The following is a 118884-nucleotide window of genomic DNA, read 5'->3' as shown; positions in this document are numbered from 1 at the left end:
GTCTGAAAAATAAACTATACTTCCCTATTTTGCACGTAGCAGCCACAAGGTTCCCTCGTATTGCAGCCACACCAACCACTGTACCTTAGATATGGTGCCCTCAAATATTATACACACGGATGTGTTTTTAATAGGATTTTAATTAATTTTAATAATATCTTCATCTCTTCAAGCACGTGTTAGAAGACATGTGAATTTTGGTGACATTGATCTCAGTTTTTGTTTGAGTGTGTTAGAAAGACATTAATAATTTCAGTGAAGAATTTTGGTGACATTGATCTCAGTTTTTGTTTGAGTGTGTTAGAAAGACATTAATAATTTCAGTGAAATTGATCTTTTGTTTTGTTGGTTCTTTGAACTTGTGTTAGAAAGCATATATGTAGGATGTTGGTTTACGCATCTTCATGTAAACATGAAAAACAAAAGGAGGAAAATAAATTTTTTGGTTGATTATATGTCAACCGCACACCACTATATACACAACACTACAGAGCCAACAATGCTTTCTCTAACACATGCTCGAAGACATGAACTAGCAGCTTATTTTTCTTCTCACTAAATTCCTATTAAAAGCTCACTTGTATATATGTAATATTTATGAGTATCAAGATTGGAAACCTGACGCCTAAACTCCACCACCACAATATGGTGCTTCATAAGATAAACAATAATAAGCAATTTTATTTTGTTTCACTTATGTACGATGTAACGATGGTCTTGATTTCATGGGCATTATGATTTTTGTGTGTTATTGGTTCATTCTTGGATAACCAAACCTCTAATGCATTTACTAGATTATGAACTGTATCCAAATCTACATACATAATTTGTCATTCTACATACATAATTTGTCATTCTTGGATAACCAAACCTATAATGCATTTACTACAGATGGACTCGCAGCACCCTGGAACTGAAGAGGAATTTGGTTGCATTTCTTTTGTCTTCGACGCTTTATCCCACTAATCAATCTCATCCCTTTGTAAGTAAAATTGTTCTCGGTCCATCCAATAAACGTCCACATCATTTTGATCATACTTATGCTTATAAGCCAAAAATTAAATTTTTAATCTGAAAGACCAACGGGTGTTTTGATACTATTTGTGATGGAAAATTGGTGGACTTAGGGTGGATGTATACATGGGACTAACGTGGTTCAGGTTACGACATCTGTACATAGAACTGTTGTTTGGTCTATACATGTGCACGTGACAACAATCAACCTTGGTCAATGACGACTACGGGGACTACACTCGGGAGGAGCAATGATGGTCTGTAGCGGTCAGGATGCCATTTCAAAAGGTAAGGTGGGACAGACATCAAGATCTGAGAAGGTCAACATTGGTCAATGGCGAATTATGGAGTAAACTCAGGGAAGTGTCAAGTTCCGGAGAGATCTAGGATACCAAGTGACGAGATTGGATACGAGGTGGCGTACGATGGATGAACACTAGCATTCGGAAGGCAACGTGGCAGCTTCTCATTGGTCTATACATGTGCACGTGACAACAATCAACCTTGGTCAATGACGACTACGGGGACTACACTCGGGAGGAGCAATGATGGTCTGTAGCGGTCAGGATGCCATGTCAAAAGGTAAGGTGGGACAGACATCAAGATCTGAGAAGGTCAACATTGGTCAACGGCGAATTATGGAGTAAACTCAGGGAAGAGTCAAGTTCCGGAGAGATCTAGGATACCAAGTGACGAGATTGGATACGAGGTGGCGTACGATGGATGAACACTAGCATTCAGAAGGCAACGTGGCAGCTTCTCATTGGACCGCCTCATGAGTAGCGGTCAAGTAAGCTGATCCTCTATAGATGGGGATGGTCTGTGGGCACCCATGTGGCTTGATGATGTGTTTGTTTGGAGCCCATTAAGATGAGATCCAAGGGATTAAAGGTAGACTGAGTTGGAAGGCACCCTAGGGGCGTTATAGACTTTTTGCATGGGCTTTCCACCCTATAATTAGATGGTTGATTGCTAGCATTAGGCTTGCACCTGAGAGGGAGAGAAAATATTTTGTGAGAGTTGTTTTGCTTTTTATGTTTTAGAGTACTTAGTAGTTTAGGAGATAGATCTAGTATAGTTCTTTTTGGAGGGTTTCACCACGCCTCTATAGCCACAAGCGATCCAACATAACCTTAAATTTAATGTTAATTTATTTTTTTCACCGAAGTTTATTTTTCATCTTTGATTTTTAGATCACGGAATATACATACATAAAATATAGTAGAAAACTATATTAAATTACAGATTCAATGAATTTAATTTGGAAGTATATATGTTAGTGTATATATTTTTTTATAAATTTGGTCACAATTTTGAAAAAAATTGATTTACTTTAAACCCAAATTAACTCATAATATAAAATGGTTAGTACTATAAATACACTTCTTTTTGGGACAAATATAAATTCTAGAAATATAATTATTATGCACATAAATTTAAATTCTATAAAATTAAAAATTTAATTATTGTTGCCATACATTTAAATTCTAGAAATATAATTACTATTATTGGTCACACTTTAAACAAAGTTTGACATAAAATTTTAGTTATAATGTTAATTTTATTCGTTGTTTTGCATGTTAAATTAATTTTATCTATTTAAAAAGATTTTACAAAAAAGTATGATAGCATAACAAAAAAAAATATCCACGTGCATGTTAAATGATATTTACACAGTTAGACAAAAAATGGTATATGTTTTAAACAATATTTATCTATTCATATTTATTCTTTATAAGAATGCTTAAAATTTGTGCTGTTTAGTAAATTTCATGGTACGTGGTTTACATAATAATAATTCATTTTCATTTATAGTAAAACATGTTATCTGATAATAATATAATAAACATATACCGTAAATACGTATCTCACTATGCATGCTCTTTGCGTGTGGATTTTTGTTAATCTATTTCATTGATGTCAATTATCTCGAGAGCATTCACCCGCACTTTGGTTGGTTACATTGATGTTCTGGGTAACAATTTTAGTTTTTGTTTAAGTAAACTTCAGTTCTATCGAGGAAACGGCGAGTTTCCATTAATCAACAACACCACATTAATTACTTTGAGTTTCCAATTATTAGCATGGCCATTTCCATTATAGTAGCAATTGATTCATGATATTTTATCATCTACGCTATCGTCTTGAGTTGTATCGACTCATAACTTATGGTCAACTTTTATAAATGCTCCATATAATTAGGTGGAAGACTTATTGTTTTTGATTTTGTATTCGAGAAAAAACTAAATGATAAGTGACATATTGTTTATGCATAGTCTTTCTTGTTCTTTAAAATAATTATGTCTTTACTACCCTATAATGATAAACTGTTACGTCTTAATGTTAACAGAAATATAATAATTAAATGTTTTAGAATTTGACATACTAAAGTATTGTATTGTTCTACATATTGTGAGCATTGTCAATGTCATATATGCTATTATTTTATTGGTTATACTCATCACTACGAAGTACTTGAATGACAACAGAGAGCACGAGATCCACCAATTATACAGTTTACTACGCAGGATAAGTAAATTAATGAAATCTACCAGCTGGTAATGTAGAAGTGATGTGCTACTGGCGTTATATTTTGTTTCGTATTGAGAGATACATGCGATTAACAACTTAAATCAATACATTTATGTATTTCAGTATATATTGTTACATATATTTGTCATACCAGACAAATATTTTGATTTGTTTTTTTTATAATTTGATTGTCCTAAACGTCATTTCAATATATTCGGAGTGAGTATCAAGTTATCTACTCATGTACGTATTGGAATTTTGAGAATTATTGAACTGAGATGTAAGTACTGTTAAGTAATCTACTCCTATATATATGTATTGTGATTTTAAGAATTATTGAATTGAGTACCGTCCAAATGGCACCCGGTGAAAAAAATATGTGAATTCAATTTGGCACTGCAAGATGGAACACGTGTCGCGTGCTTCCTGAGAAGCGCGTATGGCATGCCTCTGCAAACCGTTTTTCTCAGCTCTTTTCTCGCTAAAAGACCAATAAACAAGTGACCTTTCAAAACATAAAACAAAAATATGTAGTATTAGTACCTAACAAAACTAACTCTTAATTTCTAATGAAAAATTCCTGGATTTCAAAACATAAAACAAAACAGGTACCATTAAAATATAAAGAATGTATTACAAACATAATTGTGACTGGGCCAGCCCAAAACTAAAAGTAGTGCCATGTTAACAAAACTAGTTAGCACTAATATTAGGCCATAGCTGAATGCTAGTTACTCTTATGATATACCCAATATACTCGTATAGTTAGGCCCCGTTCACTCAACTCTTAATACCACGTATTCTCTTGTTTTTCACGCACATGCTTCTTGAACTGTCAAACTCTTTTACCATATTATCTAGTGTTATTTAGAATGTGCCAAAACCCTTGTGGTTTTGTACAAATTATAGTATTAGACCATAATAGATATGGTCTTGTAAATTCATTCTTGAATTTTCGATAAAGCACTAAAAATCCTGTGATTTATTTTAGTGATCCTAATATTTTCCACATTTTTTTCCTACCTTTTGCAAACATTTAGGCACATTATTTTCAATAATCTATGTTACATATCTATTATTTTTATGTTTTATGTTGTTTCATTCTTGGGATACAAAGAATATAATCCTTAATGATTGCTCTAGCTAAACTTGTTCTACCATACCATCATTGACTCGTTCTACAATATATCTCAACTCTTTGTGTCTCTCCTCTCACTATACACATGTACCACAAGAGAATAAATCAAAAATGCAAAAAGAAACTCCCAACCCATTTTTGTGACATGGGGCCCTTGTACTATAATGTTACTAGTATAGAATATACGAGTGTTTCTATATTTTCATCCATCGTCGACTAAATAATAGGTTTTACATTTATAAGCAAGGGCCTAGTTGATACATATTGTGATCCTTAATTGTCTAGAGAATCGCAAAATTCCATACAAACACATAAAATTTGTTTAGGTTCTTCTATCGATTCTAATTTTTTACACAAGAGAAGAGAATCCCCAAAAAAGCACACCTCCTCCTTTCGATTTTGGTTATGCTCATAAGTTAAATTTGAATTTTCAATCTTAAATCTGAAGTTGATTTTAGAATATTTTATTATAATTTATATTTCAGTCTTGGTTTTAGATAGATGAAAACAAATATATAAAAAAATTCATTTACTGTAAATACGACGTTTGACTTTTACCTAAAAAACCAAAAGACCACCCCTCACCCGTATTTTTTCAGGTGAATCCAACCAAACAAATAAAAAAACTCTTTTCTTTTTCCCAAAAGTACCCACGCGTGCCACTGGGTATACCCCTTACTCCTCGACCTGTCCCTAATATGTCATTTAAAATATTTGGGGCAAATTGAGACATTTTCCTCATGCTAGTTAAATCATTTCTTTCTAAAAGAAACCAATGGAAAATTTAGGAAGGTGATTTGTATATAAGGATTTAATTAATTTATGGTAGTTTAACGTCATTAGTTGTGATATAGTTTCTTTATTATTTCTAGCCAAGGGTGATGTGATGTTGACGTGACATTTTCTTCTGTCGTGGTGTGAAGCGATTTCCAGGATACGAGTAATGCGAGCATGATCCAATAGCCAACCATATGACTACATGAGTCAGGAGTGTCATCTGTGCAAGGTGTCACAATCTAATTTCTTTTTCGTTACAACGTACCAGCATTTCCCAGTAATAAATAAATAAAAAGGAAGATATAAGTATATAAGGTACATGAAAACCCTCCTGTACGCAGTTAGATGAGCTAATTAAACATTAAAACCTACACACCAATTGTTAAACAAAAAGCCTCTAATTAAGCAGAGGGGCTTATTTATACAAGTGCTGATGCTCATACAGATGAGATAGCTTGAACGTCATGGTGTCAGCTGAGCTCACCATCCATGGATAATGGTGTTCGATCGATCGATCTCTCTTTATTTACGTCCACGCATTGACGCATATACCTCTCTCCGGCCGGCCGGCCACCTTGTGGTGGTCTAGCATTTCCAGCACGAGGCGGCGATGACCGGTTTCCCCTTCCAGCCGAGCACGAGGCAGCCCTTCTCCTCGGCGACCGTGTAGCCGCCGGCGGCGGCGTTGTCGTCGAGCCACTCGCGCGCCTTGGAGGCCATCTTGATCGGCACGGACTGGAAGCCCGCGCGGCTCATGCGGCGGCGCCACTGGTCCGCGCGCTCGTGCCGCTCCACGCGCGCCGCGCCCTCGCACCCGACCACGTTGCGGATCTCCGCACCGAAGTGGAACTGCTCGACGCGCGCGCGGCGGGCGTCGTAGCGCGGGAGCGCGGCGTCGAGCGCGTCGAACAGGGCGGCGTAGTAGTGGAGCGCCTCCATGAACCGGCCGAGGAAGAAGGGCCCGTTGTGACCGGCGTCCTGCTCGACGAGCACGAACGCCCTGGGAGACAGCTTGCGGATGGTCTGGAGCACCGAGTTGAGCGCCCCGCGGCTCTCCTTCACCACGCAGTGGAGCTCCAGGACGCTGTTGATGGCGACGGCCTCGTCGGCGTCGACGCCGAGGTCGTCGGTGTGGAGGCTCTCGAGGCTACGGTCGATGGCGGTGAACTCGAGGTACATCCCTAGCCCCTCCGCGTACGCCTCGAGCTCTCGTCCGATCGCCCTCATGGTGTCGATGCGCGCGCCGACGCCGGTGACCCGCACGCGCGCCGGCTTGCCGCTGGCACGCGCGGCGAGGCCGTCGAGGAGGCCGCGCCACTGGTGGCCGCGGTCGAGGCCGAGCGTCATGCCGAGGTCCACGACGTGGACGTTGTTCTCTCCCTCGAAGGCTTCCAGCATGGACGCGTTCGCCACGAAGTGCGCGAACCGCAGGTACGGGCAGAGCTCGTATGCCAGCGCGAGCGCCTCGCCGCGCGCGCCGTCGCGCCCGGCGCACGACGACGGCGGGATGCAGAACGCCATGCTCGCCGGGCCCAGCGCCGGCGGGTGCGCCAGCGCCAGCCGGTCGGCGAGCCCCTGCACGAAGCACGACGCGACTCGCTGGAACGCCGTGCCGTGCACCGGCGCGCCTGCCTGCAGCTCGCGCAGCAGCGCCGCCGCCTGCGCGCGGTCGCGGCACGCCACCGCCTCGGCGCAGGCGACCAGCAGCTGCACGAGCCGCATCCCGTCAGCCCCCCCTCCACCACCACCACCGCCGCCTCCGTCACCCCCATCACCGGCACCGACCCCGTCACCCTCACCATCCAGGAACGCCGCCGCCGGCGCCTCCATAGCCTCCTGGGCCTCGACCTTCTGCTTGCAGCTCTGAAGAACGTCCCAGAACCTCTTCTTCCTAACGCGCGACGTCTCCGACGAAGACCCGGCGGCGTGCGCTGCCGCCGTCGGCCACGACGGCTGGTACGGCGAGCTCAAGTAGTCCACCCTACCGAGCTTGGAGACCCTGGAGACGAGCTCCACCTCGTTGCCATCAAACGCCGCCTCGTCCACGTCGTAGAAGCGGTAGTAGTAATCCAGTTCTTGATTCGCACTGCAGATTACCGAAGCATCTTGCTGCGTCGGGTTCAGGTGATGGCTCTGCTGGGGGGAGCAGTAGGAGATGGAGTTGAGCGCGCTCCTGCATGGCTCGGTGGACATGCCCGTGTTTATGTCAAAGTTGCAGAGGCAAATGACCTAATCAACTTTGTTGCAGGATTGATACATACCCTGTATATATAGACTTGTGGAGTGCATTAGCATTGTGATTATGCTGTTTGACAGCTCAGGCTAGCCGTTTTCCTGTCTCCTTCTCTCTTTTTTTTTTTTGCCTTTTTTGTTAAGTACACCCTCTGCATGTAAATAACTTTATTTTTCTGTCATCATGTATATACCAGTACAAAAGTAGAATATTTGTACAACATCAAATCCTAATGCTATTGTTCCCCACTTTATCTATTTTTAATTCATTTATTTCCTATAATGATTGCACGAAATTGAACTTATTCTGGAACAAACAAGAGAAGAAACATAAAAAGTGAACACTTCCTCTTTCTAAGAACATAAAAAGTTTTAGAGCTGCACGTTGGTATCAAGAAGTTAGGGGAATTTATCGGTTAAGAGGTAGAAGTACGTGAGAAGTCGTGGAATTTTGTGATAGGTTGAAACATAAGTAATATTAATAGAAGTTTTTGTATTTTAAAATAAATTTGAATCCTAAAAATTATTATATTTCGGGATAGAAGTGAGCAATATATATAACTAAAGATTGTCTTTTGGTTAGCTACGATGCCGTGCAACTTAAGTACAATACAGAGTAAAATCAACGGTCCTCCGTCTGACAGTGAACATTTGGAGTTTGCGGTTGGGAGGGATAACACAAGATTAGAAACGTGAAGAGTTCAGAAATGTACTAGAATATATGTCATGTACATTATTCAATTACTAGAGGAGTACAGGACAGATGAGGGATCGCGTTTGTTGCACGGAGGTGTTCCGGGGAGAAAGAGTTTTTACCTGTTTTTGCTTTGTCTTGAGAGAAAGCTGCAAGCACATTGCGTTAAGCTGGTAAAGATGCAGCAGCAAACCAGATTAACCATCAGAGTTAATTAGAACAGTAGCTGGATTATAGAATCAGAATGACTTGGTGCATACGGCAGCGCTGAATTGGTCTCTTTCGTTATGAGCAAAGTAGCAATCTTTCATTAATTTAATTTCACCGGGCACGGCCATCATCGTGTGGCAGTCGACTGTATTTGCATATTTAAATGTCAATGTTCACAGCACCTATATGTACTCGTACAAAATTTACTAGTTCAAATCCGTAGTGCCAATTCGTATAATCGACAGTAACAATATAAATTTCAGATAAAACTAAAGCTAAAGATACTAAAGATTGACCAGTATGCAGTCATGCAAACCATCAAACTTAAGCACATGAATCAAAATTAGGAACAAGAAACACTGCAAGTATGCAAGTTTGCAACAGTGCAAAAGGCAAATGCTCGCCGGCAACAACCAGCAAATAAGAATAATGCAGCTGTAATCAACAGCTGCCTGCACAGTTTCTGAATTCTGAAGTATGAAAGGCATGCACCAAAGATTTATTCCACTAATCCAACAGCTAATCGATTCAATTAACTATGCCCTTTTCTCCATCTCTATGCTTGTCGATAAATAAAATAGCTAAACAAATTAGGGCCTTTCACCCAAAACGTCACTGTGGACGCCACCCTGGTCGTCTCTACCGGCGTATAGCACGATCGATCTCCTCTGTTCGAGGGCCAGGTAGACATTCTTCCTAGTTCCAGCGTTAAAATTTTAGCATCTGAACGATTAGTTTGTGCATTAATACTCCTTCATCGACAATGCGTTTGAGATCGAGATGGTTTATTCAAATTAATTTAACTTCCTGCAAAGTCGTTGGGCGTACGTAATGCGAAACATATATATCAGAAGGGCACACACATATCAGGAGATTCAGACATTCAGTGCTATTGTTAAGAAGGTAAACTAGTCCAAAATATATTGAGGTTGAAGTTGTTCTGAAACTGAAACAAGTGTACCTTACCTGGATTCTTCCGCTTATATAGTATTCTAAGATCCATGGTTTGATGATTGATCAAGGCAAGAGGACTGGTGTGCTCCAGCTCGCTTTCAATTGAATTTTGAAATTATATTGCACTTTTGCATGAGCAATCTACTGTAGTCTCGCAATTAGTCATGGCCATTTGGAACACCAGTGTGCTACTCATTGTTTAATTTGCAGCGGTTCAGTTTACTCATAGAGTGGTTTTGCGTGAGGTTTATCCCTGTCCCAGTCCATTCAGGAGAAGATAGGCTATATGATGACAATTTTGGAGGGACATGATCCAAAGCCAGGTAATTATCATGTCATGTTTGGTCCAAAACTAGCAGCAGCAGTAACTAATTATCAATGAACAGAGAACAAACGTGTACATTGTTCAAGGTGCAAATCTACAAGGTTAGAGCTGCAAATTATTTATTTAGAAAACAAATATTTATCTTTCTCCAACTTGTGTAGCTCTGACAGGAAGCAGGCGTGCGTACGCAATCGTTTTGCCGTCGCTTTCGTGATAAACACAAACAAAAAAATATAAAACTGGCCAATTCAAATAGGTTATGCGTGTTCGTGAGTACTGTCTCCTCCGTTCCTAAATATCTGACGCTGTTGACTTTTTTATAAATGTTTGGCTATTCGTCTTATTTAAATTTTTTTATCAAATATATAAAGCTACTATATGTATAAAAGTATATTTATCTATAAATGAAATAATATAAAAATAATTAATAATTATATATTTTTTTAAATAAGATAAATAATAAAACGCTTATAAAAAAATCAATATCGTTAAACATTTAAGAAAAGGATGGACTAGGACGAGGGTGAAATCGGCCTAGCGACATCGTCACTACTGACGCTCGCAAAGCAAGAACCATGCGGCGAAGTGGTCCATTTCTTGGTTAGTTAATTCGCAACTTGTAGTTACAACCAATGTTGCGTTGATGAATTGGAAGCGCCAATCCTTATCCCACTTTGAACTCATGAATTTGAGACCACTTTGAATCGATTCTCGCATGAATTTTCAGTTCACTTCTGCAGGATTTTGAAATTTTCAAAAGCAGAGGCTCCGCATGCAAAGCCAAAAAGCTCATGACTCGGTTTGGTAATATTTCCATTGGGTTTTACTACAGTTAAACAACTTTTACTGGGCCAAGCCCATTTAGCCCGGCCCATTACACTCTTGTCGTTTCAGCCCGGCCCATGGGACTCGTATGGGGGCGCTAGTGTACGGTCTTCTTGTAGGTGTACCAGCGTGCGATGAGGAGGTAGGCGGCGAAGTTGGCGACGCAGAGCGCGGCGAGCAGCCAGAAGAAGTCGTCGAGGTGGCCGCGGTTGATGTCGTCGGGGATCCAGCCGGGACGGCCGCCGCGCGCCGTGACGCGCGCCACCACGACGACGATCGCCGAGCTGGCGTAGTTGCCGAGGGCGAACGACGTGCTGGACAGGCCCGAGCAGAGGCTGCGCATGGCGTCGGGGGCCTGGTCGTAGAAGAACTCCATCTGCCCGATGAACGTGAACACCTCCGACGCGCCCACCACCACGTACTGCGGCACCTGCCAGAATATCGAGAGCGGCAGGTAACTCCCGTCGCCGACGTCGCCGTACAGGCCGTGCCGCGCGATGACGCGCCGGCGCGCCACCTCGAGCGCGCCGGCCGTGAGCATGGCGACGGTGAGGATGACGAGGCCGACGCCCATGCGGGCCAGCTGCGTGAACCCGCGGTCGTGGCCCGTCACGCGGCGCGCCGCGGGGACGATGACGCGGTCGTAGAGCGGCACCCAGAGCATGACGCTGAGGGTGTCGAAGACGGAGAGCACGGCGGCGGGGACCTTGAAGCGGCCCACGCGGGGGTCCAGCGTGTCGCCCTGGAGGATGAAGGTGGTGCTCATCTGCGTGTACGCCGCCGCGAAGATGATGCCGCTCGCCCACACCGGCAGCAGCCGGAGCACGCACTTGAGCTCCTCCACCTGCGTCACCGTGCACAGCCGCCACGGGCTCGGCCCCGCCTTGTCGCCGGCCGTCTCCACGGCCGCCTTGTCCAAGAACCTGAATCAACCACCGGCCGCCGCGTGTATGCACGAATGAAAGCGATTGATTTAGTGCAAGCAATATGGTTACTTCCTCTGTTTTTTAAAATATTTATTACATTTAACTTTTAAACCTACGTTCAATTATTCGTGTTATTTATTTTTTTATAATAAAGATAAATTATGTTTCAAGCTAATTTAATGATAATACAAATTGCAACTAGGTAGATGATATTTAATTATCTAATTTGATGAGAGTATTGATCCAACGTAAATGTAAAATTCAACGTACTTCGTATAAAAGACAGAGTATAAAAAAGTTTTCTAACTTTTTTACACCATTTGTTTATTGTCGACTCTAAGTCCAAACATAGTCGTGCGTACATGGAAGGTAAATTACTTGTGGCGTAAACGAACGTAGGGGATGTTGAAACGGTGCATGCGAAAATGATATGTAGTAGTATATGAAAAAGAGACCCCAGGTCAGAACCAAAAGGAAAATGATAAGAAATTGACTACCCATGCATGAGACAAACTTACATCTCATTCACCTCTAAAATAATTTTCAAGAAAATATCGATAAGGGGACCGTATATGCTCGAGTACTCGACGACTTGATGTCAACCAAAAGTATTCGCCGGATATAAATATTTTTTCGTGGATAAGATAACTAGCATTTTGAAAGATAACCCAAGCTCCGGTAGACCTGCTTCCAATTATTGTTCTCTCGCCTTATGGTTGAGAAAGTCTCTCTACAAATTAATCGCATGTAATTTATTCCATAGAAATAACTAGCGTTGATGTCACAGAACAGTGTGCAAATTAGGTGTTGCATATCACCAACTGTTTAAGTAGGGTACACCGGTTGACCAACCATGTCATTGGACAAGGAGACAAGTAGCCTACAAAACTTATTAGGAAGAGGAATTTTAAATTTAGAACTACTGAGACGTATTATATTTTATAAACAATTTTACATCCGTTGAGAAGATATCGAATGTACCAAAATTTTACTATAAGTACTAGAAGGTATCAAATTTTACGCTAAAATTTTGGTATCTCTCGATATTACTCAAGTACTAAGATTGCTCATATTTTATTATTTGCGAGATAAATTTAATGTCTCTTAGTACCTAATATATTGTAATTATCAAATTTTATACTTAAAGACTTAAAATTTAATAGCTCATAATATTTTTTTTGTTAATATTAAAATATATCAACTTAGTCTCCGAAGATATCGATATACGTAGTGCGTATGTGTATACGTTCATAGGTCAGGGTAAATATGCACCTGTGTATACGTTACGTGTGTATACTGTGTTTCAAAAGAAAAAGTTCACGAGCAACTAGCAGTGGATACAGAGCAAGGTAGTGGAGTGTTTGACATGTTCCAAAAATTAAGGCGATGCACGTTACGGCTACTCACCTAAACTGGGCGGTGTGCACGAGCCGGCGGCTCCCCTGTATCGCCGACATGCCATCGACGACGTCGCACTCGTGCAGCAACGACGCGTCGGAGGGGACCTCGACGTCGTACTTCCTGGCGGCGGCGACCACCACCTGCGCGACCCTCGTGAGCGGGCTGCCGCCCGGCGGCTGGCCCCGCCGGTACGCTGCGGTGCCGGCGAGGAACACCGCGACGGACAGCACGCTGAAGATCGCCGGGATGCCGTACCCGATCCCCCACCCGACGCTGGTCTGCACCCACACCAGCACGGTGCCGCCGACGAGCGAGCCGAAGTTGATGGAGAGGTAGAACCAGTTGAAGAAGGAGCTCTGCCGGCGGCGCTCCTCCTCGTCGGCCTCGTCGAACTGGCCCGCCCCGAACGGCGCCATCACCACCAGCACCCCGCTCCCCAGCGCCAGCAGGTACAGCCCCGCGTAGAACACCGCGCCCTGCAGCGCCGCCGCCGCGCTCGCCGTCAGCACCCCGTAGCCCTGCAGCACTAGCCGGCGCGCGTGAGCGAGCTTCCGGCACGTACGCCGATCGACATGGACGGCGATTCTTGTCGCAGGACGGACGCCGTAATCCATACCAGGATGGAGATGACCATGAAGAGCAGGATGGTCCAGTATCTGCCGAGGAAGGCATCGGCGAGGTAGGCGGCGACGAGCGGCGTGATGGAGCCGGTGCCCTGCCAGTTGGTGACGCTGTTCGCCGCCGACTTGCTGCCCTCGTGCAGCCTGTACTTGAGGTAGTTCACCAGGTTCGTCGACACCCCGAAGTAGGCCGTGTACTGTAGGAAGTTGTTCACTGCAAAATCGTCGCAATTGCCGGTGAAACAACCACTATTATTTCCGGTGCTTGGGAAAAAGCTTGGTGTTTACCGAGGATGAAACCGCTGGCCCACGCGTTCCGGCGATCCTTCCTGGACGCCCGGCGGCCGGCGGCGTCGTCGCCGTGCCGGCCATTGGATTCTTCCACAGCTTCCATGATAATCTCAGCAGTTTCAGAGAACCTGGAAACGAGCTGCAGCGACGATGACGGCGCTGACGCCGATAAAGATGTGGCGCACGAGAGATCTGACGACACAAGGCTGAGGTGAAAGGGCTCTGCCGCCTGCACCGTTTTGGAGTTTGGAGCGATCGATGGAGCTGTGCCCAGCTGCGCTATCGTTGCGGTCACTCCAGCTTCACGCTACGCTCTCGGTATATTCGTCGCCCTCTAATAGGCTCTTGCTGTGACCACGATTTTGCGTTTGTTTTTTTGCTCTGCTCACACATATAAATTGTGTATATGGCGCCACTTGACTTGAGCTAGCAGTTGCATGGGTGAGAGTAGTGAGAATGAGAGTAGCATGTGTGTACTGAAGCATAGCACTTTTGCCCACTGAAGTGTGCAATGGCGAGAACGCCGGACGAAATAACAACACAGCGTGTCAGACTAACAGAAGGTTAGCCTAATTAAAGAAAGGATAGGTCAATCAGTCTGCCTTTTTGTTTTCCCACTACACACAAAAGACGACGCACACATGCAGAGCTTTTTGGCTTTGCTGCCTCAGTGCCTCACCTCGTTAAGTCACACTTCAATCGTACCGCAGCCTGTTATACACGCGCTCACCCCATTTTTAGCTTATAAGATAAATTTTAAATTTTAATATTATATTTGAGGTTATTTTTTCATTAAAGTTTATTTTTTAGATAGCTAGGAATACGTATATAAGACTTTTGTTTATAAATTACTTTTCGTTTGTAAATACGTCACACCCCATTTACTTTTCTATCCCAACTCTTTGGTCCGAGTTCTACAATTATACCACATTTATGCTGCGAAAGTATTTTCATTGCTCGGTTCAATATTCACTCATTTTCTACATATCACCTAAATAGTTAAATTAATATAAGATATCATTCTACAAATATGCAAATTCAAATTTAAATTATATAAGTTCTAACAAAAATAACAAATTTAATTATGAATATGTACTCAGTACTTTTAGTTTATTTTTTCATTATAATTTATAAAAGTTAAATTTGAACTTTATGTTGTGAAGTGAAATATTTCATATTAATACATATTGTCATTTTGTAAAAAAATAATTACAATTTAAATGTCCAACTAAGAAATAAAAATACATCTTCCACTTGTGGTCAACAAATTCATTGCTACACTTTTATGCTAGTGTGTCCAAGGTTAGTTCTAGCAAACCTAGCTAACAACCAAACAACCTATATGGTGCGCCACCCATAAACTTCCATAAATAAACACCCTTTCACACAAGATTACCATCCGAGGCGAGGCGGGGTTGCAGAGAAGACGGACGACACCTTTCACACAGCGATCCACCAATTGTTTTCCATAACAAAGACGCTCGCAAAAATCACACCGAATGACCGAAACGTGCTTATACACGAGTATATAAAGCTACAATATTCTGCTATGTTAAATATAAAAGATAAAAGATTATTTGATTTTATAGTTATTTTACTGTATAAATTAACTAATACAAAATTAAAAATCTACTTTAAAAATATGAGACGATCAAATTCTATAAAAATATTTTATAAAAAATATACTGTTTAGCCATTCATGAAAATATACAGTTAACGCCGAGAAATAATCTTGCCAAAAAGAACGCAACCAAAGTGTTTTGATGAAAAAATCATACACGTTGTAAAGGGTCTTTTTGGCTTATAGGATCGGCAAAGCATTTTCATAGTATTTAAATTCCTGTTAAGTTGCATGCACCAGCCAGTTGCACCTAAAAGCCTAAGCTGATAGGAAAAGCGGGCAATTCACTTTATACACTCCAACACTCCCCCTCACGCGAGACCCCCTCAAGTCTCAAGCGTGGAATATTAGAGTGGGCGCTGCAATTATTTTATTTAATTGCGCGCCAGCCAGGACTCGAACTCGAGACCTCTGGCTCTGATACCATGTTAAGTTGCATGCACCAGCCAGTTGCACCTAAAAGCCTAAGCTGATAGGAAAAGCGGGCAATTCACTTTATACACTCCAACAATTCCTACTCTACCCATTAAAGGTCTAACCATATTTTTGTTTATACTTAAGCTTATAAACTAAAATTCAAACCTAATTGATTTAGGGTTTTTTCTATCACGGTTTATTTTAACATTTACTTTTAAATTGCTAAGAGTTTGTACATAAAAAAATTTCTGTAAATTATTCTTAAATTGTTAATAAATTATTTTTCTTATTTCAAAGCTGAATGAAACATTAACATCGAAAAAGCCCTCCTGATAAGGCAGGCTGCTAAAAGCAAAGTGGGCAGCAGATGTCAGTGCACAAAGATGTGCAATAAGCAACGTGACGTATACGTGGTTCTACCAGACAGCATGGGGCCGCACTGCACGAACAACAGGCCATCGGCGAATGTTTTTCCTTCAGTGCCCGTACCCACGAGAAAATGGACATTAAGTCATTATCAAAACGTAGGTTCGCTGGAATACCATTCCGAAACAGCGATTCGTTAAAATACTAATATAAGTCACGTGCACACCGCTACTTTGGCATTTTCTCTTTTTAGTCATTTTTCATTGCATTTTCGAAAATCCAGAGGAGGGACAGACGATTTTGCCCCCGCCCGACGGGTAAAGAGGATCGATGTACGCATGTGTCCGTAGCATATTGGTGAATTTTAACACCTACATAGTTCTCCTTCAGTGTGTTTTTTTCTCATGATTTCAACATTTTTTATTTTAGATAAACAGACACTCAAAAAATTATCTTCAGCCGCGGTAGGCACTCATGTCATGGCAGCATGATTTGATTGCGTTAGTGCTAACTGACGTGGCAAGTATTCTGTTACACTCACTGCTCGTAGCGTAGCAGTGTTGGTATTTCAGATGAGGTGTGCGTAACCAAAATATTTAAATATAAAAATAAATTTTAAGAGGGTTTATTTTTAAATTTTTAAAATAAATAATAAAATGCACTCTCCCTCTGTTACTTCTAGGAACAAATTTATCTCGAAATAGAGCTACTTCTGTACCTATTAGTCTTCTCATCTTAATTAATTAATTGTAGCCTTCTTTTATTATTTTTCATATTGTCTAATCTCATTGATCCCAACAGTGCATTACCTTATTCATTAATAACTTTATAAAAAATGAGAAGTCTCTATGCTTTAACATGGATGGAGCAGTATTTTAATTTCAAAAATATAAATATTTATATGATTTAAATTTTATACTATAATAAAAATAATTCTGCATTGATGCTTATAATTTAAATCGTTTCGATGATTTTAGAGCCAAACATTTGCTTAATCTCCTCGCAGTGGATAGCTATAGCTAGTGGCTAGCTTTGGCTCAGGCTGGGTCGATCCTACAGCTAGTGGCTGCTGGTGAGTGGTGACGATCGATAGATCATTCTCTCCTGCTCCTATCACAAATTAGGATAATGACAGAGATAACGCGTACCAATTGGTGTCAAGCTATGTATTAGTACTATATTTGTTTTATATAAGAAGATGTTCTAATTCTAAATATATGATTGCTAATAAACTTAAAATATTCATAAAACATATACACTTACTTGTGAATGAATCTGTATAATTAAAACATGTATTATAGAACAAAACGAGTGTTATTTTGTATTTTAAGACAGATGCATCCATCTCGCTCTTCAGCATTCAAGGATAGGGAGATGGATTTTATAATGTTTTCATTAGCTTCGCCGTGACCAGCACGCGCGTCACTTGACGCGCCGATGGTTGCCGTTGCCGTGCGTCCGTGGCGCAGACCGCGGCCGGCGCGGTCGGCGTGTTACGGGAAAACGGGCACGGTACGACGTGGTACGTGCGTTTGTGAATGATCAGCGTCCAGGGTTACTGTTTAGCTTATACGGTAAAAAAAATCAAACTATATATTTATAAAAAGAATAACTTATAAATAAACTTTTATCTACGTACTATTATCAATATAAAAGTAGCTAAAAAATAAACTATGCTAAAAAAAACTCTAAATCATCTTTTTAATATAAGGTTGCAAACGAAGTGAAACGACGAGGATGCGTCATGTGGCTTGCGCGCAAACGCACAAAATTGCGGTTCCGATTGCAAAGAGCGACGAGCCGCTGGATGCAATGAGGGCGTCACGCGAACGAACGGCCAAGCGCAACGGCCGGCCAGCTCTGGCTGGCGAGCAGGGTGTGGGTTACGGAGTTACGGGTGATAATGCGCGGGGCATGGTAGCATATCTATCACCCGTGCGATGCCACCTGTGCACACGGACGGAGTGTACATGTCTCGTTGTTTTGGCAACTTTGTACAAGTATATACCAAAATTTAAATTTTAAAGTTTAATTTCGGATTTCATTTTGAGTTTTTAATGGTAATTTAATTTATATCATTTGATTTAGAACAATAAGTAATTAAATATATATTTTAATTGTTAATGTATCGTTTTATTTTTTAAGCTTACTGTAAGCTAAACAGTAGGGTGATTGCCATACATATATTTGTAAATAAAAATAATCTATGAATAAAACTTTTATATACATATAAAAGCTAAGAATATAGAATAAGCTTTAGTAAAAAAACTCTAAAATTAACTTTATAGTTAAAAATTTAAATTTAAATTTATATATAAGAGAACGACTATAGCACGGTATCCCGTCGAACGGGATACCCCTCGTATGTGCAGCGCTATGTAAGTAGTCAAACGACTTAACCGATGCTCCAAACATAATTAAGCAAAAGAACTTCATCATCCCGTCGGACGAAATCCGTTAGCTTTTCCATATATATAAATATAAGCGAAAAAGTAGGGTGAATGAGGTTGGGAATTTCATGATTGGAACGAGGTCATGAGATGGGAAGGATGGTGTGGCGTGTTTCTTTTATTTATTTTAACAGCTAATAATGGATATCAATCAGCGTGGGTGTAAAAGAGCGTAGACGAGCAACAGTGGCGACAGATCATGTGTTTGAGTCTAGTCAAGCTCGCTGCGGCCTTTTTACCCTTTTTCTTCATGTGGTTTTGTCGTCATCGTGCGTACGTCCACCACTTTGGTCTGTGACACTGTTCTGATGTGCATGCATGCGTGCACATGTTGCAGCATATTGTTTCCAGTGCGAAATCATGTTATACCTGGGGTCCATGTCATATATATTCTCGTACAGCAGTAACAGACTATTCATCGTGATATGATCAATTAAAACAGAGAATGACTATGGTAAAGTAGTAGTATCCGATAGCGCAAATGAGAGCCCTTCATGGCCGGGAGACAGCGTCGCAGGAGCGGAGAAAGTGGAGCGATGGGAGCAGATCAGCCTAAGGTCCGTGGGTAATCTAAATGGACAGCTTTAGTTTAAGTAAATCAACTAATTTTATCTTAAATTTTATTTTTAAGAGCTAATCTTGAATTACTCGCAGTCGCAGATGGACGTATCCATCCCATCCTAAGAAAGTGAAGAGGACCCTAGGACGCATAATGCACCTGGTGAGCGGAAGAAGCAGTGGCATCACACGTCGTGTTTGGTTGGGCTCCAACTTCTACAAGATTCATTTTTTCTATATTACTTAACCTATTCCGCTTCTATATTATATTGAGCTGAAATCATTTCATTAGGCTCCACGGAAGAGATAAAGCCAAAGCTAGAGCCTTACTGAAGAGCCCACAATTGGACCTTTGCAGAGCTTTAGGTCCACTGATGGCCCAACATTTCATGTCGTCCCAGCGAAGAATGAGTTCACCTGACCTCCTTCAACTTTAGGTCAAATTTATTTGAGGTCCTCAATCCCCAATAAATCTCTACGTCTCAAATATTAGAAACCGTACAGAATAGGTCCCGGTACTTAGTTACCAGTTTTTCACTGTGAGGTCATCGTTGTACCGGAATTACCTGTCAAGGATTTTCCTGTGTCTACTGCATATACCATTTGTTACCATGCGAGTCCCCCTTGCTATTGTCCACTGCATTTCAAACGATCATTGATTTTTTTGCTTGCCTTGAGCACTTTGTTTTCATCATTATGTTTTTCATGTACAACTCTCAATTTGTCTTGTGACTAATGATTAAGCCTTGATGTTGCATGATTTGTCAAGTGGAACGCTACAAGGAAGGGTGTGGTTGGGTGACTCGAGTTGAGGTCAATTGGCAGGAGGTGCTACTACTCAACCATTGTTCTTTGACTGTGAACGATATCAAAACTGGGAATTCAGTTAGATTCTGACAGTAAACAGCAAACATATAGTTAAAACTTAGGAGGCTCTTCCTTTGCGTGAACTGGGAGCTGTAGACATACATAAGCTCTTATTCCTCTTTCGCATGAAAACTGTTCAATATTGAGGTATTTTGATGATGCCACAAAACTAAATTGGCACCAGACAAGATGGAAATTCCACGAATGGATTATTTAATATAGCCCTGTGAGGGTTAATCCACAGTGTTGAGCTTTGCTTAATTTGCTTTTCTCTAATTTGAGATGTTTACTAAAGCACCTCTCGGCTCACAATTCCAGCGATCACAAACCGCAGTTCAGATCCTAAAGCTTTGATGACTTATGGAGTGTCAGCCCTGCTTTTTAGTCCCATTCCCCTGTGATATAGGACCATGGGACCTATTCTGCATACTTTCTAATAGTTGAGGAGTAAAGATTTCTGGTATTGGGGATCAGGGAACTTAGGCAAACTTGACGTAAAGTTGAGGGATATCGGATGAACTTATTTCCTGTAGCGACAGAAGCGGCCCCGTAAATCTTGGGATCGCCATGCACGGTCCAGGTTGGACCTCATGGGCCTAGATGCTCAACAGGTGCGAGGCCCGTAATAGTATATCCGGACATCAATATGGCCCACATATGATCGCGGCCATTGTTAACGATCCGCACGGTGAAGAAGCGGCCCATGTAACCTTGGTGCCAAGTTTGTACTTTGTACTGCCCAGATTGGTGGATCAGCAAGCAAGCATGTACGACCCAGTTTCCGCGGCTTTTTTACATGGGTTTCTGGGTTCCCGCGCTTAATGAAATCGGGCCCATGTGCCCCAGCTGGCCAGTCCGGACTAACGCGGCATGACGCGGTTGCAGCCTCTGCGTTTCGTTTCAACCTGTGTGCTCTCTGTCTCCGTCGGCCGCCCCGGCTGACTGGTTATTTCTCGTGCATACTTTTTTTAATGAATTCCAAATAGAGTGTAATATATATATATATATATATATATATATATATATATATATATCAAGATGAGGGAAAAATATAGAGATAATCATCAGGAGAATTACATGAAAGGAGACACGAGACATCTGTAGAATTGTCTATCAAAATATACTGCTACGTTGTAAATTTCTGTGGGTGGCCGCCTTATTGAGTTGTTGCTAGCGTGACATGTTGTGCTGCATACTTATCAATTTATCATTTAGCTGTTTAGATTGATGATTGCCAACATGTTTATATCATACCAGTATACATAATTATATGCATCCGTACATATATGCAGAGATAGTAACCAGATACACATATTTTTTAAAAAAAAATTGCTCAGCTCTTGTATATCTCTTTAGCTTAGAAATTTACTGCTGCTACGCCGATACGAGCCGTTGAACCGTTCCGGTTAATCCGATGAAACCGTGCCAAAATTCTCCGTGGCATAAGTTGCCGGCTCATCACACGTAGCGTGCGTACTCCAAGTCTCCAAGCGCACACAGCGACACGGTCTTCGCGACGAGCGAATTGACCGCTGCAATGCATGCGAACGAGTGAGGATCTGTTGCTACTCTCTTTTGTTTCTTCCCGATATTTTTCCTTTTTTTTTTCTTGACCTGCTGCACCGACAGGAACAGCATGGAACGTGCGAGAACACGGTTTTAAACCCTCGAGAGATATCCTCGTTTATTACATGCTACCCAAATAGTCATTAAAAAATTTATAAAGATAGATTAATATAAGATATATCACTACACAAATATGCAAGTTCAAATATAACTTCTACTTTAGAATTTAATTTGTTATTTTTGCTATGAATTATAGAAGTCATATTTGAACTTGCATGTCTGTAGTGATCTATCTTATACTAACTATCTTTATTTTTTTAAAATTTTGATAATTATTTAGATAGCATGCAATACAATAGACGAGGAGACGTTCCTATGTGTATCAGAATATTTTCCCCGAGAACAGCAAGGTTGGGAGTGAGAAACGCCGGGTGTTCTGCAACGTGATCAACGGCACGAAGCAGATGCTTTCTGGTAGGACCTGGCCTTAATGCCCTAGTTCAATGTCAGCCCGGATACTTGCCTTGGAGGGGTAAGCAGAGCTGGTTATCCTGATGCCCATGTTATTATTTATCTGGTTAACACTAATGCTGCATTCTATTTCATCGATAGATTTCGGATTATCGGAAACACGCTTTTCAAGCTCATACACGGTGTATTTCCGTGTGAAACAAAAACTGCTCCTCCATCCCGAGGGACTCCATCTTTAGATTGGGTTCTTTTACCGCTAAAGATAAAAGATAAATATACTTTTTTTATTTTTATAACTATTTAATACTGTAAAACGGCGGAATTAGCTATTACAAAGTTAAAATATTATTTTAAAAAGATAAGATTATGGACTTTTTATATAAAGTTTTTTAAAAATACATCATTTAGTAGTTTAGAAAACGTGCACACGAAAACCGAGGAAAAATCTAACGCCCACATCTTTTAGCTTTTGCTTATAAGCCAAAATTTGACTTTCAACATTAAATTTGGAGTTGATTTCGAGTTTTTTTTCCATCGTGTTTTTCTTTTCTTATAGGCGCAAAGAAAACATAGGAAAAAGTGCTGTTCAAAAATTATTGAGTTTCTCTCTTTGTCAAACTCTAAGACAATAATAGTTCAAAATAAAGTCTTTTAGGGACGAATGAGTAAAACTAAAAAACAATTTATTTTGGACGAAGATAGTATGTTAAAGTCACCCGCCTGGGATTTTAAAACAAGACTTTGTCTTTATATTAGTTAGTTACTTCTATTCTCAAATAGTTATAAAAATAAGATAACTCTCTAAATCTAAAATCTAAGTTATCTTAAACATATGTCCTATTTAGGGGTTGGTTAGATGAGGCTAAAAGTCACATCAGATATTTGGACACTAATTTAAAGTATTAAACATAGACTAATAGAAAAACTAATTTTATAAATGAGAGCTAATCCACGAGACATTTTTTTGAGCCTAATTAATCCATAATTAGCAAATGTTTACCGTATCTCATATAGGCTAATCATGGATTAGTTAGGTTTATTAGATTCGTCTCACGAATTAGTCCAAGATTATGAATGAATTTTGTTAATAGACTACGTTTACTATTTACAATAAATATCCAAACATCCGATGTGACTAGGAGCTAAAGTTTAGTCCCTAGAAACAAACACCCCTTAGAGAGCTTAATATTCTGGTAAGAAGTCAATGAAAAGTTAACTTCATAGAATTAATAAGGTTTGGTTTTATGTTTTGGCTTATAGTTCATTTTTATTCTCAAGATTCTACGAATACATATTCTTATAATCTAAGTGATGACTTTTATCTTTTAAAAGTTTTGTGAGAAGAGGTAATTGCAGGCTCGAAAATAGAGCCATAGCCTAACTGAAATACCGCTACTTAGGCTTTTACGTGTGTGCCTTTTAAATTGTTAAATAGTATATTTTTGATAACAAATTATGTATAGTTTATCATCTTATATTTTTAAAACAGATCTTCAACTTTTCAGTAGCTAATTCTATCATTCATACTCTATTTGTTTTAAAATATATGGTGCAATTGCACTACATAGAGACCATAAAAGAGTTATAATCACTTCTTGTTTAAGTTACCTTGATTAGTCGTTTTGGTGATAAGAACTGAAAATAAATCAAATTTAGATAAGAGACACAATTTATGTATTGTATTTTGGACGAACATAGTGTCATAAAATATGTATAGAAAAACAAAAAAAAATTCATCCATCTCGCAAAAACACCACGTATATTAGCAGCAAATGGTGGACAAATAGAATTCTTCAGAAGCTTCGCATCCAGATTCAAAATCACCGAGGTGACAAGTCACAAGTGACGGAGCGGGGCCGCTTGAACCGAAAAGCACCGGTCGCATTTCGGGAGCGGCCGTCGCGTCGGTCGGCTGCATCCGAAATCACAATCAATCCAGCCAGCGAGCCTGCGAGCGAACGAACCCTTCCTTCCCCGTCTTTTCCTTCCGCCTCACCAACCTCTCCTCTCGCCTCGCCTCGCCTCGCTCCGGATTTCGCCTCTCGATTCTTCCGGATACCGCCACCCCGCGCCGCCGCGGCCGCTGCCGCTGCCGCTGCTGCCATCATCGTCCTCATCCGGATTGCCGCCCGACCAATCGCCATTCGCTTCGCCCAACCACTCCATCATCGGTCGCGCCGCACTGGCTAATCCAATCTAATCTGGTTTATCCCGGTGTTTGTTTGTTTGTTGGGGGGTCGCTGTGCAATTTTGACGCGGTCTGGGTCTGTTGTTTCTGGGCTGAATCCGAGCTAGTGATCTGCGGCGAGGGCGAGGGTTGCGGGGTGTGTTTGTGTGGGATTGATTAGTAGATCCGTGCGGCGGGCGGGCTCGCTCGTCGGATGTGTGGATCCAGGCGAGGGGAGGTGAGGTGAGGTGAGGCCCGGACGGCGAGCGATGCCGGGCGTCGGCGTGAAGATCTACAGCGTGTTCTTCAAGCTCCTCCTCCGCCACAAGCTCCAGTCGCTCGCGGCGGCGGGAGGAGGGGAGGCCGCCGCCGCGGACGCCGTGGCTTTCGGGGTCTCCTGCCGCTCGGACGAGGCCACGGCGCCGTCGAACCCGACGTTCTCCGCGGCCGACGGCGTCGCCTCCAAGGACCTCCACATCGACCCCAACTCCTCCCTCTCCGTCCGCATCTTCCTCCCCACCCCGCCGCCGCACCTGCACAGCCTCGGCCTCCGCCCACGGCGCGCCAGCGAGCCCCCGCCTGCCACCGGCGCGCCCTACAGGGGATACCTGCCGCACGCGGTCTCCTCCCCGCGCGCCGCGGCCTCCGCGCGACGGAGGCTGCCCATCGTCGTCCAGTTCCACGGCGGGGGGTTCGTGTCCGGGAGCAGCAGCTCCGCCGCCAACGACGCCTTCTGCAGGAGGGTTGCCAAGCTATGCGACGCCATCGTCGTCGCCGTGGGCTACAGGCTCGCGCCGGAGAGCCGCTATCCTGCGGCGTTTGATGATGGGGTAAGGGTGCTCAGGTGGATCGCCAAGCAAGCGAATCTCGCCATGATGAGCAAGGTTGGGGGCGGGGTGGACACATTCGGTGCCTCTACTGTCGAGCCGTGGATTGCCGCCCATGGTGATCCTGCAAGGTAAGATTAGTTTGATCCTCTCTTTAATACTTGAGTTACTCGATGCTATATTCCAGTACTTTTATACTTGAGTTACTCAATACTATATTCCAATAAAATGGATAGGAAATTTTAACACTGCATTACCAATTGAGTGGACAATCAAAAGAATTGAGTCAAGATTATAGGATTTTTCTTTTGAACCTTTCATCTATTGATCAAATAATTTCTCATGGTACTGTACATAGAAAATGTTATAGTACTCATATTGGAAGAGATGAAGAGATATTTTACTTGGTTTGCTATCGATTTTCAAATGGTAGTAATATGAAAATGTGGTAAATTCCACTTCTTTTGAGTGAATATATGTTCCACGCTAGTTGCTATTTCAGTGGTACCAGATTTCAAATGCGTGATAATGTTCATTGGGACAGGTTCAATGTTTAGTCCTGATAATTAGAATTGCCTGATATGCATATGCTATATCACACCATCTGCATGCACTTGAGCTTTTCATGTGGAGTGTGATGGTACAGGGGCTCACAACAGAATACAGTTACTCTATGAAAAAATAGATGATTAAAAAGAATTCCTATTATCAGTTCACCAGGACTGCAGTCCGAATGGTCAGTGACATTTATAACACTATTTCATTTTAAGATTCGTTTGATACGTGGCATGTGCTCTCACTTTTTCTTTGCTAAAATGTAGTCAGTATCTCTTAGGGAAAGTTCTATTCATCTGGAAGCTAAATGTTGAGTAGATAACCGTTAATGGTCTCAGCACAATCTAAATAACTTTAGATGCTAGTAAAGTTACCTATGATTGAATTTGGAGTCAGCTAAACTCCTGGAATGAATAATTCCAGGATTGCATAATAATTTGGTATGGAGAGTCTGTCACATAATATTTCAAGTTTCTAATAAAACTTTGTTAAAATTCTGTTTCAGTATTCACATTACCAGCTTATTGCTTGTGGTTTTATCATCTCTTGAATGACATGTACATGGTGATGTACCATCTGCATTTCAACCTCTGTTGCTTGATGTTACACCTTCCTGGGTGGAGACTTCTCAACGCTTAAAGTGTTTCCTTTTGTTCAACAACTGTTTCTTGTCTTGCTAGCTAATATATCTAATTATTTATGATTATTTCCTTTTGTGCTAATTGTTGTGCACTGGTATTACCATAGTTTGACCATATGTTGTCTTTTAATTGAAGCAGATGTGTACTACTTGGTGTAAGCTGTGGTGCCAATATTGCTAATTTTGTCACTCGGAAGGCAGTGGAAGATGGAAAGCTATTTGACCCTATCAAGGTTGTTGCACAGGTTCTGATGTACCCATTCTTCATAGGGAGTGTTCCAACACACTCGGAAATAAGGCTCGCAAACTCGTACTTCTATGACAAGTCAACATGTATACTTGCCTGGAGATTATTTTTATCAGAGAAGGAGTTCAGCCTGGATCATCCTGCTGCCAACCCTCTGGCTCCTGATAGAGGAGGGCCACCGCTGAAATGCATGCCCCCAACCTTGACAGTCATTGCGGAACATGACTGGATGAGGGATCGAGCGATTGCTTACTCGGAGGAGCTCCGCAAGGTGAATGTCGATGCACCTGTCCTCGACTACAAGGATACAGTTCATGAGTTTGCAACCCTCGATGTGTTCCTCAAGACACCGCAGGCCCAGGCCTGCGCCGAGGACATTGCCATATGGATGAAGAAATACATATCCCTCCGAGGACATGAGTTCTCGTACTAGTTGTAGAAAATATATCAGAAATGTGAAATAGACTTACGGGAAAGCATCAACATGTTCTTTTTCACCTGGTAATGGGAGGAACTGCAAAGCGGAGGCGAGGAACCTGTTAGCCTAATGTGAGTACTGGGTAATTTTTTTCCCAATTTATTGATGGTCTTTGTGACAGAAAATGTAGTGTGCAAATTGTAGACCGAACTCAAAGACGATGCTCTCCCACCTGTAGAGCTCAATTCTTTCATTTCTTTTGTACCCTTTGTGTAATATGAAATTGTTGGGGCTTGAATTTACCATTTTTGAGAAGGCAAAGGAGATACTCTTTTGGCCTTTTTATGAAAAAAAAAAGTGAAACCGTATATCTGTAAACGAAAAATAATTTATAAATAAACTTTTTATATATGTCTTAGCAATATAAAAATAAAGTCTAAAAAATAAACTAAAATAAAAAACACCAAAATCAACTCTAACTTTAAGATTGAAAATTTAAATTTTGGTTGTGGAAAAATAAGGGTAGAAGTACCATTGTCTCCAGTAAAAGAAAGCGTTGATATATTGTCGCGTGTGCTCAACGAACTTCACTGATTTAACCTGGTTTACCTTTACTTGTTTTGATTGTAGTTTTGGTACCACTCAATGGTTTTCTAACGCAAATTCCACGGCACTATTCGAATGGAAGTTATCTTGTCACTTTGTGTGCATTTTACCCATTTCCTTCAAATTTCGAAGTTTCTACCTTCGTTTTGCGAGGTTCAAGGCATGACAAGCTTCGTGCTTAAACCAACAAATTTCATGCCTAAGTTTCGTATGTCTCCATGCTTGTCCAATCCACATTCTGACATGCGTGTTCTTTTGACATGTATGCTTGTGTTATCTTTCAAGTTCCAGCACCGTCACCTTCACCCCATTTCCCTAGTCATTTTTCCTGCTAATTGTACACTAGACAAGCATTGCACTATATGGCTGAAACTTGACAGGTCTTGATGTTAGAAAAATGACAGCTCCAAGATATCTTGGCACTGCAAAAACATTCTCGTTGGACTAAACAGTTCAACAAACAAATGACAATAAGAACTCAACACTAGCCACCTCCTTAGGGGGAAAAAAAATCCTCGACACTAATTGAACCCCAAGGTTTACACTTTTTTCACAAAATGTTCCTTGTTTTGCTCTGAATAAAAGCCTGCAATGATGGTTCTCGTCCAAGGTAGTCAGTTATGATATCAACGGGATTTTTTGAGCCTCCTGGAGCCAATACCTGAATGATGCAAAGCATTTTAGAACAACTGCCATGAGCCTGTCATGAAGTATATAATGCCGCAGGGGCAAATTTCGCTACCTTATTTCTAAACCGCAACCCCACGTGCTGATTTAGCAAGTCGTCTTTAAATTTTGATGCAAATAGATCAGCAGCAAACACCTGCATTGTAAAAACATATATGCTTTACTAATGATTTAAAAATATATGATGGATGCAATATGCCTTAGGAGTTGTGTTCAAGATCAGACCTCACTCCATATGTAACTGTAGCACACAGCATCATAGCCAATAGCAATTCGTGGAAAGCATGAAGCTGGGCTGTTTCCTTCCAACAAAGGTATACCCAGCATTACCTGAAAGAAAGGATCATTTTGCCTTCAGTTGTCGTTGTAGTAATATACATATACTTACAAATAGTGAATCAATTGTTTAGAATGTACCTTTGGATGAAGATCCTTGATTAAGTCATCGATGTCAACATTCTCGCTTGTATGTATTATCTGATCAACAAGGCCTGGTAGCAAAAAGGACATGTATAAGCTAATGCTTTTCAACAAATAATGCAGCCACAAACATGTCCCAAGCAGATGAGTTACAACAGATATTTTGTTGGTTATTCAGACAATAGGTGGAAAACAAGGGTAGTAGACTCTGATTCCGTTGTCCAAGGTACAAGTCATCTTACCAGTATGTAACCTAAGAATGACAAATGAGTGTAAAATTACGGTGTACTGCAATTCAACGGTTACTGTGTTGTACAATTAGAAAAGATGAGATGCTGAGGACACAAAAAGGCAAACAAGAACCAGGTAGTATAGTATTGTTGAGAAACAATCTTCCCAGTAAGACGACTCACACAAAAGGATCTCTTGTTTCAATTTCAGGCCAGCAAACATATCACGCCTTCTTTTCAGTGACTGGCAAGCTTCACTAGTGATAGACTTCGTAATGTCCTACAATGATAAGAACAGAAATCATTTCAAGTGCAATTTGGAACAAGTTTCAGCAGGTTAACAAGATTTGATCTAAAATTTGATCAAAGTTTTAAAAGCATGTATCATTAACACATTTTTTTGTGTCATCAGATTCATTTCATGTCATAAACAAAAGAGGAAACTATTCCCAGTTCCTATACTGTTTTCTTAATCTAACCTTTCTTCAACTATGCCAAAAAAAAACATATACTTCTTATTCATCTGCCTGATTGTTCCATCGGCTAAAATGACTTTGTATTCTAAAACTCTAGATATCTCCTCTGGAGCATGCTATGGCTTTTTTTATTTAAACTCCTGGCATTGCACAATGTTTCAAACCAATTTCAGTACATAAACATCATGCTAACTTGCAGCACCTGGTGGAAGCCAGACATCATTTTTAAAGAAATGTTCTCATAGCACCTGAAATGACAAATTTCAACTTACATATCAGAAATGACAATGTCCAAAGTGTTGGTATGTTACTGAAGAAACACAACCACACCACACCTACCAATTCTCAAGTAATAGGCTTGGAATTTCAGCGAAATCCCCCTCCACTTGAAGAGCCGAAAATCTTGAAAAGGTGGCTCTGTTGGATATATGGTGGACCTACAAAATATTGGAGTTAATTAGCAAATTAACATTGATCAAAAATTGAATTTCACTTGTCAAGAAAGAAAATTAAGTAGGAAATGATCAGAAGAACATTTCTATTAAGAAGTCGACTAAACAGAGAGTATGAGAGAGTATTTAGCATACCACATGGCTGAATTCATGGAATATCCTTACAACTTCTGGGAACCTCAGCAGTGTTGAATTCCGATCACACTCTTTTGGACATTGAGATAACAGCACTGCAACTGGAACCTGTCAGCAATGACCACCAAATTAACAGCACGCAAATTCAGGACACGACTAGACTACACATGTACTTTTTCATTGATTATGGATATTGTGACCGTGAAAAACTGTTTTCTAATTTGTAAAATATTATGGTCTTAAATTTACAATTATCTTTGTTTTAGTAAGAAACCTTTTTTACAATCACTAGAGAAAACCATTCCTTTCAATTGAGCAAATTCTAACAAATGATCATGCTCTAATTGCACTAGAAAACACATGAATTATCTGCATTACCTTTCGTGTACCATTAGAACATAGGCATCCATTCTGAAGTGCCATGACGCAGGTATGCGAATATTTCCCTTCCCTAGGAACAAAGGCAAGTAGTTCATTGAAATTTTTTTATTTAGTGGCAAGTGCAAGCGGAAGTGTGTGCACTTTTTCCCTTCTGCTATGTGTTTTCATGTAATTTTGTTTTCCCATATTGTTTCTTTTATAGGTTATGTATCTGCACTTATCATGACAAGATTTTATCCTAAGACAATTGGTTTATTTATCTGCACTTTGACAATTAGAAAATATAATTAGAATAATGAAATCACATATAGTTACTAGTAATGAGAAGTAATTTTTCAATATGCATACTCAACTAAATATCTAAATGGTATCATGAGGCTATCAGAATTATTAAAACATCGCCACCATGCATTCAAAACAAACCTGGAAAAGGTATCCAGAAAAAAGTAACCCAGAAGATCGCTTGAACTTGCATCCCAAACAGAGAAGAGACGAACTGTATCGTGCCAAGTCTCAGCATCCTTAATTTCTTCAAACCGTAGTGCTGCCAAAACATGAGAGCAAATTATATCTAGTCAAAATTTTGAAAGGGGAATATCCAATCCTATTTTATGAAGAATGGAGGTTTGTGGTTTGTTCTTGAATGGGTACATCCTACCAAACAGATCTTGAAACGTCTTCAGCATTCCTGATATGACCAGGTCAACAGGGAAATATTGTTTAATTTCACCAATGTCAAGATCAACCTTGAGCTCCTCAGCTCTTTTCATATAGTATAACAGATCTTCCACGCCAAATTGAGCATCACCCTCCTCCTTCATCTAAAATTACAAGACTAACAGTGAGTTTAAATGATTCATAAAAAGAGCGCAATCAATATAAAAACATGAGAGAGATCTATAAGAGCTTTCTCCAAGACCTTGAGATCTTTCAGTATGCTGAGCTCCCTATTAGCTTGGTCATTTAACTGTTCTGACATCTCTTCCAAAAACTCTAAGACCTGTAAGTTTAAGCCTTTAGAGCATGAATGAGTTTTGGATTATATACAAATTTAAGTGAGCATGTGAGAAAGGATGAAAATGAAACATCTAAGAACCATCTTGTTGTTAGACTGACGATCTTGGAGTAATTACACCATGTAGATATTGCATTCGCAATGTAGATTTCACTAAAAGAAATATTCTCAAGAAGATATCAGTATATGAAAAATACAAACCTTCCTTGATGTCCTCGGCATTCTAGGTTCAATAGCATAATCAGAATAGTTAGGATACCCCAGCAATCTAGCAAGCCGGTGTCTTAGCTGGACCTGAATTTATGTTCAAAGGGAAAAGAAACCACAACTTATCAGTTAAGCAAATAGTTTCCGCAAATATTATAATGCTAAGTCAAATAATTTCATAAATCTAGATATCAGTTGTTCAGCACCCTAGTGCATTTCTCTAAATATGGATGGCCTAAGAAACTCACTACAGAGTATGTCTAACACATAAAAGCACAACATATGTTGGATGAAAAATAAAAGCACAACACATGTTGGATGAAAAATGAGAAAAGCTCCTAGTTCAATGATTTAGAATGTTGTGTATCATGCCTAGGCAATTAACCAACTGTAACATATAAACAAATAGTGCTATGGCCTGCGATAAGTCGAATAATGAAATGAACGGTATAAGTTCCTTATGAGTTATGAATTTACAGCTACGGATATTTGGAGTTACCAACTTTTCCAGGATGGCTATATTTTCTTTTCCACCTTTTTGCCCATAAGCAACAGCAATCATATTCCTAGTAGAACCAACCTTGAAAAAAAAGTAGAGGACCAGTTAACAGCTTAAAAAAGGATTGTAGTAGGACGATTCAGATCCTAAGTACACCACAACATATAATATTAAATGCCTTGTGTAATGTGAACTTTTTAGATCACCTCAATGATCATAAGCCACTGACAAATCATTCACGGTGACACTACAGATCAATATGGCATATGCAGGTGCATGAAAAGAAGAAAAAAAATGTGAACGTCACCTTGCAATGCTCAAGAATTGGAGTAACATGATAACTGGTGAGCAGAACCTTACGCTTTCCGTCTGTGTTTTCCAGTTCCTGAGTTGAACAGTCATCGTAACATAGGGATCAGAAAGAAATAATATCATCGTTTTCCTCTCATCACTTTAATTCATTCATAAAGTCAGAAATAGCTTTCAATTAAAGATGATGTTCTCATATTGTAGTTCCTAAACATAAATTCATTAAAGCATAACATTGGAATGTACCACGGGCGTTCGAATATTCAGAAATGTGTTTACTACATCCCCCAGCTTACCTTTAAGAACTCTAGTGGCATCCCAGCCAACTCTTCCTCACTTAATAGAAGAAATTTTGTGGAGTCATTCAAGCTTTGAATATACTTCAAGCTTAAGTCATCAATGTGAGATTTCAGTTTGTCCATCTCTGTTTTCTTGCTTTGAGTTAATTTAGCTCCATTGCGTTCAAACTCTCTTACCTGTCATGTGTCATTCACATAATGATTGAATCAGCAAACAAACACTCATTGGGTCAAGAAATATGCCAAGGCCATTTTTGAAGCAAGCAGCATATCCCTTATCCCCAACAGATTCATACTTAAACTAACTATATAGACAATCAGACAATGTCTACCTTTAACTTTAATCTTTTAAGCCAATAAATCATGGTGAAATTCAAAATGGAGAGAAAAGATGTAGGTGTAGCACACACAAAAGTGCATTGGATGAAGAAAAAATGCAATGACTATGCTTATATACAATTAATATATAATGGCTATTCTAGCAAGAATAGTTAATGTAAAAGGGGCTCTGTGTTTATCAATAACATTTACACAGTGGCATGATCATAGCATTGTTCAGAGGTGTCACACAGGAATAAACACACATTGCCACTAAAAACATGAGATTATGTATGAGGCCAGATTTACATAAGGTAGGAATCGTCTACCATGCACTGGACAAATCTTGTTGCTTCAAGACCTATTCTTTCGCCTTTCTGCATGAATGCCTTTATGACACAATACACATCTTCACGTTGCCTGGACACCTTGCACGAAAAAACAAGATTCTTATAATAGAGACTCAACAGGAATTTATTATATCAGAAAGGTCAATGACAGGGAATTCAGGTAGTTTTTTCATTTGAAACAAGGACAACCCCTTGTTTTATTAAGGAAAGATACATCAGATTCCATGAAGAATGTGCTTTCTTAATCATATCACTTCATTTAACTATATTCGACAGAAGAAAGGATTGAACAGAAATGATCTTATATGTTGCAAATGGTCACTGAATTGGTTGATACCAACCTATATGCATGGTTTCACATTAATTATCAACTTATCAACAGTGATTGCAACTATGTATGAGAAATGTAAACTACCAGCATTTAAACCATGGGCATTAATAGGTAACAAGTTGCACCTGCACTGCAGGAAGTGAAAATCCAATCGCTTCTCTGCTTCTGCACTGGACCTCCGTACATCATCAGATGGTGAGACCATTCTAGGAAGCACACAAGCTTGAACCAGTGGGAAAAGCTGAGCATCTAATTCCGCAAGAGGTGCAATGACATTAGAGAAGCTGACCTGCAACAAAACAAATCATGTTTGTACTATGATATGAAATCCGTGCCATTATTTGATGTCATGCAGGCAAATACACAATGTATCATGAATGCATCCTCCCAGCGTTGAGGAAGTTTAAAATAACCCACACAAAATTAATCATGGTGCATTATGAACTTAAAGAAATTAAGAAACAGCACACTTTAAAGCGTATGTGCTTCTACTGCTATGCCACAAAAGGCATTACAGCTTATAATAGAGGGGCAAATGAAGTAGCATGTGCACATTCCAAAACATTACATAAGATTTGATTGAAGAGGTCTATTCCATGAAAATGCAGAGGCCGCACCGGTGCTGTGTACATACCTTATCTAGAGGAACCGCACCCACAGCATCATATGTTTCCTTCGACTTAGCTATGACACGATCAGCTAATCTCTTGATGTCAGAAGCTGAGAGATTGACTTGTGAAGTAAACCCTGGGAGCTCTGCAAACATCCATCACATTTAAGTGTTCAACCACACGAAAACCAGTCACTAAATCTTCATCTCCATGCCCTAATAGCTAAATTTGGCATACATACTCCAATATTTCTATCAATCGAACCCGTGCATCCTAAGTCTCATGCGTAGATTTGTGGATAGAAGGGCTAACATTACTGTGCCAATTTTTTCCCCACTCGTCAGGCAAAAAATCAAACAGCGATGCTACATTGCTACACAATGGAACGAACACGGTGGAGGCCCCCGCAGCTCTCTAGCTGCAGCGGAGAACCATGCCTCCGTGCAACCAAAAATCCGAGGGTTTCGCGCGGCACCGCGTACCTCGCCGCTTCCTCCGGCGGTGGGCGGCGACGGCGGAGAAGGCGAGGTTGAGGCCGACGGCGACGAGCGCCGCCGCTCCGGCGGCGGCGATGACCCGGCGTTCCCTCCTCCGGGGAGACATCGCGGGGAAGCGGGCGGCCGGGGAGGCTTCTGGAAGGTTCTGGACGCCGGCCGCGCGCGCGCCGGCGGAGAGGAAAGGAAATTTTGAGAAGATGAGAAGAGGAGAGAGAGAGAGAGAGAGAGAGAGAGGCCGCAGCACTGCAGCAGGAGTAGCGGGCGGCTGAGCTAGCGAGCGGAGGCCACGAAGATATGCGAGATCTCGCCGTTGGCGTCCGCATGGACGGCTAGATTGAGGGGAGGGGTTTGTACAGTATATTCTACCAGTAGCATTGTGTTATCCCGGCCCAACATGGAAGGTCCAATGGGCCGGCAAGTTCAGGGACCTCAAATAAACTTATTTCCACCCAACAAATGGAGATACAATAAGGCCCATCCGGTCTTACAGTCGTACTAGCTGTGTGGATGCTCATCGTTCTCTCCTCTCAAATGTGTCATGAACATGACAAAAATTGCCAAATAAACCGAAAACAAATTCCTATGTATACAATCCATGTTCGTGTTGAAACTTGAAACTGAAGAGTCCATGTTACATGTACTATTACAACACACCATGAACGTCAAGCTTAACTTAATAGTATTAATACTTTCTATTGGGTGGGAGTAGAAACAATTATGAAAATGTTTTTTATCATGGACGTACAAGGAGTAGCTTTTCATATATATATATATATATAAACATTTATTAATTCACGAACGAATGAGTCTAATCATATTATAATACGAAACACAGTGATGTCTTAAGGCCTGTTTGGAAGCACTCTAATTACAGAAAATTAACTTGTGGATCAGCAAATCCAGGATTCGTAACTTCTGGATTAGCAAATCTAGGATCTCGAGTACATGTTTGGCAATTTCATGTATACAGCTCTAAGAAAATGAGAGCTTGGTGAGATATGACTTTTTTGCCCTTTTGATTATATTAGAGGGATAACGAAGATTGGGGAGATCCATTTTATCATCCATGGAGAGGTGTCGTCAACAGGAGAGACAGACGACGTCCTAGGGTTTGGCGGTTAGGGAGGGTGGGTGGCGTATTGTTCATGATGAACAGTACTCACGAACAGTAACGTCAGGGGAGGGATTTTGGATTTTTTTCAGCAAAAAGGTACGTGTGTAATGGGTGGCATTGATGGTTAATTATTCCTCAACTCCATGTTTAGGTTGATAAGATTGGTTTTTGAGCATCCCTTGAGGAGCTCTAAGAAAAACATGAAGTTGGCCTCTAACTCCAGGAATTTTTTAAATCCGAAGTTTTTGGAGTTGGACGTGTTTTGGCAAGAAAAAGTTAGAGCAGAGTTAGAAATGTTAGAGTGGAGCTATGCCAAACAGGCCCTTAGTCTTGTATATACATAAAAAACGTGTTATGTTTAGAATTAGCAAATGTTTACTGTAGGTTAATCGTGGATTAATTAGGCTCATTATATTCGTCTCGCGAATTAGTCCAAGATTATAGATGAGTTTTATTAATAGTCTACGTTTACTATTTATAATAATAAGTGTTGAAAAATCTGATGTGACTTGGAACTAAACTTTAGTCCCTATAAAGCAAACACCCCTTAGACCTCCATAGCTAGGGTAGTAGGGTAGGATTAGCAAACACCCCTTAGACCTACATAGGGGACCACCATAGCTAGGTTAGACCTCCATAGAGGCTAGTAGGGTAGGATTAGAGACGCTTAAGTCGTCATGGGCGTCTCGTTGTCGACGGGCACGTCGTCTCTCACTCAAAGCATAATGTCGTTAGAATCCTAAAAATTCGCTTTAACGAGAAGTCAAACCCAGAATCTCAGGTGCTACTAAAACCTTATGTAATCACTTGGCTATAGGCCCGTAGCCCGTTCACGGTGGTCCTATAGCTAGGCTGAACGTACGTCGGTACGTGTCCGTCCACCCATCCCCGTGCCGGATACCATCACCTTTTAATTTTCAATCTTCTCTATTATTGAATGTTTTTAATTAAGCTAACGTTGAATAAGCACTGGACACGCTGGTCCGTACGCGCGTGAAACTGACTGCTCAAGTACAGGCTAAAGTTAGCTGCACCAAGATGCATGCAGCTAGCGTCATGTGTACGTGGCAGATCGATCAGGACGCATGGACCGCGCCGCCACTCGCCGGTCGGAGACCCCACCACGGATGACGACATCTCTCTCGCCGCCGCGGGCTGTACTATGTCGACATGCTGTCGCACACACGTACAGTACGCCTGCATTACGCATGTGTTTTCTTAGTTAAGGATTAGTTAAGGATGTGATCGAAACTTTATTTGATTTTCTAATAGTTGTTATTGACGATAAAATTAACTATTATAAAGTTAAAAATATAGTCAAACGAAGAGCTTTTATATATAATTTTTTAAAGTTTATATTAAATATTAGTTTGAAAAACAGTCATGTAAAAGGTTAATAATAATTTGTAAAAGGAAAAACGCAATCTGGGTGGTGTTGGGCTTGGGTATGCATGTGTGTAGTATGTCCAAACATTCGCGTATGCGTGCGTTAATTTTGTGAGCGGGCGATCCCGGGAGAGAGACGTTTACGATGGCACATTATCTATTCTAGTCAGCTGATGGGGTAACTTTGGGCACGTATGTTCCGTGCGTGTTACCGTCTACGAATTACGTGATGATGCATCACTGCATCATATCTATCGCATGGGAGGGCATGTCCATGCGTTTATCGTTTTTTACACGTCAACGAAACAACTATGAAAATATTATTTTTTTACATGTCTAAATTCAATATTAATAAAAGAAACAAATTAAACTGTGATTATTATGCCATATTTTTAGTTATATTTTTATTATAACTTGTATAAGTCAAATATAATCTAACATGTTTATTTTTTTAAACACATTACAACGCACGCACACTCCGTAATTAAGAACTCATGCACGTAATCTCAAGTGCTACTAAGGCATTTGTAACCATAGCCTAAAGACCCTTTCGTAATCTTACATGTTTAGATAATTATATATCACATATTATCTATCTTATCCTTTGTAATTTTCTTAAAAATTATTTCACAACCATCATTACATGTAAGAAACGGACTATCCTTCTTGCAACCTTCTCGGCTTGGCCCTCCTTTGTATTTTTTTCAGCTCCGAGGGCTAGATCCACCGTCAATCCGTCACCTCCTACTGCCTTCTAACTACTCCAACCATCCATCTTCTCAGGCTTCAACAACCCAATGGCAAATCCAACATTTTTTTTTTGGTAGCATGGGATTTGTGAGAATATTTATGCCCCTAACTTTTTCCTTAAACACCCTTGCAATTCTAGAATCGCAAAGATAGGCTGAATAAGCTCAAAACTAAACAAATTATAAGTATTTTTCTTAGAGTTTTTTTTACTATCATTTAAAAAGTATCTTGAGGTATCATATTTTTAGTGTAAAAGTTTAGTACCCTGAGGTATCTTAAGGTACCAGAATTTTACACTAAATTTTTTAGTATCTCAGGATACTTTTTAAAGATGATAAAAAAACCATTTTTCTTATTATTCTCTAACCTTCTACGTACATAATTGAAGCTATTTTGCTTCGATAAAAAGCTTTAGCCTTTTTTTCATATATTGATGCTAGTCTTCATAATTCAGCGTTGGCCATTGTGGCAGACTCATTGTTGTCCTACTATTGAATCTACCATAATCTCCGACCCTGCATAATTAAGCATTCTAACCAGGGTTCACCTTACCAAAAATCCCTCCTGTGCCGCGGTATACCGTGGATATAGTAAAAACCACGATGAATTTGAAAATCAAAAATTTAAATTCAAACCTTGCCAGTAAATTCGGTAACCGCGTGGTTTCTCGCGGTAACCGCGGTTTTCGCAGCGAAAACCGCGCGGTTTCGCACGGTAACCATGGCTAATGCGTGCCTAAACAATTCATGAGAACGGCGAAAACCGTACAAAACCGCGCGGTTTCGGCTGCGAAAACCGCGGTTACCGCGAGAAACCACGGAGAGAAGAATATTTAAAAACAAGAAAATTTATGAGATGTCAAATGCAAAAAAACTTTAAAAAATCTGAAAAAATACAGAAAAATAAGAAAAATATTTTGTGACTATATTTGTTACATTTAGTATATGTTATAGGAAAACAAGAAAATTTTAACATGACATTTTCTAAATTTTTAACATTGCGTCACAAATTTATTTTAACGAGTAACAACAACTTCATTTTAATTTTAATTGTTATGCCTACTACTCATTATTACGAACAAAACTATTATTATGTATGTACTAACATGCACATATAATTTTCCTCCATACATATTTTCTCTATATCCATCATTACATTTGTATTTCAACATTACGTACACTAGTGTAAATTAATAATGACTCAATAACAAGATATTATTAACTATCTTCTTACGAAATATTATTTGCAATAGGCTATTTTTTATTTTTTTCCTCCGAAATTTTTGGTTATGATTTTTAATTGCGCCAAAAATACACCTTTTTCATGAATTTCTTTGACAAAACTATATTATATATCAACCTATACAACATATATTTTTTCCATTAAATTTCCTCAAAAATTTTAAATTCTCCTCAAATTCAAACTCAAAACCGCGGTACATACCGTACCGAGCCTCCGCGGGACGGCCGGTTACCACGGTAACGAGAACCTGATTCTAACGACTATCTTCTTCCACTCGGGAGCTGGTGGATAAAGTGGTCGCGAGGCATGAGTATTGAAGCAAATGTAAAGCGCTAGAAGTATTATGTACTCCCCGCACGCGTCTCAAAATGTATGCATCTTTCTATTTTAAAAATTGTCTTGGGACAGAGGTAATATAGCATTCCGTTCGTTAACATAGTACTCCTATACCAAAATATTCCACTGGCATCTTCCCGAAGTTTCATCACTAAGGTTTGTGGAACTCATTTGAAAATGCAGAAAAATTCACTGATTGTGTTGAAGCTCTCCCAACAGAGGCATGTGATTATTTCAATTTTCAAAGAAGAATGAGAGGCATGTAGTAGTCTTTAAAAAGGAGACACTACTCTGACAGAGTTGTATAGCCTGTAAAGGCTCTCAGCACGAGAAAGATTCACCGCAGTAGGAAGATGACAAGATTTGACGATCTGATCAAAACGGCGCCGGCATGTGCAGATAAAAAGCATAGGGATTCACGTGCATGCAAGTACCAAGCCTGGTCCTCTGCATGGAACAGGTGCAAGCAAGGGTCAGGTCGTGATTAAAAAGCCAACAGTCAATTCCCCAGATCATTAATCTAAACAAGAACTACTGCTTGATGGGAGGAAGTCAAGCATGGCTGCAATACCGAACAGATGAATGAAAGGAAAGAAATGCATGAAGGTCAGATTGAAAATTAGGGGGGGTTGATTGTTGGACTTATTCAGAAAAAACAAACAAACAACATACTTATAAATAAAAAATAATTTATAAATACAAATTTTATATATGTGTTTTTAACAATCTAAAATGTAATACTAGAAAATAAACTATAATAAAAAACAATAAAATCTACTATAAAATTATGGTTAAATATTTAAAATTTGATTTATAAGTATAATCAGGATTATAGATAGAACCATGTCCGAGTAAACAACCGAACAAGAGTCACGAAACCTCCCTTTTTAACTTACCATCAGCTACGTCTGAAAGTGATTTGTATACTCTATTGTGACCTGCAAAATCGAACAAATGAATGACCGAAGTGAAAGAAAAGATGATATGCATGTGTTCACCAATCACCAAGGTACGATCGAAAATTAAATAGAAGAAACCGTAGTCTTTTCTTGTTCAATGGCCATATTGATCGCCATGTTCTGTCTGAATCTTTGCCCTGACCGTTTTCAGGGCCATATGCACCTGAACAAAAGTTAGCAGAAAAGAGAATTCTCATCATCAACATTACAATACCGATCTGCTCACCAGAAAGAGACACTAGCATCTGCTAGTGTACTTTTAATGACCTGCTACTAAACATGTTCCTGCGCATCTGGCCATGGAGAATAACAGAAGATAAGATAAAACCACTGAATATAAAAGCTAGGCACCCCCCCCCCCCCACAGCACATCAATTAACTAGAGTAATCAATCCAGAATAATAATTACCAGGTATCACATAAATATTAATAGTCTACTTATTGAGTAATATTGCACTATTAGCATGTCTAAAACAGGTAGAAATGTACATCTTCCCGGTGTCCTGTGCAGGTGTGTAGGTACGACCCTACCTTCCTTTTCCACAAGGACAACGCCACGCCACGGTAGCTACCTGTACCTAGGTACGCCCCTTCTTCCCTTCTCTTTCGCAAGGCCCTAACCAACCAAATTGGACACAGGTGTCTGTCATCACCTCCTATTCACATGCCGTCCTCTTTGCATCGCCCACCTCAGTAGTTGAATGATCATGCAATCGATCGTACAGCCAAAGGACCCAATGCAAACGCACGCATGGTGGACACATGCATGCCTGCACACCACATTGTTGGCAGTTTCCACCGCCACCGAGATGCCGCTCCAAAGCTGCCGATCCGGCGTCCCGCGGTCCCGCCGCGATGCCGTAGCGAGATTTGATCTCTGTGGGCAAATTGGATTGGATTGGTATCCCGGTTTGCCATGCACACCTTTCTGTCTGCATCCCAGAACATTTTGCATATTCGTTGCATTTGGATAAACGCTCCAGCTCTAGTTACTACATTTTCTCTATGCTTCAGTTGAGGTACCTTGGTCCTTGGAGGTCCGGGCATGGAATCTTACAAGTGAGGGGCATGTATTTTTAAAGATCAGCGCACTTCTTGACGTGTACAGGTTGATTTCAGGCCCGATTAAAAGAGTAGACCCCAAGTCCAGAGCATATACGTCATCAGTCAGATACCCTTATTTGGTCTGCTCTTATCGGCCCTGTACTTCTTATTTTGTTTCCTGGCTCTCTTCAAGTTTGCCTTAGCCATATGACTCTTGTCTTTCTTCAATGTAACAGCGCTGTTCCTATCATCCTGGTGTTCTGTTGCTCTCTGCTATTAGGCCATCATCCATCTGGTGATTTGGCATTGGATGGAGCACTTAGCAGTGTTGGATTATGTGACTTATGTCCGGGTAGCATCGCTCGCTATCTTGCTGGTTTGGATCCTTGCAGAGTTTGTCAGATTGAACAAGAGGCATCGGGGAGGGCATGACGACATGGTTTCATCACAAAGAAAAGGGGCAGCCTTGCTATCAGCTCATATAATTGTACTTTGCAATGCTTCAATCTCGTTTATGCATATTTGTTTTTCTGTTCTTGTGTTCTGGAAGGGCCAAATCGTTTCCCTGGATTTGATCTTTGGATCAGTCTCATGGCTTCTAGTGACTCTCTTCTTGCTCTACTGTAAACATGAAGATGCAGGAGCTGTATACAACTGGCCTGCAGTTCTTCTTTCCTGGTGGTTCTTCAGCTTCTTATCAGAATCACTCCTCACCCTATTGCATTTGCTTCATCTCTTCAACTCTGCAACTATTGTCAATTTCACTTCTCTTCCCCTGTGCACATTCATCTGCTTCTTGGCAGTAATTATGAGACCTTCCAAAGCAAGCAAGCAAGAGGTCCAGAACCAACCGCTGCTTGTGAGAGAAGACAGTGATGAGAGTAGCACAGACAAGTTCTCCAACTCTGGGTGGTGGAGCTGCCTCACATTCCAGTGGTTAAACCCAGTCTTTGAGAAGGGACAAAAGGTGCGTCTCGAGCTCGATCATATCCCAACCGTTCCACAGTCTGATACGGCGGAACAATCCTATGCATTGCTTCAAGAAACACTTCACAAGCAGAAACCTGAGCCAATGCCACTGCGGAGAGCCATCGTTTGTTCTGTCTGGACACCTTTAGTCGCCAATGCAGTCTTTGCAGGTCAGTGAAACATTGGGAAAAAAGATGTACTTGGAGCAACCCTTTGATCTTAGATTATGCTAACACGATGCTTTGCATTTATTTCCAGGGCTTAACACTATTGCTTCATATATGGGGCCATTCTTGATCACCTACTTAGTGGAGCTACTCTCTGATAAGAACCCTGACAAGGGCCATGGCCATGGCTACATGCTTGCATGCCTTTTCTTTGCCTCAAAGACTGTGGAGTCACTTTCACAGAGGCAATGGTATTTTGGCGCCCGCAGGATTGGTTTCCGGGTGCGTGCAGCACTGATGGTATCCATCTATCGGAAATCCTTGCTGATGAAGAACTCAAGCATAGCCAGTGGAAAAATTGTGAACTTCCTCGATGTCGATGTTGAGAAGGTTGGTGAGTTCTTCTGGTATATACATGGAATTTGGCTGCTACCCTTGCAAATATCCTTGGCACTTGCCATTCTCTACCGTAGCCTTGGTGCAATGGCCTCGCTCTCTGCAGTCCTCGCAACAGTTTTGGTTATGGTCAGCAACACACCACTTGCAAAGTCACAGGAGAACCTCAACATGAAGATCATGGAGGCAAAGGACTCACGGATCAAGGCTATGGCTGAGGCAATGAAGAGCATGAGGATCTTGAAGCTGCATGCATGGGAGACAGCCTATTTCAACAATCTATTGAAGCTAAGGGATACGGAAAGGGGATGGCTCAGGAGGTATCTATACACATGTTCAGCAATCGCCTTCCTATTTTGGGCATCACCGACCTTGGTGTCTGTTGTCACCTTTGGTGTATGCATTCTTGTGGAGATGCCATTATCAGCTGGAACAGTCTTGTCTGCTGTTGCCACGTTCAGAATCCTCCAAGACCCAATCTACAACCTTCCAGAGCTTGTTTCAATGGTCACACAAACCAAGGTGTCCCTAGATAGAATTGAAGAGTTCATCAAAGACGACCACCAGGGGAAACCAAGTTGTTATGACAACAATACTGGGACTAAGGACCTGTCTATGGTTGGTGCAATGGAAATTGAGCCAGGAGTATATGGTTGGGAAAATGACAATAGCTTGAAGAGGACGAAATTCACACTCAAGATTGACAGAAAGGTGAACATCAGAAAGGGTCAAAAGGTTGCAGTGTGCGGCCCAGTTGGTTCTGGCAAGTCAAGCCTCCTTTACAGCATCATGGGGGAGATTCCAAGGATTAATGGTGCAGAAACAACAGTTTTCGGATCAAGGGCGTATGTCGCACAGAGTGCATGGATTCAGACTGGGACAATTCAAGACAATGTGCTCTTTGGGAAGGATATGGACAGGAGCTTCTATGAGGAGGTGCTGCATGGGTGCGCTTTGGATAGAGATTTGGAGTTATGGGCCAACGGTGATATGACTATGGTAGGGGAGAGGGGCATGAACCTTAGTGGAGGCCAGAAGCAGAGGATTCAGCTTGCCAGAGCATTGTATAGTGACTCTGATGTTTACCTATTAGATGATCCCTTCAGTGCTGTGGATGCACACACTGGAGCTCATCTCTTCAAGGTACAGTACACGAGAAATCTGCAACAGTTTAGTTGTCATGAGCTTCACATAAAATGTAAAACAGTGTTACAGCACAAAGCAAGAATCATAATCAAACAGGAAAACACAACTCTTAATATTCCATCTGTTAGGCAATCTGCAAGTTATCTATAAGAAATCAATTACCAAATCTCATTAGTAACTGCAAATGGATTACTCATATTCTTGAATCTTGAGATCAATTGGCATGAAATTAATTAAATTTGTAAAAAAACTAATTCATAATTTGCATCTGCAGGAATGCTTACTGAGACTAATGTCCTCTAAGACAGTCATATATGTTACTCATCAGCTAGAGTTCTTGAGAGATGCAGATCTTGTTCTGGTAAGGTCTCAACCCTCTTTCTACAAGTGACTAATTTTAAGTTCTGAAAAAAGGCTGTTAATTGTTAGCTTTATGTTCAAACATATAAATTATTGTAAATATCTTAATTTGAGCAGCTGCTAGGGATGCAAGTGGGTCCAGATGGACTTTGGTCAACCCATTGACGCATCCTAGTCCTTTTGCATGAACATTAGTGCAAGTGCCAAATGAGTGAAATGAAATCCGACTAAGTGGGTGGTTTTGCATCCTTCAAATCCATCACAAGCTGCAAAATTTCATATCTTCACTAATTACTAAGAAGATACAAGAACAGTTATACGTCCTAACAGATGGCCGTGGTTGTCCAACTATAGGTCATGAAGGATGGAACGATCGCTCAAGCCGGAAAATATGATGATTTGGTATCAGACAGAGACGGAGAACTCTCAAAGCAAATGTCTGCACACAACCAATCCCTTATTCAGGTCACACCTGCAAAAGCACATGGCATGACTAAAAACAAGCAATGCAAGAGAAGGCAGACTGAGCTCACAGAAATAGAATCAGATCACAATGTAATTGGTAGGGAATGCGAGGAAGAGCGTGAATCTGGAAGGGTCAAATGGGATATTTATCGCAAGTTTGTCAGCTCTGCACACAATGGAGCTCTGATTCCTGTGATTCTTGCGTGCCAAGTCCTTTTCCAGGGACTGCAGATATGTAGCAACTACTGGATTGCATGGGCAGCAGAGAAGCAGGAAGTAAGCAGAGAAAAGATGATAGGTATCTTTGTGATGTTATCTGCTGGAAGCTCTGTGTTTATATTGGGAAGAGCTGTTGTCCTTTCAACGATTGCCATTGAAACTGCTCATCAGCTCTTCTTAGGCATGACCAGGAGTATTTTCCGAGCACCAATCAACTTCTTTGACTCTACTCCATCAAGTCGAATTCTCAATAGGGTGAGCCAACAACCTCTTCATTTGAATATCATAATAATATGCCCCTTAATTCAGTTCTTACAGCCTATTTTGCTGCTTTGTAGGCTTCAACAGATCAAAGCACGGTTGACACAGACATTCCCTACAGATTGGCAGGGCTTATATTCGCATTAATTCAGCTTCTCAGTATTATTTTCATCATGTCTCAAATTGCCTGGCCTATATTCATTCTATTCCTAATTATTATCGCCATCTCTACTTGGTATCAGGTGCACCTTCACTCATTGCAATATGCTTTTCTAAAATTTGAAGATGCACATTAGTAATTTGTTAAATTTTATGTAGAGCTATTACATCAGTTCTGCTAGAGAACTAGCAAGGATGGTTGGCATCAGAAAAGCTCCAGTCCTCCACCATTTTTCAGAGACTGTGTCGGGAGCAGCAACTATTAGATGCTTTAATCAGGGACAAAAGTTCCTCAGAAAGAGTCTTGTGCTAATTGATGACTACTCCCGCATCACTTTCCACAATTCAGCAACAGTTGAATGGTTATGCATCCGCATCAACTTCCTCTTCAACCTTGTCTTCTTCGTGATGCTACTCATCCTTGTTTCCTTGCCTCGGAATACTATTGATCCAAGTAAGTGTTACCGTAAAAGAAATAGTAGTTATCTAGCAGCTCTAATTATATATGTAGTCTTGCATTCCTGTTTATTGTTTTTGGTAAAACAAAGTTTGCTGTTACATGGAAAAACAGGTTTGCAGACACAGAAACTACATGCTTTATATTTTAGGTTTTCATAAAACCTAGATGTGTAACTCTACAGTACTGTGATAAACTGATAATCACATGGGTCCGAATGATTACCCATTTTTGTTTTCTCCTTGTTTAGGCCTTGCAGGGCTTGCAGCTACCTATGGCCTTAACCTCAATGTGTTACAGGCATGGGTCATATGGAATCTGTGTAATGTTGAGAACAAAATGATTTCAGTAGAAAGAATTTTACAGTTCTCAAACATACCAAGTGAGGCTCCTTTAGTCATTGAGGACTGTAGACCAAGAGAAACATGGCCCTGGTGTGGAACCATTCAGATCGATGCTCTCCAAGTGAGGTACAAACCAGACATGCCAATGGTGCTCAAAGGCATCAGCTGCACATTTCCTGGAGAAAGGAAAATTGGGGTGGTAGGACGGACAGGGAGTGGGAAGTCTACTCTAATTCAGGCTTTGTTTCGGATTGTCGAACCATTTGAAGGACGGATATTCATAGATGGTGTAGATATATCGCTTTTGGGAGTACATGATCTGAGGTCAAGATTAAGTATTATACCACAAGAACCGACTCTCTTCCAAGGGACAGTCAGAACAAACCTCGATCCTCTACAACAGCATCTAGACACTGAAATATGGGAGGTAAACGAGCTATATTGCTATCAAGATGCTCTTCCAAGCAAAATGCCTTTAGCATCTGTATGATGTTATAGATTTTCAAGAAAGCAGCTAATGATTTAAAGATAGCTTCCCTTATCAAGTCTAGTGTTGATATTTTGATCTTTTAGGTTCTCCAGAAGTGCCGCCTTGAGGAGATTGTGAGAGAAGATAGCAGATTGTTGGATGCACCAGGTATGAAGAACTATCTTTCCTTGAAGCTGTTTTAGTTCTCACATTCCAAATTCACCGCTCAAGATGGCCAGGTTATATGACTGAAGTTTGATGTTGCAGTGGTTGAAGATGGAGGGAACTGGAGTGTAGGACAAAGGCAACTTGTATGCTTGGCCAGAGTGTTGCTTATGAAGAAGAAAATACTCGTCCTGGACGAAGCCACAGCATCGGTTGATACTGCAACAGATAATATCATCCAAAAGACTATAAGGCAAGAAACAAACAATTGCACGGTTATAACAATTGCGCATAGGATTCCTACGGTGATTGACAGCGACCTTGTTCTTGTACTCGGTGAAGGTAAAAGAAACCTGCAAATAACCCTTTTTTGTTTTGTTAAAAGAAAGCAACTCTAGTTTCTAACAAACGATGCTAACTAACAGATGTATCTTTCTTATTGTTCTCCACTGCAGGTAAGATCCTAGAATTTGATTCTCCAGAAAATCTCCTCGGAGATGAATCGTCAGCTTTCTCAAAGCTGGTGATGGAATTTGTGGGAAGATCATCGTAGGGTAGACATCAACCAGAGTTAACATAGAGACATCAAACAACCATCAACCTACTTGACCTCACTTAGTCTTGTATTTATCTTGACACTGACAGAGCAGAAAGAAAGACAGCGGAAGTAAACAAGGAAATTTTGGTTTGAGTGAAAACTGTACGGGTAGAAACTAATCTTTCCTGATCTAGCCCTTTTTCCAGTGGACAGTTGCTGATGGTGTTTGTTCATATTATACTGGCAATACAACTATGCAAGTGATCTTAGATAGATGCATATTCCTTTGTAGAAACTACTGGATAGAAATAAATTTCAGTCTTGTTTATGCACCACATCTTTCATTGTTTGGCTTTATTTCATATTTGTCGTCACTGTATAATGGCATCTAAAGTTTGATTTGTAAATAAATGGGGCATAGCCCCTTCCCCCCCTGCCCCTATTGGGCATGCTTGGAAGCGCTGAAGTAAGCCAAGTCAATTTTCTTCTCGTTGGCTGTGCAGTGCAGCGGTGCAGCCATAGGCACAGCCGCAGACAGTGCTACCAATCGAAGCCCATTTTGTTGAAATAACGCAGACATAAGTTTTAGCACCTCATAACTCTACATAACAGAAATATATCAAGAACAGCGCCTGCAGATCTCCCTCAGTTTAAGAACACCGGGTCTGTACTCCTCCATACACGCAACATAGTGAAAGCTAGCAGATTGGAAAGTAGTAATCGGGAATGCAAACAGGTCTCGTGCAACGATCACAACACAGCAGAGGAAGGAAGAGAGGCAGGGAGTCCATACCGCGCGTGCGCCCTGATAGGCAAAAGGTCGAACACTTGGCGAGCACAGCAAAAAAAACCGCAACACGGCTCCCGTGAGGCGGCGCCGCTGTGGACAGCCACCCCCCCCCCCCCCCCCCCCGCGGTCAACAGCTCCCGCGGCCCGTCCTCCGAAGCACCAAGGCCGAGCGAGAGCAAGGCTGCATTCCACCCAACGGCGGCTGCCTCGCGCCCGCCGCCTCCGCTGCTCGCGCGCGCGCCGTGGTGATGGCGCGGAGATCGCATGGAGAAGCAGACGAGACGGCCCACTCGGATGGCAATTTGGGCCCACACCAATATATCCTGCCTTCCGTTATAAATGGGCCGAATTGAAGTTTTCATGGGCCAACATGGGCCGAGACTTTTCTCCGGAAATTAGGTGGGCCGATGACGTTGTGGACTATGGTCTGAAACGCGTCCCTGAGTGACACTGTGGGCCACCGCCCGCCTTATCCTCACCGGCTGCAGCGACCGCCACCTTCGCTTAAACCCCTCGACGTCACGACCGCCGCGACGCCGTCCGCGTCCGAGGAAATGGCGGCCACTCCGGCCACCGCGACCTTCCTCCACCTCGGCCTCCGCCCCAAGCCGCTCCGGAGGCCCCGCGCGCGCCGCGTCGCCGTGTCCGTCTCCCCCTCCGGCCCGGACGAGACCCCCGCCGAGGACCCGCCGGTGATCCCCTCGATCCTCATCAAGAACAACGAGCCCGAGGACGTGGCGCGCCGCCGCAGCTGGGTGGAGCACGGGTGGGCGCCGTGGGAGGAGGTGATGACCCCCGAGGTCGCCTTCGCGCGGCACAGCCTCAACGAGGGCGAGGAGGTGCCGCTCCAGACGCCGGAGTCCGTCGAGGCTTTCCGCATGCTCACCCCGGCCTACCGCAAGCAGGTGGAGTCCGAGCCCGGGTACATGGAGCGGCTCTTCGCCACGCGCGACACGCCCGAGCCGCTAGAGACGACGTGGGCCGGCGAGCTCCCGCTCCGGCTCGTGCCGCCGCGGGACTGGCCGCCGCCCGGCTGGGAGGTGGACCCCTACGAGCTGGAGTTCATCAGGGGGGCGCACAGGGCGGCGTCGGAGAGGGTGGACATGGAGGCGGCGGCCGCCAAGGGGGTGAGGAACGTGGACAAGGTGGAGGACGCGCCGGATGATCTGGCGCTGGATAGGTACAAGATGTTCTTGAAGCAGTACAAGGAGTGGGTGGAAGCCAATCGGGACAGGTTGGAGGAGGAGTCATACAAGGTAAACCGGTTAATTTTGTTCGATCATCTGCGGAGCATAGGTGCTCATCTTTAATCAGGGACAAGATCTAATTTAGCTTGGAATTTGCCTACGACTGCGCATTGCATTAGTTTGATGCAAAAAAAAAAGTGTCCATTTGGTGGTGTGTGCGTGTAATTAGATGTTTTCATGCCAACTGTTTCAGTTGCACATTGGTTATGGAACGTCTTGGAGTGTTGTGCTAATCACTATGGTTTGTGAACTAATGTGTAGAAATGTTTTTTCTATTTTTTGAGAAAAGGCCTAACCCTGCTTTTAGGAATGTTCACAAAGGATGAAAGAAATATGGACTTCACCATTTTTGGTGATTAGATAGTTGAAATAAAGTTTTTATTTATTACTGCATTGCATGATATCAATAGAAGTATTCTACATTTATTTTTTACTGTAGATAAATTGCTGAGACTGCTAATGTGGCATCTTCTTGTCATTTTAAAAAAGGCCCTTTTTGGACAAAATTGTACTTCATGAACACCTGCATCCTAAACTTTTGTTATTCATTTTGAGCACAACTCGAAATTGTGTGTTTTATGCTCGCTTCAGAGAAAGGCACGCCAGGAACCGTGGCTTGATTTTATCACCTGTAACTAATCTTTATTTGTTATTTAGGCCTTTAGTTATGGGTGTTACAGTAACTGCAACTAATCTTTGTTTGTTTGTTTAGGCCTTAGTTTAGGGGTGTTACAGTGTTGCTCTTGTGGCTTAATTAAATTTTGATTTGCCATTAAGCTACGCAGCTAATGACATTTGTGTTTTACAAAGATTGTAACCTATGGAGTTACTCTGGTGGTGACATCTTAACACAACTAGATTACAACGATATTGAGCCTGATTTGTTATCTTTTAGAGTCTATGTTCTTATTTAGTCTAGGATTAGGCGGTAATGCTCCACTTTGGTTATTTCTGTTATGCAGTTTGATCAGGATTACTACCCTGGCAGGCGAAAAAGAGGCAAGGACTACAAAGAGGACATGGTATGTTCATTACCTCTTGAGTATTCACTGCATGATCAATTTTATTTTATTTTATTTTATCTTATTAGTTCCTGATGCCTTGATTGCTTTTGTGTAGCTTGAACTCCCATTCTTCTATCCTGGACAGGTTTGCTAGAACCTTTGATTGTACTTTCATTCTTCAGATTTTTTTGACTGTTCTCGCCTTTAGCTTTTGGTTGAATGGCTGGATGCATCTCATGCAGATCTGTTATGGTCAAGTGACCAGTGTTCACCTATACCAGGGAGCTTTTGTGGATATCGGTTGTGTTCATGATGGGTATGATTTCTTTTTATGATCTGCATTCGTGGACCTATTATACTTATGAGAGACCTCTGGGTGATCTGTGTCTCATTGTATGTTTAGGTGGGTACCCATAAAAGGAAATGATTGGTATTGGATCCGTCATCACATCAAACCTGGCATGAAAGTTTATCTGGAGCTTCTGGTTAGTGATATCTTTTTGCCAGGATTCTGGTTAGTGATATCAAAATCACTCTTCTAGTGAAGCCTTGATGATATGATATATGATGGCAGCAATACAAAATATTAAAGAAAATTTTAAGCCAATTGCATCACTAAATGGATGTCAATTTGTCTTTTCAGTTTGCTTATTTTTCATATAAATAATCATACTTCCTTTGCGGCCTGAGTCATGGAAATTTTTATAATTAAGTGATGGGGGTTATGTAACCATATGTTGCAGGCCAAACGAGATCCCTACCGCTTTCGCTTCCCACTTGAAATGCGCTTTGTGTACCCTAACATTGATCACCTAATGTGAGTATCATCACTGTTCTTTCTTCTGTCACTGCCAATGGTACCTAAAGACTGGGGGTTTCAATGTCCAATATCTTGTGCAATTCTTCAGTTTGTTTTTGGTTGACTTGACTAACTGTTTCTCATTTTTTTTTCCTAACCGCAGATTTAATAGGTTTGACTTTCCACCGATATTTCACCGCAAAGAGGATACTAACCCAGAGCAGTTGTGGGTGCGAATTCTATCCTCCTGATTCCATAATTGTTTAACTTAGTAATTATGACAATAATTTGTGCATTCTTGCATAGTATTTTTGTCTAATGAAAAGCATACTCTTCCATATTACCTATGCATCTGACCTGTATATGTGCTGGCAGCGTGAGGGTGGAAGGCCACCCATTCCTAGGAAAAAACCTTCGAAAGATATTGAGAGAGAACCTTTGGTATCAGACCACCCCTTTGTTGAAACGGTATTTCTTGACTACATCTCAAATGATAGCATGCTTATTATGCCTTGTTTCCTTTTGTTCCTCTATGGATTTAGCTTAATTTTTTTTTTCTTTGCAGCTTTGGCAGTGGCATAATGCAGAGCAGATGATTTTGGACCATGAGGAGGAAAATCCAGAGAAATTCAAGGATATTACATATGAGTCCACAGTAGGTACTTCTGTGGTAACTGAAGAAAATAGAATTGAACATACTGAAGGGCATTTCAAAGGAAATCCGCTGAAAAAGGAAGTTGTGGTACGTGATTAAATGTTTCTACTGATTACTAGCTTTGGATCATCGTAGGATAGCTGTTTTCTGTTCAATAATCCCCCCCCCCCCCCCCAAATGACATGGTGGTTGTGTTCTGAACTCTTCTATCAGAATATAGATATCAAGGAGCTTGATCTGGATGCTGCTCGTGCGGAGCGTCAGGTACCATTTTCCTTGTACTTAGAACAACTCTTTATTAATCACTCATCATTTCCTTTTGAAACGCTGAAGTTTGATTTCTGCAGATGATCAGAAAACTACAAAAGGAAGCAGAGGAAAGAGGAGAGGAATACAAAATTGGGAAGCTCCAACGAAACAAAGAAATGGATGAGTATGATCTGATGCAATGGCGCCGTTCTTTTGAAGAACGGGAAACTCTTATCAGAGACATATGCTGGTAATTGCAACTAATGCTACTATTGCTACAAACTTGACACCACCACATGCATTGGCACTGACTCATAAATTGGCAGCCGTAAAGCGTTTGGTCTTCCTGTCGACGAGCCTGGGCGATACGACGTGGATGAGACAGAAGTTTACGGAAAAGATTACTACGACCCAAGTAAGCCTATGTACCGCTATGACTACTGGGGAGAGCCCAAGAACACCGAGAAGACCAAGCTGGAGAGGGAGGTGGAGCTTCACAACCAGCAGATCATCGGAGACGCGAAGAAATGGTGTGAGATGTCATATGATGACTATGTTCAGCAGAAGGTGCGGATGGAAGCTGCTGAAGCCCGGGAAAGGCAGAGGAAGGCATTGGAGCCACAGGAGGAGGAAGAGGAGTATGATGATGGAATGGATCTTGACTTGAAGAAAATGATGGATCCTCAGGCACCACACAATCGTTATTACATCACAAAATGATTGGTTAGAGTGTTAGGCACACTATGGTTTAGGCATAGCTTCTTTTTTGGGGTGTTGTATGTGCAGGTTTTGTAGGAGCTTTGACAATGTCGATATCAGATAGCTTGGCATAGTTCTGTCTGAAGTGAACTGCTCAAGCCACAATAGAAACTAGAGGCTGTTGCTGTTCAAATCTGTAATTTTGGCAATTTTACCTATGGTGGTTCTCTGAGGAAATAAGAGGAATGGGAGGTGAAAACAATGGAATTTAGCCAACCATTCAAAGTCAGGTCAGAGCAATCCAAATTTAATTGACTGACTTTAAGAATGGAAATCCACTTTATGGCCGTAGAAAACTTTCATGGGTAATGATCTAGGCAGGCATGTACTGCAATTTACAAGATGTAGAAAACTTGCTTGGATTAATATCAGACTACAGGGATGGATACAGAAAATGAGAAGATATAAATGAACCCTCTCCAACTGAAAACCAAAAAAAAAAAAAAGATGAAGCAACATAAAACAAAAATCTGGCATTGTTTGGTGCTTTCTTTGGTTCGTCGACTTGATCAACTCCCAGACGGCTACGTTTACCAAATATTATGATTAATAGTACTTGTTTAGCATATTAATCTGTCGTTCCGTTTCATGCGTAAAAGCTTTGCGTTACGTAACTGCAATTTTTGCTCTATAAAATTGCCGCTGGTAACAATGTCCCTTTCCTTGCACGAATTACTCACATAGTTACAGAAAATTATTGTAATGAACTGTCCTGAGTAGAGTACCACTAACGGTGGATTCGACAGCGAGATTTTTTTTTCTTTTTAAGCCGTGCATGGTAGTGGATAGGCTATATAGACCTACTCTCTTTATCTAAAAACCTAAAAATAAATAAACCTAATATATGGGGATAATTTAACTGTTTTAGATAAACCTAATAAATAAACCTAGCTGCATGATTATAGGTTTATTTATTTTGGTATGGAGATAATTTAACTGTTTTTAGCAGAAAGAGAGTATAACTGAGAAGACAACTAAGTTTTCTAGAATGAATATGGAATTTAAACGGTTTTTACACCCACCGATTCACCATCTTGGTGCGGTAAATTCCACATTTTTTCGGGCACAAACAAAGTTGTCATTACATTAAAAATATTTTATAAATAAAACTTTATATATATGGCCTTATTTATCTAAAAATTTAAGGGTGGAAAATAAACGTCGGTAAAAAGAATTTATAATCAACTCTAAATTAAAATTAAAAATTTAAATTTTGACATATATAAGTAAAAACAGATGAAAAAAATAGGCCGTAAACTAAACCAAGACCGGATCTACCACGCCATCAGGAACAGAAAAATAAAAAAAAAAGCGCGCCAATAATTCATCCATGACACAATACAAGCAGCAAGCCAGCAACTTGCGTCTTCCTCCTCGGCATATTCTCCTCCCAGGTCTCCAATTCCGATTCCTCCATGCCCATGAGGTAGAGAGAGAGAAGAGAAAATTTCCCTTCTTTATTACGTAGTTCTTCTCCAAGCTAGCGAGAGAGAGGGAGGGAGAGGGAGTGAGGGTTCGAGAGGCGAAAGAAATCCGGCGATTGAGCAATCGCCATTGGCGCGGAGGAGAGAGAAGGGGAGGAAGCTTTTTAGGGGAGGAGGGGGATATATATATATATAGTGGGGGGTGGGGGGAGGCCGGGATTAGGGCGAGGAGAGCGCGGGCAGGAAGGGGAGGGGAACGCACCTGGGAGGGAGGGAGGGAAGCCATGGGCGACGACGGTGGTGGTGATGGCGCCGCCTCCGCCTCGCCGGACGCGGGGTTCTCCTACTTCGCCGTCTTCCACAACTACCCCCTCGTCGCCGCCTTGCTGGGCTTCGCCGTCGCGCAGTCCATCAAGTTCTTCGTCACCCGGTACGCCCTCTCTCTCTCTCTCTCTCTCTCTCTCTCTCTCTCTCTCTCTCTCTCTCCTTCGCGTGCGATTTCCGGGTGGGTCGGAATTTGCATCTCGCCGCTGCTCGGGGATTTGTTGGCTGTTCGGCGGAATTCGCGATTCCTTTTCTGGAGATCTGATCGGGCCGTCAGGAGCGGTTTCGTTTCAGAGGAATGGTGGAATTGGCAATGATAGGGGCCAATTGGACTATTGATTCCGTAGATTTCTTGAATGATTTCGGTGGATTGAATTGGGGATGGAGGAATTGGGTGCCATCTCTTCGGGGTTAATGGAGAATCGGTGCGCCTGAGGGTTGTTCTTGCCTGGCCAACATTTAGATTTGCTCAGCTGTAACACATTACTCATGGATAGGCCTAGACTGCAATTGGCATGTTATTTGGTGTGCATTTGAGAAATTCAACATCTCTCAGCAGAGATTATGGATATGAATTTATATCACTTTCTGTTATTTCGTTATCCTATTTCCACCTTAGATAAACATAGATCTTGATGGTGATATTGTCATTTGAGTTGAGCCAATGGCTGGTGAAATCAGTGTTCTTTTGTTCTGGGAAAAAAATTATTTTTAGTTCTAGCACAATGGAAAGGTTCTATTTGGACAGATTCTTGCACATTGTAAAGCTTAACTGTATCTTCATCGGATAGGGGGACATAGATTTTGTTCCTTGACGTTAGTATGATGCAAGTGAGCAATGAAATTTGTGACTAAGCTCTAATTGTATCTTTTTATGATTGGGAATATTGCAATAAGTTTAATGTGTGTTATTTCTGAAACTAAGGTACAAGGAGAACAGATGGGATCCTAAGCAGCTTATTGGCTCTGGTGGCATGCCATCTTCGCATTCTGCCACAGTTACAGCATTAGCAGTAGCGATTGGCTTCCAAGATGGTTTTGGCAGTGCCCTATTTGCGACAGCAGCAATATTCGCAAGTGTGGTAGGTTATCCATCTCGTATCCTGTTTAGTCCAATGTGGTTCCTTTGTTCTGTTAAAGACAACAAGAATTTAAATGGTGTTGCTTGGACTCAATTTCTCGTCTCGAATTGGACACCATGGTATTGGGCGTGTTTTTTTTTTTTATGGAGGAAACATTGAGTGTGGGCATTGTGCAAGAGTTTATGTTGATTTCCTGTTTGTTATTATTAAACATGAGGCTCATAGTTTTCCTATGTGACTTGATTGGCAGGTTATGTACGATGCTTCTGGTATCAGATTACATGCTGGGAAGCAAGCAGAGGTGTGCAGTTTATGTATTAATTCTATTTTGGATTCAATGTGTTAATATCATGAGACACCTTTCGAAACTATGTATTAGATAAATGTTTATGCAGTTATACGAACTGTATCTCATTTCTAACTATATTCAGGTGTTGAATCAAATAGTCTGTGAACTTCCTGCTGAACATCCCTTGTCTGAAACAAGACCATTGCGTGAACTTTTAGGCCATACTCCCACCCAGGTTTGCTCAAATGCCCTTTTCATCTATCCTTTCATTAAAATGTGCCAATCGAAAGCGACGCCATTGTGCATTTGTGCTGGTTGCGTGGATGCCAACTGAACCACAAACTGGCTGCGCCCATGTCACCAGTTTTCACATCATGGAGCTTCGTCAGCAGCATAACCTGCTTGTTGCTTTCAGTCATGACCAACAATTTTTATATATTGCTGACTTCTTTGGGTGTTGAACATGCTCCCAGGTTGTTGCTGGAGCGTTGCTTGGGTGTATGCTAGCAACAGCAGGGCAAATGTTCCTTGCAGTAACAGGTGCTGTATGATGCGGTGTTTGAAGGTGGATATGGGAACTGCTAGCATTTGCAGGAACTTGAGAAGAAGCTTCTCCAGTGTTCTGTCACTTAGGTATTGGTAAGATTTGTAACAATTTACTGTAGTGCTGTTGAAGTTTTGATGGCACGTGAATGTGTATGTTCAGGTGATGTTCTCAGGATTGTGTACAGAATATTTGTTCGATAAATTCATTATTCCGGTGAAATCTAAAATGTGAGTATTTCAGTGATGGTTATTGTTGGATGTTGACCTACCAATTTTGCTATTAGCAAGTTCATTCCATGTACCAAGTGTTCTTCAGTCTTTGAATATGAATTCAATGCTACTTTGTTCAATAAAACAGCAGTTGATTACTATAATCTGATAATGAAACTTAACAAGCAGAAAACAGAATGCTGTTATCACAAACAAGAAAGAGCACAGTCAAGTTATTTACCACATTTTCAACCAAGCTAAAATATCATTCACGTTGGCACATCCTCTTTCAGATCATATTTATTACTAGGTAATCAGCGATTCAGCGTATTTTGCCATTGCAAGTGGCAGTGAAATTCATTGCATGGTAATTTTTGTTGCAAAATGCATCATAACTGTATTGCTCTGCAATGTTACATCGTGCAGCTGAGATCCCTAAATACACTTACCGTCACTGGTACCACGTAATTTACTAAATGGGCCTTGTTATACACACAACTTTAGAAAATACTCTCCTAACTTCTGAATCAGCATCTCCCACCCTGTCAGATTCTGTTCTCCATGCTATATGCTCATCAGGCCTAACCAAAATCACACTTTTCCTAGTTATTTGACACATCTCCCACCAAGAATTAACAGGAGCTCTAGGTATTTCTTCGACATCAACGTAGTTTGTCCAGGGTGCCAACTGAGATCTGCTTCCTTTCACTTTAGCATCAACTGAACCACGTGGCCATATAACACAAATTTTGGCTGATATTTTGAATTCATCTACTATCTTCAGCAGAGCACGAGCAAGCTCATACGACTCTTTCAACGGAGCAATAATTAGAGCGAACTCAGGCTTATCCCCAGTTACTAGATCCAATGTTGAGAACACGGCCTGTAAGAGTTAATTGCAGTTCATACTTACACGTATGTGGAATATTAGCTAAAAATGTGTATACTGTACATGGGCAAACCTCGTTTGAAGTCGACAATGCTCTCATTGGCATATGTGGAAGCCGTGAACCAGCCTTAGCAGAGGGGACGTATTCTCTTGACCTCTTAGAATGCTTCTGCTTTTCTGCTTCATAAGTGGTTTCAGCACAATCTTCAGCATCAAGCGCTCCTAACTCATATCTGGAAGTGTGGAAATTAGTTAACCCAAGAAACTAGAAGTAGTAAAACAGTGTCATTGGAAATGCGGCACTAATTCCTGTGTGATCTACTGGATCATTTGTGCTGTCTTGATAAATGATTTGCTGTAGTGAAGCTAACCGGAAGCCAAGATCCTCTGCCGGGAACTGCAGCTGCAGGCTTTTCCCTTCATCAAGAATGCTTCTCAATCTTGCTAATCTCGAGGATCCAAGGGGATTTTTCTCATTTAAAATATAGTCTGAAAGTTGTGCCCGACCAATTGAAAACAATCCCTCCAAAACTGTCTTCTGCAACTTTCTTGGAATGACAGATCCTAGGGTGCTGTTAATTACTTGATGCACTGGCAAATACATACAAGGTTGCATAAAATGAGATGATAATGTCGTACTTTAACAGAAAGAGTTTTACACACTGCCAATATTCACTTGAATATAAAAATAACAAAAATGTGCATAGCCCTCTTGCACAAGCAGGACATTTCACCTGAGTTTGCAACGGTTGGATCAAGACCAAGGGTGGAAGGGATAGACATTGCTGCTTTGAAGTTTTCCACACTAAGTTCTGTATTGAAAATGGCAACCTGCAATAACCAACCATGCTTATCATAATTCATTATTGTGTTGGGGAAATTAAATGGATTCCAGAAAGCCTGTGAAAGTATGAGAAGAGTCTAACAGGTCGGCGCTCTGATTCATAAGTTTGTAATATTGATGGTGAAGCAACACCGTTCTGCACTAAGCACAATTTCCAAGCCAAATTGTGTGCATCTTGGACACCAGTGTTCATTCCTGCAAAAAGACATCAAGAGGTGCATATTTATTCATACATAAATGCATAACTAAACAACTTCACATGGTAATTTTTCAGTACCAAAATTGAAAGTAATCCACTAACCGAAACCACCGGCAGGAGGAAAACGATGAGCAGCATCACCAACAAGGATTATACGATTGTCACAACCAATGTATTTCTCTGCAACTTCAGCATGCATCGCCCACGGTTTTATGTCTAAAACATGAACATCTGTTGGCTCCCAGCCAACCAATTTGACTATAATTTCCTCACATACCTAGAATCACAAAACAAAAAACATATAAAAAGATTATGCATGGACATGCATTGAGAATGCTTACCCTGAAGAATGGCCTATGTAACACATGTTCAATTCTAAGGATAGCAACAGCAAGAACTTATGAGTAAGTCAATTTCAAACATCTGAATGATGCAAGAATTTCAGTAAAAAAAACAAGCCTATATACAACTGCATACAAGCTCTACATGTGAATGATGCAAGAAATTCTGATGAATTAAAGCAGAGAAAAATATCCAACTGAAACCACCTTTGTGCTGAAATCTTCAAACATCTGCTGGGGAGGATAAAATGGAATCTGAAAAATATGGTAGTATATTAAGTTAATATAAACAAAGCACTAGATAACTTTACATCAACCATCCTGCTTCATGCATCATAAAAGGCACAGTAAGGACAAGAGTTTGCTAAATGGAATACCTGCAATACGAATTCTCCATGTTCCAGGTCATGTGCAACCAGCACGCCAATTGCATCAGGATTGAAAATAAAGAATAGCATCCCCGGCCTCTCTCGAGATAAATACTTGCCAAGTTCTCTGCTCAGAAAATGCACACTGACTAGTTTCTGCAAATCCCTTTGACCTTTCATATGTATTCCAGCCAATTCACGCACTGTGCTTCTAGCACCATCTGTCCCTAGAACAAGCCCACAGCGAATTTTCCTTTCCTGCATCCTCCCCGCTTTGTTAAATGATGCTCCAATCAAAACGCCACTGTCGGTCACTTTAATGGAACTACACTCATGGCCCATCAAAATCTTATTTTCCAACACCAAATCTTGAGTTGAGCTACCAATCTCATCAGGCAAGCATGCCTGAAAGCCAATGTCTTCCAGCTTCTTCAGTAGCAAATCTACTAACTTGTGCTGCGAAAAGTGAGCGACCGATATAGGACTAATTACCTTGTCAAAATCTGCAACAAAGCAATCATCAGATCCATGTAAAATTTCAGAAGGATATCATGACAGAAGAACTAAACCTGCCTTCCTGCTTCATGTGATCAACTGAACCGAGAATCGAGCCAGAGAGTGAGGTGCAATACACAAATTTCCTCCATAAATCCACTGGTGGCTGAGACTTCTCAATGTCCCCAGCCAATCCGTCCAATTTGCGGAAGATCTGTCCATAGCGAGCCTCCAATTAAACCACACTAGCGAGTATATAGCGCAAACATCTGAAATGGCAATGCAGGAATGCAGTAAGCACACACACCTCCATGGTGCGGTTGTTGATAAAATGCGCTCGCGGGTGCCTAGTGAACTCCACATTCTTCTCTAGAACCGCGCATTTGATCCCTGCAGGGTTTCGACAGAGAGGAGCAGCGCGTCAACGGGACTGCAGCTCTTGGCCAAGCACAATTTGGACAGCCGAATCTTCGGACTGGGACAGCGACGCGGCGGTTACCGAATTTGGCGAGGAGGAAGGAGAGGACGAGCCCGACGGGGCCAGCTCCGACGATGACCACGGGAAGATGCGGCGTCGCGTCATCTCCGCGGCCGCCCCCGCCGGCGGCGAGGGACGAGTAGAGCGGGCGCTGGGGGAGGAGAATGCGCCGGCCGCCGCGGAGGCGCCAGCTGGCCACGGCCCGGTGCACGGAGAAGAGGCCCCCGCCTCCGGCGCCGGCGATCGACGGCATCGCGGGTCGGCGGCGGCGGCGCCCACTGCAATTCGCGAGGGGTTTTGATTGGTTTATTATATATGGGTTTAGAAAGTGGACACGCTTCACGGCCACGTGTACATAAGACGGAAGCTCGGGGACGGCGTAGATTGGAAGTACGCCTTCTGCTCTAGAAGACGCATAGTGCTACCCGCTGAGTTGGAGAGATCGTTGGCCTCTTTAATGCAGTACCGCAGATTCAGATTGATAGATGGGCATCACAGTCTATGAGATTATCTGTTAGTGAGTAATACTGCATATACGATGCTGTAGGGGATCCACTCTCGTAGGTGAGATGATTTGTGCGGAACGTTTTATGAGTGATGTCATCTCATATCTACTGGGAGAAAATATACATTTGAGGAAGGGCTGGTAAGCGCACGAATAACCCGTGATCAGTTTTAGTTTAACTAAATTAATTAAGTTTTATTTATAAAATCTTAAAAATAAAACTTATTTTATTTGAGATCTCAAAAATTAAAAAAAATAGGTTTATTTAGTTGAACTATAACTAGCTAACGGATTACGCTCAGACTAACTCACGTCCTTCCGTCCGTCCCTATGACATATGTTTATGTACTCTTAACTGTATATGCTAAGGGAATCAGCAGAAGAGTATGCTATTTCATCGAATATAGAGTGTAACAAAAATACAAGAAATGCTTGTTTCTTTATAAAATTATAACCAATTATATTATTCAAATTTTGTATAAATAATATAAGCATATCTAGAGTATTGCTTGTTTCATTAATCAACCATCTGTTAAATCTGTCATACAAATATCTTGTATTATCCATTTATCCTAACCACTCTCTAACTCTCAGCCACCCCTCATTTACTTTATTCTCAACACTAATGTATACAAAATAATATAGAAATTTTTTATATTTTAAAACTGAGGGAATATATATATATCCCCGTACTGGGCTCAAATTTCCTGTCAAAGCCTGGATGCAACGGCCTGCTGTGCAAGCTCTCGTCGCAGGATCTTCCCCGCAGGAGATTTCGGTATTGCAGTGACAAAGGCCACACGTCGGACTTTCTTGTAAGGTGCAACCTGCCAAATGATGAACATTTCTTAGCATTAATTTGTGCTTGAGTTTGAGAGTGAAGAACCACTTCAGTGATAATTATTAAATCGCTCTCAGTAGTAAACACGGAGCTAAATCCAGAAGCCAAGAATTTGTTCAACTTGCTTGCAGAAAAGAAAAAGGTGATTATGACAAACAGGTTTTGTAAAATGCAACATTGAGATAATAAAAGTGAAAAACGTACATGTTTAGCGACACAGTTCATGACTTGTTGCTCGGTAAGATTTGTGCCCGGTTGCCTCACCACGAAAGCCATTGGCAGTTGCCCGGCTTCTTCGTCTGGATATCTGTGTGGTTCATACATAAGAAACCATATAAACCAAAATTTAAATTTTAAAATTTAAATTTAGAATTAATTTTAGGGGTTTTTATCTAGTTTATTTTATAACATTTGCTTTTAAATAGGTAAGAACACATGTATAATCATTTTGTCTGCAAATTACTTTTTAATCGTTAATAAACCGTTACACCTATGCTTGTATAAAGTAAAAAAGATGAGGCCGATTTTATAAGCCAAAATGAAGGAAGCTGCTGTATTTACTGTACTGAAGTTTATGCAGGATACATAACTGCAGATACTTACGGCACAACTGCAGCATCAGCAATCTCAGGACGAGACTGTAGAATATGCTCCAATTCAGCTGGTGGCACCTGAGGCAGCATCATGCAAAAAGAAACGAACTTTTCAGACAATTCTCTCACGATCACTGCATGACGGCAGTTGTCAATCAGCTGTGCAGTGCAACTATACAAATATAGTACCTGGTATCCCTTGTATTTAATCAGCTCCTTCAATCGATCGACAATGTAGAGAAAACCATCCTCGTTAAAGTAGCAGAGATCGCCGGTTTTCAACCAGCCGTCTGGGGTGATCGTCGCTGCAGTTACCTCAGCATCACCCACGTAACCTGAAAAAAACATCCACATATTAGATAGTGTGAAGCAATAATCCAAGATTAATCAAAACAAGAAAAAACACATGATACGGTTCCTCTTAAAATCTTCTATAATTCCATTCGGGACGTAACGTTTTCACTCGATTTAGCTCAGTTTCTAAATTTAAGACCCGTTTGATAGTGCCAACACCTAAATTTAATTTAGAAGCGGAGAGTAGCCGTTCGAACCCAATTTCTACTGTGCATTTAAGGGGTTTTTTTCCCTTTATTTGTTTAAGTAAAAAAAAAAGAAGAAAGGAAAAGGGGCAGCTGGCCGGCTGGGCCACTACAAGGCCCAACAGAACCGTGCAACCCAGCCAGCACAACGCACAACTATATCCTTTGCTCGTTCGTTCTGAGGCAGCGGAGAAAAAGGGAGACGGGCGGAGCTCTTGACAACGGCAGCGATGCTCAACTGCTCGCCCGCCCTAGGCGACACGTCCACCCGTGGGACGCGCGCTACGCGCGGCACCGCAGCTCCCTCTCCTCGCCTACAAAGCAGATCGAGTCCCCCCTCTCTCAACACACAGAACACACACATCTCCTCTCCACACTTTGTTCGTCCACCATTCCGATGAAATTCCTCTCGATTCCGGGAGGAGTTGGCTGGAGCTGCTACTGAGTTCTTGTTCATCGCGCCGAGGTGCCGGTCCTAGCCACTGGTGCCCGGCGACGTTCGAGATTGTGGTGTGCGCCATTCTTCCCCTTTCTCTGGTCGGTGTGGTGTGCAGGTGGTGGTGGCAGCTGTGGTGAGTGGCTGCTGCGCCTGTGTGGTGCGGTGAAGCATCTGGTTGTTGTCGACATTGGCCTGGTATTTGGGATCCATTGCTGTGCAGTGCTCATCTGCTCCTCGGGTTGGTGCCGTGGACGTTCCACTTGGTATCAACATCGGCTCAGTATCTCCGTCAACCAACCGCTGATTGAAGACTCGGACGTGAGCGACGGAATTGGTTTTCTGTGACAGAACTTCGAGTTCGCTGAGTTTGTCTTCCCACGTAGATTTTCTACGTGCTCTGAGTTATCTAATACTCATTTTGGTTTACATTATTTGTGCAATCTGCTAGTTTTATTACTTGGGTGTGATTGCATATCCTTTGGATGGATTAAATTGCTCGATGATATTAACTATGTAGTGAGACAACTCGTGACAATCCAGAGATTTTAAAGTGCTGGTATATTTATATCTGTGCAAATTCGTTTGCCTTATTCTGAAAGCATATTACATCTGCTAGCTCTGTTCTTTACTGTTCAGTTTCAAGCAGCTTCATGTTAATTGGTAATATAGTTTGTTATACAGTCTTTTAAAAACCTGTTTTAAACCTCTTTGGTAAGATAGACTGTCACAAGTTAGTCGAGGATGTCTGATCGCTATTTGTGTTGGAAGGCTGCATGTGCAGCAACCCACAATTTTGAGAGCAAATAACAGATTATAACCATGTTCCTAATATTCATCTGTTGTCTTTATCTGATTGCCATTTTTAATATAGAAATGAACTTGAGTAGCTTTCTCATTGTATAAAAGCTTTTTTTATGCTCCTGTTCATTTATGTCTTATTAAATTATGGCCGTAATCTCAGTAGTAGAATTGTTATATTCAGAATTGCTTTATTCAATTTGTTTGAGTATTTTGGAAGCATGTCACTTATTCGTCTAAAACTACAACAATTTCATCTCTCTCATTTATTTATTTTTAATCACTTTAGCATGCTTCACTCTTACTCTCTCCGTTTCATAATGCAAGATACTTGACTTTTTTAGGTACAACGTTTAACCATTTGTCTTATTAAAAAATTATAAAAATATCATTTATTTTGCTTATGACTTACTTTATTATCACAAGAACTTTAAGCACGACTTATTATTTTTTTATATTTATACTAAATTTTAAATAAGACGAAGTCAAACATCTTACGTTATAAAACGGTTACGTTATAAAACGGAGGTAGTATTTTCTAACGAGGTGAAACTGTTTGATTAGGCTCTAGCGTGAGAAGAGGTTAAGTGGAACGTCTATTGCCTTTCATGACGACTGGGCCCCGGATCCAGAGCTCGCCGCGCCGCCCCGGCCCTAGCGACTCGCCGGTGGCCGTGTCGATGATCTTCGCCTCCACGCGCGGCGCCAGCTTCCCGGCCGATCCGTACGCCGCCGACTCCACTGGCCCAGCCATGGAGGCCACCGGCCCGGTTGACTCGGTCAAACCGTAACTCTGTAGCCATAGAAATGGTTAAGCAAGGAATTAATTAATTAATTAATTAATCTGAGGTTTATGCTGAGGTTTTTTGTGTCGACCTGAATGATCTGCACGTTGGGGAAGACGGCGGCGAAGCGCTCGGCGACCTCGGGGCCCAGTGGGGCGCCGCCGACGACGATGGCGAGCAGCGACGAGAGGTCGCGGCGGCGCGCCTCCTCGGACTTGGTCAGGGCCACCAGCACCGACGGCGCGGCGGACACCCGCGTCACGCGGTACCGCTCCACGGCGCGCACCGCGGCGGCGAGGTCGAACCGGTGCATGAGCACGGCCGTCTCCCCCGAGGAGACGGTGCGCGTCAGCAGCCCGAAGCCCATCACGTGGAACAGCGGCAAGGGGAACAGCGTCACCGCGGCCGCGGCCGCCGCCGCCGGCGGCGTCGGCCTGCCTGCGTTGATGGCCTCCCTCGCCGCCGTCTCGCGTATCGCGCTGTACGCGCTGATCTGCGCGATGAGGTTGCGGTGCGTGATCGCCACCGCCTTCACCCGCCCGGTGGTGCCCGACGAGTACAGCAATGCCGCGGTGTTCGACTGCTTCACCGCCACCGCGGGGGGCGCCGCCGCACCGCCGTCGGCGGAGGCTAGCTTCCTGAACACCTCCGACCCGATAACGACGCAGCTCACATGGCGGGGCAACTTCGCGGCCACCTCGGGGGCCGCGAACGCGACGGCCGGCCTGGAGAGCCTGACCTGGTGCGCGTACTCGTCGGCGGTGGAGGCCGGGTTGGCGGGCGACACGACGACGCCGATGGACATGAGCGCGAAGTGGAGCACGGGGACGTCGAGGCGGGACGGGGTGACGACGAGCGCGACGTCCCCGGGACGTAGCCCGAGGGAGAACCAGAGGCCACCGGCGAGGGACCGGACCCCCGCGACGAAGCACCGGTAGGAGACGGCAATACCCGTGGCGGCGTCGACGAGCGCGGGGCGGCCGGGGACGGGCGGCCCCGACGACGACGACAGCAGCGAGAACGCGTACTCCGCGACCGTCAGCGGGAGCTCCTCCGGCGGGAGCCTCCCCGCGGGGCGGAGGCTGTGGAACGTCCGCGTGGCGGTGCAGAACCCGCCACGCCGGTCGACGCCGGCGAACGGCCGGCGCCGCTGCTCTGCCGCCACCAGCATCATGTGGGTGCGTGGCGGAAGCGGCGACCGCTTCGACCCTCCCATTTGAAGCCGCGGCCAGTCAGACAGGTGGCGGGCGGGGGGTCCGAGATAATAGCGCTGCCGCGGCGCCCCTCCGGGCTCCCTCCGGCGACAGCGACGGCGACAGTGAGCGACTGAGGAGAGGGGACCACCGCCACGCCAACCACACTGGCCGCTTCCGGCGAGAGCGATCGATCTGGAGGTACGCACCGGCAACGTGACTCACATTTGCGCTCGGTTGCCACAAACATAGCCCTCAGCTTCATCGTCGTTGCCACTTTTTAACCACAAATTTCATCCGTCTTGGCGTCCCCCGCGTTTTGAAGCAAACGAGAGAGGAGGATTATTCCGCGGTGGCGCCACTGTCACTGCCCTCGATCTCTCTCTCTCTCTCTTTCTCGACGTGACTCGTCGCATGCCGCCACTCGCCGGCCTGTACGCGGATGGAGAACGCTGGACGTTGATGCACCGATGATGCCCATATGTCAGGGTGAAAATGGTCACAATCCGTAGCAAGTGTAAGAGCAAGTTCAATAGATTAGCCAACCACTAGCTCTAATTTATCGTCAATCTAATAGTCAATTGTTACCTACAAAATATCATCACACATATCATACACATATTTTATCTTGCACCCATGTGCAGCTGGCTACAAATTAATATCCCATCTCTTTTCTCTCTCCCTCTCATCTCTTTAAAATATGCTTATAAGCTGGCTTATAGCTTGCTGCTGTACTGCTCTAAGAGCAAGTTAAATAGTATAGCCAACTACTAGCTCTAATTCATCTATAATCAATCTACTAGCCAATTCATAAGATAGTTACCTACAAAACATTAATAATAGTTCCACATGTCATACATATTTTGTTTTGGAGCCCGTGTACAGCTGACTACAAAAGTAACCCATATATATTCTTTCTCCTCTCTTTAAAATATGCTTATAGCTGGCTTATAGTCTGCCATTGTACCCGCTCCGATGATCGATTGGTCTGGAATCAACCACAGGATTAAAATAATTTGAATCAACCACAGGATTAAAAGAAATCAAAATTTACGTACAAGTGTACGACTAAAAACTGAACGTTTCCGCCGCTATCCTTGTATAAGGAACGAGTGCATGCTACACTAAAGCCCTTATCTTTTTGTTCATATTTATTTATACATATATACCAAAATATAAATTTAAAACTTAAATTTAAACATGGTTAGGGTTTTCTCATCATAATCTGTCTTTTATCTTTACTTTTTCACTTTTATATCGCTAAAAATATATATAAAAAATTTAACTATAAAATATTTTTAATAGTTAATAAGATGTTTCATTTATGCTTATTAATAGCAGACTGATGAGTGATGAGGCTGATCTTATATGCTACCTACTTCAGACCAAAACAACATATTCCAGATTCTAGTGTCTAATTACATTCAACATAGAATGTTTCTTTTACAGTGAAAGCAGAAATTCGGCTGGGAAATGGGCATCAGATTGCACTATTTCTTTTTTTTTTTACTCGCATATATGCAAATCCAAGCGGAAAATATCCGGTATCGAGTGTTGACATGGAAACAGGAAACAAGATGGACATCTGGAGGTCGAATGGTCAGCTAACACTGATATAAAATTAGTTCATTTCCTCCAAAATTTCCAGAAAATTCATCCTTCCAAAGGAGTCTTCAATGGGTAAAGCATAGGTCATATGCACTATCTCCAGTTCACTATGTACACAAAATATTCCCTACTATACTACCGCAGCAAATTGCATTTCTCAAAGCTTGGAGGCACCCATGGACAGGGCCTGTTGCACAAGCTCCCGCCGAAGGATCTTCCCTGCAGGCGATTTTGTTATTGTAGGGACAAAAGCCACACGTCGCACCTTCTTGTATGGCGCAACCTGTCAAATGAAAAACATTTAGAGTTTGAAGAAGAAACTGCCAAAACGACAAAAAGGGCTCGAAAATTATGGCATGCTGAAAGAATCACTCATATAATTTGATTAAAAAAAATTTAACGGTGCAAACTAAGGGGTTGTTTGGCTCATTGCCACAATTTGCCTTACCATGCCACAACTTAAGTAAGTTAGTCAGGTTTGACTGAGTTAAGCGTTCGTTTGGTTCGTGCCATACTTATGGGAAGATTCTTTTATCATTATATGGTCCAATATATTATTGACTTATAAAAGTGTGACAAGTTTGCACTCTTCTAACTAAGTGTGGCTTTAATTTTGTTGGCCATAAGCTAGGCGTGTTAGCTTAAAAAGGTATGGCAATGTTAGACAATTTGAGTATGACATCCAAACAGCCGCTAAGATTTTCCATCCATAGTTATCTCTGCGAACAATATGCTAAACAATATTTCTACGATGCATTTTCGCAGCAACACAATGTTTAAAGCATCCATGATTGGAAGCAAACCAGTGCTGCTTACATAATTTTCTTTAGATAAAGGACGATGATACCAAACCGCTAAGGATACCAAAATACTGCTCCCCCGATTCTTTTTAATTAACATTGTTGACTTTTGGATTTATGTATAACCTTTGTCTTATTCAAAATTATTGCCCAAATATGCAAAATTATAAATCATACTTAAAGTTATTTTAATAATAAATCAAATCATAACAAAATAGTCAATAATTATATAATTTTTAATAAGACGAATGGTTAAACGTAGATCCAAAAGTCAACAGTGTCAATTAGAAAAAGTCAGAGGGAGTAGAACAAGATCCAATTAAAGTTCAGGATTTGCTACAAATTGCTCTAGAAGGCAAAATAAATTAAAGATGATTACGATAGACACTTAACAGGTTTAAAAATTTTATCAGGCAGAATGTAACATTCAGATCATTAAAAGGGAGATCATGCATACATGTTTTGCGACATAATCCATGACTTGTTCCTTTGTAATATTTGAATTCGGCTGCCTTACTATGAAAGCCATTGGTAGTTGCCCAGCTTCTTCGTCTGGATATCTGCACAGCACAGACAGAAGAAACATCAAATTTGTTGAATGGTAAAGGAAGCTTACTGGATAATTTGTTTTCAAGCTATCTGAAGTTTTAATGCCTTATTCTTTTTTCTTTTACTCGCAAGCAGGGGCGAAGCCAGGATCTGATTATGAGGGGGCCATATTGACCAGTAATTGTGAAAAAAAACGCAAAATATACATTAAGATTCATTATAGATAATATATAATACTCCGTATAATGTAAAGAAAGAGCATATGATAATACAAAAGAAATAGGTCGATAGTTATACCACATACAAAGCATACATATTATAAGCAGTAGTAATTGTATACGAACTAAAAGTCTAGGTAAATAACTAGATACAAAAATTAGACATAGACAAAAGGAGAGAGAAATTATATATCTTCCAGTATTAACTACTACATTCATTTAAAAAATAGCAAAATTTAACTATCTATTTGGTCAAATATTTTGTCTAAATACATAGTAAAAATTGTTATATTTTTAGAACGGAGATATAATACCATTTTAGAAATTTAATTATGTTGTGGGCTGCCATTAGGGGAGGCCAGGCCCCCTGGCTGCGCCCCTGCTCGCAATTATTATCACTTGCAAGATTCACAAGCTCCTAAACAGTGCAATTTTCCCAAAACAAATCTATATTTAAGTTTCTTTGAATTAATTTTTAGAACTTTTCAAGTTTGTTATAATTCATTTATTTGCACCCTCGATCTTGTACTCACGGGATAACTGCCGCATCAACGATTTCAGGATGGGACTGCAGAATATGCTCCAGTTCAGCTGGAGGTACCTGACACAAAATTTAAACCACCATCATGCAAATAGAAACTTGTGAGATAATTTCCCCAGGTGGCTGGCGTGAATATAAGTCTTGAACTAGCTGTGCACCTATGGTAGTTACCTGGTATCCCTTGTACTTTATCAACTCCTTCAATCGATCCACGATGTATAGAAAACCATCTTCATTGAAGTAGCAGAGGTCACCTGTTTTCAACCAGCCTTCTGAATCAACCGTTGCTGCAGTCGCCTCATCATCACCCACATAACCTGAAAAACATACGCATAAATGATACTCCTATAGTGAAACAAAGATTCAAGTATTAAGGCAAAAACACAGTGTGTTAGATGTCCTTGCATATACTGGAAAGTGGAAAGGCCTACAATCAAAACATCAAATCCATCAACAAGCTAAATATTGGCTACAATTATTTTGGGTTTCTACATCCATGTGTTTTTTAAACTGTAACACAACAATTCTAGAACCAGAAGTACAAATTGGACAGATCAGATAAAATCAGCTAGTAGGCGTTGAAGACAAACTTGATGTATGACCAGCACTAACTTTCTAATCTCTCATAAAGCATGGATGACAAATCAATGTAGGACCACATCACATATGGCTGGTAAGTGATGCCTCCATACAAATAAAAGAACTTCTGAGAACACCTCCTCCTACTGGCATGCTGGCCATCCATCAAGTAGCAGGACAAGTGTCCAATTATCAGTTGCAAATTGCTATTACTTACCACATGGCCCGCCACACTATCATGTTCTGAAACTACACTGATAACGAAGACACTAAAAGGTACAAGCGAGCAAAGCGAGATGATCATTTGCACTTTAACCAAACAAAAATTCGCATCGTTTACATGATGTGAGAATACGGGATGGAATTCTCACACAACCCTTATATATGGCAGACAATTGACTGTATATTACCCTTCAGAAAGAATCACCGATAACATAGTACTATATATGGAAAGTTTCAGGTAACGAATCATTGTTGGTGATAATGTCAATTTTTTTCCAGGCGCACTATCTCATCTAGTAAACAAATGCGGCTATAATAGAAGATTAATTAACGCATGCACAACGTGCAGTCAGCTCAATGAATAGCAGGTTGCTACTTGCCTTTCATGACGATTGGGCCTCTGACCCAAAGCTCACCGCGCTGCCCTGGTCCGAGCTCCTCACCGGTGGAGGGGTCTACTATCTTAGCCTGCAAATGCGAAGCCAGCTTCCCGACTGACCCGTACATCTTCGACTCCTCCGGCCCGACTGTGGCGGCCACAGCGCCAGACGACTCGGTCAAACCATAGCCCTGCAGATCATATGGACAGTGTTTAGTTTGATGAGATTCACTGATGCAGTAGATTGGTTGGATGAGATTCAGTAGATTATTCTGCTGCAGACTGCAGGAGATGAATGCTTAACCTGAACTATCTCCACGTTAGGGAAGACGGCAGCGAATTGCTCGGCAACCTCCCGGCCGAGGGGAGCGCCGCCGATGCCGATGACGAGCAGTGAGGATAGGTCACGCCGGCGCGCCTCCTCGTACTTGACCATGGCGACGAGCACAGGCGGCGCCGCGGGCAGCAGCGTCACGCGGTATCGCTCGATGGCGCGCAGCGCGGCGATGAAGTCGTACCGTTCCATGAGTACGGCCGTCTCCCCCATGGCGACGGACCGCAGCGCCATCATGAACCCGAACACGTGGAACAGCGGGATGGGTATCAGCGTCACCGCCGGCGGGGGTGGCTCATCGCCCGCCTCGGCGGCCTCCCTCGCCACCTTCTCCCGGTTGTCGGCGTGCATGGCGACCAGCGAGATGAGGTTGCGGTGCGTGATCGCGACGGCCTTCACCCGCCCGGTCGTGCCCGACGAGTACAGCACGGCCGCCGTATCCGACTGCCTCACCGCCACCGCCGGAGGCGCCGCCTGGCGGCCGTCGGTGCCCAGCCTCTTATACTCACCCGACCCAATAACAACGCACCTCACATGGCCGGGCAGCTTCGCGGCCACCTCGGCCACCGCGAACGCGACGACCGGCCTGGACAGCTCCACCTGGTGCGCATACTCCTCGGCCGTCGACACCGGGTTGGCAGGCGACACGACGGCGCCGATCGACATGAGCGCGAAGTAGAGCACGGGGACATCCAGCCTGGAGGGGGCGACGACGAGCGCGACGTCCCCGGGGCGGAGGCCGAGGGAGGACCACAGGCCGCAGGCGAGGGCGCGGACGGCGGCGAGGAAGGACGGGTAGGAGACGGCAATGCCGGTGGCGGCGTCGACGAGCGCGGGGCGGTCGGGGAGCGGGGACGAGACGAGGGAGAAGGCGTGGGCGGCCGCCGTCATCGGCAGCGACTCCGGCGGCAGCTCGCCGGCCGAGCGGGTGCTGTGGAAGGTCCGCGTGGCCGCGCAGAAGCCGCTCCGCGGGTCGATCCCGGCGGGCGAAGGCGGCGCGCGGTCGGCCATCGGGGCGCGTGGGGCTCCGGTGGGGGCGCGGCCGGGGGAGAGGTCGGAGATGAGACGGAGACGAGGAGGGAGGGGATTGGGAGAAGAACAGAAGGGAAGACGGCGACGTGGCTAATCCCGGACGTCGTACGATAGCATACACGGGCGACGGTGTTGGGGTACAGATCCCAGTGGTCCTCCTGTCGTCGGGAGTCGGGACGATACGGCGTGCTCCGTCCTTTCGCTTTCTCCTATATTTATAACACAAAATTTAAAATTTAAAGTTTTTTATAATTTTTTTAGTTTTAATTTCTACTAGGTCACTAATATATATAAGTTTTTTATAAATTATTGTTTACGTCGTTTGGCTCAAGCCAAATAATCACCCGGTACCACGTACTCCCTATAAAGTGCTTTGTTTTATTTCCATCTCACACGCATCCCTACAAACCTAAAATTATATGCTTAGTTTTGGATATATGATTGTTCATTTTATTAATTTTTATTTACATATGTAAAATTATAAGTTAGGTTAAAGTCTTACGGTAATAAATTAAATCATAATAAAATAATTAATAATTATATAATTTTTGAAGAAAATAAATGATCAAACAACATATTTACAAATAAAAAATAATTTATGAATTAAACTTACATATACATGTTCTTAGCAATCTAAGATAAAAAAATAAACTATAATAAAAAACCTAAATCATCTTAATTTAAGTTCAAAATTTAAGGTTTGATTAAAAGATTAACAGAAGTGCAATACTCGTACTCTTCGTCATTCCAGCAGATAAGATTGAACAACGTAATTAAAAAACAACAACAACAAAAAGATATCCCTACCGTTGTTGTGATATTACGTTCTAGTGATATTTAAGATTCACCCTAGATTTTCACTCGTGCCGGCCATAGATAAAGTGGAAGAAGATAGATTTTCACAATCGTTTTTTTTTTTTTGACCGCGACTGGCTTTTATGTCATGACGTTTATCCTGCTGCTAAGGTAAGACGTTGACACGACAAGATAATAACAGTTTATTTCGTCACTCCACTTGGCTGGTAGTCGTTGTTGATGCTGCCAACTCGCCATCCCTGCTTACATACCAGCTGACTAATATCGTCGTTATTATATATATATATATAAACCATGTGATCTCTAACTAACTATTCTCTCGGTCAGCGTCACTTTGTTTAGACAAATTAAGTGTCACTATCAGTGCCACGTAAGTAGAAGAGACATAGAAGACACTTGCAATATATTCGTGCTAACACTACGGTCTAATTTATAATTTAATTATGTACATTAGATATTATAGATTCATTTTAATGCAATCGTATATGAAACCAAACATTTAAATTTATTTGTCTATCCAGCATTTACAATTATATATAAACCAAACATTTGAATATTCCTCCAAAACAAATAGAGCTTTATGTTCTATCTTGAGTCGGATCTATAGTACTCGTCGGCGTATATATATCTACGGTAAATGTCGTGACTTAAGTACTTAAGGTCGCTTACTCCACTAACACTAAGTAAGCGGTATGAAAAACATAACAGTAGATTAGTATGTGATTAATTAAATTTTAGATATAAAAAACTTTAAAATGGATTGATAAGATTTCTAAGCAATTTTTCTATAAAAATTTTCTATAACAAAATATACCGTTTAGCAGTTTGGAAAACATTTGTAAAGAAACGAGAGAGTATGAGTTAGTAATCATGTGCAAAGAAGCGACCTTCTAATATGATAACCGATAAGGAGACTCCGGCCCCGTTCGATAGGAGCATAAGAGTAAGGCTAATAATATAGCCAATAAGCTGGCTAAAAGGTTAGCCCACTTATATAATAGTTAGCTCTTTATCATTAATGCATGACCCACATGTCTCTCTTACCTATTTTCTTGATTCTTGTGTCCAAGCTGGTTATAAGATTACAGCCCACTACTCATCTCTCTCCTCTCCTCTCTCCTCCACGTAAACATTTAGCCAGTTTGTAGCCTGCTATTATACTTGCTCTAAGTTAACTTATGTCCCTACCACGGAAAATATAGTAATAGATTAATACATGATTAATTAATTATTAATTATTAAAAAAATATAAAATAGATTAATATAATTTTTTAAAACAACTTTCCTAGAGAATTTTTTTGCAAAAAATACACCGTTTAGCCGTTCGGGAAGCGTGCGCGTGAAAAACGAGGGAGACTTAGTTAACTACCGGTGGGTACGGCCGAACGCGGCCTCCAGCACCAATCCTACTACGTTAGGGTGATTATTTAACTTTTGATATGAAAATGTTAATTAATATATTTTTATATATTTATTTTTATTGATATAAAAGTCTAGATAAAAAATAAACTAAAAACCTAAAATTAATTCTAAAATTTAAATTATAACCACGGTAAAAACGAAAAGATAGCGGTGGTGGGCAGTGAGCAGTGCGGAGGAGCAGCACCACGCCACCACACATCAACGAAGAACAGTACCCACTGGTACAGTGAGCGCCTCATCACTGCTAGTAGCTGGTCGGCTGGTCCTGCTCGATCTTTGTTTACCTGTGTTCATCAATGAATTTCCCTGTTCAACATTGAAGAGAGAGATCCATCTATCGATCTGATGCCTCCTTCCGTTTCATTCAAAAGAATTATTAAAAAACTAAAAAAATTAGTATTGTTTATATTTTATTATTTAATAACAACAACAATATTAATTAAAAAATTAAAATAAAACGAATAACCAAATATTATTTTAAAATCTAAAAAAAATATCTTAGAGCAGAGGGAATACTTATCTGCCACCGCCTTTGCTATTTGGGCGATGAGATTGCTTGGCTGCCTAAGTTGGTGCCCGACATCATGGTGGCTGAGGAAGATGCGGCCAATCCAACGTGCATTTGATGCTGCTCCACTTGTGGTTGGCCATAGGATGCATTCTCTTTTCTTTCTTCTTATGTATTTATTTGGCTTTTGTGCGTATCTTTGTATGTTTTTTAAAAATTATATGTACTTTTATTACCTCGTAATTTTAAGATGGATTTTTAGCTCTATAGCAGTTAATTTTAGGGTTAATTAAATTCATGTTATCATAAATTTGATAGTTTTGAAACATGTTATTACTATTCGACTAATTGATATTCGACTAATTGTAAGAATGCTATTATAATTATAGAACTATTTCAGATATGTTATTTTTCGACCAAATTACCCTTTGCACATATAAGGGCGTTGTTCAGCAGAGGGATAATATGGTCCATTTTTTTTAAAAAAATATACCTAAAGAGTATGAAGTGACATATTTCGAATAGTTCTGAAATTATAATAACAACATTACAATTAGTCGAATAGTAATGATATATTTCAAAACTAGCAAATTTATAATGTCATGGGTCTAATTAACCCTTAATTTTACCGTTTATATACTATTAAAGGAATATGAATTAAAAAACCACCGTTGTTATATATATGCATGGTCGTCTCCGGAAATTAGAGGCTCCGGTTCAAAATGCTAATTGGGGCCCTTTAATTACTGGCCAGTGAAACTAATTTTACTCGTCAAATAGATAACTCAAATATAACAAACATTAGTTGTTGTTGTCGGTGTCGAAACTGTCACTTGGACGCTTCGTTCGTGCCGTTGGCCTGCTACTGCTGTCGGCAACGACGCAAGGCGGATATGAGAGGGTGCGAGGATGCGGATGAATACGAGAGGTCGCGATGATGCGACTTGGAGCTCGTCGCTATCATTTTCACTTCCAATTGTTGCTTCGTACTGGGTCGAGGGATGCAAGGTGGGACCTATGAATTTTGGGGCTCTGTGCAGTCGTCCACCTTGCACTTGCTTGTCATCGGCCCTGTATATATGTATGTATAAGTTTATTTTATCTCAAAATTCTAAAATAGATTTTAAACTTTATATCATTTAATTTCATCTTTTATATTATTAAATAGATACGAATTAAAAAACCGTCGGTGGCCACATGAATTTTTGGGCCCTATTCGTACTTGCTTGTCAACGGTCTTTTATATATATATATATATATAAGTTTATTATATCTCAAAATTCTAAAATAAATTTTAAACTTTATAGTATTTAATTTCATCCTTTATATTATTAAATAAATATGAGTTTAAAAAAACTGCCGGTGGCCATCGTCGTGACGAAATATGAAAAGAAGAGAAAAAAGGAAAAAAAAAGAAAATAGGGAAAAAAATCAAAAATGGCCCATGCAGGTCTCGAACCTGCGACCTTCGCGTTATTAGCACGACGCTCTAACCAGCTGAGCTAATAGGCCAATCTGGTTTGAATCAGAATAAGATTGATTAAATAATCACAAGAGATATTCGTCTATCTGAATGAACTAGAATAGCTCGGCTCTCAAGACTGGAGAGCATTAGTCAGATGATCTAACACTACATGATTTTTCTTTTGAAAGGTGCTACAAGAAATTTATCGTCGGGGTTACGTTTTAATATTGTATATTTGTCTGAACCCTGAAGAACATATCCGGGCCAACTTTTTTATTGCACCTAAAATTTATAAATCGGTATCTCAAAGCTGTTTGGCCTCCTTTATTCTTCAGGAGCTGCAGTGGACAGGAACTCCAAGATGCAGCTCTTCAATTCTTGGAATTCTGATTCAGACAGAGATGCTTCAACCAAAAATCTGCTCATGGTTGCTTCAGATGCTTCATCGTAGTCCTCTTTCCTCTTCAGAACCAAATGGCCACTGAGTTCCCAGACAGCTGGATTTATTCTCATGTCTAGGAACTGTGGGCTCGCTTTCCCGAGGGCCTGCTTCTCAGCGTAACACTGATCGATAAATTTAGAGGGAGACAAATGTTCAAGTTGTTATCACACTGCTACTGTGGTAGAGTATGCGAACTTTTCGGAAGTTGATCAGTAAGTGTTCAAGTGCAGTACCTGTGGTAGCAGGAAAACTCTCTTGGCAGATTCAGATATGAGGACATTGAAAGGCCTGTTATTGTCTTGCATGAAAATGCTGACTCTTGAAACCACATCTGACAAATCCTCCAGGCATGATCCTCCTTCAAATGCAAAACCACTAACTGGGTACTGGACCAACTGAAAAATACTAACATCATTCTCCAGAGTCGCGAGTTTCTCTATCGGTGTCTTTTCGACTGGATATTGCACTTTCAGATAGTATGCCTAGGAATTAACATGTCAACAAGAGGACATCATAAGACATAGAGTTAGAACCAGGAAAAAGCTATGACATGACCAACCTGGAAGTGGAGGTGATTGATAGTTGCAAAGCCACCCAGACTGTTGTAACCAACTCTGAAAAAGGGATTCCTTGCTTCCCTTGCAACATACATGGCAAGTAGGAAGCTCTCTTTATCAACCCTCTGCGGTAAGCAATCCTGGACCCGAGGGATCAAAAGCACATGGCAGTACCCAATTGGACTCACCTGCCAAACAGATAATAACAAAAAAAAATCATACGTTCACCACATTGGAGTATAAATAATCATGAGGGGGTGGGGTACTAACTAACATTGATCAGAATGGCACTAGGAGAAGCTGCAAGAGCATGAGGAACATTGCCAAAGTACTTTTCAGAGTCATCTTGAGCTTCTTCCAATGTGAAGATCACTTCCTCTAGGCTAACTTTCGTGAAATTGAATTTTGCACCATCGAAAGGTTGGATCACTTGGTTCATTCCAAATTGCGTAGGTCGCTTCTTCTGGTCACGGCCTTCTATTAATGTCGCCACAAAATTGTGTTCACCATGTAGTATCTGTTGCATAGTTATATAGGAGAGGAGATTCAGCTAAAGATTTAACCAAATCACCAGAAGGTGTCCATGCATTTATTCTGAGAAGAATGTAGCTAGTACCTTAGTTTCACAAGAACTGATGTCATGGTGAAACAAGCCCCTTGCCTTGCGGTCGTCCCACTATAATAATAATAATTCATGTTTCACCCAAATTCTCAAAATCAAAGATAAGTTGATTAAAGCCATGCTACTAAGCGCAAACGCTACAAACCTCTTTAAAAAGTTTGCAGAGAAATGGCGATAATTTTGGGTCACTGTCCTCCTCTTTTGTCAAAGAACAGCTCAGGTCAAAACCCTTGTTGGCCATGGCAGTTTTCCTTTCAGCTGGCAGCAGTTTCAAACCATAAAAACATCAGACACTTTCCTGCGGTACATTGTGCTCAGTAGAAGCTCCAAAATATTACGAAGTAACACAAATTAATATAAATTTCATTTTGTTCATCTTTCTATGCATAATAATACTACATTACGGATCACTTGTGCTGAAACTATACTGCAGCGAACAACAGGGGAAGTGCATGCCCACAGAGATTGGAAAAAAACCTATGTCCAAATTAATCTGCAGTCTATGCTGCTCAGTCATCAAAACCCAAAGGTTCAGAAACAAGATGAATCATCATAAGCAAAAACTATCCAGCAGCAAACCATCTCTCTCTTCTACCCACACATCGAACAATCCCAAAGCACAGAAAGATAGCAGCAGAGCTTGGAGGCGCGAATTCGGGTGGGGGCGTGAGTAATCAGTACCAGGGAAGTGCCGCCGCGCCGGACGGCCCCGGCGAGTGCGCGACGCCGCGGGAGCAAGCGAGGACGGAGCGAGAGGTGGGGAGATGGGCATGCAAAATGCCCCCTTTTCCTTCTTGATGAGGGGGAGGCCTCAAGAACAGAATTGGATCTCACTCGGAGCAAGCAAAGCTCCCCCCACCCCACCGCCAAACTACGAACTAGTTGCCGCTGGATGCGTGGATTAGTGGTAATTTCGAGCAAGCAAGACGATGAACTCACGCGAATCCCCACATGGACGGGGTCAAAGCATCGATCTTGCTTCCGCAGCTCTGCTGATGAACACCCCACGCGAGGCTGCCAAGACGGAATTTTTATTTATATGTTTTTAATTAAAAATTAGCAAAAATAGATTTTGTTTGAAAAAAATAACAAAAGTAATCCCCCATGGATCAAGTGCCCAGCGCTAAAACACCCAAATCTGACGTAGCAAATGCCCATTGGCACCGTTGAACACAAACTTCCATCGGCGGTGTTGAAACGGGTAGTTAATGATGCCCATCACATTTGCAATTGGTCTCATTAAAGCTCGCATATTGAGTGTTAAGAGCATTGTCTGTAAAATGTTCTTGTTTACGAAGAAAGAGGAGGGGCGATTTTGCACCACCAACTGATAAGGCGTTAAGCTGCTAGGAGGGCTGCCTTTAAAATTGGTAGTCTCTATTTTTTAAACGCTTAGAGCTTAGGAATCCACACACATTTGACACGTCTGTATATCGTCTAACTAACTCACTATTATATATATACTCCTGTTACCTTAATGATTGACGCCGTTGAATTTTTATACATGCTTCACTATTTATCTTATTCAAGAATTTACATAATATTAATTATTTTTATATCATTCCATTTGTTTTTAAATATACTTTTATGCATATATATAGCTTTACATATTTGAAATTTTTTTTTAAATAAGATAAATAGTAGTAAACGATATCAAACGTGTAGGGATAGTGATAGTATATATATAAATAAAAAAAGGTCGAAGACGAAAGGCCCTCCACGGCCCGAGCAGTACATGGGCTTATTCCCTACTTTGGGCTACATGGCCCATTTCAATTGGGGTTCGTAGCAGCAGTAGAAATGTTCGGTGTGGCTGACAAGTGGACCCAGTAGTGCTACTGTGGGGCCCACTAACGACGACCGCGGGTAGTGGGGGCGGTCTTCTCGACACGACCGCCCGAATGGGAGCGAAGAGGGCGGAGGAGAAAAAGGAAGAAAAAAGAAAAAACCCAAACCTTCTCAAAACCCTAAACCCTAGCCTGCCTCCCCTCCCCTCCTCCCTCTTCGCCCGCACGGTCGCGCCGGCGCCGACGACATGGCCACCCTCCTGAGGCGCGCCTCGCTACGGCGCGCCATCGCCGCCGCCGCCGTGTCCTGCCCTGAGGTCGAGCTCGCCCCCACCCTCCCTCCTTTTCTATCTGCCGTATTTGAGCGCGCGCGCTTGTGCGTGTGTGTTTTGGGTGGGTTTTCTTCCTTGTTCCTGGCCAGCTTTGTGTTTTGCGGTTGCTATTTGGGGCCTTGTTTGGTTCGGGGTTTGATCGCATGCGTTTGATCTCGTTTTGATCACTGAGGGGTGGGTATTCCCCTCTCCGCCGCACTATAATCACTTGATTTTAGATAAATGGGCTTTCTATTAATTCATTAATAAATATATTTTTCTCTTCAATGGATTGACCCATGGCGCGAAATGCGCGGTAGATTGTTTGGTTAGCTTGGCTCCACCCTCTAGTGTTTTTTTTTTTGAGGTTACAACGCATTTCTGTGCCATCTTTATTGGCCTGAAGAGTTGTTTACACCTTCAGACATGCAGGTATTCATTCGTGTGCATTTCAAAAACAAGTACCGGATTACTTGTGATACACACGGTATGCGTAATGAAATCAATGAGGGTGAAAGAGATGTGTTTCACAATCTTAACGAAACTTTTCATTGACTAATCTTTTTGGTGTCAATTTAGAATCAGCAATTTTGTTTAATGTATGGTCCAAAAGCCATGATATGGTTTTGCAATTTTTTTGTGCAGAGCTATAAGCAAGGGGTCTGTGGCTCAACTTTTCACTGCCGATATTTCTCATCTAAAGGTAATAAATATTAACTTCTTTTATGATTTCTGTGTTGAAGGGGTTATATTTTGGGGTTTTAAAAGAAAAAGCCAAACGGTATATTTGCAAATGAAAAATAATTTGCGAATAAAACTTTTATATACATGTTCATAGCGATCTAAAAGCCAAGGCTGTAAAATAAACTTCGGTGAAAAAAACTCAAAATCAACTCCAAATTTAAGGTTGAAAATTTAAATTTTGGCTTGCAAGCATAAGCAAAAGCCAAAAGATGGGGGTGAATATTGCATCATGTGCTCATGTGATATCTTCTTAGTTACCTGTATTGATGCATGATCATATTAGTATGAAATTGCATTGTATGATTCTTTTTCTTTTGCTCTATGTTTTGTTGATGCCATCTTATTTATTCTTCTTGATTTCTCTAAATAGCCAAAAAGAAGGTAAAGCCCAGTGGAACTGACTCTGGTGAAGAGAATCTCTCAAAGAAAGATTTAGCTTTACACCAGGCTATCGATCAAATAACATCTGCGTTTGGGAAGGGGGCGATAATGTGGCTTGGTCGTTCTGAAGGCCATAGAGAAGTACCTGTTGTGTCAACTGGGTCTTTCTCTTTGGATTTGGCATTGGGAATTGGTGGACTTCCAAAGGTGAGGATTCCTATGTAGTCAAGAAATATCTTCTATGCATAATCTCACTTGTATCAATGTTTTATCAGTATGCATGGTATTATTTGCAAACCAAAAATCTGCTGAGTGTTTACTACCCTAAAAATCAGTCTTCTCACGTTATATGAAGTGTGTTTTCCTTTTATGGCAATAAGGATTTTGTTATGTATAAATGTCATACTATTGTTCTCTGTAGGGTCGTGTTATAGAGGTGTATGGTCCTGAAGCCTCAGGCAAGACAACTCTTGCACTCCACGTTATTGCAGAAGCACAAAAGAATGGCGGTAATCTCAGAACTTTGATCCTAATCAATGTTTGTATGTTTCTTTGTTTTAACAATATGATGCATTTTACAGGAGAAACGGTAGAGATTATCCTGCATTCTCCTTTAATCTTAAGATTCAGGACAACAAAATCTAATACTATGTATCAAGTTTTTTTAGTTTTTACCATGTGCCCAATGGGGTGATGTTCTGATGGTATAATTGGTCAGCTGCTTTTTACCTTTAAGGGATTTCCTGACTTACAATGGCTTTACAGTGAGTGTTTTTAAGTGGCCTTGCTAATAATAATCTGAATATATTTCTTAAACTCCCTGTGAAGTAGGACAAATTCACTGAATATTTTGTTGACAGTGATGAGTACCTTGGTATCTGTATAATAGCCAATAGCATTACTTTGTCTATATCTGGACTTTGGTGTATCGGATATGAGAAAGAAAAAAGGTGTTAGTGTTTTAGAATGTGGAATATTGTGACACCCTGTAGCCCAATGTTAGCTCAAAATTCGTCAGCCATGGGATGAGTTGGCTTTTTTCCTCATTCGTTCAGAATGTTTTACCTGGAGATGCTATGTTTTTAGCTAATATTTAATTAGCTTCACCAAATAACTCAAGAACGTGTGAAACCTACTCAGGAAAATCTGCCTACAATGCCCAATTTAATGGAGCATCACAAAAATCCATGAACCATTTGGTCCACAAATCATGAGCACCGGAAAAATTCAAGTCCATATAGATTCTAAAAAATAATTGGGATTGTCCCAACATTCTTCACTGAGTTGATATTTTTGCCATTTTTCTAGGTTATTGTGCCTTTGTAGATGCGGAGCATGCCTTGGATCCAGCTCTGGCTGAATCAATTGGCGTCAACACCAATAATTTACTTCTCTCTCAGCCAGACTGTGGTGAGCAGGCACTCAGTCTTGTAGACACACTTATTCGAAGCGGCTCTGTAGATGTTGTTGTTGTTGACAGTGTAAGAACTTGATCATCTATTCCTCTGCTCCCATCTTTTATTTTTCCTTCTCTTTAGCCGTACCTACTTTCTAATTGATAATTAATAGTTCCACTTCTGCTTAAATTTTTAATAACAATGTCCAATTAGCACTTGGAACAAGCTTGTCAACGCTAATTGTTAATAATTAAAGCTCCATTTATTTGAGAAGTTAGCTTAACAGTGCATCTTATTTTGTGAGTTACGACGCAGGTAGCAGCTCTTGTCCCTAAGAGTGAGCTTGATGGGGAGATGGGTGATGCACATGTAGCTCTCCAGGCTAGACTGATGAGCCAAGCTCTTCGCAAGCTGAGCCACTCTCTCTCACTTTCCCAGACGATTTTGTTATTTATTAACCAGGTATGAAGCATGTGCACTGCTCATAGTGTTTGTTGCATTTGTTTTTTTTTTAGTTTCTATATCCTATGTTTCTGTTTGTTGGAGTGAAGAAACAAATTAACTAGTCTTAAGGTGATCGTTATTTTATATTTTAATCAAGGTTAATTCCATGGTGATTAACCAATTAGCTGAAAAGCTCCAAATTGCGTTCCTCTAAAGCTAAATAATGATGTTATTTTCAGAAACATTATTGTGCAATTTAGGAATTGTTTACAGTGATGCAACTGATTCTTCTTTAGTCTTCTTGTTTGTCGAGCATGAGGACATTCTGTCCCATCATTACTATAGAATTATATTTGACATATTTTGTACCTCACTTAATCTATGCAGTCTAGTCGTTTCATTTTTCTCAGTTTTATCTGATTTATATCCTTGTACGTGCTATAGATCAGGTCTAAAGTAACCACATTTGGAGGATTTGGAGGACCAATGGAGGTTACATCTGGTGGAAATGCCCTTAAGTTCTATGCTTCCGTTAGAATGAACATCAAGCGTATTGGTTTGGTAAAGAAAGGTGAAGAGGTAATTAACTAAGTCATATCCTTGACGTTTACCTTATTTATACAATTAGCCAATACTTGGTGCATAGGCATCAGTATGCTCATAGCAAGGTTTCTTTGGAACCTAGTTGCCCATTTATGCATCATATCTATTTGGATCTCATCTCCTAGACACTGTTGGACAGGTAGCATGTGGATATTTTTCATTGGGGCAATGGCAAATCTGACCCTACTTTGAACGTGAACTACGGATTTGACCCTACTTTTTCAGCTTTGCAAATTTGACCCTCTTTTTCAAAAACGAAGCAGCTGAATGACCCTGCTCCGTGAGGACCATTTAACACCATTAAATGAAGGGTGATTTGACCGATTTGCCCCTGCTCTCTTGACCCTATGGTATATTAACTTACAGGAAATAAATGTAAACATTATTTAGAAATATTGGAATAAAGTTTAAACTATATTTGATAGATTTGATGTTAGTTTGATATATATAATTTCAAATTTGATAAATTTGAATTTAAATTAATATAATTCGAAATTTGATATTAATTTGATAGATTTGAGGTTAGTTCGATATATATAAATCTAAATTCAATAAATTTGACATGTAAGTTAATTTGAATTTTCTTTGATAGATTTGAGATTAATTTGATATATATAATTTCAAATTCGATAATTTCAACTTGAGTTAATAAAATTCGAAATTATCCCTTGCAAAAAAAACTGTTCGGCTCAGTGCGGGCATTGCGATTGAGGTGTTAACAAATGTACTATTGTTGAGGACAATACCACTACTGCTACTACTTCATTAGGCCCTTTTGCTAACAAGAACACCTACTAACTACTAGTAACCACTTAAACCTTAATTAGTTACCACTACTAAGTATTACTGCTACTCCCACACTGTTCAATCAACCAATCGATTTACTACTGCTATCCCGCAAGAACACCACCAGAACAACTGAACAAGGAAGAAATCAACATGAGTTAATGATTGATTAATAACAGCAGATTGTTGCGGTGATCGATGGATTGGCCTTTTGAGTTTTCTTGCCTGCGAGTTGTCGCTGTGGTTATCGGAATTAGGGATGAGCTCGCCGCCTCCTCCCCTTGGGATGACGCCGCAGCCGCCGGCGCCGCCGACTCCCCCGGGGACGACGCCACCGATGCTGCCCGACCACAACGCCGCCTACTCTCCCGGGACGCCGATGCTAACGCCGCCTCCTCTCCCTGGGATGACGCCGCCATTGCCGCCCAACCCTAACGCCTTCGCCTCCTCCCCGGGACGACGCTGCCGACGCCGCCCGACCCCAACGCCGCCGCTCTTCACCCCCTCGCCTACACCGCCTCTCTCCCCCAACGCCACCACCAATGTCGCCGCTCCCCTCCCCCCCCCCCCCCAACGACGCCGCCGCCGCCGACGCTCTCCGCCCCCTCCCCCAGCAGCCCGATAGATAGAGATAAAGAAGAGGGATCAAAGATATTAGTGAGGGCAAAATAGTCCATTCATGATTAAAATTTAATTTTTTAATTTCATTTACCCTAAACCCTAACGGCATGCATTAACCAGGGTCAGACGACTGCTTCGTTTTTGAAAAATAGGGTCAAATTTGCAAAACTGAAAAAGGAAGGTCAAATCCGTAGTTAGCCTTCAAAATAGGGTCAGATATGCAATTGTCCCTTTTTTATTTAGCCATGTTGTTTTATAACTTCATTATTTAAAATTACTAACAGATTTAACTTCCACATATTGTAGTGCTCCTTGAAATGTTAATGACAGTTACCACTTCTGCTTGCAGACTATAGGTAGTCAAGTTCTTGTGAAGATTGTGAAAAACAAGCATGCCCCACCGTTCAAGACAGCTCAGTTTGAGCTGGAATTTGGAAAAGGAATATGCCGCAGTTCAGAGCTTATTGAACTTGGATTAAAACACAAGCTTGTAAAAAAGTTGGGTGGTGCATTTTATTCTTTCAATGAAGAGTCGTATCGTGGTAAAGATGCCCTTAAATCTTACCTCAACGAAAATGAAAGTGTTGCGAAAGAACTGGAAGCAAATTTAAGGAAATTAATGGAAACCGAAGCACCTAAAAGGCAGGAGGATGAAGGCGATTTCCTGAGCGATATGCCTGATGAGTCCCTCACATCGGAAACATCCTCAGAAGAGGAACTGGCAACTGCAATGGAAGCTTAATCGGTGATGATAGTATCAACAAGAAGGAATATGTGCTGAGCAGTTATTCCACTGAACCATATATATTTCGGATATCATCTTGAAGATGTCATTTTGGTTGGAAGGGGCATGGAATGTGTCATTCAGTTCTGAAAAGTCCTTCAGCTGTTACTGTACCTGGAGTGAAATGCCTGGAGCAAAGTGGGGTAGAGACCCGGGGAAGTACTGGGTGTTAAAGCATGGACTTATATGGTGGCTATTTAGACATTGGAAGGATTAGTAAAATGTAACCATGTATATATGTTGCGTGGCTGTCTGGCTGAGATGCCTTTTCTAAGGTTCAGGCTTGAGCAACATTCTTACTGAATGCTTCCAATGTTACTATTTGATTTCTCGGGCTCCATTACTACCTTTGTTCAATTGTTCGTATGCTCAGAGAAAAAAAAATACTGCAGTGCAATTATTTTGGGACTTGGTGCTTTTTGATGCATACACATTAGAAATGCCCATCATACAAGGTTAGGCATGAAGCATGCTTTGGAGGTCAGGATTAAGCATTGGCCTTTGAACAGCCCATTGCCTAGTTGGTAGTAAAAGTAATTCATAGGCCTTGTTGTGCACCAGGTTTACCTTTCTCTTGTCTGAAGGAGTGGCATTCTTCCACGTGACAGTTGATGCATTCAACGTGATTTCGTGCCAGTACTGATGACACTTTTGTGTTCGTTAGTTGGTGCAACTGCTAAACTTGATGGCATCCTTTTCTTTTTATCTCTGGGAGCAGAGCAGTAGAGGAAGAGATAAGGTACTTCACTAGTCCATCCAAGTGATCATCTCTACCTCTTTCGGCCATTGGTTGACACATTTATTTCTAACAAAGTCAACATCAATAATGAATGCCATGAGAGTATTGTTTATTACTAACAACAAGATAGAAATGATAACAAAAACAACATTGCCTTCAGTCCAGTCCCATGTGCATTATCTAATAGCATTGGACAAATTAAAGATGCCTCACTAGTCACTTCTACCTGTTCGTCAACTTAAATCTCTCTTGTGAGCTCTCTTTCCTGAATGACTGCTACGAGTAGTAGCAAAATCCAGTACACTCACGAAATCGACAAGAATAAATTGTTTTTCTGAAAAAAATGGTAGTGACAAAATATTCTCTGAAACAAAAAAAAAATGGTAGTAACAAAATGTTGTTTGCAGTAGCAAACCAGCCACAACCAGAGGACTGGAGGAGGCTGGCAGGGGTACGATCAATTTGAGATAGATTATTGACGTGGATTCTACCTCCGTATAGATATACGTGAGATATTTTGATAGATAAAATTCATGGGTAGCTTAGAATAAGTGGTCTAAATGTTTTTCTTGGGGGAAAACATATCTTTAGAGATGTGCAGGAGATATAACGTGGCGATAGTCCGGTCAAGCATCTATTTTTTTTAATTATTTTTTAAAAAAATTTAAAACAAAATTCTTATATAACTTGTTTCTGATCCAAACCTTTTGGCGATGCTGTGAAATAACAATGTCATGAGCAGTTGGCGTGGCCAAATAACGTTGATACTTCATTCTCGGCGACGTGGGTAAATAACACAGCCATACCATGAAGTCATGAACCACACTAGTTGTGGTGACGTGGGCAAAAATGTTCAGATCTTGACATAAGTACTAAGAAGGTTTAGTTTTAAAATTAATAAGTCAAAGAAAAAACAGAGTCCTGAAAAGAACCAGGAATCATTCGCAGTTGAGCAGCATGAGTGAGCTGTCCTTGTTGCCGCCCTCTCCAATCTCAATGCATGAAACCAACACATCGCCGTGCATCATCATCATGTACTCCAGCAGGAGCAAGCAGCAGCATATCTAATCCATGCGTTAATACTCACACGACCCACACAGGCCCCTCTCCTCTCCTCTCCTTTGTTCTGCAGCCAAATCAGCGCCAATGCAAATTCAGACATTCAGAGATGCAGAAAACTTCTCAGACATTCAGAGACGCAGAAAATTTTTCAGACATTCAGAGATGCAGAAAACGCAGCATGGCACAGTGCAATGCAACGCAACGCAATTGCAGTGTGTGTGTGTGTGTGGCTGTTGTCCTTGCCCCCACATGCCCTGCACCTGGAGCCTGGAGACCATCACCTCAACCTCTCACACCTCTCGCCATTAAAATCTCTGTGAGGAGACCGAGACCGATGCAGAGAAGGATGGGAACATCGCCATATGCAGCTCACATGGCTGGGTTTGCCATTGCAATGGCCTCTCCCCCTCCCTCCCTCCTTGCCTGATCTTGACCAAAGGGGAGGAACCACATGATGGTATCTCCCTTCGTTTTATGCCCCCAAGCAGACAGACACACACACAAGCAGAGTCATTAGTGCAGATAGTTATTGGTTAGCAGTACTAAGTAGGAGCTGTGTAGTAGTTTTAATTAATTAGCACAACTACTAGCTCACTTTGTTTGGCCGCTGTGTTTGTGTTCAGAGAGAGAGAGAGGGAGGACTGAAAGTATATCTCTGTGTGTCTTTGTATATAGGTTGATGCCAAACTTGTGTTTTTGCATGCACATTGCCAGCTTCCACAATTTCTGCTGGTGACACATGTCATGGAAACTGAAGTTTGAACTAAATAGAGGTCTGGTTGCATTTGTTTTTCAGGCCATTTGTGTCCACTTGGGCAACTGTGTTACTATTTTGGCTGGGTTGGCCAAAGCAAGGCCAACTAGATTGTATTAAGATGAATTGTATTAGATAAAGCTCAATCAGAAGACTCCATTTTGCAGTAAGTATGAGTACCTATCAACGCCTAATTTCACTATTTGTTTAGTGGACAACATGCATGCTAGTTTACCCATTAATTCAACTGTTTCCTGACAGAGGCTAAAAAGTTGGATCAGAATCAAGCTACTTTCATGAAGAATTACACACTTGGAGTTCCAACAGAAAAAAAAACACACACACACACATCAGGAAATGAAATACCAAACTGAAAATACCCAACGGGTAAGTGGGTAATAACTTGTATACATCACAGTTCTTCTTTTCTGAAGAACTAAAGAACACTTTACAAGACATGAACTGAATTCAGAGAGAGAGTTGCAACATTGCATCTGCTGAAAATTAAATCAGATGTACCTGTCAGCTGGGATACCGGGGATATTATGCAGGTGGCATTGACAATTTTGACAGTACTCCCTTCTTCATTCATCGAACGACAAGGCGCCGAACAATTTACTCCTCCCTGCCGGCCCCAGCCCTGCGAGACAATCATCTGCTCCAACTTAATCACCATCGACAAATTTTCTCTGTCACTAATTAAAGCACGGTTGCTGCAGGTTGATCGAGAATTAACTGCAACATCGTCTCACAGGAAAAATGGCAGACACCTGCAGGATGAAAAAAAAAAGGACCAGAAATGTCGGGAAATTCAGATGAAAGAGGATTGAATCTCTCTCTGTTTGCTGTTATGCAAAGTGAGCAGTACGAACAGATCACTGATTAGACTGTTACTATTCAGAGGATGAGATGAGGACATGCACGCATTGCCCAAAATCAGGGAGGAGCTAATTAATTAATCATGAGCAAGGCCCATCGTGGTCATTTTGCTTCTACTTATATTTATAAGTTAAATTTTATATTTTTATCATACTTTATTCTGTGTCTTTGCTCTTAGATAACTAAAAACATATATGTGCAAATATGATCCTTAAATTATTCTTTACTCATAAATATGTATTTTTGTGAAAAACGAAACAATGACCACCTAAGGAATTCTTCTGGTAAGAATAATTCCCAAGCTGACACTGGAGGCAGCCATGGCTGCATAAGCTAAGCTAGCTAGCTAGTCCATTGTTTGGATCAGTAGCTAGGAGTGTGATGTGTGAGCTAGCTGCCGATATTTTATTTTTTTCATTTCATCCGTCTCGTCGCATCTCCGGTTTCCATGTGTGAGTGACGTGGACATATTAATCAAAGTGGAAATGATAATTAATCGATTTAATCCCACACGGTTGAAGTTGACACGCATAAAGTTAGGTTGACCGGGGAGACGTACTCATCATCCATCATCAGCAATCTCGAACTCATCAGTACTGCTCGCTTTCATCCCGCCAAGAACACGCATGCATGCAGTACTATTAATTAATTAATTAATTAATTAAAACATCGCTGTGGATTAATTATAATTAATTAGTACGACGTGTGTATCCTCACTGTGCCACGTCATCAGGTAATTAAGGATCGAGCTGTACACGTACGAGTACAGCCAATGTTGGATTGGTATATCAGCTACTCTCTCCGTTACATAAAGAGTTTATTTTTTAAGCAATTCTGGAGCATATTAGTAGTATGTATCTGTGAGAAATAACCTATATGTCGATCACTTATTAATTTGATGGTTGTTATTTGATTAGCCGGTATCCATTAATTATGGTTACATTGCCTATTAACAACTCTAAACAAACTTACCGTGCACAACATTCACAACTAAAAAGTATCCAGAAAATTCCCTCCTTTCATAACTCTTGATATTTTAAACAAATTTAAAGTCAAACTATTAAAACTTTAGCATTTGGTAACTTGAACATGATGTATAAATTAGTCACATGAAGTAATTTTATGACATTAAATATTTACTTAATTTTTAAATACATATTTTAATAGAAAGTTAGAGCCAAACACTCACGCACACATATAAATTAGATCCTTCCTTCTTGCCTAAGATTAAAAAAACACCTTATATCTGTTTCCACTCTCACCTAACTACATACATAGTTAAATTCCATATGAATAATGCAACTAGATATGAAGACTATTTTTTGCTGGGTAAGAGTAGAAACATGCATGGATATGTTTCTGTACATTTGATGTAAAGAAAGGAACTACACATGTTAACCGGATATATGCTTACTTTTTAGAGACCATGCATATTGTTGTTTAAAATGTCAAGAATACGGAACTAGGCGAATTAATCAATTTTCCTTGTAATCGTCTCCCAACTGGCCGAATTAATGGCACCTCTCGTTTTTGATATTATGGCTAATTAATTAGTTTGACCAAACCTAAAAGGCGGATGAAATTAAGCTTTGGCTGGCCGGAAACTTAGGCCCCAACTAATCAATGACCACACTAGCCAGCCAGCTCCTACATATATACATGGTACTCTACGTAGCAAGCTTAATTAGGTTTTCGATCAGTTCGTTCAATTCGATTGGGTTAATGATCACATATAACTAATTAATTAATTAGAGATAGTGATCTCATCTATCGATCGATCGATCAATGAGCTGCATGAATGGAATGGGTTAGGTCTAATCTCCATGTCGAGCTGGTGATCGAGGAGCTAATTAATCTGTGAACGCGCGTGAGTGATCAGCTCAGCTGTGTCCATTCGTTCAATCGAAATGCAGAGCTGGATAATTAATCTAGGGCATAATAGCAGAAGCTAATTGAGCCTAAGCAGCTGCATGCAGGCTGGTCCAGGTACGAATGCACGTGGACGTAAGTAGGGGACCCATGCATGCATGCGTGCACACTCACCGTGTCATCAATTAATTAAGGCGCATTTTAGGGTTTAATGACCCTGTAGCTAACCTATAAATCTATAAATCTAAAATTTATTTTTTTTTATGTTTTTATTGCAATTTGTTTTACAGTATTGGGTTTTAGGTCTAGTTTTATGGCTTATAATCAGTGGTCGGCAAAACGAAACCAGTTAACATGTTTAAATTATTCCCTTAAATTATTGGCTTCACAAATCCATTAATCTGGATCATGATTACATAAATAATATATGAGCGAATCATCTTGTTTCTGTTTTTAATAAAATATAAACTTTTAGGCTACTGTAATATATATTACACTTACGAACTCTAAATCTATAATAGATCTATGATATTTGATATAGATTTGTGCTAAACATGATATAACTTTAATTTCTGAGCCAAAAATTAAACAAATTAATCACGTAACCATTTTTGGTCTCGCATGCAATAATATTTCCTCTATTTCAATATATTAAGTATATTTTGTTTCGTTATAACAATGATTTAATTTGACCAAATATTACTCTATTAGAATATAATTTTATAAAATAAAATTAATATTGCCATATTCATATTTGAAATTTTTCTTGTTATGATTATACTTTTATGTCATATAGAAACAAAATATATCCTATATTCTAAAAGCTAGGAGGTGTATTAATTATACGTGCAAGCACATGCACTTGTAACTGATCAATCTAACCTAATCTCCATTTTGGTTGCACTACTAGCAGATAATTGTTATTATCAGAGCAGGATTCATATTTCTTTTTTCTGGCGACCTGTTCCCCTTTCTCCGAGGCGCCCTACTAATTGCTGTCGGTGGCCACGCATGTGGATGCATATGCTACTCCTAACCTAATCTGAAATCCTGGATGCATGATGCATGCATGGTCGGTACTAATTAAGATAGTTCTGATTAGTGATTAATTTTCCACATATAATTCATTTCTGCCTAATTTGCTCCCTGATTGCAAGAATCTTGCAGGGGCATGTGGTGCACTGGTGCCACAGATGCTTAATTAACAAAATAGTTTAATTAAGCTTACTGCGACATATTGAATTGATTAAAGCAACGTCTCTTAGCAGAAACCATGCATGATACTAGCTTTCTGGCCTTTATTAGTTAACTTGATAACATGGCCGAATTTAAATTAAATTAAATGATACGATCGACTAGATTCATGTGATTAAAATATACTAGTTCTGTTAACAAGAATATTTGGGACTGTACGTGGACATTAATCATCATTCATGGGTGCCGCAGTTCTTCCATCTAAATTCGGTGCAAATTCAAAGCAAAAAAAAAAAATAATCATGCAGCCTCGTTGTTTTCCCTACCACTCATAAGACGGTGCCAAAATTTAAATTTTAAAAATTGACTTCAAAGTTGATTTTGGATTAATTTATCATAGTTTTTTTCTCTAACATTTACCTTTACATTGCGAAAAACACATATAATAGTGTTACATATAAATTAATCCCTCGATATATAAGATGAGACTGTGGTTTTTAAATGATCATCAAATACTTTCTCATTCTCCTTTTCTCATATTCTCTTTCTCTTGAATTTAATAAATGACATGGCAATCTTTTAACCTATTTTATCTTTACTTTTTTGCGTTACGCAATATAGCTATAGCTATTTTCGATTATGAATATGGACCGAGGGAAGGGAGTAACAGAGAAAGACAGAGGGAGTAGGTAGCTAATTTATCATTTTTTTTCTCATCTAGATTTAAAACACAGTATTTGTGAAAATTTGTCAAAACCGATGTCGATTGGTCGGCAAGCTCGACGTGTGCATGGGACCACCGAAGAAGTGAGCTGTAGCAGTGGTGGTCACTGGTCAGGCTCCAGAGCACGAGGAGCACTCGCCGCGTGTACAGCCCCTCCTGGTGCTGACATGTCGCATTGATGGCCGCGCCAGCTGGCCTCCCGGGCCAGGGTGGCTCCAGCGTGGGGCGGGACCCGCCGAGGTCAGCGCGGTGGGCCCCACCCGTCAATCGGCGATTCTCGGTGGTCTCCCATTCGTACTACGTACGTACGGCCGCCGGCACCGTCCACGTGTCCAGCGTGGGACGCCACGACGGCCGTCCGATCCGGGGCCCGGGCCGCCCGTGGGGTCCATCTGCAGGCAGCCTAGGGGTGGGTAGGGTGGGCTTCTGTTTCGGCGCCTCCCTGTCCACGGGAGCAAAGGCCAACATTTTGCATCAAATAATGGACGCCATTAACATTTTTTTTATCATGACGAAAGACTTGTTAATATTTACTAGGCTTGTATGAATACTAATAAATCTAAATATATGTATTAGATATATCTAAAATATTTTATAATATAAAACAGATGGAGTACTGGTAGGGCGAAAAAATGATAATTTTAAGTATCTGTCGTTTAACGGATTACCGCTATACATGACTATCACATGTGGTCTATCCGCACATAAGTGTTAAATTGTTAAACAATATTAATGTAGCATTGACATATACTGAAATGCCCATGAAAGAAAAACTCAAAGCTCTTGATTCAAATCGGCTGGAACTTATATTATAACGAGTCGAAGTGGGCTAAGATTTTAAGTGGTAAACTTATCGTTTCTTAGTTTGTAGTTCTTTAATCGTGTTTGAACTATTAGTATTCGGTGACTTCTTTGTTTGTTATTTTTTTATTATGTTAATACACGACAAATTGGTAGATTGAAAACATCATCTTAGCTCGTGACCCGAGCAAATCTAGCATTTTAGCTCGTTAAGTTAAACTATACACTCCGTCTTTCTGTTTCTGTTTATAAGTAAAAAATAAATTATTAACTGTTGATTTTGGATATGTTAAATTTAAATAATTTGTGTTGAAACCAAGTTTTAAATTTAAATTTTATTTTATAAGCATAGGTACAGGTGAGAGCTTAACCTGTTTAGTCATTGGTTCGCTTCACTGGGGACTGGGGTGCAGACGCAGTGCAGTGCAGGTGACCGACAGCCGGCAGCCGACGAGGCGACGACGACAAAGCCGGGCCAGCGAGCGGCGCCGCCCAATTACTCGCGCCGCCGCCGGCCACCGCCGCCGCCGCGTCGTGCCTTCTTCTTCTGCCGCCGCCGGCCGTCAGCACGCGTACGTGGCCCCCCTTCTCGCTCGCTGGACTGAATCGCCTTCATTGCCACGTACCACTGCATGTTCTTCTCATCATCCATTGATCGATCTATCTGCTCCAACCAACCAACAACCAATCTAAGAGCCTGTTTAAGTAGTTTCTCCTAGCTGCAGCTTTTCCCAGAAGCTGAACGGTTCACAGCTTCTGAGAATCTATAGTTACAAATTCTGAAAAATGAACTAAGAATCCAGAATCTGGAAAAGCTGGGTTTAGGAGCTTTTCCAGATTCTCAGAAGCTGGCTACCAAGCAGCTGCTTCTTAGAATCTAAAGCTCCCCAAACAGGCCCTAAGTATCTTTCTCAGATGCAAATGGCCGATGTTTGTACTGTAGTGACAAAAAGATCAGCAACAGTGAACAACTGCTTAGTGTTGATACTTCCTCCGTCACATAAAAATTTCATTTATCAATTCTTGTGTCTAACGTTTGACCATCCGTCTTATTTGAAAAAAATTAGAAAACTTAAAAAATTAGTTACGCATAAATTATTATTTATGTTTTATCATCTAATAACAATAAAAATATTAATCATAAATTTTTTAAATAAGACGAATAGTTAAATATTATATAAAAAACTAAAAAAATAAACTTGTTTTTGACAGAGAAAGTAAGAGATTAAGATGGCTGTTGACGCATTGTTAATTAGTTCTTGGAGAGTACTCAGTACTGTACTTAAAAAGGTGATATTATTATAGTAAAAAAAAGCTAGCAATCATCTCTGCATGATGTGCATCAATGATGTCGGTTTGACTTTTCCTTGAGCGAATTACCCACGACGGACTGGTGATTGACAATTAATTGGAGCTCTTGCCGACAGTAAACTAGTATTACTACTAATTCATCTTTTTTTTTACAGTGATGTTAGCACTGTACTATGCATGGTTTTCTATCATGGAAGTCAATGCTGGTCAACTGGTGTGTTGTCTGAGATCATCAATGGGGTACCTTGAAATTTCTGAATTTCTTTCAGAGTATATGCAGAGATAGTCATGGATTTTTTGCCCTTTTAATTAATTTGCTTCATTTCCTTTCTCATGACAGATGATTGGAATCTTTGGATGTTCTGTCCTTGTAGTACAGGGTTGTGTACCTCCTATCTGCTCATCTACCATGTTCACTTAATCACACAAGTAGTGCTGGGTTCTGAATTGGCCTCCAAATCAAGAAAAGAAGATTCAATTTTTCCTTCAGGAAGTGAGCTGTTCATGCATTTGGCTGGGGCACTCGGTCTCTCTGTTACTCCTGTCTGGGATTTAAACAATTAGTTTCATGCTAGCTGCAACTTTTTCCATGAATTCTGAATCAAAGTTAGTGGCCATATTCCTGAGGCAAGTTTGTTGGTGCAGAAACATCCAGCACTTTCAAAAGCAAAACAAAGGCAACCAAAGAGAAAAAAAAAGAAGAAGAGCAAAGAAAAGGAAAGTTAAGACTAGAACATCTGTAAGCTGCTATCAAAGTAGCAAACATATGTAATTAATCAGTGGGGGTGGGCAACGCATTACATCATGGAATTAATTTAAGTTAAACAATCCTCTAATCCCTCCCCTTTCATTTGTCTAATCCATCAACCAAACTTGCCCATCAAACAGTAACATATTTTCCCTTATTCTCTGCTTAGTGCTATAGCAAAGTTGCTAATAATTCCTTGACACTTACAAGTCTAAGCATATCTCTATCACCTATGGCTCCAAGTGCTTGTCTTAAAGGCTTCATCTTAGTATATATCTTCTCGAAAAAATACTATTTTTTCTGGAGTTAACTAGAAGGTGATGACCTTTTTCTCAATTTCTTCTTGAGACAAAATGAAATCTTCTTGGTGATTTGATTTGTGTGAGGATCCAATAGAAAGCATTGATCTAACTCTGACAAATTTAAAATTCTAAGGGGAAATGCTTGGAATCATTGGGAGACAGTGGAAGGGGGTGGCCTTTCACACACACAATCCCCCCTTAGTTAATTGCTTAATTAGTACATAATGCATTGATTGGCATGTTAAGATTTGGTTTTATATTCCTCCTGTCTCCTGGCTATGTTAGGTTTTGCCATCTGATGGAATCAGCTGGGATCCCCAGCAAATTAACTAAAGCATAACAAAAGGTTCCAACTTGGAGATGCATATTGCATACCACTCTGCTGGCACTAGCTAAGCTAGTAAGCTAGATCTCTATGTGTAATTAACTTGGCCAGAGCTGTTAATTAAATCTGGGATCAGATCGATTAGCCATTTCCTGCACATTAATTAGATTAGTGGGTTCTTCAGAGGAAGCTTGGGTTTATGGAAGAAGTTTGGCACAGGCAAGTTGGCATATTTTGGGTGCTTTTTGGCAGAACCATGTGTTGGTTGTCCAAATTGTTCTGATGCATTCATCAGTACGTCACAGCGTTTGTTTCTTGAGACCATCAGGTGCTAATTGTATTAAATTAAGATTGCGTTTGAGATAACTGAGGATGGAAGATGCACAACTTTCTGATTTTTTGATGTCTATTGTATAAATGATAGAATCACTATTACAAAGTGTAAAATCTAATTTAGAAATTTGGTTTGATGAATTTCTATATAGAAACTTTTTGAAAAAAAACTGTTTAACAGTTTGAAAAATACGTGCGTAAAGCTAAAGTAAAAACTGATAAAAATATGGAAGGAAGAGCACAACCTAACTATGAAATTTTGTGGAGATCACATTCATTTAATCTCTTGTTATATAGCATTAACTGTTTCTAACTGTGAATCTAAATGTGCTGATAAGAGAACTAAGGGTGTTTGTTTAGCTTTTTCACGCAAAAAAAAAACAAACGTCATATTTTGTCATATTTGTAGACAAAAATAAATTTATGAATAAAATTTTATATACATATTTTTAACGATTTAAAAGTCAAGGCTGAAAAAAAAATCTGGTGAGAAAATCTTAAAGTTAACTCTAAATTTAAGGTTGAAAATTAAAATTTTGGTTTATAATTAAGCATAAACAGGAAGCGGCTTTACAAGTAACTAAAAGAGGGACACATTAAAACATTAGAATATGCAGTTCTATGCGACTGGGGTCAGTTCAGTTGGGCTGAAATACGCTGAATAACTAATCATGCGTTAATGACTTTATATCGTGAGTAGATTAGTTCATTTCATTGCAGCCCAGAAGAACTCGCCTAAATTTGTTTAAACACGCACAACACGCCCATGAAATCATCTTGATTCTAATTTGATCGGAGTTTCTTTTAATCTCGCTTTAATTTGATGTGGATCTCGTTTTAAAACCTACTACATGTCTGTGGCATGTACGTCCTTTGGATGCTGCAAGAATTAGGTTAGGTGGTAGTTATTGGTAATTATAATATATGATCACTTTTCAAAAAGGAAGAAGTAAATATAACCAGCCGTTCAGTATACTGATTTGGAAACAGTATATTATCGTTGGATGTTGGAGTACATGATTGACTAAATCACTACCAAAAGAAGAACACAGAAGTACTAATAAAACACCCAAAAATAAAAATCAAGCTTCCAAAGTTCCAGTGCATCATAAAAAAAATTAACTGCACAACAATATAAAAGCATACAAATGGCACTCTCCAACTAACTACTACATGTCAACATCACACATTGTACAATTAATAACAAAGCCAAAGCATGTCTATAAAATGAAATAAGCTTACCCAAATACCAACAAGATCATCAGAAAACAAATAAAAGAAAAAAATATGGATAAGAAGCTACAACTATTTTTTATTCAAAATTCATTACAAGACTACATCCTGAACTTAGAAATAAATGCTCATATTTACGGTTAACTTTTCATAAATGGTCAATACTTCCTCCGTTTCATAATGTAAGATGTTTGACTTTTTTGTTTGTAATGTTTAACCATTTATCTTATTTAAAAAATTATAAAAATATCATTTATTTTGCTTGTGACTTACTTTATTATCAAAAGACTTTAAGCACGACTCGTTATATTTATATTTATTTTTTAAATACGACGAATAGTCAAACGTTATAATAAAAAATCAAACATATTATGTTATAAAACGTAGGTAATAATACACTACTGTGTACCGGTCAACGAACCAGACACATGTAACAATTTCATCAAGCACAGGATGTCACCCTACCATCTCAAAGGTGGTCATGGGGATAAAGCGTTGAGTGAGTATGTTCATAGTAGTGTCCAGTGCATATGAACGTTTTAAGTCTTATGAAAAAACAATTAAGTATTATTTAATAAATTAATTAATAAACAAATAATACCACTGAAAAAAAAGAATATCATTTTCCATGGCTGACCACCACCCTCCCCCTCCCCCTCCCCCTCCCTGAAATCTGAATAAAATCCTCCGCTCTTCCAACGCTCCCCAGCTCGCCATTATTCCTCTCCTCCTCCTCCCGCCACCGATCCGCCGCCGCCGCCGGTGACCGCCGGACCTGCGTGCGCGCCACCCCACTCCCCATTTCTCTCCCCACACCGCCAGGCCACCGCTTCTCCCCTGCCACCACCGCCGCCGCCCCCGCCGTTTCCCCCTGTGCCCGGAGCAGCGTCGACGACCCCCCCTCCTCCCTTTCGTCGTCGCTCGAAATGGTGAGGCCGCTTTCACCCTTCCCTTCCACGTGGCCGGCTGCTCCTCGCGTTCGTTCGGGGGTGCTGTTCGCGGGCGGGAGATCAGGAACTCGGAGGCCGCTTCGTCGCGGGGGATTGGGGGATCATGGGGGTTGGGGTGGGGGGGGGGGGGGGGGACGCGGTCACGCTGTTCGTCTGCGCCGGGTTCATCTCGGTCTTTTTTTTTTCTCTGCTCATGTTTACTCAGCTCGTGCATTGCTGGGGTATGGGGGATCTCGAGTTTACTGCGGTTTCAGCGCTGCAGAGTTTACGCAAAGGCGCTTGTTTTTGTTTTTCCCTTTGATTTTTTGGTGTATCGCGTTTTGTGAAAATTCAGATGGAGATTTCGAGAGGTGAAAGCGATGTTCTTATCGTGTTTCCCTTTCCATCACGGAGGATGCTGCGTTGAACTCCAGTTAGTTTTGGGGGGAGAGAGACTTAAAGCGAGCTGCCGACGTCTTCTGCTTTATCTGATTATTTTTAGGAGGCATGAATATGATATGGGTCAAATGTAGCATTCATGGAACATTTGGGTAGCTTGGACTTGTCCGAAAGATGTGAACTTGGTCAAAATTCATGGGCTCCATTTGCTCGAAATCTCGAATTTTTAGCTAAAAGATAGGCGAAAAAAAATCGGTTAGTTAGTCTCCGAAAGGCACTTGCTGGGGAACACTATTTGTAGGCTTGCATCCGCTGGCTTCTTCTTTTGGCATTCTTATCTCTTTCTTTCCTGCTTATATGCTAGAACGCTGCTTTGTCCCGTTCTCTGAAGCCCAAATCTGTTCAATGCATTAGTGATAAGGAAACGTATGCTTTATCTGTTTTTGTTTTTCTGTAATGTGAGAATAGCTGAGAGTGATCTGTTTATCTGAGATGTTCTTTTTTCCTCCTGAATCTTGTAATCAGATGTTGGAGCTCTGGTGGTAGTTTAATAATGGATGCAATGGAGGCTGATGAAGGTCCTTTACTGGCTATCGATGCCAAGGTATCATCCTGACAGTGCTTTAATCTTGATGGCAACTAGAGTATATATTTGTTCCTGACTTCCTATTGTTAGCCACCTTACCGGAACCTTACCTGTTTGCTTTACTGGTTGTATTTGTTGCTACATGATCTGAGGAAATTGTGGTTCATGCAGTTGCATGCCGGAATGTGCAGAGCATTTCAGCCTGCAGTGTCAAAACTTTTAGTGATTTTCCCTGACATTGAAGCATCAAGGCCCAGAAGCAAATCTGGCATACAGGCACTATGTTCTCTGCATGTAGCTCTAGATAAAGCTAAAGGTCTTCTTCAACATTGTGCAGATTGCAGCAGGCTATACTTGGTAAGATATATGTTACCCTCTAGCACTCTGGAAGATCTGTATCATGGAAATCCAAACATTAAGCACTTACATATTGGTCATTTCCAGGCCATCACTGCAGAAACCGTGCTTTTGAAGTTTGAGAAAGCAAGAAGCCAACTTCAGGAGAGTCTTAGACGTGTTGAGGGCATAGTAACAGAAGAAATTGGTTGCAAGGTATGCTGTGTGAAAACCCTATCCTCCTATTTGATTTCTTTGAACCACAAACCCAACGCTGCCTAAGTTATGTTATGGTTTTACAATTTAGTACACCACATGGTATTTCCTGACATCTGGACCTGTTGGTGCACAACAGATTGTTGAGATTGTTGCCGAGCTGGAGGAAGTTGTATTTACATTGGATCAATCAGAGAAGGAAGCTGGTGATGAGGTGGTCAATTTACTCCAGAGAAACAGGAAAGTGAATAGTTCCAGCGATAGCGGAGAGCTTGAGGTCTTTCATATGGCTGCATTGAAGCTAGGCATTACATCTTCTAGGGCAGCACTCACTGAAAGAAGGGCCCTGAAGAAGCTAATTGAGAAGTCTCGTTCTGATGAAGATAAGCGGAAAGAGTATGTTGTGTCATACCTGTACAATCTAATGAGGAAATACTCGAAATTTTTCAGAAGTGAGACCGGTGATGATACCGATTCTCAAGGATCGTCTCCATGCTCGCCGACAGTGTTAGGCATGGATGACATGTATGGACCCTATGGAAATGGCCGAGCATTCAGCAGACAGCTTTCGAGCATTCAATCATTCAATTCAAGATTTGGATCTTTCAATTCTAGGCTTGGATCGTTCAATTGTCGGCGTAGTGGTCCAAGGTCTGAAAACATGTCAATCCCCCCTGAGGAGCTTAGGTGCCCTATTTCTCTACAACTGATGTATGACCCAGTTATCATCTCATCAGGGCAGACTTATGAGCGTGTTTGCATCGAGAAATGGTTTAACGATGGTCACAGCACCTGTCCAAAGACTCAGCAGCAACTAGCTCACCTGTCTTTGACTCCAAACTACTGTGTTAAGGCCCTAATTGCCAGCTGGTGTGAGCAGAATGATTTTCCTGTTCCGGATGGTCCACCAGGATCCTTTGATGTAAACTGGAGACTAGCTTTCTCTGACTCTGAAGCAACTGGCTGCGTGTCTCTTGAAAGTTTTGACTCTACCAACGTGAAGAGTGTCAAGGTAGTTCCAGTGGACAATGTGAGAAAAGAAGAGCCAGCAAACAGTGAATCAGGAACATTGGATGACAGCTCTTGTTATGATTTTGATATGAATGAGGGGTACCGGAACTTACTTCTAATGCTTCATGAAAGAACCAACCCACACATCCAGTGTAGGTTGGTTGAGCAGATAAGATATCTCCTGAAAGATGATGAGGAAGCAAGAATCCAGATGGGCTCAAATGGATTTGCTGAGGCACTAGTTCAGTTCTTGAGGAATGCTATACAAGATGGAAATGAGAAGGCACAGGAAATTGGTGCCATGGCTCTTTTCAACCTTGCAGTCAATAACAACAGGTATCAAATTTGTTTTCCACTTATGTGCTGCTTGTCAATTACAACTAGCTGAGCTCTTGAGCTCTTCATCTGCAATATCTCTACTTCATCTAGGGTTTTGCGTGCTGAATACCTTGTTTATTTCAGGAACAAGGGACTTCTACTGTCTGCTGGAGTGGTCGATCTACTTGAGCAGATGATATCAAATCCACGTCTATCTGCTCCAGCCACGGCACTATACCTTAATCTTTCATGTCTACCTGATGCAAAGAACATCATTGGTTCAAGCCAGGCTGTGTCGTTCCTAGTAGACCGTCTGTTCAGCCATGAGGCCCGTGACACGAAAGGCGGCTCCTGCAAGCATGATGCCCTATACACACTATACAATCTCTCTAATCACCAGGCCAGTGTACCATCACTTCTGTCTGCGGGCATTGTGGAAGCTCTGCACTCTCTCCTTACAGAGTCCCCAGAGTCTGAGGGCCTGGGTTGGACAGAGAAGGCCCTTGCAGTGCTCATCAGCCTCGCCGCAACCCAGCCTGGCAGAAAAGAGATCATGTCCACCCCAGGTTTGATCAGCACCTTGGCAATGCTGCTGGACACCGGTGAGCCAACGGAGCAGGAGCAGTCCGTGTCCTGCCTTCTAGTAATGTGCTCAGCCGACGACAAGTGCATCGCACCGGTGCTGCAGGAGGGAGTTGTGCCTTCCTTGGTTTCCATCTCGGCAACCGGCACAGGGAGGGGGAAGGAGAAGTCCCAGAAGCTGCTCAAGCTGTTCCGGGAGCAAAGGCAGCGAGACGGGGCACAGCCTGCACCACAGCAAGCTCAGCAGCAGCAGCACCAGCAGCAGGTTGGAGAGACCGGTAACGGCACCATGGTCTGCCGCCGGGACTCGAAACAGCTGTGCAAGTCGAAATCGAGGAAGCTGGGAAGGACTCTGAGCTCTCTGTGGAAGAACAGGAGCTTCTCCCTCTACCAATGCTAGTAGAGTTTTGAGCTGAGTTTGATCAGTGGATATGTACATCTTCTCTTGTTCCATGTTTCTCTTGATCTTTTTTTCTTTCTTTGCCTTTTTTTTTTTGCCTTTGTTGCTTCCTTGTGTAAAGTAAAACTATCTTCCCCCCCTTCTCGGTGGGGTGATGTAGGCCATTTCCTCCCCTTTCTTCCCCTTGCCAAGATATGTTCATAGCTCATGTTATCTCTGCTTCAGAAGTTCATATCAGATCATCAGATTGTCTCCCCCTGAATCCATCAGCTCACATGTTATGTTACTGGAGTACATTTATGTCTATACTCAATACATCATCAGATGATCTCTCATGCAGATTCTTGTCTTCAGGAGGCTCAGCTGCTGAAGCAATTCACATCAGACAAACTCACCAAGGTACACATTTTAGTACAGTAATGAATTCAACATTGTCATATGCTACTACCTCATGGTATAGTATTCAGCTTTGTCTCTAGATGCAACAGTGATGAGATGCAGGGCAATGTTGACATGACATGAGTCTTGTGAAGACGATGACATGAGATGAAAAGGAAGAACAAATTGCCACAGGGTAGCAGACAATGACTGGAGGGCCGACATGAAATGAGCAGCTCATGGACTGGACTTCATCAAGTTTGGTGGTGACGTTTCAGCCTCGGGCCCAGTAGGCCAGCATTGTGCAAGAGAGACCTGTGCCGTGTTTGTCTCACAGAGGGCCGAAGCCATGATGATGATTATGAAACATGTGTTCAGCTTTGACCTGGCGTTATTTTCCTAGATGAAGGAAGAAATATTATCTATTTTTTGACAGTATTTAATGGTATAAATAGTATAATTAACTAATACAAAGTTGAAATTCTACTTTCAAAGATTGAGATGATGTACTTCTATGTATTTTTTTACAAGAAACGCACCACTTAACGGTTCAGAAAACGTGTAAAAAACCGAAGAAAGATCAAAACCGTAAATGGTCGAAATAACGCAACCGAATTCTCAGCCAAGTATTCTACGAAAACCAATCCTCTGTTGTAAGTAAGTGGGTATCACATACCAGTCATTCACGCTAGAGCAGTTTGTCAAACTATTCTCTAGACTTTATATGCCAATGGAAGTGTGAACGGTCCTATCAATATACAAATATACAAATGTATAACTCTACTAAATCTACAACTCCCTAAATGTGTTAGTTGTGCTTATCTCCATCACTGTAGGACTTAGTTTCAAAGCTTTAAAAATCTTATTCATATCTTTTTAAAAGATTTTTTTAGCTAATACTCCATCCATGCCAAATACAAAAGATTTTAAGATTTGAATTTTGTCCCCAGATAAGGTATCCTACGCTACTGCTAATCGCATTAATATCCTTCCATTCAAATTTCTATTCATTTTACACCCAACCACTACCCACTCTTTATATTAATGAGAGGCACTATAGTCCCTTTACTCTATATAGATTTATCTTTTGGCTTTTTATGAAAAAACCATACAACATATTTGCAAAAAAAATAATTTTACATACGTGTTCTTATCAATATAAAAACAAAACAGAAAAATAAATTATAATAAAAAACTCTAAAATCAACTTCAAATTTAAGGTTAAAAATTTAAATTTTGGCTTATAAGCATAAACAAAAGGGAAAAAATGAGGATGTTAATTTCATAGAAGCAACCTATATTTGAATTTGAGGACGTATGCAGTATTTAATTAATGAGCCACCATGTTTTGCGTGCCAGCCTGAACGGTTTCCAATTCTCTCTCTCAAACGGATGCGGTTCCTTTGATATGTGGGTCCAACAGTCTATGAAATGAACCCACGTGTCAGTCACTAAGTCCATCTAACTTCTACATTAGAGGATCTCGTTACTTTCTAGGAACACCTTAAAGGATGGTGAATTTTTCTTGGCCATTGGAACCAAGCTGTGGTTTGTCCCATGTCCCATCTTGCACCTTTGACAAACAGTACAACACATGACATAGGTGTGTACAACACATGTCAACGGCAATGATGATAGAGATGAAACTACTCAGATACATACATGATTGTTGGAGGATGACCCCTGTGCATCATCACTTTTAATGATCGGCAAAAAATGACAAGGTCGTCGATAATTCCCAGACTGTTTGATAATCGATCGAAACGGATGGATGAGAATGAGCTCTCCTAAAAAGCGGATCGATCATGGTGAAGGGATGCTGTGATCTTTGACAAACTGAAAACCTTTAGATGATGATCTTAGGGGGTGTTTGGATACTCCAAGCTTTTTTTTTCCATGTCACATTGAATGTTTGAACACTAATTAGAAGTATTAAATATAGACTATTAATAAACCCACCCCATACTATGAACTATTTTGCGAGACGAATCTATTGAGTCTAATTAGTCTATGATTAGCATATATGATGCTACCATAAATATTTGTTAATCGTGGATTAATTAGACTTAAAAAAATTGTCTAATGAAATAGTCTTTATGTAATTAGTTTTGTTATCAGTATATATTTAATACTCTTAATTAACGTCCAAACCTTCGATGTGATAAGGAGCTACAAAATAGTCGCTGGATCCAAACAGTCACTTCGAGCCTCTCATAGTTGGCGACCATTCGAGTATCAAGCAGATCCAACACAAGGCTATCACATTGTATGGCCTCTCCTTAAAGTGGAGTATTTGCTCTAAGAATTTGTTATACCAAATACTAGACACATTAAAATTTGTTAGATGAGTATTTGGTTTAGGACATAATTATGAGCTGTTACACTTTTAACCTACATGTCATAGAGACCTAATTCTTTGCCAAATATTGCCACAAGTGTGATGGCAAAGAAGTTTGGCAAAATGTGGATGTCGAAAGATCCCCGTACTGAGTACCATAAGGACATGCTACAACACACGAGTCTCCCATATACTCCTAAAAAAAGTCGGTGGTGATGATAGTAAATATGTTATCCCACTTAGGCTGCGGTTCGGTAGAGGGTGGGGTGGGTTAGTTATCCGGCGTGTAAAATGTAATAATAAATTAGTACATGATTAATTAATTAATAATTATTAAAAATATAAATAGATTAATATGATTTTTAAAACAACTTTTCTATATAAAATTTTTACAACAAATACACTAGCAGTTCGGGAAGCGTGAGCACGGAAAACGAGGGAATTCAGATAACTAGCCACGAGTGCCGAACGTGGCCTTATTGCCCTAGTAGATTTTACAAATTACCCCTTGAATTCCAATATGTAAAGTTAAAAAAATGACAAAAAATTGCACATATGAACCAGCCAAATTTCCAAGCTGGACCTTAATTTGGTATAACACTAGCAGTTCGGGAAGCGTGAGCACGGAAAACGAGGGAATTCAGATAACTAGCCACGAGTGCCGAACGTGGCCTTATTGCCCTAGTAGATTTTACAAATTACTCCTTGAATTCCAATATGTAAAGTTAAAAAAATGACAAAAAATTGCACATATGAACCAGCCAAATTTCCAAGCTGGACCTTAATTTGGTATAACACTAGCAGTTCGGGAAGCGTGAGCACGGAAAACGAGGGAATTCAGATAACTAGCCACGAGTGCCGAACGTGGCCTTATTGCCCTAGTAGATTTTACAAATTACTCCTTGAATTCCAATATGTAAAGTTAAAAAAATGACAAAAAATTGCACATATGAACCAGCCAAATTTCCAAGCTGGACCTTAATTTGGTATAACAATCCAAGGAACACTGCAGCAACCAAACATTGCAAGCATAACTTGGCAACGGGAATCCGCCCCTGACACCGTGGGCCCACGACCAACAAGATTCAAAAAGGCAACGGCCCACGGCCCATTCCCCCCCCTCTCTCTCTCACCCGCCGTATTTGTGGCGGGAAATCGATCACCGGAGGCGCACGCCTCCACCCACCCAGCGGCGCCACTGGAGGAGAGAGAAACAAAAAAGGCGGCAGCTTGGATTGGAACAGGGGACAGAAGCGGAGTGCGCAGCCTGTGCCGCTGGGGGGAATCCAATTCCTTCTTCTCCGCTCGCTTTGTGCTATTCCGCCCCCCCCCCTCCCTCGCCGCCGCCCTGGGCCCCGGCCACCCTTCTCCTCCATTCCTTCCACCATCCCGTCTTCCCCTTCGTGAAGAGGAGGAGGAGGAGGAGGAGGAGGAACATCGCCGCGCGGGCACGGCAGATGTCGGATCGGGAGCTCCGCCCGCTGCGATCGATCCGTACGTGACGCCCGCCACTCACGAACTTAAGACGTGCCTGTTTGATCCCTCGATCGATCGATGATCTGATCTGATCTTCCTCTTCTTCTTCCTCTGCTGCTGCTGCTCCTGTTGAGTTTCTTGTTTCTTGGTAATTTGGGTTACTGCTTAGTGTGTTTGGATGGTGCAAAGGTGCCGGTTTTGGTGGTGATTAGCTGTAATAGAGATCACTGAATTTGATGTCAAGGAAAAAGCTGGGGCAAAAAAAGGAAGATCAGTGTTGATTTGCAGTGGAAAAGGCTGTAAACCTGGAGAGCATAAAGTAATCGGGTAGCAAGATGCCTTTCCCTTCCTGTTGTCCCAAGATGTGCTTTTGTTGGGCTATGCTTTCCTTCTTGTGCATGCATGTACTATATGATAGTTTATTAGTGTAAGCTACTAGCTTAAAATAATTTAGTATCCACTTTGACAAATTCAGATGAGAGATCAGTCTCATCTTTCTCAAAATAAGAAAAAAAAAGGAGTGGCCTTTCTTTATGTTATGTGTATGTGCTTCTGTGCATCAAGGGAATATTTGTTCCTGTGCAACTCTCTAACTGTTCTGTGCTTCACTTGATGCTCTGGATTGCTACCTGAACATAGGGAATAGCTAGAATGATGTTGCCTTCGCATTTCAGGAATTACCGGGGACGGGAGATGCCTCTTCAGGTCTGTTGCTTATGGTGCTTGCTTAAGGAGAGGAAAGCAGTCGCCAAGCGACAGCGTCCAGAAGGAGCTTGCTGATGAGCTTCGATCGAAAGTGATTGCTCAATGTTCATCATTTGATGGCTATGCAATTTAGTGAACTTGTGTGATCCACTGATGTGCGATTGCTTGTTTTCCTGTCCCAGGTAGCAGATGAGTTTGTCAGGAGAAGAGGAGACACTGAATGGTTTGTTTTACTTACCTTGCTGTCTATTTGTTGCATCTTTCTACCTGGATAGTACTTTTTTTTGCTGAAGTGTAAGTAAAGGAGTACAACTAAAAGGGATGTTTAAAATGGATCAACTAATCACTGTTGCCTATGTGGAATTATCATGCAACAACTTTACCACTTTTTGATATAATAAACGACTTTATCTCTTACATGTTTGTCCTTTGGATTTTGCCTTTAAGGATATATGCTTATGATTCAAACATAAAGAAAAACAACCTCAGTTAGATGATATTTTTTTCCTAGTTAATCTTCCCTATGATGCGCAGGTTCCTCGAAGGAGACTTTGAGAGCTATGTGAGACAGATGAGAAAGCCTCATGTTTGGGGAGGAGAACCTGAACTGCTCATGTGTTCCCATGTTCTTCAGTAGGAACCTTTTCTTGTGCTATCTACATCTTCCTCTGCATATGATTCATATTGAGTGATGCCCATCACTGTCTACATACTGCAGGATGCCCATCACTGTCTACATGTATACCAAGGGCTCTGATAGCCCTAGGATCATAGCGGAATACGGTCAGGAGTATGGGAAGGACAATCCAATCTGTGTTCTCTACGATGGTTACGGACACTACAATGCGCTGCAGCCATCTCTTGTAAGAACACAATCAAGGCTGTGAGTATAGCACTGTACAAAATCTGACAATGGCATACAATGTTAAGTTCTTTTGCTTCACAGTCTTCTTTTTGAGGAACCATCCCCAACTGTAAAATTGCAGGAGAGGAATACAGATAACCGGAGATTACGCTACCTAAGATTGTTCTCAAGGACAGTATCAAGCTCCTCTGCTACTTGATTTTGCTGAATCTGACAAACTGTATAGCACTATAGCGGTATAGCACATATGAAATGCTTGCCTGGCTTTACTGTTCCATATTTCATATATCAAGGCTGATGTTAAATAACTTCAGATATGTAACTCTTGGTCCAACCAGAAGTTGAGTACATACCTGACATTATGTATAGAACAATGTGCATACTTAGAGCTCAAGAATCCTAGTGCTGCGAAAACGTTTGTATGAGTCAAGTAATTCATAAAACGGGTGATGATGCCAAAGAGGAGGATACTTTTATTAAGAGCAATGATGATAAGAAGCAATCCCATTGGCGTTGAAATGGATGATTTTACATACAAGCCAGTAGCCACTGCCTTACAATAATTCAAATACAACAATTAATCTACTTTGTCACCGCCTACTCTTCAAGTCATTGACGTTGTCCATAACACGACCAATAAAGGGGAGGGTGAGGCATGGAGGCCACTTGACATGTGAAGTGCTTTTACACCCTAATCTTCTGAAGCAAAACTTTGGGTTCACCAATCACATCGGTACAAGTACAACATTAGCTTGGAGACCTGGTTCACCAGTGTTAGCAATTCTGCTTGCCCAAGCAAGTGCAGTTTGCTTGATCATGTTTGAGCTTCTGCATAAATCCATTTCAAAATATGAGAGATTCATTTTATATGTACTAATTATGTACCAATCTAAATTTATTTACTAAAATATCTGTAACTTACTAACTCAGCCTACAACAGTGGTAAACTAAAATGGCACCTGTTGTTGTGGAATTTTGGATACATTTTTAAGAAGTTATTTTTTTCCCTACTAAAAGAGTATTCCGAAGTCGGAGCTAGCATACCTCAACTTGGCCTTGGAGCTCTTTAATGTAGTTTACAGCAATATCCAACATGTCTGATGTATTTGTTTGCTGCATATTTGACAAGAAAACAATAAATATCCCATCAAATTTTGAACTACTTTGGATATCTGACAGAGGGACAGAATTGTCAGGTTCAGTTACCTTGTCCATGTTTGGCACGAGATCCTGCAGCTTCTTCAGCCTCTTGCTGATCCTCGTTCTCCTCTCCTAAACAGCAACAAAAAAGGAAAAAAAATAAAACGTAAACTCCATATCAGCATCGAACATCAAAATTGCCATGGCAAGCAAGTGATGAGCTCGGCAAGGATCCATGGACGACTAACCCTCTCAGCAATGCTCCGCGGGTGCGTCGCGCACCCGCGCTTGGCGCGTGCTCTGCAGGCGACGGAGTCCGGCTGAAGCTGCATGAAGTCATCCATGCTGGACATCTCCAGAGACGACTTCGACAAGCCAAACTAAATCCAAAGAAGACAAATTTAATTTAGCACAAGGCAGAATACAAATCTGAACTGTATAACAAATTATTCTTTGCAATGGAATTATGGAAGTGCAGTGCACCTGGGAGTCGATGTTGCTGAAGCTGGAGACCATGTCATCGCCATGGTCGCCGCCTACTCTGGCCTTCTTGCTGCTGCTAGGGGGAGAGAACATGATGGAGTTGGTGTCGTCCCAGGAGCTCATGGAGAAGTTCCTGGAGAGGAAGGACGACGACTGCGCGCCGTGGCCGGCGCCACCGTCGCTGGAGCTGTTGCAGCCGCCGCCGGTGACGATGCTCTCCCCGATGTCGGGTATGATGCCGCCCATCTCCGATATCTGCGGCAGGTCCTGCCTCGAGAAGCTCCACTGCGAGCTCAGCCTCCTGTGCGCCATCGCGTCGCTGCCGGAGTAGCTCCCGATCCCTCTCGTCGCAGCCATGCCTGCAATGCGTCACAGCATTTCAGTTTTTTCGCAACATGGTCATCTGTCAGTGAGTGATCATTACAACCACGCCAGTTTACAGTTTGCTATATTCGGCCATGGAATTATTGGACGTTTAACGTTTTGTTTGGAAACTATCACTATTTTTAGTAAGATATAATACTCTTCTTTTTCTGTTTTTTAATGTTTAGACTAATCTTTAAAACAAAATTAGAAACAAATTAATATTTTCCAAAAGCTTTTGTAGTACCTTGGAGGTTCATAAGTTACAGAAATGTTGATTTCACCAAGAACCTTTTTGTTGCAACTTTTGGCTCTAAGCTTTGATAGAAAGCTAGATATGGATAATTTTCAGAAAAGCCAGGACACCAAATGGCGCAACAAACGACACAGATGGTGAAGCAACTAATCTTGGCCCCATGAACCAGCCAATGCCTGTGCAAATCGGCTAAGACAATCAGTATGGATCATGGTTGCACCCATTATGTAAAGCCTACCCCATGAGGGCATAAACAAAAGCTAAAGCCAAGGCTAATCTAAACTAAATCTAGCATTAGCATTAGCACCTGGCCATCACTCAAGCTGGATTTGTCATCGCCTTCAGACCATTACGTGAGGTGAGCAGTGACCAGATCGTCTCATGCTCTCATACTATAGTGTACTACTACTTCCATCACTTCCCCATCCGTGATCCATCTGATCCAATCAAAACATGGAGAAAAGTTGCAAGTTGCAACGGTAAAGAATTTACTGTGATCGATGCAGGAGTAGTTATTAAGTACCGTCCAACCTGCTGATGTTCTTATAATACTACTCCCTTTATAAGGAAAAAAGAAACAGGATAATCCTTATCCTCCTATCTTTATACTACTAGTGTTCTATAGTTATTGTTGTTAACCATTTTACGATGCTGAAAGGCCCAGGGATTCTAGTGTTGCTCCAATATATTAGACCAGGATGACTCATATCGACAAGATATGTCTGCCGTTACTGTCATTCGCTTTATGCGTGCTGACTTTTTCAAACTCAACGAGTAGAAGATATTACTATATGGTTTTATCTCTTCTGAATTAACCATGACCATAGAAAACAAAAAAAAAATGCAATTTTGTTGGTGACATGAGCATTATGATTGAAGCATAGTCGATGGCGCCGGCAAGCTAAATTAAACCGATATATAATCAATCCTAGCTAATACTCCTACATACACTAATAACAATCACTAAGAACTAACCTCGCCAAAAAAAAACTAAGAAATGTTTTTTGTGCCATTTAAAAAATGGAATAAAATAAACATATATTTAAATTAAATTCATGGGCCAGCTTTAGTCGACAACAAATTATTCAGCGGCAGATGCAATGAACATCTCGCTGTTAGGATAATGAATTCTGCGGCCACTGACAGATGTCCAGGTTCGCTGCAAGCAGATGGCTGGCCCTGCGCGGCAGCTAGCAGGCGCACCAAATGGACGTTCACGTCATGTCGCCGGCAACATACAATGCACCGGGCCGATTAGATGATGAACAGTGCGTTGTATGTTGCAGGACATGATGAACAGTGTCACGCTGCTATTAGTAGTACAATTTTGCTAGGTGCAGTGCACCCCAACAATGGGAAAGACAACTGTTGAAATGGCTAAAAGTCACTAGACCTAAACTTGATGCAAAGTTGCAAACCATATGAAAGATGCGATTCCCAACTTTTGCATTTTTGCCTTTTGTCAGAGATGCATTGCAGTGTCACCAGAACCATTACTAAAGTTTAATTAAGCTTATATGTGTACAGTACTAGCTGCACGTATGTCCCTGGAGTGTGTGTCAGTGGCTGGATATGATGATACGGATGAGATTAGGGGTACTTGGATAACTAATCGGGAGGATATTTTTTTCTCTCTCCGTTCCTTCTTTGAATAAAATATTGTAGCTAACCCTTCATAACATTTGCCAGCCACCCAAACAATTTTTTTAAAAAAAATCATACTTTGACCATCATTTTCATTTGGTTTCCAGATTGGTAGTACTACTTGATTATGAGATGATCATTTTGATTAGTACCATTTTAGCCAGTAGATTTGTGGTGAATTTTACTAAAAAAAAAGCTGTATGGTAAGCGAGGTGATTAATTGAGCTAGCACTAGCTGAGGCGAGTGATCAGTGATCAGACGGCGGAGAGCGAGTCGACGCGTGGAGAGGGACCAATCGGGCGGCGACAAGTGCACGCAACCCCCACGGAGCCAGCTAGCCAATGGTGGCACGCAAAAGCAAGCTAAAGCCGACGACGACGACGACGGCGCCGGCGCGCGGGAGAGAGATCGATTGGATTCGTCGGCGGTGAGAAGGGGGGAGGTGGGGGACGGACGTGCGTGCGTACGTACCGTGGGGGTCAGCCATGAGGCGGGAGAGGAGGCCGGCGGGGGAGCTGCTGTGGCGGAAGAGCGGGACCCCGACGCCGCCGATCGGGGCGGCGTCGTGCGCCGCGAGGTGGATCTCGCCGGAGCCGCCGTACGCCCTCTCGAGCGGCGGACGCCCCACGTCCGCGGTGGTAGTGGTGGTGGTGGTCGTCGTCCTGCAGCTGGACTCGCAGGAGGTCAGCCCCGACGACTCCGCCGAGAAGTACCTCCCCACGGCCGCCTGCGCCGGCGGCACCATCGCCGGATGATGACGCAGCTGTTCGACCCTGACCCCGACCCCGCCGCCCCGTATCACCGAGTCGGCGATCGACGCAAGCAGCGACCCCGGCGCCGACCCGTACCTCGCCAGCCCCTGCCCCGGCGCCGCCGGCGGCGGCATCCCCCCGTGCGGCGCCGTCATCCTGTTCATCCCGAGTCGCCCGGACGCTGCGGCGGCGGCGGCGGTGGCGCGTGGCGCGGTGGGTGGAAGTGGAGCCGTGGAGGAGGAGGAGCTCGGGTTTCGTTTGCAGCTCCGTTCCTCTGCTTCTGCTGCTTTTTAGCGGGCCGGGCTCGAGGCGAGGGGGGATAGACCGGACCGAACCGAATCGAACCGGACCGGACGTGGACCGGCCGGGTGGTGGGGCCCACACGCTGAGGTGGACGGCGACTCCGGATCGCACGATGCGATGCTGCGTGCACGCACACATGTGGCCATGTGCCGCGTACGTCGTCTCCACGGCTCCTCCGCCCATCCACGTCGGACTTGACAGCTCGGATGGTTGGCTCGACACGGCCGAGCCGACGTCTGACCTGGTCAGCCACGTCGGCGGATACGTCCGGACAGGTCAGTTTTGAACACATGACAGGTAGAGTAACCAAAGCAACTAACTCAAATAGCCCAGGCTGTGTACTTTATATGAGATAAAAGATAAATATTATTTAATTATTATAGCTATTTAACGGCTAAATGATACCAAAATTAATATGTGAAAAGTTAAAAATCTATTTATGAAAGGTGAGATGATAATTTTTTATATAAAAATCTTTATAAAAAATACATAATTTACTAATTTCAAAAGCGTGCAGGTTAAAGAAATAATCTGATCGTAGACCAAATGAACGCAGCCGAGGTAGACTGATACAATTAGTCAAGCAACAAGGTTAGTGTCCATACCATAGTGTATTTGACAAACGCTATCGTTTTCAGCTTTTCGCAATTATTAGCACGATACACCTAGTTGTGCCCACCAAATACTAGGACTTGTTTCGTTTATATCTATGCTTACAAATTAAATTTTTAATTTTTAACTTTAAATTTATAGATTTTTTTATCCTAGCTTATTGTTCAATGACTTACCATTAAAACACATATATAAAAGTTTTATTTATAAATTTTTTCTTTTTACAAATATGCCAGCCAAACGAGCACCCCCGTGGATTTTTTTTGCGTAGATTATCAAAATCCTATCCAATAAAGTAGTTGAAGGAAAACAACTTTAGCAATCGTTGCGCTGGCACGTCCATGCTGCATCAAGAGTTATTGAGCGTCCACGTCACCGGTCGTCACCGTAGCTGCAAGTTGGGTGTTTCTTTTCCTAGCCGACATGAAAACGTGAGGTGCCACGCGACGGCCACATATCTGGTTTTGTGCGCGTGCAAATTCCGCCCCCATCTTCGACGAACTCACCCCTCTGAATTTGATATAGGGATGGGATAATTATATGGTCATACGATTCAGTTTAGAATTATTATAATCAAGATAGATTATAGAAATAATTTAAAATAAATAATTATATTTTTATACCAGTTTATTATAATGCAGAGGTAGATTACTATAATATGATTATAAGGTTTCTAAAGGATACTTTTTCTAGATTTTCAAATAGCTAAAAACCCACTACTCTTAGGTATTTAAATTAATTATCTATATTACCATGACGGTTTACCGCAGAGTATAATAATCCAGTTTTTAATAATCCAACTTATATTAATATGTCTCCGTAATCTAAATGACAGAGAAAACAAACGGAGCCTTAGTTATTTAGGTTATATAAACAACTAAATTAACTAATTAGTAGAATGTTAGATTTTTGTTTTAGAAAGGATTTATGAGAAAATGATTAAAAAATACTCCTTCCGTTTCTAATGTAAGACGTTTTAGTTATGCTTATATTCATCTATTAACCAATATATATTGTTTATATATATATATATGTCTAGATCCATTCATATCTATATGAATTTAGGATATGCTAAAAAATCTTACATTATGAAACGGAGGTAGTACATGTTTAGAAATTATAGAAAACGTGGTAACAAAAATATATAATCGGTCGTGTGTAAAGCACGCAGACGTTTCTTTTTTTCTGGGCGACGTGTCCGCTCGTTCGTGGTGCTCCGGTCTTGACTCCTCATGTGAATGGATCGACGAGCGGCGAGCCGGCCCAAGCTTGCTTGATCAATCAATCACATAGAGTTGACGGCGATCATAATAAAAACAATCCCAAGTCAACCACACGTTTTGTTTAGCTAATTTTTCCTAGTAGCAAAGTTTATACTCTACTAATGTTTGAGAGATAGATTTTCATTGTTTGGTCAGATATTTAGTTACTAAAATTTCAGGAAAAAATCGATAAGATGAATTAATATAAGATATAGGGAATATATCATACAAACCATAAGTTTAAATTTGACTAACGTAAGTTATAATAAGAAAACAAACTAAACTAACCTAATATACGCAGTTCATAGTTAAAATTGTTATTACTCAGGTAAGTCAAATTAAAATTTTATATTGGCATGTTTCTAAGGTGATATGTATAAAGTTTTCACATAAACGAGTATCTAACCGTGGGAAAAAAAAATACTTCCGACGATGTTAAAGATCAGTGATACTTACTGCAAGGTCATCTGTTGGCTTTGGCTTTGGGTTATAACCTTAAATTTAAATTTTAACCTTAGATTTGAAGTTACTTTTGAATTTTTTTTACTAAATTTTATTTTTTACATTGACTTTAGATACTATAAACATGTATATAAAAGTTTTATTTGCAAATTAGTTTTCATTTATAGATATGTTGTTTGACTTTTTTTTTTTAAACATGGTAAAGATGACCGTATGTCTCATTTGATCTTTTGATCTTGCACCCTGGTGATCTCTCTTTCTTCTGTCGCCCAAAAGATCGATCTTACCTTTATCCAATTAGAGCGAAAAAAAACCTGCAGGAATCCAGCAAAGCTGTCCTCGATCTTGGTTGATAGCTAGCGTTGGGTTATTTTGTTGGACTCAGATCCTCTGCAGTAGCATGGTTGCAGCATGCTACTGCAGAGAGCAACACTAACGTGAATTTAGTATATCTCATGACTATTGGATCGAAACGGACGGATAAGGTCTAGCGCTACAGTGTTTGCTACAGTAATAAACAATGTTTTAAAATTATTGTTGCTATAGTATTTTGGCACTGTTCATCACTGTGCTACACACATAAATAGTATTTATTACTGCAGAGGAATCGGACCCACATTCCATGCAGCATATGCATGCCTGCCGGGGGTCCATGGCTGCCATGCCACCCAATGGCACCCCATGGCCAGGATCAGCCTAAGAATAAGCTCAATAGAAGAGCTAATTAAAGTCTTTTTATGTTAGTATGAGCCAGCACAAAGTTAACTTATATAATAGTTACACATAAACATATGTTACATCATTATGTATGGTTCACCTATCATACACATAATATTTAAAGCTTGTGCTGCAGCTGGCTGTAAATCTGTAGCCCGTTTTTATTCTCTTTCCTTTACGTAAGCATAAATATGACGTGATAATTTTTAGAACTCATTTACATTACTTATTGTATTCGCTCTAAGAGACTTATCTCTTGGTTTTCACGAGAAAATGCAACAACATATATACATAAAAAATAATTTATAAATAAAATTTATATAAAATGTTTTCAGCGATCTAAAATTAAAGACTGAAATATAAACCAAGATAAAAAACTCCAAAATTTATTTTAAATTTTAGTTTAAAAAATTAAATTTTGACTTATAAACATGACAATCATAGCGCACGCACGCACCGGAGCTTGGTTGGTTGCCGTCCCCATGTGATCGGGTACTATATTTTACAGGTGAACGCAGCATCAATACCACATTAAACTAGCACTGGATCGCTCGCTGCTGCTGCTGCTTGGAGCTTTGGCTAATGGCGATCGATGGCTAGCTGCAGACACGACGACGGCACAGTGCTTGTTGGCATTGGCCGCACGCATGATCTGCATATGGATGGCGTCTGATTGGGGAGCAAACTGAATCATAGATCGATGATGGGAGGAGCAGCTTGCGTTGGATGCGGTATTAATTAGGCCTAAGATTCTCGCTCATGGAGCAAAAACTGTTCAGGCTCTCTATGTGTACGATTATGGGGATGACAATACCGTCTTTTCGCTTTTCGCTGTTGCTTATATTTATAACCTAAAATTTAAATTTTCAATGTTAAATTTGAAGCTTTTTTTAGACTTCTTACCATAACTTATTTTCTAGTCTTAAATTTTATATCGCTAAGAGTGTATATAAAAACGTTTATTTACAAATTACTTTTCTGTTACAAATATATGGTTTGTTTTTTTCTTGAAAATACTAAAAAAAACTAAGCCAGGAGGCATAATTGCCTAATTGCTAGCTCGCTGCGGTTAGCTCACATCATCGATGACTTCATATGCAGCTTCTCAATAATCAATTTCCTTAATCTTAATTCCAGAGCTCCGAGGGAGATACATGCACTTGGATCGTCGTCCTTCTGCCAAACCGACTTAATTTTTGGTTAGATCGTAGTGTTAAATTCTTAATCAACTACTGGAGTATACTCTCACTTCTCTTGATCTCAAGATAGTTTGGCGGCCAGATTAAGTGATCTTAATTGAATTGCATGTCAAGAATGACTGGGCCTGGAGCCAGTTCTTGCGTAACGACCTTGACTTTTTGCAAATTTTTTACTACTTTCTTGCCCCTAAACCCAGCTTGCTCAGGAGTAATCTGCAAATTAAGCCTAACCCTAACCAAAAGCTCTTCGATTTCCGTCCAGCCATGCTTCCAGTGCTAGCAACAGATTACATTATACAATAGATCTCTCTGTTTGATTAAACAACGATTAACTAAGCCCAATTGCGCATGTGGGGGTGCTT

General features: G+C 41.3%; 15 protein-coding genes, 1 long non-coding RNA gene and 1 other non-coding gene across 18 annotated transcripts; 7 read left to right on the top strand and 10 right to left on the bottom strand.

Moving 5' to 3' along the window:
* Nucleotides 1-5734: 5734 nt before the first annotated feature.
* Nucleotides 5735-8725, bottom strand: LOC107303918 (GRAS family protein RAD1-like). The gene is made up of 3 exons (XM_040530023.1): nucleotides 8648-8725; nucleotides 8510-8557; nucleotides 5735-7690 (listed from the first exon to the last, which is right to left on the bottom strand). The coding sequence occupies exons 1-3, from the start codon at nucleotides 8723-8725 to the stop codon at nucleotides 6047-6049; spliced, it is 1770 nt and encodes a 589-aa protein (XP_040385957.1). The 3' UTR covers nucleotides 5735-6046.
* Nucleotides 8726-10592: 1867 nt separating this feature from the next.
* On the bottom strand, nucleotides 10593-14348 carry LOC102713691 (protein NRT1/ PTR FAMILY 8.1-like). Its single transcript, XM_006645122.3, has 4 exons — nucleotides 13937-14348; nucleotides 13645-13862; nucleotides 13035-13546; nucleotides 10593-11624 (listed from the first exon to the last, which is right to left on the bottom strand). The coding sequence occupies exons 1-4, from the start codon at nucleotides 14040-14042 to the stop codon at nucleotides 10799-10801; spliced, it is 1662 nt and encodes a 553-aa protein (XP_006645185.2). The 5' UTR covers nucleotides 14043-14348; the 3' UTR covers nucleotides 10593-10798.
* Nucleotides 14349-24169: 9821 nt separating this feature from the next.
* LOC102722270 (probable carboxylesterase 16) lies at nucleotides 24170-27430 on the top strand. The gene is made up of 2 exons (XM_006646514.2): nucleotides 24170-25380; nucleotides 26584-27430. Exons 1-2 carry the CDS (start codon nucleotides 24692-24694, stop codon nucleotides 27122-27124), a joined length of 1230 nt encoding a protein of 409 aa, XP_006646577.2. The 5' UTR covers nucleotides 24170-24691; the 3' UTR covers nucleotides 27125-27430.
* A 536-nt stretch (nucleotides 27431-27966) lies between these two features.
* Nucleotides 27967-35118, bottom strand: LOC102721983 (probable thimet oligopeptidase). The gene is made up of 20 exons (XM_006646513.3): nucleotides 34918-35118; nucleotides 34459-34580; nucleotides 33950-34113; nucleotides 33473-33563; nucleotides 32823-33002; nucleotides 32525-32602; nucleotides 32218-32298; nucleotides 31713-31805; nucleotides 31416-31496; nucleotides 31155-31317; nucleotides 30920-31040; nucleotides 30494-30566; nucleotides 30116-30223; nucleotides 29868-29965; nucleotides 29731-29776; nucleotides 29236-29332; nucleotides 28820-28893; nucleotides 28628-28732; nucleotides 28458-28538; nucleotides 27967-28376 (listed from the first exon to the last, which is right to left on the bottom strand). The coding sequence occupies exons 1-20, from the start codon at nucleotides 35036-35038 to the stop codon at nucleotides 28266-28268; spliced, it is 2088 nt and encodes a 695-aa protein (XP_006646576.1). The 5' UTR covers nucleotides 35039-35118; the 3' UTR covers nucleotides 27967-28265.
* Nucleotides 35119-39809: 4691 nt separating this feature from the next.
* On the bottom strand, nucleotides 39810-41496 carry LOC121054715. The gene is made up of 4 exons (XR_005812052.1): nucleotides 41129-41496; nucleotides 40946-41012; nucleotides 40657-40698; nucleotides 39810-40207 (listed from the first exon to the last, which is right to left on the bottom strand). It is a non-coding gene; the product is annotated as an uncharacterized LOC121054715 (long non-coding RNA).
* A 558-nt stretch (nucleotides 41497-42054) lies between these two features.
* LOC102721701 (putative ABC transporter C family member 15) lies at nucleotides 42055-48334 on the top strand. The gene is made up of 10 exons (XM_015832611.2): nucleotides 42055-42902; nucleotides 42991-44438; nucleotides 44716-44802; nucleotides 45156-45740; nucleotides 45824-45988; nucleotides 46065-46359; nucleotides 46613-47133; nucleotides 47280-47343; nucleotides 47443-47682; nucleotides 47796-48334. Exons 1-10 carry the CDS (start codon nucleotides 42074-42076, stop codon nucleotides 47891-47893), a joined length of 4332 nt encoding a protein of 1443 aa, XP_015688097.2. The 5' UTR covers nucleotides 42055-42073; the 3' UTR covers nucleotides 47894-48334.
* Nucleotides 48335-49186: 852 nt separating this feature from the next.
* Nucleotides 49187-53610, top strand: LOC102721418 (protein PLASTID TRANSCRIPTIONALLY ACTIVE 10). Its single transcript, XM_040519975.1, has 12 exons — nucleotides 49187-49924; nucleotides 50878-50937; nucleotides 51035-51064; nucleotides 51162-51235; nucleotides 51323-51404; nucleotides 51663-51736; nucleotides 51882-51948; nucleotides 52094-52186; nucleotides 52284-52460; nucleotides 52587-52637; nucleotides 52721-52872; nucleotides 52949-53610. The coding sequence occupies exons 1-12, from the start codon at nucleotides 49223-49225 to the stop codon at nucleotides 53340-53342; spliced, it is 1956 nt and encodes a 651-aa protein (XP_040375909.1). The 5' UTR covers nucleotides 49187-49222; the 3' UTR covers nucleotides 53343-53610.
* A 1416-nt stretch (nucleotides 53611-55026) lies between these two features.
* Nucleotides 55027-57273, top strand: LOC102713420 (uncharacterized membrane protein YuiD). Its single transcript, XM_006645121.3, has 5 exons — nucleotides 55027-55235; nucleotides 56055-56211; nucleotides 56462-56512; nucleotides 56643-56735; nucleotides 56974-57273. The coding sequence occupies exons 1-5, from the start codon at nucleotides 55090-55092 to the stop codon at nucleotides 57049-57051; spliced, it is 525 nt and encodes a 174-aa protein (XP_006645184.2). The 5' UTR covers nucleotides 55027-55089; the 3' UTR covers nucleotides 57052-57273.
* A 258-nt stretch (nucleotides 57274-57531) lies between these two features.
* Nucleotides 57532-61175, bottom strand: LOC102721133 (2,4-dichlorophenol 6-monooxygenase). The gene is made up of 11 exons (XM_006646510.3): nucleotides 60892-61175; nucleotides 60700-60782; nucleotides 60471-60606; nucleotides 59907-60400; nucleotides 59737-59784; nucleotides 59291-59465; nucleotides 59072-59184; nucleotides 58880-58976; nucleotides 58517-58736; nucleotides 58219-58378; nucleotides 57532-58139 (listed from the first exon to the last, which is right to left on the bottom strand). The coding sequence occupies exons 1-11, from the start codon at nucleotides 61121-61123 to the stop codon at nucleotides 57729-57731; spliced, it is 2169 nt and encodes a 722-aa protein (XP_006646573.3). The 5' UTR covers nucleotides 61124-61175; the 3' UTR covers nucleotides 57532-57728.
* Nucleotides 61176-61852: 677 nt separating this feature from the next.
* LOC102720849 (4-coumarate--CoA ligase-like 6) lies at nucleotides 61853-66583 on the bottom strand. Its single transcript, XM_006646509.3, has 6 exons — nucleotides 65462-66583; nucleotides 65189-65378; nucleotides 62999-63144; nucleotides 62820-62887; nucleotides 62421-62523; nucleotides 61853-62202 (listed from the first exon to the last, which is right to left on the bottom strand). The coding sequence occupies exons 1-6, from the start codon at nucleotides 66542-66544 to the stop codon at nucleotides 62086-62088; spliced, it is 1707 nt and encodes a 568-aa protein (XP_006646572.2). The 5' UTR covers nucleotides 66545-66583; the 3' UTR covers nucleotides 61853-62085.
* Nucleotides 66584-67931: 1348 nt separating this feature from the next.
* Nucleotides 67932-72994, bottom strand: LOC102720574 (4-coumarate--CoA ligase-like 5). The gene is made up of 6 exons (XM_015838163.2): nucleotides 71764-72994; nucleotides 71461-71650; nucleotides 70451-70596; nucleotides 70272-70339; nucleotides 69429-69531; nucleotides 67932-68454 (listed from the first exon to the last, which is right to left on the bottom strand). Exons 1-6 carry the CDS (start codon nucleotides 72802-72804, stop codon nucleotides 68329-68331), a joined length of 1674 nt encoding a protein of 557 aa, XP_015693649.2. The 5' UTR covers nucleotides 72805-72994; the 3' UTR covers nucleotides 67932-68328.
* Nucleotides 72995-77009: 4015 nt separating this feature from the next.
* On the bottom strand, nucleotides 77010-77083 carry TRNAI-AAU. Its single transcript has one exon. It is a non-coding gene; the product is annotated as a tRNA-Ile (tRNA).
* Nucleotides 77084-77085: 2 nt separating this feature from the next.
* On the bottom strand, nucleotides 77086-79809 carry LOC102720297 (GDP-L-galactose phosphorylase 2-like). The gene is made up of 7 exons (XM_006646507.3): nucleotides 79339-79809; nucleotides 78803-78915; nucleotides 78652-78711; nucleotides 78310-78552; nucleotides 78038-78223; nucleotides 77712-77960; nucleotides 77086-77600 (listed from the first exon to the last, which is right to left on the bottom strand). The coding sequence occupies exons 1-7, from the start codon at nucleotides 79427-79429 to the stop codon at nucleotides 77361-77363; spliced, it is 1182 nt and encodes a 393-aa protein (XP_006646570.2). The 5' UTR covers nucleotides 79430-79809; the 3' UTR covers nucleotides 77086-77360.
* An 808-nt stretch (nucleotides 79810-80617) lies between these two features.
* On the top strand, nucleotides 80618-86939 carry LOC102713142 (DNA repair protein recA homolog 3, mitochondrial). Its single transcript, XM_006645120.3, has 8 exons — nucleotides 80618-80761; nucleotides 81401-81458; nucleotides 81870-82087; nucleotides 82302-82389; nucleotides 83189-83361; nucleotides 83593-83739; nucleotides 84166-84300; nucleotides 86081-86939. Exons 1-8 carry the CDS (start codon nucleotides 80693-80695, stop codon nucleotides 86471-86473), a joined length of 1281 nt encoding a protein of 426 aa, XP_006645183.1. The 5' UTR covers nucleotides 80618-80692; the 3' UTR covers nucleotides 86474-86939.
* Nucleotides 86940-99475: 12536 nt separating this feature from the next.
* LOC102712869 (U-box domain-containing protein 45) lies at nucleotides 99476-103808 on the top strand. 2 transcript variants are annotated; one of them, XM_040520032.1, is made up of 6 exons: nucleotides 99476-99718; nucleotides 100643-100721; nucleotides 100875-101060; nucleotides 101148-101255; nucleotides 101395-102602; nucleotides 102729-103808. In XM_040520032.1, exons 2-6 carry the CDS (start codon nucleotides 100671-100673, stop codon nucleotides 103564-103566), a joined length of 2391 nt encoding a protein of 796 aa, XP_040375966.1. In that variant the 5' UTR covers nucleotides 99476-99718; nucleotides 100643-100670; the 3' UTR covers nucleotides 103567-103808. The 2 variants fall into 2 exon arrangements, with proteins under 2 accessions (XP_040375966.1, XP_006645182.1); XM_006645119.3 differs by lacking the exon at nucleotides 99476-99718 and adding an exon at nucleotides 100492-100543.
* Nucleotides 103809-107513: 3705 nt separating this feature from the next.
* LOC102720014 (OVARIAN TUMOR DOMAIN-containing deubiquitinating enzyme 4-like) lies at nucleotides 107514-109739 on the top strand. Its single transcript, XM_040520033.1, has 6 exons — nucleotides 107514-107776; nucleotides 108433-108554; nucleotides 108646-108686; nucleotides 108998-109096; nucleotides 109182-109326; nucleotides 109450-109739. The coding sequence occupies exons 1-6, from the start codon at nucleotides 107740-107742 to the stop codon at nucleotides 109525-109527; spliced, it is 522 nt and encodes a 173-aa protein (XP_040375967.1). The 5' UTR covers nucleotides 107514-107739; the 3' UTR covers nucleotides 109528-109739.
* Nucleotides 109740-109781: 42 nt separating this feature from the next.
* On the bottom strand, nucleotides 109782-114239 carry LOC102719731 (transcription factor bHLH128-like). The gene is made up of 6 exons (XM_015835189.2): nucleotides 113687-114239; nucleotides 110952-111310; nucleotides 110717-110848; nucleotides 110535-110600; nucleotides 110373-110441; nucleotides 109782-110156 (listed from the first exon to the last, which is right to left on the bottom strand). The coding sequence occupies exons 1-6, from the start codon at nucleotides 114129-114131 to the stop codon at nucleotides 110103-110105; spliced, it is 1125 nt and encodes a 374-aa protein (XP_015690675.2). The 5' UTR covers nucleotides 114132-114239; the 3' UTR covers nucleotides 109782-110102.
* Between the last annotated feature and the right edge of the window lie 4645 nt (nucleotides 114240-118884).

This window comes from Oryza brachyantha, chromosome 1 (genome assembly GCF_000231095.2).
Source record: "Oryza brachyantha chromosome 1, ObraRS2, whole genome shotgun sequence".
Lineage (NCBI taxonomy): Eukaryota > Viridiplantae > Streptophyta > Magnoliopsida > Poales > Poaceae > Oryza > Oryza brachyantha.
The sequence above is the reverse complement of the archived record's forward strand: the minus strand, read 5'-3'. Positions and strand labels throughout refer to the sequence as shown.

What these genes read in the sequence shown, in the direction of transcription:
- LOC107303918 (XM_040530023.1), bottom strand. Translation starts at nt 8,725, where the DNA reads ATGGCCGTGCCCGGTGAAATTAAATTAATGAAAGATTGCTACTTTGCT. An exon ending in GAGACCAATTCAGCGCTGCC is followed by an intron (nt 8,558 to 8,647) that starts GTATGCACCAAG and finishes CATCTTTACCAG; the next exon opens with CTTAACGCAATGTGCTTGCA. An exon ending in TCAAGACAAAGCAAAAACAG is followed by an intron (nt 7,691 to 8,509) that starts GTAAAAACTCTT and finishes AAAGTTGATTAG; the next exon opens with GTCATTTGCCTCTGCAACTT.
- LOC102713691 (XM_006645122.3), bottom strand. Translation starts at nt 14,042, where the DNA reads ATGGAAGCTGTGGAAGAATCCAATGGCCGGCACGGCGACGACGCCGCC. An exon ending in GGCCAGCGGTTTCATCCTCG is followed by an intron (nt 13,863 to 13,936) that starts GTAAACACCAAG and finishes ACGATTTTGCAG; the next exon opens with TGAACAACTTCCTACAGTAC. An exon ending in TCATGGTCATCTCCATCCTG is followed by an intron (nt 13,547 to 13,644) that starts GTATGGATTACG and finishes CTAGTGCTGCAG; the next exon opens with GGCTACGGGGTGCTGACGGC.
- LOC102722270 (XM_006646514.2), top strand. Translation starts at nt 24,692, where the DNA reads ATGCCGGGCGTCGGCGTGAAGATCTACAGCGTGTTCTTCAAGCTCCTC. An exon ending in GCCCATGGTGATCCTGCAAG is followed by an intron (nt 25,381 to 26,583) that starts GTAAGATTAGTT and finishes TAATTGAAGCAG; the next exon opens with ATGTGTACTACTTGGTGTAA.
- LOC102721983 (XM_006646513.3), bottom strand. Translation starts at nt 35,038, where the DNA reads ATGTCTCCCCGGAGGAGGGAACGCCGGGTCATCGCCGCCGCCGGAGCG. An exon ending in CAATTCTTGAGCATTGCAAG is followed by an intron (nt 32,299 to 32,524) that starts GTGACGTTCACA and finishes TTTTTTTTCAAG; the next exon opens with GTTGGTTCTACTAGGAATAT. An exon ending in TCCATGAATTCAGCCATGTG is followed by an intron (nt 29,966 to 30,115) that starts GTATGCTAAATA and finishes AATATTTTGTAG; the next exon opens with GTCCACCATATATCCAACAG.
- LOC102721701 (XM_015832611.2), top strand. Translation starts at nt 42,074, where the DNA reads ATGGAGCACTTAGCAGTGTTGGATTATGTGACTTATGTCCGGGTAGCA. An exon ending in CCATCTCTACTTGGTATCAG is followed by an intron (nt 45,989 to 46,064) that starts GTGCACCTTCAC and finishes AATTTTATGTAG; the next exon opens with AGCTATTACATCAGTTCTGC. An exon ending in TAGACACTGAAATATGGGAG is followed by an intron (nt 47,134 to 47,279) that starts GTAAACGAGCTA and finishes TTGATCTTTTAG; the next exon opens with GTTCTCCAGAAGTGCCGCCT.
- LOC102721418 (XM_040519975.1), top strand. Translation starts at nt 49,223, where the DNA reads ATGGCGGCCACTCCGGCCACCGCGACCTTCCTCCACCTCGGCCTCCGC. An exon ending in AAGTTTATCTGGAGCTTCTG is followed by an intron (nt 51,405 to 51,662) that starts GTTAGTGATATC and finishes CATATGTTGCAG; the next exon opens with GCCAAACGAGATCCCTACCG. An exon ending in ACCACCCCTTTGTTGAAACG is followed by an intron (nt 52,187 to 52,283) that starts GTATTTCTTGAC and finishes TTTTCTTTGCAG; the next exon opens with CTTTGGCAGTGGCATAATGC.
- LOC102713420 (XM_006645121.3), top strand. Translation starts at nt 55,090, where the DNA reads ATGGGCGACGACGGTGGTGGTGATGGCGCCGCCTCCGCCTCGCCGGAC. An exon ending in ATCAAGTTCTTCGTCACCCG is followed by an intron (nt 55,236 to 56,054) that starts GTACGCCCTCTC and finishes TCTGAAACTAAG; the next exon opens with GTACAAGGAGAACAGATGGG. An exon ending in TAGGCCATACTCCCACCCAG is followed by an intron (nt 56,736 to 56,973) that starts GTTTGCTCAAAT and finishes ACATGCTCCCAG; the next exon opens with GTTGTTGCTGGAGCGTTGCT.
- LOC102721133 (XM_006646510.3), bottom strand. Translation starts at nt 61,123, where the DNA reads ATGCCGTCGATCGCCGGCGCCGGAGGCGGGGGCCTCTTCTCCGTGCAC. An exon ending in TTGAAGATTTCAGCACAAAG is followed by an intron (nt 59,466 to 59,736) that starts GTGGTTTCAGTT and finishes TTGTGATTCTAG; the next exon opens with GTATGTGAGGAAATTATAGT. An exon ending in CATTGTCGACTTCAAACGAG is followed by an intron (nt 58,140 to 58,218) that starts GTTTGCCCATGT and finishes TAACTCTTACAG; the next exon opens with GCCGTGTTCTCAACATTGGA.
- LOC102720849 (XM_006646509.3), bottom strand. Translation starts at nt 66,544, where the DNA reads ATGATGCTGGTGGCGGCAGAGCAGCGGCGCCGGCCGTTCGCCGGCGTC. An exon ending in GGGCCCAGTCGTCATGAAAG is followed by an intron (nt 63,145 to 65,188) that starts GCAATAGACGTT and finishes TGTTTTTTTCAG; the next exon opens with GTTACGTGGGTGATGCTGAG. An exon ending in TGAACTGTGTCGCTAAACAT is followed by an intron (nt 62,203 to 62,420) that starts GTACGTTTTTCA and finishes ATCATTTGGCAG; the next exon opens with GTTGCACCTTACAAGAAAGT.
- LOC102720574 (XM_015838163.2), bottom strand. Translation starts at nt 72,804, where the DNA reads ATGGCCGACCGCGCGCCGCCTTCGCCCGCCGGGATCGACCCGCGGAGC. An exon ending in AGGCCCAATCGTCATGAAAG is followed by an intron (nt 70,597 to 71,460) that starts GCAAGTAGCAAC and finishes TATGTTTTTCAG; the next exon opens with GTTATGTGGGTGATGATGAG. An exon ending in GTTGATGCGGCAGTTATCCC is followed by an intron (nt 69,532 to 70,271) that starts GTGAGTACAAGA and finishes TGTGCTGTGCAG; the next exon opens with ATATCCAGACGAAGAAGCTG.
- LOC102720297 (XM_006646507.3), bottom strand. Translation starts at nt 79,429, where the DNA reads ATGCCCATCTCCCCACCTCTCGCTCCGTCCTCGCTTGCTCCCGCGGCG. An exon ending in TCTGCAAACTTTTTAAAGAG is followed by an intron (nt 78,712 to 78,802) that starts GTTTGTAGCGTT and finishes TTATTATTATAG; the next exon opens with TGGGACGACCGCAAGGCAAG. An exon ending in CTAGTGCCATTCTGATCAAT is followed by an intron (nt 78,224 to 78,309) that starts GTTAGTTAGTAC and finishes TCTGTTTGGCAG; the next exon opens with GTGAGTCCAATTGGGTACTG.
- LOC102713142 (XM_006645120.3), top strand. Translation starts at nt 80,693, where the DNA reads ATGGCCACCCTCCTGAGGCGCGCCTCGCTACGGCGCGCCATCGCCGCC. An exon ending in CCGCCGTGTCCTGCCCTGAG is followed by an intron (nt 80,762 to 81,400) that starts GTCGAGCTCGCC and finishes TTTTTTGTGCAG; the next exon opens with AGCTATAAGCAAGGGGTCTG. An exon ending in CCGATATTTCTCATCTAAAG is followed by an intron (nt 81,459 to 81,869) that starts GTAATAAATATT and finishes TTCTCTAAATAG; the next exon opens with CCAAAAAGAAGGTAAAGCCC.
- LOC102712869 (XM_040520032.1), top strand. Translation starts at nt 100,671, where the DNA reads ATGGATGCAATGGAGGCTGATGAAGGTCCTTTACTGGCTATCGATGCC. An exon ending in ATTGCAGCAGGCTATACTTG is followed by an intron (nt 101,061 to 101,147) that starts GTAAGATATATG and finishes GGTCATTTCCAG; the next exon opens with GCCATCACTGCAGAAACCGT. An exon ending in CAGAAGAAATTGGTTGCAAG is followed by an intron (nt 101,256 to 101,394) that starts GTATGCTGTGTG and finishes GGTGCACAACAG; the next exon opens with ATTGTTGAGATTGTTGCCGA.
- LOC102720014 (XM_040520033.1), top strand. Translation starts at nt 107,740, where the DNA reads ATGTCGGATCGGGAGCTCCGCCCGCTGCGATCGATCC. An exon ending in CCGCCCGCTGCGATCGATCC is followed by an intron (nt 107,777 to 108,432) that starts GTACGTGACGCC and finishes TTCGCATTTCAG; the next exon opens with GAATTACCGGGGACGGGAGA. An exon ending in ATGCGCTGCAGCCATCTCTT is followed by an intron (nt 109,327 to 109,449) that starts GTAAGAACACAA and finishes GTAAAATTGCAG; the next exon opens with GAGAGGAATACAGATAACCG.
- LOC102719731 (XM_015835189.2), bottom strand. Translation starts at nt 114,131, where the DNA reads ATGAACAGGATGACGGCGCCGCACGGGGGGATGCCGCCGCCGGCGGCG. An exon ending in TCAGCAACATCGACTCCCAG is followed by an intron (nt 110,849 to 110,951) that starts GTGCACTGCACT and finishes CTTTGGATTTAG; the next exon opens with TTTGGCTTGTCGAAGTCGTC. An exon ending in TCGTGCCAAACATGGACAAG is followed by an intron (nt 110,442 to 110,534) that starts GTAACTGAACCT and finishes TCAAATATGCAG; the next exon opens with CAAACAAATACATCAGACAT.